Below are 133,689 nucleotides of genomic sequence, written 5' to 3' on the forward strand. Positions count from 1 at the left end.
TGGCACTGCGCTTTTGGGTTAGTTAGCCACACTTCTAGTTGTGGCCTGCACTGGAAGATACAAATTAGTAGACAAGTTAAAGTTAATCATTATCACCGAACAAATTAATAAAAGGAAAATTGGCAACATTATACTAGATTCCTTATATAGTCACGCTTATATATGGTGTGAAAATGCATGTGATCAAGGTCTTTAATTTGAATAAATATATCCCCAAACAAGCTAATCATCCTACATCGATAAATAAGCTACTGTTTTTTTAGGGAGGATTTGTTTTTTTTATCTAATTAATAAACATACAATTTTAAGATATTACAACAGAAATTAACTATAATAATAGAATTATGTAACATCCAATTAGCCATAAGGTACCCTTAACTTATGTAACATCAACAGATTACGACAACAGGAATACAACAACAATTTAAAACTAATGTCAATTAAAAATAGCATTGCGGTATTATGGCAAAATTATAAAGTGATATGAAAAGTGAAAACATCCAAAAAAAGTAACAATATATAGGTGTGTAACAACCAACAAGCATAACTTAAAAATTCCTTGTGTTGATTTTTCATCAATCCGCACTAAATTATTATTTGGTTGGTGGTTCTATCAATCTCTCTATATAACATGTAACTAAATGTTATTAATTATTTTTTAAAAAAAATTTAAAAATAAATAGATGTCATTTAAATATATTGGTAAGAATCATAAACATGTGATGATTTAAAATTATCTAATAATTTTTCTTTATTGCGGTGTGCTTGTTCAATGTGCAGTTGTTTAAGGAAATTTGCCCATCATTATCACAAATGAATTAAGTCCTTGAGTTATATGAAATTTTGTGGAGGAGTTATTCCTTATTTGCTATTTTACTTCTTTTGAAGATTATATGGTGGACCATGTTTTGAAAATCTTGATAGCCTTAAAGCTACTGGATAGTGCTGTAGAAAAAAATACAGTGATATATGTTCTGCGACAAATCCAAACATGTTATTAGTTTCTGAGTTATGGTTGTGAAAATATCTTTAAATGTAATGCCAGAGATAAAAAAAAAAAGTACCATAAATGATAATTTTATAGAGGTGCAAGAAGAATAGTGACAAAAAAAATATAATTGAAAGATAAACCGAAAAAAGTTAAAATGACAAGAAAACTAGATTGATAGGAAAGGTGAACTAACAATTAATTTGAATAGTGAAAATATAAATTGAAAAAAAAAATGATAACGAGAAAGTAAATTGACAGAAATCGCAAGTTAAATAACTAAGAAAAAGTTGAACAATAGTTTTTCTTTTTTCTCATCACGAATCAAATAAGGCAATATTTTTCTTTTATTGAAATAAGGAAACACATTTTTCTCTCCCTTTTCATTATCTTTACTCTCCTAGACACTTTATATATACAACATTAAATATTTAGAGAATGAATTTTATTATTTATAATAATTTAATGATAAGATATTTATAAATTGTGATTTAGAAAGAAGAAAAAAAAAAGACACAAAAGGGGTTTTGTACTAATATGAAGCGCAACGCAATTTACCCTCCTCAGACGTGTCACCAAAGTCTGGCTATCCCACCATTCCCAATCACATTTCTTGCTTACAAGGCTCTCCGCGAAATCCTCACGAAACCTCCCTAACCCAGTGAACTCTTTATTTATTTATATCATTGAAAAAAATAACCCCTTATTATATTCTGTTTGGCCGTATAAATTAGCACCAAACGCCACCTCCACTCTTCAAATTTCAAAGCCTTTCCTATGCCTCTCCCTTCGCTTACTGTTGCACCTTCCTCCTAAATGATTACTCCCGCTCGGCGTGCATCGCCGCCGATTGAGCTCAACAACAACAACAAAAAACACCATAAAACTCACCGTAGCGCACCACAGCCAAACGCGATCTCAACGATGACCAGCTTCTGAAATTCCAACTTCGCCCTTCATCTTCGTATACTTTTTTATTTCCGGTGAGGTGAGTTCCATGCCTAGTCCCAAGAGCAGCCGCAGCGGCCAGATCGAGAGTCACCGGAGGGGAAGGTCGTCGTCTTTCCACGGCCAGGGCGTCATGTCCGTCTCTCAGCTCCGCCGTCCGAAGACCGTTTCCGACCTTCCGTCAATCAGAAGCCTCGCCGGAACGGCGACGGCGACTTTGCCGGAGGGCTTGCCTAGACATCCGTCGAAGATGCTGCTGAAGGTGACGATGCTGAGAAGCCTCGCGCCCGTGCAGATGCTGATGACGCCGGAATCCACCGTCCGCGACCTCATAGCGGCGGCGGTGCGGCAGTACGTGAAGGAAGGTCGCCGTCCTATCTTGCCGGCCATTGAAGCCTCCGATTTCGACCTCCATTATTCACAATTTAGCCTAGAAAGTAAATCTCAAACAATCTCATAAATTAAAGAGAAAATCTAGATACAATTTCATAAATGTTTTTTTAATCCGAATTAAAGTTTATTCTCACGTTTATATTTATTAGAATCCTTAGATGTCATCACGAATTATCAAAGTGAAATTATAATTCTGATCGAAAAAATAGTACTACAAATATTTATAAAACTGCATCCAACTTTTATTCATAAATTAATTAGTCATTTAGTTTCTTCTATTGATTTGGATTTGTGTTTAATTTTGTGATGTTTTTTTTTTTTTTAAATTATTTTCAGGTTTGGATAGGAAGGAGAAGCTGCTAGAGCTTGGATCTAGGAACTTTTTTCTGTGTCCGAGAAAGGCTGCCACGACAGTGGAAGGTAGCGTAACGACGTCGTTTGCGTCTTGTGCGAAAGAGGCAAAGAAAGAGAGACAGGGATGTGGTGGTGGTGGTGGTGGTTTTGCTTGGTTCAAACTAATGCAATTCATGATGTGATTGGTTGGTTACTTGGTTAGTTATTGTTTGTTTGTTTGTTTGTTTCAATTGAAATGTCTTTTTTATTTGTCCAGAACCAGAATGAATGGCCGGTTACTTGTAAAAAATGATAGGTTGCCTGGCTTGGCAAGTAGGTACAGGGTTTGAGATTTGTGTGCAAGCAAAGCAAAATTGTAAAATTGCATGTATGATTTTTCAACACATACATTGTAATGTTAAAAGCTTTACATTGCAAAATTGTAAATATTATATGTATAATCTTATATTGCTTTCCTGTGTCGCGAGAAACACGATGGACGGCTTCGGTTTGTCTGTTCCAGTTTCTTAATGTAAGAAAATTAGTATATTTGAATAAATTGAAAATTATTAATAAATTTGTTACGATGAATTTAATTAGACTATATTGAACATGTAAAGAAATTAAAATATATTTTAATCACGGATCGCTGTGATAAAAATTGTTTACCTAACATTGTAACAAAAATAATCTTTTATTATAATTTTTATTTTCTAAATTATGTATGTAAGTATTGAACCATGACACAAATTTAATTACTATTTTTTAAATTAATTTTTTTATCGTTGTGAAAAATTATTAAAATATCAAAACCCGGTGGCTATGAATGCGTCGAGTACATTAAATCCATGCCTTTTATTGGACGATTATTCAGTTGTGAATATTTGACAAAGCGTAAACATTGATAAAATAATTTTGCAAACATGCTGTGTTAATATGTTTTGCATTAGAATAATTAGTACACAATAACACGTGGATAACTGATGTAAAATTATTTTAATTTAAATATATTTTTTTTAAAATTACTTATATAATGATCTTATCACGCTCGAACATAATTATTTCTAATAAATAATACATATAATTTAGACAATTTTGGCATAATTATTTCTAACAAATAATACAAATCATTTAGACAACCAAAAAAGTTAGTACACAACATTATTACAATTTGAGAAAAATGAACAAATCACATAAAACAAAATTAAGGAAATTAATATATTTGATTTTTCTCATTTATTTTATTATTTAGTGTATGATGATTGTACTGAGATTAGAAATTAGAACTTATGATGTTATACGTATTACCTAAACCTCACCAATAATCATATAGTTGGAGATTCAGTTTCTCGTGATCAACTCATTTAAAAAGTAAAACAAGTCATTTTAGTAAATCAACGATTTATATTACATGAATATACATTTTTTATCAGTTTTTTTTTAAAGTAAGTTACAAATACAAGTGACAAATCTTAAAATTAGAGTAGTTTGAAAAATGTAAATGAGTTATTTTAAACTCTCTATACGTACGTAAATTTGATTTCTATGAATAAACAAAATCTAAGAATTAGAATAGATGCGTGTTGTTTGGACCAAGTAGAAAGTTATCGAACTGTGGAATGAATACCACTTTTGGCATGAAACGGACTGACTATAATTTTTAAGCAACTTAGCCCTTGATTTATAATGAAATAGAACACGTAGATTTATAAAAATAATTTAAATTACAATATAGAGTTATTTTTAATTATTGACATTTTCATTTAAAAAAATATTGAAAATTAATTTTTAGATTGATAAAAAATATAATATTTGAAAAGAATAGACAAAAAATTAAACATACAGATAAAGGTAAAAAAGGTGATTGTTTAAAATGATTTAGAGAGTATTCTTTTTACGGATAAAAAATAAAATAATTTTTTCGGCTTTGCAAAGATAAGGTGTGAAATGAATCCCAAATTTACGATAAGGTTAAAGATGAAGAATTCAACTTTAAGGTATAACATGAATTGAAGGGTTGCTTATCAATGTATTGATCGAGATGGATGATAATTTAGTCAACTGATATATCTCATCTTTCAAACCAAGGATGTAAGACTCAATAAGTTTCAATTATTTCTTACAGGAAAAGGTTTTCTTCTTATCGTTGTCTAAACCCAAGCTTGGAAAAGATTTTTCACTTAACTTTTTTTTTTTCTTTCCTTGGAAAAGAGTATAACCAGGGTCCAGGAGTACAGAACAACTAATCTAAAAGGGACAATTTATTACAGGAAAGTAACAATTGTTTTGTAACAAAACAACTTACTACTACATGGATTGGAAAATACATTTCGCAAACTCATTTAATACGCAAGAAAAGTTTCGATTGATAATTGATATTAACATTCACGATAGAAAAAAGTGCACCAGGCAGGCCCACAGCTAAAACCATGACAACTTGGTTGCTTTTATTCCATTTTGAATCATGTCTTACAATTATCTCATTAAACACTGTTAAAAGGACAGATGTTTTACTCTCTAAAGAAAAGAACAGATATTTCTTAATCTAAAATTTGTACTTTGCACATTTTCTTTTGTGTTTTAATCTTAGCATATTTGAAACAAAATTCCTAATTGTTCTAATTGAAAAACCTACGTTCGTATATTATTACTTCGCTTTCTTATTATTTATAGAAGTTAGTGGAAGAAGACAACCAATAATTTGTGTGTCATGATAGTTTATTGATTTACATCTTAATATAGTCACTCGTGACATTGATCTATTTAGAATTTTTTTAATTTTAAAATTAAAATTACATTAAAAGAAACCTTTTTAAAGAAAAAAAATTATGAAACAACGATATAAAATAATTTTATATTATTATCCAATTATAAAATTTTATGTATAATATAAATTTTGACTTTTACAATGACTATATAAAAAGATAGAATAAAGATAATTTATGATTAAAGGACAATATAAAAATATTATAAAATATCAATATATTATTATTAAACTCAACTTTTTAACTAATTATAATTTTATCGAGTTTAATTTTCATGCATTGTTATTCAATCTTACCATAGATGATAATCTTTAATAGAATGACATTATTAAATTAATTTACAATGCAATTATATTTAAATTAAAATCAAATTGAGTTTATTTTCCATATACTATGAAATGATAAAAATCATGGTAAATATAACTTTTAAAATAATTAATATAAACATTAATAAATTTATTATACACAATAGTTTTTAATTAGATAATAGTATAAAAATATTTATAATATATGTAGATAAATCATATCAATATTCTCCTGTATCAATGTTCACAATCCGTATGAGACTTACGAATTGTCAATCCTTAAGTCTCTTAGGGATCCACAAGAGACTTACAGATTATAGATGTAGGTCTTGAACTTGTAACTTTCTTGTTATTAATACGACGCTTTAACCAACCGAGTTAATAGGACAATTATGTTAAAAAATAATCAACGCCAATATATATAACACAAAAATTTCTAATGTATATTTAATACATATACACATAATAAATTTTGTAACTATTAACTTTGATCTAATAATATATTTTTTTACATATATAAATTTTTATTAAATCTATACGTAAACTTATATTTAATATTTATACATGTAAAAAATATTATTAGATAAATTTTTTTACAAAATTTATTATGTAAACTTATATGTGTATTCAATATACATTAGGAATTTTAGTAGTATATATATTGACGTTAATTATTTTTTAACATAACTGACATATTAGCTTAGTGATATATATATTAACGTTAATAACATAAAAGTCATATATTCAAGACCATGGATCGGCCGAAGTAGAAAAAAAAAGAATAAAGATGGGATTTTTTTATAAATATGTTGAGTGTATGAGAAATTTATTGGGTAGAGGAAGAATAGCTCCACTCTTAAACCATAGCAAGCCCAAATTTGTATAACCCATTAAGTAGACCCAAATATAGAAACGGGCCCACAGACCCAAAAATAAAAAAACAGAGAAAAAAAAGGGAGACAAACGAAAACAGGTTTAGGCCTAAAAAACCCTAGTTGGCGCGGCACAACCCACCCATAATACAAACCTTCATTTTCTCATTCTCAGCTATAAATAATCACAAAACCCTTCCAAACCCTTTTCCTCTTTCACCTCGCCTTCAGCTTCCACAATCCTATCGCACATCTTTCTCAGTTCTACGATGGAGTTTTGGGGTAATAACCTTCTCTTATCTCTCTTTTCTTTTTCTAATTTGTTTATTTTCTCTGGTCACTGTCTGAACAATTGTTAAATGGTTTTTTCTTCAATCATACACATTAACACGAATTCATGTATAGCTGCCGTACTGTTCTTTATTTTGGCATTTTTTTTCTTCCGTTTTTTTTTTTATGTGATCAGCGACGTTTAGTAATGCAACAATAAGAGTACGCGTGGTTATTAGCTTGTACTTTGTGCTTGGGTTTTATGTAGCATCATCTGATACATTGGTTTTTGATTTAGGTGCCGAGGTTAAGGTTGGAGAGTCTGTTAAGGTAGACCCAGCCGAATTTGAGGCATGCATACACCTTTCTCAGGTTAGGGTTTTGCGTGGCGGTTCTGTTTTTTTTTTTTTGTTTATGTTTTTTCTCTATGTGGACAAATTATATTACATGTTACTGTGTAGGCTGCTCTTGGTGAGGCAAAGAAAGATAAGCCTGAACCGGTGGTTCTCTACATGAAAGTTGGTGAACAGAAATTTGTCTTGGGAACCCTTTCCAGGGAGAAAATCCCTCAAATATCTCTGGAATTGGTTTTGGAAAAGGAGTTTGAGCTTTCCCACAGTTCAAAGAGTGCCAGTGTTCATTTCTGTGGATACAAGGCATATTACGATGCCGATAAATATCCTTGACATTACTTATTGTTAGTAAAATTAATATTTTAATGTCCCATGTTTATGTTGAGCTATATGCAAATGTAGGATTGCAAACCTAAATTTGTTAAACTATCATTTTAAAATCCTATTAGCTTAATATATTTCTCATTGCATTTTTCATTTTTTCCTTAACTTCTGTTTTGTTTCTGCTGGCACTAGTGACGAGGATGAATTTACTGGTGAGTCTCAAACATTTACCTTAGACCTGTTATTATATTTGGATTGAATTGCTTGGTCTAACATTTGCAATTTTTTTAATTGGACAGATAGCGATGAGGATGATGAGGATGTTCCATTGATTAACACAGAGAATGGTACCTTCTTCTCAATACTAAATTTATTGTTGGGTGTCTATGTTACTACATAGGTAACTAATTGGCTTATATCTTATGTTAGGAAAACCTGAAACAAAAGCTGAAGACTTGAAGGTACCTGAATCTAAAAAAGCTGTTGCCAAGGCTAGTGGATCAGCAAAACAAGTCAAGGTTGTTGAACCAAAAAAAGATAACGAGGAGGACTCTGATGATGATTCTGATGATGATGATTTTGGATCTTCTGATGAAGAGGTATTGATTTGCTTTGGTTTTGAATTGTTGTTGCTGTGATTTTTCTTTTATTTATTTATTTATTTTTTGTGGTATATGATAATATGAGATATTTTTGCTGGAAAATGTTTATGGTGGTTTTATATTTAGTCAAGAATATTCATGGTATCTTCAATAAAGATAATGCCTTGATCTTTTGCTTCCTAAGTGGTTCATCTTTCTTTCTTACAATGAAAATCACAAGAAAAAAGTTTCAATTGCAAGCTAGTTTTTTTTATAACTCGTTCTTATTTCTATTTTTATTCTGTTATGATGTTGTGGAGAGCGAATGCCTTACAATGAAACTTTCAAATGAAAGTGAAGCAATCCAACTGTAGCTCCATACCCAGCATTAGTTTTTCAATTACATCCATTCTTTGCATTTGAAATGCCACTGGTATTGAGTTAATCTAGAGCTTTCCTCCAAGTATTGCATATTAATATATATACAGCATATTATTTCCTCCAAATACTGCACATGTAGGAGCCAGATTTGTGAATAGTATCAACCTGCTCTTAATTATATTCTTGCAAAATAGGGTCAACAATTTGTAACCCACTCATTAACAACACAAGATAACATAATTATTTCGATGTAACTTTTCACTGTTGATCTTTTTAGATGGAGGATGCTGATAGTGACAGTGATGATGAGAGTGGTGATGAAGATGATGATGAAGAGACCCCTCCCAAGAAGGTATTGGGTTAATGGCATATCCTTTAATTTGTTTTTTTATTGATGGTAATGGTTGCTGGCTGTGATGGGTTAACTTAGCAAATATCTTTGTACTTGACTTTATGTTTTGTAGGTGGATCTGGGAAAGAAGAGACCCAATGAGTCTGCATCAAAAACTCCAGTTTCTTCCAAGAAAGCCAAAAATGCTACTCCTGAAAAGACTGGTGAGACAATTATATATGTGCTGATGTAGTTTTGATTTTGCTGATGTGTGTAATTGGTTTAGCTTGTATTTCGTAGTTACTTGATATAGTGCTAAATATTTGTAAATGTTTGCTTTACATATGTGTGTACTTTGTCAGTGAATGTGTTAACATTTGCATACTGTAGTGATTGAATGTCAGGTGTTGATTTTTAAATTGGAGTTTGTTCACTCTTCACTAATTCTCCTTTTATATATGTCTATTACTTGTGTTTTAGATGGTAAGAAAGGTGGACATACAGCAACTCCTCACCCTGCAAAGAAAGGCGGAAAGACTCCCAACAGCGAAGCCAAAGCCAAGACTCCCAACAGTGAAGCCAAAGCCAAGACTCCTAAGTCTGGTGGACTCTCTTGCAAAACCTGCAGCAAGTATGATTTTATCAAAATCCTAAGCTTACTTTAGTTAAATTGGACTGTGACTGATTTTTTTTTTTTTGGGCTTAACCAGGTCTTTCACCAATGAAAGTGGTCTGCAACAACATAACAAGGCAAAGCATGGTGGTCAGTGATATTTTTGCTGTTGGTTATGACTCATTCATGTATTATTTTTGGCTTATGTAATAGAGTGAGTTTCCTAAGGACGTTAGGCATCTGTCCTTGTTTTTCGGCCCAGTAAACCGTGGTATTGTGGTAGTGTTGAAGGTGAATGCATGTTTGATAAGTTTTTGTTTGAAATTTTAATGGGAACTTCAATTATTGTCTATAATTATTGCGTTTAGATTAGATCTTTTGCTGCTTATCGTTGTTTATTTTATATTTATTCTGGTGAGGGTATATATGGGTTCTATAAAGAAAAACATTGTTTTTTCCCGCATTTAGAAGTTACTATTTAGTATAACTACTATGCACAAACTTCAGTTCAAATTTGAATTTCTAAATGTCATCAAATTAATCAGTGTTTTAAGTTGCCTATTTAAAAAAAAATTTAGACTGGCTTTTTTTTTAAAACATTTTACTAGTTTGGTTCAGTTTGTTATGAAAACCAATTCTTTCGTATTTAAGCATTTATTTTATAACACTTTTTGCTTTGTAATTGAGATACATAATGTATTTTTATAATTCAATAATGTTCAATGCAATATAATATTATTTTTGCTGAATTATTGCTAACTAATAATTTTACATTCATCATATTAATATTTTTTTAAGAAAAACATTTAATTTCGTTTGGTTTCAAATTTATGACAAATGGGACTAAATTGAACACAACATAGCTTTAAATAAAATCAAATTTATAAATAATCACTCCTCTATTACGGAAGACATTGTTTTATCTATCGATTCTTTTTTCAATTAAGTGGCATTTTAACATGTGTAATGGAAAATATAAATGTTTATTTTATATTAAAATTTGTAAAAAAAATAATCATTTATTAATAGACTAAATTATATTTTAGATTTATGATAAATAATTTATATTGTGATGCAAGATTATTTTGTAATTATTGATGTTTTTCTTATAAAAAAAATCAAGTACATAATTATAAAATAAGATATTTCTAATTGCTACACACAACAATGTATTGATTATTTTTCTAGTTTGACCTATAACTATATTTATTTGTCAGGAGACTTTTTAAAGACTAACTTGACCTATAACTATATTTAAAAGATATATTTTGTGATGATTTATTATCAAGATAAGGTGAAAATAGATATGTTAAAAATTTGTTTTGCTTGAACTTAATGTAAGTTAAGTCTTAGGCCTCTCTGAAAACACTATCACCTATTTTCATGATTAGTATGAGATTTTTTCAACTTAATTAATAGTTTCATGTTCAAATTTTGAATATATAATTATATTAAATATTTGAAGGGAAAAATGCTTGTCAATTACGTTGGCCTTGCTTTAAAATCTAATGACAACGTCAAGGTTATAATGCCCAACATAATTTGTAGAGGGTTGTAACAAACAGCATTATGTTTTTGCCTATCAATTATAATTTCATCTAGTTACGCTAATGTGCTCTTCGTTTTTGTTTTTTTTAACCCTCTGTTATATTTTTTCCTTGCCACTGTGCTTTCTTTCATTGCAACCGTTTTCATTAGGTAAGAATTAAAGTGCTTTTACTGGTCATACAATAATAAAGCATTTCTGCTACAGTTTAAGTTGGGCATTTAGACCAGGATTGCTAATTTGCTACACTTTAAAATTTATTGTATCCCTATCTGCGTCATACAATAATAAAGCATAACTGCAAGACCTGGTATAGTCATAGTTAAATTATTCTTTCAATTCCCCTTAATATTGAATACTAAATTCACCATATCACGTAGTGTCATTGAGATGACTGTAAAATTTAAATTATTTCAATAGTTCCTTATACACATAATCATTCATAAACAGAATTAAATTTTGTGAAAAGAGAAAAAGCTATAATCATAAGTTACAAATTTTGAAATGCAAAAAAAAAAAAAAACAACTTTTTCAGATTCTTTTTAACAAATTTCAACTGTTGTCCCATGTACAAGTTATTTTGCAAACAACATTTTTTCAACTGTCGTCCCAAGTACATCCATCAGTGATGTCAGTGAATGTTAATGTTCCATTCCATCAGTCAGATGTAGCAGCTTGAAGGCAGTGTGTTACAGCTCTCAGGTAGCAAAGAAATTTCACCAACAGTTGCATACTTGCATCCCAAGAGACAACCGCTACAGCTTCCTACTCTCCGAGCTCTCTGCACGCCGTCGTGCTGTTCTCTTCTAATTCTATGACGACGAGCGGTACATCGTTTTGCTCAAGCCAAAGGTAGTGTTGGTCGATGGTGTGGAGGAAAACATGGAAGATTTGAATCCAAAGGTTTGTCGTGTTGCTTTGCAGAGCCTAGAAAGTTGAACATGAAGAGATGGAGCAAAAGTCATGGAGTTAGAACTTGGAATGAGAAACCCAAATAAACCCACCCATGTAACCCAAATCCAATTCAAATCCGAACCACTCTAATCTGAGAGTTCTACAAAAGGATATGGGGTTATAGTTTTAACTGATCGGATTCGACTTTTTAGGCCCGAACCAGACCATTGCCCACCCCTATGTGCACACTTTTTCTGGGGGTACAAACATGCAAATGACAGTAATATGCGTCTGAGCGTCTTATGCCAGCATTACAGAATAACAGAAATTGGTACATACCTCTTACACAGTACATATTGATGACACCAGAATACCACATACATTTTCGTGTATCATTCAAATTTAACAGGGCATTTTGATTTGCAAATATGTTAGGAAGACTAAAGAAAGTTCAAAATTAATTTGTTGCATCACCATGAGCACGGATCAACCTGCATCATCTGCATGAAGTCGAACTTAACCGGTACTCTCTGAGTTCAGTCTTAGGTAACAGAATTTTGCTATCCATAATGATCTTATTTAGCTCGACATGTAATCTTTTACCAAAAGTTATTTTTTTGTGTAATTGAAAAAAAGGTAAGATTTTGAAAACAAATAAATTAAAAACTCTAAAAGTTGAAATCCCTCGGAATGCCAAGTATCGACATGGGAGGGGGCATGGCATGAAAATCAATTGGGTTTCTCGACCTTTCTAGTAACAAGGATTTCCAAGTTGCGAGAGGGAGCCCCATTATTGATTTTTGAGAAGTAAAAGCCACGCACCCCTTCAGATTACTAAAATTTTCGTCATTGGGAAATAGTGTGGTCAGTTTCACAATGTGATTTTAAGATGTTAACAGCTATACATCTCAAATGTGATTTTTATACTTCTAAATGGTTTCCGAAGACACCCCCCTACACACACTCCAAATTGTCAAACATTTTAACACGAATGAGAACTTGCAGAGAACTAAACAAACAACATAGCAACGAGATAACTAACCGACATAAAATCTTCTAAAGAGGTTTCTGACATCATTAGCGAAATGTTCCTCCTCTCTGAACTGAAAACGACCGCGTTTAATTTGAGGCGTGAACGAATGAAAATCGTAACAAGGAAAGGGAATGTGGTTAAGGTTAGGGTAACATGTCTATGTAACCGGCAAGGGTTTGGGAAACTGGGGATTTGTAGTACTAGGATGGTAAAGGCTCGCGCTTTTCTAGGTAATCCTGTAAAATCTATGGAAAGATATTAGATATATTTTATTTGGAGCAATGGCGTCAATAGGCTGGTTTGCCCGAGAGGTTAAGGGGGAAGACTTAAGATCTTCTGCACATAAGTGCGCGTGGGTTCGAACCCCACAGCCAGCACTTTTTTTACTTGTTTTTAGTTAATAGGGAAATTAGATTGTTCTTAATTTTTTATATTATTTTCATACATTGATCAGTGTAAAAAAAGGTATACTATTTATCAATTAGAAATTATTATAATTATTTTTTAAAATATTTATTGCAAAAGTTAACAAATTTATTATATATAAATATTTTTTTTAATTGAATAACATTATAAGAAAATTTTCTGTCAAAAACAATATTATAAGAAAATTTATTCTTTCATTTTAATTAAATTCAAGTGTTTTTTTACTTTTTATTTGAAAAGTATACCAATTAAAGTTTTAATAATTTTCTACATTATTAACATAAAACTAAAAGATCTAAATTGTTTGAAAAAAGAAGCTATACTTTTCTTAATTCTTATATCAGTGTGATAAGTTACCTAACTTTTTCGTACTAGTATCAAATACACGAGAATCTATTAGAGCCACAAGAACTCTGCAATGCGATAATAAAGTCAAAATGCTTGTAACTTTAAGCTTAGAAACAAGACAAGTTATTATTATGTGTAAGATTTGGAGGAATTTGATGGCATGGAACAAAGGTTGAGGCCGAACTTTGTTGAGAAATATACTTTGCTTTAAGCATCGATATCGTATAGAAAACAATTGGTTGTTGCTTTGACACACCCTGTTTATATCAAGATAAAGTCACTGGAGAAGAATCTTGCATTCGAAGACAATTGAGGACTTCTCTATCAAAGAACACCATTATAATTAAAGATTGTGATTTCAAATGATAACATTTTGTGGTATTGGAAATCTACTTTTCTTCCAATAGAAAGCTCGGCGAAAAGAATCATTTTATTGTTATTTGTAACAGAAGCTACTTACATACCCCATAAATAAAATCCATTTCTTCTGAAAAATAATGACAAACAACTTGTATTATTAGAGGCTCATCTTTTATTCACCACATTATTTGGCTCAGGCTATGAATTTTTTTTTAGAGGAACTGAGAAATAAATAACCGTAAAATGTTACAAAACAATCTATGCAAACGAAACAACATTATCTACTTGTTGACTCCAATTTAACAGCATTTTGATATAATCTTACTCGTTCATAAGCCTGTGTAATGTATTTTAATGGTACTCTTTGATGGTAATTTGTTTGGGAATCTTTTGACACGAGGCATGAAAATAATCTGCTCTAGATTTGGCACAGCGTTTTGTAGCTTGAGAAATCAGCCCTACCTTTTGCATTTTATTGAGGAGAGAAACTAGTAAGACATGAACACTAGTGACTCTGAAACTTAAGTCACTGAAGATTTTAGCTTAACAAGTACTAAACAATGGTGCCAACATAGCCAAATCCTACGATTGAGAAGGTTATGGTCTGAAGGAAGAGGTACAAAAAGTAGTTGTTCTTGCCGTGCACATAGTCATAGCATCCACAAAGGAAGAGGAAGGCAGCGAATCCAAGCTCCAATAAATGAAGTCTGTTCATGTTCAACAAAAAGTAACAGAAAACTTACAAATCAGCCAAACAAATGCAGTTAAAGGATTTTATTTCTATTGACTCTGAATTCGGAATACTAAATACAGAAAACAGATAGTTATGTTAGCCAGATACAAGAAATTTTATACTCCTGTATGATTTGGCCGAAGGCCTTCCAGTTTTCCATATTTTTAACTGTCACATAATTTAGTGTTTGCTATTACAATTTTAATCACGTGATTTCCGAAAAAAACTATGTGATGTGCAAGTGACAAACATATATAAAATCCAGCAATCATGAACAGTTCCTATTTTATGAACTGTTAAACAATCATGAATACTGCCAAATTTGTCAGGGGCCCAGGAGAATGAAAAAATGATTTGGAACAAAACAAGAATTTCAAAGTACTTTACAACCAATATACTAAATTAATAATTAACCTACTCAAAGAATCTTAATCATTACGATGAAGCTAAAATGAAATTAGTCACATTATATATGGTGAGAGTGGCACATATAATATTCCCTCGCCATGATTAATTTATGTGCATAACCATCTACGTGTGTGTTTGGGGGCAGTTCTATGCAAATCCAACGAAAAAAAGTAAGTTGAAAGTAAAAGCAAGGGTGGTGATGCTTCTGCAAATGTACGTTTGCAACCTTCTACCCAAACACACACTACATCTAGAACCTGTCCCCTTCATAATGCCAGAGTGTATATCAGAGCCTCCAAACTAGAGACAAAAGTGGAAGAGTGGGAGACAGATACACTAAGCAAAGTGATTGAGAAGTTGAAATTATAACGCCAAAATGAAGATAGAATTGTCTTCTTTGAGAACAAAACTGACCTTTCACCAAATTTGAATCGAGATTTTCTGATTGCTTTGGTGACATTGCTTTTGTTCTTATTATTTACAGAGTCACCAAGTTTTTCAGTAACGACCCACTCATTGGCTCTCCCGGCCTCTAGCAGGCCTATGAAGGTCGCCTTCGTACGGTGCAATGACATCGCATTCTCAAAAAGGATCCAGTAGAACAACAGATGAATGGACCTATCAAAGTTTCAAATAGCCAGTTGAACAAATTAAGGGACTAAAACCAATATATGTATATAATATGGCAGATAAAGAAAGATGGAAACAAACCTTGGTGTGCCTACTGAGTTGAGGGTGGTGATGATGGAAGGAATATAAACAGCTCCCCAAATTGGAACACGAACTTCAGGGACCAAAATTGTCAAGGGAAGCACCACACAGTAGAAGAAGAATGTGACCATGTGAGCTATGATTTTACGAACAAAGAAGAAGCTGTATATAACGTACACTTTCTTCCAGAATTTTACTTTCTGGAAAAATGTGCACAAATAAAACATGAAAAAGTCAGCAAAATCCTTTCTTTTCATTTCTTCTTCGCCCTATACTAGATAAATTGTTGCATGATCAACAACCACTATGACTTCAACTAATTTTCACATGACACATAATCAAATTTTATTAGTTCTTTATCGTAAATTAAAAAATTCGGCTACATATCGTGTAAAGATCAACCGAGACTATACAAATGTCATAGTCCAAAAATTTATCATAATTTCTCCCTTAACGGTCACCATTTTTTCCTCCAATAATATGCAATAGTATATCATGCATTGAAAAGGCTAACCTTGTTCCTTACTATCTCCATCACCATTTTGCGGAATAGATTAGCAGGACCACAAGACCATCGATGCTGCTGGAAGCGGAAGGCTCTAAGAGTACTTGGAAGCTCACTTTTCGCCTATACATAGTTTGGTTTTGTAAATGACTAATGAGAAACAGAACATTACTAATACACAAAATGTAAAGATAAATATTGCCGATAGAATTAACAAAACCATGCTTCATATCATCCATTATAAGCATGTAGTATATACAATTGATTGGAATTAATAAGGCCGCGTTGGTATAAAAAAAATGTATACCTGAAGGTCTCCGAGGTACAAAAACTTCCAGCCCCTAAGGCTGGCACGAACAGCAAGATCCATGTCCTCCACCGTTGTTCTGTCTTTCCACCCTCCAGCTTCATTGATAGCAGCAATTCTCCATATACCCGCTGTCCCTGCATTAAGGTTATGCATGGAACAACGATTGTGTGAATGATCAATATTCAATAAGTACGATATGCATGCTACATTATCTTATTATCTCGCGGGTGATACAGTTCAACATATTTGTTGGAAGATTGTGCTAAAAGAGTTACCATTGAAACCAAAGAAAGCATGAGTGGCTGACCCAACTTCTTGCTCTACTGTGAAATGATAATCCAGTGACATCTCTTGCATTCTTGTCAACAAGCACTCATTCGCATTCACTGTCACAAACCAATCACCATGATCAAATTAGTGAAGTACAAAAAATCCTGAAATTGATATTTTCAATGGTTTTATCATGCTCAGATTTTAGAGTTAAAACTTAATGTCTCCAAAGGTATAGTCTTACCAAAGCTTTGACAATGATGTAAGGTAAATAATTAAGAAATAAGAAAATATGAAAATGAGGAAAACATAAATCCTACCTAAAAGTATAGTATTAAAGCACTTTAATTTTTTGTCCTCACTCCTCACGTGACTTAATTAGAAATATGGCACGTAATGGATGCAAGAGGGATTACAGGTTAAGTGTCGGCAACCATGAACAAAGGTCTACAATACGATTCACGATTATTACTAGTTCCTTTTGGGATTGAATGAAAAGTAAGAAAAACGATTAAACATACTAAGAAATCACGTGGGAAGAGGCTTTCTGAATTTGGAACTTTGAAATGGATATACTGAAATGATAAATTTTCCTCTTAGGCCTTTACCTCTATAATTGCACTTTGCAGTACACCCCAAAAGTTTGACACATTCCTTCAAATAATTTAATTGTACCCCCCACCTTACTAGTTACTTATGCTTTAATTAAAACAGAACAATTAAATGAGCTGTTAGATTAAATATAAAATAGTTTGATGAAAAATAAAATTTTCAACAATTGAATATACAAAAAATAAAACGAATGAGAAAATCAACAATTCAAAGTGTAATTGAAAATGATTATTTTTTATCATAACTCCATCATGTATCCTTATGCATTGTGATTGGTGAAGCAAGTATTCAGCATTTGTTTTGACCAATTCTTTCATACTGTACAAAATAGCTGTTATGTCGAATATATATTACTTTAATAGCATTTCCAGTCATTCATCCTACAAATCTTTCACTGAAAATGACAAAACTACCCCCATTAGCCACACAACGGTCACAGTTCCAGTTCCACCGACGACATCAATTAACGACTGTGACCGTTACCCTCCTCCATTATCATATATTTCAGTTCACTTTCAGCGATCATAATGTTTAACATTGTTACACAAAATAAATGTTGATTTTCATAGGACGACAATGGTTACTTGGCAAGTGAGGGGCTATAATATAAGCCTGAAGCAAACAAGCTTAATCTTATTAACGTAAGTAGCGCATAGGGGGCTTACCGTGTCCGACTAATCATTATTGGCTTTATTTCCATTCTTGGGCTAACCCTTCTACCCGCAGCCACGTCACGTCACGTCAACACAAAGCACACTCCAGGTCACAACACATTATACATTTATACTAGCTAATCAAAATAAAAAAGAAAACAAAAAAGCACCCCAATTTGTTTTCTTATCAATAATATCTTAAGGATATCGATTAAAAAATTGACTATTTTATTTCTTTACGTGTATATTCTTCATTCATTAAATCCAACCTTTATGAGATTTGTTAAGTTATGAAAAACTAAGAACTTGTTTGGACAGTTGGACTACTGTTTAGAATCAGTGAACTTACAATGAACTTTCACAGGGAGAAGCGACTCTTTCGCAACAAAAAGTACTTTTAGAGGTGAAGGAGGAAGGGATTTCAAAACCATGATAACGTTTTTGTTAGTACACAATCATAGAACGTTGATTAGAATTTGCCATTTTTCTTAATGAAAACTCAGCGACACCACGTGGATTGTGTATTAATGAAGATAAATTTAATGTTAAAAAAACAAAAGGTAACTGGTGGACTTACCAAACCTCCAACGAGCTTGAACCAGGGCAATCTCAGGGTTCCCCACCAAGAATGGAATCGCTCGCCTGAGAAAGTCTGGCTCTGGCCTGAAATCCGCGTCGAATATTGCCACGTACTCGCAATGCTCCACATAGCTTCGCTTGAGGCCTTCTTTCAACGCACCAGCTTTGTAACCCGTTCTGTTCTCCCTTATTTGGTACGTTATGTTGATGCCTTTACTTGCCCATCTCAAACATTCTTGCTCCACCATTTCCTAATCATACATAAGCACGGTAAAAACAATATTATGCCGTATTAGTCCATAAATGCCAACGATTCCATGTGTCACTACAATGTCAATAAGCAAGACAATTATTTACCTTAATGACAGTGTCAGTTGAATCGTCCAGGACTTGGATAACGAGACGGTCACTGGGCCATGAAAGCCCACAAGCTGCTCCGATGGACACCTTGTAAACCTGGCCCAGAAACAACAACATAGTAATAATAATAATAATAATAATATTCATTAACCCAGAAAGACACAGAGACAGAGAAAATCTGGTTATCGTTTTGTTACCTCTTTTTCGTTGAACATTGGGATTTGTATTAGGACCGTGGGGAAGATGAAGGAGCCCAATTCGACGTCGTCTTGGAGGGGCTTGTAGTTGTAACGCTGTTCGGGTTTTTTCCAGAAGAGTTTCACTAGAATGATGACGATGCCCATGTAGAGCCTCTCCATGAAAAGCATAAGTGACATTGCTAAACAAATGTACACTCCAAGCTTCAGCAGAGGCACTATCAATGGCACTTTCACTAACTCCCAGAGCAGTTCAATCTGCCCCGTCACGTGCTCACTCACTCCCTGGATCGTGTTTGGAATGAAAATTTTAGGACTCGCTTCCTCCATTTTTGCTCAACTAGCAGAGAAAAAAAGAAAACAAAGGGAACCGTAAAACGAATGATTGGTATATGCAAAGTGGAAAAAGGACTCTTGCTATTCCTCTCTCTCTCTCTCTTTCACAATGCTTATCTATGTTCCTTATCGGAGTGAAACTCTGACAGAACAAAACAGAGGCATTCCAGACGGAGTCAGGGTATGTAGTATGAGTGTTAGCGAGGGACCCAAGAGAGAGGCAAGAGACGGAGACACAAATTTGTTATTTTATAGTCGTATATTTTTAGTGAAAATTTATTATTTAATTACTTATAGGTGCAATGATTATTTAATTTTGTCGTTACAAAACAAAAATAAATTTAGTCATCAATAATACTTGCTATAGTAGTAATTTTGTTAGTTGTTATATAATATAAAAAAATTACTACATGTCATTTTTATTTATTTATATGAATGGCAGAAAATAATAAAGAATTTGTAATGGTGCATCCTTCTAATTTTGTGTCATGTAATCTTTCCTGTTTCTATTTTTTTAGTTACGCGTTTTTTTTCTACGTTGCAAAAATAAAAATATTTATGTGACTTCATTTAGTATATATTTGGATTAACTTTAAAATTATGACTAAACAAGCTAAGAGATGAATGAAACTTGATTTTAACCAAAATTTTGCATGTTTGATTGTTTTAGTAAAATTAATTTTAATAAAAAAATTATGGTGAAGTTGATGTGAGTAGAGTATCTCCTACTTTTACTAAAATTAATTCTAATTGAATTTTGAAGGAAATTAGTTTTGAATTACTTGTTTAAAATTATATGTTATATGAGTCTAAATATAATATAACATATAATAGAAAACAAAATTAATTATTTAAAATTAATGCACAGATAACAAAATCTAATGAACACGTCAATACTTGATGAAGGAATTTTAGCAAAAGATATCTAAAACAAATCTTTTAATATATCAAGTATCAAACACAAAAAAATATATTAGAAACCTAAATCAAAATTTGTTAGTCCAGAGGAGACTTAAAAATATAATTTTGTCTTTTTTATATAGCATATATATATATATATATTAACTAAGGTAATTAATTAATATTATTATAATAAATATGTATTTAATCATTTTCGTATAGTAAATAGAAAATTAATAAGAAAGTGTTAAGCAAGAATCAAAAATGTTTTTTGAATTATTAAATTTTTTTAGATAAATTATTAAAATATATTATTAAGCGGTATTAAATATTCTTGAACTAATATCCTTAATCTTCCCATGTTAGACCCATTAACAAAAACCTTGCATTTAACAAGCCTTTAGTTTACGAGTTATGTATATTTTGCTATGAAAATTTTGGGCTCCTTATATTATTATTGTACTTTTTTATTTTGGATCAAAGGGGCTAGAAGCCCAAAACACTAGAAACTAACCTCTACCGAAATGAATAAAAGAAATATCAGCTAACAATTGCAGCTTCTTTGCTAGTATGCCAAGGTGACAGAATTCCAAGAAATCACTATCACTATAATAAAAATGCCAGTTAATTAATAAAAAAAAATATAAAAAGCTACACTTCACTCTCTTTTTTTTATGCGGAAAAAAATTGAATAAAATATGCTTTTCAAGCCTGTTTAGGGTTGAATTGAGCAAACTTTGCCTTTCAATTCTGTTAGTTACCTATCATGTTTTGTCTAGAGGTCTGAACGTTCAACTACTAAGTAGATAGAAACTTGTTTAAGCTCTGCCTTGCATTCTCCCCTTACCTGTGAAAAAGGTTGAAAAGAAAGAAGCATGTTCCATCCCACATTTTGTGTTGTCTGTGATTGAGACAATTTCTTACCCAATATACATTGATGTTATGCACGATTTTTCTTAGGCGATACACAGCATTCTTAACCTACTGTAAGAGAGGAATGATACTTACTAAGGAAAAAAAAAAGATACGTTTTGTACCCTTTTTTTTATAATTAGACTAAGAAAACTCTATTATTTGCTTCAATCTGGTTTGGAATTTTGTTGAGCTTCACAAGAGAGGGTCACAATTGTCATGTGAAAACGGATTAGAAATATTACCTACCAAATTGAGTATGGACTACTGTAGAAACCTACCAAACCATCCTTTTTTTTTCTTCCTCCCCCATCTTGTTTTATTTCATTAAAGAGTGCCATCTTTTTTAAAAATGAAAAGGACCGTCTCGCTACGAATTTAATTTCTAAAATGAAAAAAAAAAACATTAAAGAAAAATAAAGAGTAAAGTGGATCAAGACACGAGATGAATATATATGTGCAAAATAGTACAGATCATGGGTTTCTTGAAGAAAAGGTTCTTAAAGTTACCTTAATAAAAGTATTGAAAGTAAGATATTATTGTATACTAGTTTAAATTTTATGTATATAACTCTATTATCCATACCGATGATCTCTGCGTTTCAGAACCAGCTATTCCTTTGCCGTCATATTCCAGCAGACACGACACATCAATTTGTTTTGGTTCCTTTCCGACACCAACCTTAATCTGTATACTAATTGTTCTTTGAACTTAATGAACTAGTTTATATTAATCAACGGTTACCTCAAGGCCTTGACATGGATATACTTTTTTAATCAATGGTTATATTAGACGAAGAACTAAAAATAAAAATTCAATAAAAAAACATTTTATATACTATTTTTTAAAAACATTTTTATAATACATTTATAATTTTTTTAACGAATACTTTAAAATCATTAGTTAACATATAAAGTATATAATAAAAACTCGATACCACCTTTTTAATTTGTTTTATTGAATCCTACTCACCAAAATGTGATAAAATAAACAAACTAATGTTTTCACGAACCAAATAATGATACAGAAAATTTAAAATCTATCGAACTCATCCTTAAAGTATCTATAATATATGATTATTTAAATGAGTTATTTATTCAAAATTTATGAATCCAATAATATTAAATAGATTTAAAAACTTTATAAAAAAAATTATTTTAATATTAAAATTGTTAGAGTGAATACTTGAATCATATTAAATTTTGTAATTGAAAAATAATTCTTTAATTGATAAAAATAAATTAAACAACTATTTTAGTGTCAAACCATCTAATCCAATGATAAAGAATTATTAAGTTATATTACTTAATTTTAAGCCATTCATGAAATACTCGCATTACAGATGCTCTTACCTGCACCCAAAAACTAGACTGCTAATCTTGATCGGCTTGTGACGGCTAACTAACCAAGCCACCATCTCTTTAATAGATTAGGGCATGTTTAACAATGCTTAATTTTAGACAAGTAGTTGTTTTTCAATTAAAAAATAAAAATAATTATTTCATTATAATAAATTAATTTAAGCAGTACATATATTTAGTATGTAAGTGTTCATTAAAAAATTATTCTCCCTAAGGGACTCTCATATAGTTGTATACCGTACGTTTTTAATATATTTTAACATTAATATATACCCTGAATAATTCTGTAATTATCCATATATAATATAATTAACACAAAGTTTTAATTCAATGATTTGTATATTTAGTAGGGTACATAAAAAATAAATCTCAAGTGCCAAAGAAGTCAGATGAATGATGCTTAGAATAAATTACACTTACATTCCGCAAAATTTATTTGATAGGTGTTCTCATGTAATTGCTCTCCTATTTTTTTAATGAGGATTATTTGTTTTTTTTTGTCCCATTGTGAGATGTATAATTTCAATCTTAATTTTCCTTCTGATTCATGTTCACCTCTTGGAACTGTTTCCTTATTTCTCTCTCTTTTTTTATAAACTAAATATTCCTCTATCTCTCAATTAAAAGGAATGAAGAGCAATATTGATAGAAAAGTAGTGGGTCATAACATAGATTAGTAAGCTACACATAACTAACCGAATCGGGCAACAATCAGCAATTTCAACTTTGGTATTTACCAATTAAGGATCAAGCAACACACAAGCTGACAAAAGACATGCAGTAGACTGAACCTTGATTCCAAAATCATCAAATAAGCGTATCGAACGTTCCTACATGCACAATAAGTCAATAACGCATATTGGGATGCAAACCTAGTATCACAAATCACGTAGTATTTTTTTAAACAGGTAACAAAGAGTAATTGTTTGCAAATACATAAAATCATTTCATGATTTTTAACTAAAAATAGTTAAATTAAATATATTTCTAGTATTTTTATTTTTTGAAAATAGAAAATAAGTACTCAAAGTAAACATATTTTCAGGTTTTAAAAATTTGAAAATGAAACCTATTTTGAAAATATGGAAATAAAAAGGAAAATAGAAAATGTTTTCTTAAAGAACATAAAATAAATGAAATGGTACATTTAAAGAATATTATAGAGAATGAATCTGGTTTGAGTAGATATATGATTTAAGATTAGGATTGATGAATAAAGATTTTTCTGCTTCAAATACAACTCTAATCTATTGCAATGAATGAGATTATTCGGTTTTTTTCACTCACGAACAAAGAATAATAAGGTTTAATTGCTTAAATAGTACCCCAATTTTAGTTTTAGTGATAACCACATACACCCACCAAGCCCATCGGGCCTCGGCCCATTTTCCTCGACCCAATTAGGGCCATCGGGCGAAATAAATCGTATTATATTTTAAAATTTAAGGTCATTAATAATATAGGGCATTTGGTCTAGTGGTATGATTCTCGCTTAGGGTGCGAGAGGTCCCGAGTTCAATTCTCGGAATGCCCCTTGTCTTTCATGTTTTTTATCTCTAAATCCAAACTGGAGTACTGGACAGTCCCATATCACTGACGTCTGATTCCAAGACAAGAAGTGTCATAACTTACAAAGCACAATTTCTGTCTTGAATTCTATGGGAGACCTCAGCGCCATGTCTCTATGCGGCTGGTAAGGTTTAAAATCCATTTTATGACCTTGAATTCTTTGATTGTTTTGGACATAAACAAGGTCCTCCCATTTTCCTAATCCCAACCTAAAATTTGTTTCTTCACATGGATTGCCATTATGTTGCCATATATCTCTTCACACATTGCTACACTAGAAACCTAACTCAACTTTTTTAGGGCTAAGGTTTGCAAGTGGGGGGTATCTCAAAATCAAAATTCTCCCACCATGCCACCATATCCATTTTATCTCTACTATCCACAGCATCTTCCTCTCCTAAGGATCCTTCAAGCCGCCAGTAAGAACTGAGCTGCTCTCTGAGAATTCTTCTAGCAGCACTTTCACACTAACATCAATTTCATCCATCCTGTTTTAACAGGAATCAACATAATTGACCAGAAAGACCTGAAAACGCTGCTTGATTCAGCATTATAGCAGTAAGTGTAACCATGATAGCAATGAATGTAAACTTTGTTTTTCGTTTCAATCATCACACTCTCAATCAAGTCAAGAACAAAACCATTCCCTGTAACAATAATCTCTAATCTTTAGTTCTTTCTTATCCCCTTCATCCCTTGCAGCACCATTTAACGTGTTACTTGGAATTCAAGTAGAAATATTAACATGATAAGAAAAATGTTATTCTAATTAGTGAACTTTGTACTTGGTTTCTGCGATACGATACAGTTATCATTTCATTCAACCACATAAGTCCTAACCCCATTGTTCTGAATATGTTGGGAAACAGAGCAAACTGCATGACAAGTGACAACGTTAATAAGAACATTGGGTGTTGCGAGTCCCACAAATGGTTAACGATTCTGGTAAATGTTTATACAACGGGTAGATATTTTTTTATAAATTAATTTTTAAAAAAATCTTTTGGATGTCTAACCGAACTTTAACATGTATCCGAGCATGTTATGCCCGGTGGTGTAAAAGATGATTTCTGGAATCAAAAGGACATATTTGCCTTTTAGCAGGGAATTTCATGAAGCAAAAAGGAAACGAATATTTGATATAACTCTATTTCTGATAACAATAAAAAACACGTACAGTCGCTCTGCTAACGAGAGTACATGATCAAACATCGTTAAATTATCATTATCTCTATACGTGCTTTTTTTTTTAAAAAAAATGCAACGCGAAGTTTTATTAATATGTGATCAGACATTGGTTACGTGACCAAACAATTGTTCTCCATAATGGCCATTACATTTACCCTCTTGTACGTAAACCCTATGCAATAGACTACTGCTTCATGTTGTGCCTCCAGACATATAATTTCCATGTTTCCCTTCCGCACCATGTCATGAATTAAGCCCCTGGACATGTTCCTCGCTTTCCTCCATTTGCACCCCCTTCCTTCAAACTGAGCCCTTTATTTGAGATTATATATGTTTCCAACAACCTGTTCTGAGCTTCTTAATCCCCTTGCTAATCTTTCCTTACCCTTTTAAAATTCTTCTTAGATATCCACTGCTTCAAGTAGTAAATTGGCAAAGTGCACCAAATTATCTCAAGTAGTAAATTAAACGAAAGTCCGAATATTGAGTTCCCAAGGACTTTGTACTCAGATTTGTGTTTATTCAATTTTTAAGTAATTAATGGTTTGATTTAAAGATTTGAGAGATAGAAAATTAAAAGTGAATTGACATAAAATTAAACTAATAATTTAACACGTGCAAGGAAATAAAAACAAACATTTGGAGTGATGAGGTAAATGTCAGAATATGGATTTGGTGGGGTTTAGCCTACCAAAATTACTTTTAATGTAATTACTTTTAAATGTCAGAATATTGATCCAATTATTACCTACATCTATTCATATACTCTAGTTATGATCTCTCACATGAAATAACCTAATTTACCTAATTTCTCTCATAATCTCTTAAGAGAATAAACTAGTTAAATTGTATTACTAGGAGAGATGCATACAATAGACTAAATAAAATCAGTCTATCCCTAGAGATGAATTATTTAGATGTACTTTTTTAGATTTTAGGAGATAAACACTTCCCAATGTCTAAACCCTAAAACACATACATGAATATGGGTGATCAAACCACAAATATGAAATTAAGTACAAGAAAGAGATAATGAAATTGAAATAACATTAAATAGATAGTAAATTAAAGGTCTTTACATCAAGAATATTTGATTGCTAAACTCCCAACAATGAGTGATTTAGCCTCTTATTGTCATAAGAGGCTTTACAATTGTAAGAGGATGAGAGGGAGAGAAGAAGTATGTAGATAGAAGAATGGAATGACTCCTAATGATTGATCTCCCTTGCTCCTGCATGAACACTAGCCTTGCTCTCTGGGATCTTCAACAATTTTGTGAGTGGCTACCTTCTGAATCAATTCCCCTTCCTTCTTCTTTTAAGCGTAGCTCTGATTTGTTATTTTTCGGGTCATCGTGCTAAGCACGAAGTAAGTGGTCACGCGCTTAGCTCGAGACTCGAGCTAAGTGCGCCTTCACATGATATGAGGCTTCTCCATGTGATCGCGTCACGCGAAGTGTGTGTGACGCACACTAAGCGAGCATATTTAGATCTTTAACTTCTCTTCCAAACTTTATTCTATATATTTGCAAAAAATATAACACTAAAAACTTAAATGATTTCAAAATCTTGCTTATTCACACAAAAAAAGCAATAAAAGAGGAAAAATATGATAATTTTTATTGACTTAATTATAAAATATATCTATGCACAACAGTTATCATCACACTGGAAAGAGTCTATAACAATGAAGAAAAAATTTGTTGCTTTGTCTTTTTTCATCACTTTTAGGGTCATTCCATCTAAAAGTGAGACTTAAACTAAAAATTAAAAGAAATCTTTTGTAGAAGGATGTATGAGACTTTTTAAGCAATATGTGAAACTTTTTTTGTTTTAAAAAACTAATAACAAATATATTTTATAGGTGGACCTAAAGTTTTGAACTTTAGATACTTACCTTTGGGGCTAGAATCTGATTGTATTGCTGACAATTTTTTTTATTAGCATTGACGGGATATATATTTTCCCACCTCAAGATGATATGATAGCATAGACAATGTCAAACTCTAATTTGACAGAATTCACTTGGACACCTTTTAGGTATCTATTTTGTTGTTTCAAATTAATGTATAACTTGATAGATGATACAATCTTTACAAACTGAGGAGCAAGTCATTCGACAAACTCTTTGTTACACATGTTTTGTTTCACTTAGAATATTAGTGTATTGTTGTCATTAGTTTTTTTTTAAAAAAACTTTGGACAATTTGAATCATTTGGTTTGGATTTTGTTAATTAGCAGCTGATGCGGTTCATGATTTTTTGTTGGTGGAATATCTTATTAGCTGATGTGCATGTGCAATCGAAAATGTTTTCTGCAAAGTACTTCAGATTTTCATAAGAACATAAAACTAGGCTTCAAACTAGATTAACCTACACACATTCATAGAGGCAAGTGAATTCAAACAAAGTACATTTAGGTGTGACTTATTAATAGATACTTAAAAGATAATTCTCGAACTCAACTTATTCTCACCACATGCACGTACTTAATATGCATCATGTGATTGTTGTCGAACATCGCATTCTCTTTAAACATAGTGTTGCTGGAATTACCTGTGTGAAAAGGATCGTTGTTGGGATCACGTTCCCAGCTATCAGATTTTTGTACACGTACCTATCTTGCTACAGAATCCGCAACCGCGTTGATCGCGAACCACATGATCATTTTGGAGCTGCCACCTACTACGTTGCATGATGCGCCTGATTAGTAGAACGAAACTGGTGATTGTAAACATGCATGCCAATTTAATCCTCATTAATTACAAGCATTTAAACCCCGTAACAACCTCAAACTCTCAAAGGCAATCAACCTCACAAATAATGACGAGTATTTGGTGAAGCTCAATCGGGATAACGAGATTTCAAGAATTTTGAAATAGAAAAGAGGATGAAGGTTATAAAAGAAATATACAAAACGTTTTAAAATATTATTCTATTAATAAGAGAATTTCAATTCTTTTATCTTGAAAATTAAAATTTTATATTTTTAATTGTTTAAAATTTTGTTTTAAAATTATAAAAATTTAAATTATTTATAAAAAATATCTAAACAATGAATTTTAAATTAAAAAAATTTAAATTCTTTGATAATTTATTTTTCTCATTTAAAATTATTTATCCAAACAAACTCAAAATATTATCTAAATGTTAAATTTAAAATAATAGATATTTAATATCTTATTTAAAATAAATTATTCCATTAAAAATATCCATCCAAAATCAATGTTATGTATCTGTTTGACAGCCACAACGGAAGGCTGACATGCAGAAAAGAAAAGAGAAACCCGCAGAAAGAAGAACTTCCTCGGCTTTGGCACAGTAGAAATGATCAAGAAATTATTAAAATTGTCGTGGGTCCCATCCAAAAACATTTTTCCGCTTATGTGAAAAGAATTTCAAAAGAAACTGCCCGTTTTGTGCGCTACTCTATTTCTATGGCCAACATGTTGACAAAACAAAAAAGAGAGAAAAGTTTGCCTCTCTTGTCACCACAAATTATCTTATTAATAATTTATTTTCTCTTTTTAAAACCAAATAATAATAATAATAATAATTCAAATAACATTTATTTTTACCCATTAAATCATTTTAATTCAAATATTTATCATCCATTTTTACTTTATTTTTTCTACCAAACAACTTATATTTCTCTTTATTTCTTCTTCTTTTTTTTGTTTTCTCACCTACCTACTTTTCTTTCTTCTATTCCTTTCCCTCCTTCCAAACATAACGTAAGTCATCGCTACCTAACAAACAACATCTAGGTTAATAAAATATAAGTTAAATTAATTTTTTAATTCTTTAATTTATTTTTTAAATTTAATTTAATCTTTTAACTCTTTTTAGATTCAATTTAGTTGTCTAATATCTTAAAAAAAATTAAAAGATCAAATTAAATCTAAATAATAAATTATAGTATTTAAAAAATAATTTAACCTAAAATGTAGAATTATATATTGAAATATATGATTTTCTTATTTTAATTTAATTTCTCTCTTCTCACTGTCACTCCTGTTAGATAACCAAGAGACACCGCCCAAGATTCAATATAATTATTACTATGGGCTTTCGGCCCTTAAAAACAATCGGCATCACCTTTTTTCATTTTTATTTAATTTTATTGAAGTGGACCCAATTATTTGATGACCCACTTGGTAAAATATTACTATAACGTTATCTAGCTGCTTATAAATTCACTCCACTCTATCTTTTAACGATAAATATTGGTAATTACTTTCTCTCTAAGTCATAGAGAGATAAAAATAGAAAATAATTGATACGAAAGTATTTGTCAAAACTAATTTATAAGTTAGTTGAAAATTAAACTTATAAATTAGTTGAAACTTATAAGAGCTGAAATAATAAAAATTTATAAACTAGCTAGTTGATTGAATAAAAATATTTAATAATATTAACCAATAAGCTAGTTAATAAATATAAAATGACATAAATATTTAGATTTAATTATTTGATATAAAGAGAGATATCAAATAATTTAACGAGGATAAAAAAAAAAAGTTGCTTATAATAAGAATAAGGGATCGAATAGAGTAAGATAATAATACTGATAAAGTATTTTTGAATAATAAAGTGTTCACAAATCACTTTATAAATTTCACCATTCAAAATAATTATATTATTTGGCCTTGAGTTATTCCAACCTCAACAAGATTACATGAAGAAGAGAACGAAAAGGCTTGGCAACAACACCACCAAAAAAATGCTGACCCAAGTGCTTTTTGTTCTCAAATCAAAAGTAGTATAATTCATAGTTTTATTATCCCTTTCTTATCTCTAATTTCTTGTTCCTCTGTTTAGTTCTTTTGTATTTAAGCCATCTTGCAGGCTTTAATAATGTATTTATTTTTAACTACTTTTTCATAATGTATTAATTTTTAATTGCGACATAAACTTTGAGGTTCACAAATCGACTATGCTCTATTTAGTGTCTACCATTCAACACTTCTGTTGTTTAGCATTCACTTATTCTTCTGTTCATTTGTTTATGCCCTTGAACTCACACGTGCGCCTATAGAGAAATGAGTACGCTGCTTCCAACCTCAACAAGAGTACATGATACAGAGAACCAAAATGCTTCTCAACAACACCGAAGAGATGCAGGCAGTCTCTTTGTCCTCAAATCTAAAGGTAGTAATCATTCATACATATAGTTTTCCATTCTTAATCAACTCTTCTTCGTCTTTCTTAGTTCTTTAGTATTTATATCATTTTGCAGTGTTCAATATATAGTGTATTAATGTTTAATTGGTATTCTAAGAACAACCATGCATTAGGGTATGTGTCACGAAGATAATGGAAAAGGATAAACCATCCTAATTTTATGTTACTAGTAACTACTTCAAAAATCACGACATGTTTACGTAACTTCGTTAATAGTGTGACTTAATTTTGTGATTGTATACCATGAATCATTCCAGGTCATCAAATCCTTTCATTGTTCTCACTTTCTTGTTTTTGTAATTGGAGCACACGAGGAACAAGCAACTATAGGCAGTAGCTTTCCATTTTCCTCGATAAAATCAAAAGGGTATCATGCATATTCGACATTAATTTTAATTAAAAATGGTAATTACATTAATATTTATTTATGATTTTTTTAGGTTCATGGATTCACTGTGGTTACCACTTGACAACTTCAATTGTGTCTCCATCACTGCTAAGTCTTCCTTATGCTTTAACCTTTCTCGGATGGAAAGCTGGAATATTTTGCTTGGTCATTGGAGCTTTCGTAAGCTTCTATTCATTCAACTTGATGTCCCTGGTTCTTGAGCACCATGCTTATTTGGGTAATCGCCACCTGCTGTATAGAGACATGGCTCGTGACATTTTAGGTACTACACTTTTAAAGTAAAATAATAAAAAATAAATGAAAACGTTTTTAGGAGTTTTTTTTTCTTAGTATTAATCTCTTTCAATTTATTGTTTCATCTTTATTTCAAAACTGATTTTTTAAATTATCAATAATTAATAATATTATTATGTTATAATATAAATTGTTATTGTATATAAATCTATAATATAATTTATATGTTCAATTTTATTATAAATTTTAGTTATAATATAATTTATATATTAACAAGAATTTATTAATTACAAAATTTAGTTATATATAAAAAAATTATTTATTTTGTACATTGCACAAACTAAAATACTAGTGTATGTGTGTCTACTCAAACACATGCATACAAGAAATATTACTTGTTTATTGTTATTGTGAAATGCTATAGGAGAAATGCTAGCAACATACAATACTCTTTAGCATATTCATAGGATCTTGCTAGCTAGTGTTTGGTTAAGAAATCAATAAATATTTTTTAACTAAAAATTAAGTTAGAGTTGTATTAGAAATTATGGAAGAAACACTTTTCAATAAGATTATTTTCTATTCGATTCCTTAATTAACTATTACTGTCATTAGCAATTTCTATTATCATATACCTTTTATTATATATATATATATATATATATATATATATATATATATATATATATATATATATATGAATGAGAAATGTTAAAGGGACACAAGTGATATATAATAAGCATTTTCCGTGTTTGGCACCTCGATCGGTCACTGCTAAACCACTTGATAGACAGTTAGAATCCATTGCATTTGAAATCCCAGATGAGGTATATGCAAACATTATTGTCCTCACTCTTCACCTCACTAGCTGATTAAATGATCTGAAAATTTTTGCTACTATAGTTTAGTATGTTGTAGCACCAATTCATGTAGGCCAAATAACGCCAGAACTGATGTGTCGGTGTTACATGGAAGGTCCACGTTGGGGTCGCTATTTTGTGGGGCCAATTCAATTTGCAGTTTGCTATAATAATGAAGTTCTTTGTGCTCTTCTGGGGGGACAATGCATGAAGGTGAGTAAAGATCATTATTATATTTTTATTCCTTTATTTTTTATATATTAAATTAGAGTTTGCTATATTATAAATAATTGAAGGTATTTTGATTTTATTCTTGGTTTTTAAAAATTACCCCATATTTTTGTTAGAATTAATAAAAGAACCAAATAAATGTGTATGATGAACTTTATTGAAAATAAGTTTTGAAAAGATTGAGGACACTGACATTTCTAATTTAGACATATAGTTAAATTCACATAATTCCTCTGGTAGCATGAAGTGAACTGTGAACGTTTTTCTTACAAAAATTAACTGGCACCAGCGCAGCACCTACTTGACACCTCAGGAGAGATAAATATAAAAAACGAAGAATTTTAAGAACAATAAGTAATATGTTATGACGAGAGAAAAGAGAGTTAGAAGAAAATAATAAATGCTAATGCAGTGATTAAAATGGTAAAGTTTCTAACAATCAGGGATGGATTCAAAAAATTTACTTAGTGGGAAAAAAATTATAATGTTTTTATAAAAGAAAAATATTGTAAATTTTTTCAAAATACATAATATTATGATAAAAAAATTAAAATACTTAATATATTTGATAGTTTTAGATAAAAATAAAAAAGTATAATTTGTTTATAAAAATTAAAAGTTATATATAATGTTCATAAACCAGGCAAAAGAAATTGGACATTAAGTCTATGGTATTATATTATTTTATTTTTATTAGAAATGAAAATTTAATCCTTGCTTCTCTTCTACTCCAAAATTTCCAAAAAGAAAAAGAAAAAGAAAACATGTTTTATGCACGTAGTGACGCAGGAGTACACAAACATTGATCATATACTAATTCTTCAGGGCTTTTTCTAATCCTAATGGAATCAACTGTAGGCAATTTACCTGTTATCAAATCCAAATGGAAATATGAAGCTTTATGAGTTTGTAGTGATATTTGGGTGCTTCATGCTGATGTTGGCTCAAATGCCATCTTTCCACTCATTGAGACATATTAATCTGGTGTCTTCGGTCATGTGCTTATCTTATAGTGCCTGTGCTACTGCAGCTTCCATATATATTGGTATTATAATTTCCTTTCCCTTCTTAATAATCCAGTTAATCTTGCAATTGAGTGCACGTTCTTTAAATTTTCCCAATGTCTACTTAATCAGGAAACTCATCAAATGCGCCAGAAAAGGATTATTCTCTGAAAGGCGATACGACAAATCGCTTATTTGGAATCTTTAATGCCATTCCCATCATTGCCACAACTTATGGTAGCGGAATAATTCCAGAAATTCAGGTTTGAAATAGTTATATATATATATGAGTTCTCTGTTACAATGCATGCCAGAGTATTTGTTTCAATTACTAAGAAAATACACATGATTGCACTTTCTTTGGTACAGGCAACATTAGCACCCCCAGTAAAAGGGAAGATGCTCAAAAGTCTCTGTGTTTGTTTTGTTGTAGTTCTCTTCAGTTTTTTTACTGTGGCCATTTCTGGCTATTGGGCATTTGGAAATCAAGCTGAAGGCCTCATTTTTAGCAGCTTTGTAGATAATAACAAGCCTTTGGCTCCTAAGTGGCTTATTTATATGCCCAACATTTGCACAATAGCCCAACTAACAGCTAATGGTGTGGTGAGTAACTACTAATCAGTGCATGTTTATATCATACTTTGCACACACCAATCATTACTTTAGATATTATACACTAAATTTAATACTCAAGAACATGTACAAATCACCTTGATGTGGTGTTTGAACACAATATTATGTCATTAAAACTTTAGAAAGGTTACGTTTCTATTGGGCAAACTCCATGGTTTAGTTCACCACTAAATTGCAGCATTTGGTGCAGGAGTACTTGCAGCCTACAAATGTAATACTAGAGCAAATATTTGGAGACCCAGAAATCCCTGAGTTTTCTCCTCGCAATGTAATTCCAAGATTGATTTCTCGGTCATTAGCTGTTATTACAGCAACTACTATAGCAGCAATGCTTCCTTTTTTTGGGGACATGAACTCGCTTATAGGAGCATTTGGTTATATGCCACTTGACTTCATTTTTCCAATGATTTTCTTCAATATGACATTTAAGCCATCCAAGCGAAGCTCCATTTTCTGGTTGAATGTTATTATTGTCATTGCTTTCTCCGCACTGGCAGCTATGGCAACAATTTCAACAGTTAGGCAAATAGTTCTTGATGCCAAAACTTATCAATTATTCGCAGATTTATAATGTCCTTAATTAGGGTAATGTTCGTACACTTGGGGATCTCCTTATTCTCTCATGTTTGTAACTTGTTCAATCAGTACTTTTGCAGTGAATTGAGTCTAATAATTATTATGAAATGGATGCTGTTTGGAGGTTTGAAGCTAACCAATTTGTTTACTTTTTTTTATTATTCAATTTGTTTATTTTCTCTGTCCCTTAGGTCTTTTATTTTTGTTTACATTAAGAGAGATGGACTGTGAGAAGTTGTCGATAAAGAGGTTTGATGAAATTGCATCTCATCTGTTAGACCCTACTTTTGGTTCGTCTTGTCTTATTATAGACATCAAATTTATTGCAAAACTTACTTACTTTAAGTTTTTGTAAAATATTTGGGAAAATATATATTTAAAAAAAACACAAATCAACCAATTTTTTTATATGTTAAGTAAAAGAAAGATATAAACATTAATACATTATATTTTTATACTTAACATGTCATAATGATATTTATTGAAAAATACGGGTTTTGATAATAAAGAAATTTGTACTATTAATTTTTTTAAACTAATTATCTTAATTTTTATATATATTATCTTTAAAGACAGAGCTCTTCGTAGTCACTAGTCGCTGGATAAATATAACACTGAGAGAAGTTGTTTTGTTCAATATATCAACAAGACAACAACTGTTGTTTAATTTAATGAGGCTACAAGTAAATTAAGAAGGGTGAAAACAGAGACTATTTATGTCATCTTGCAGGGTTCTATATAGTGTATTAATGTTTAATAGGGATTCTAAGAACAGCCACTATAGGATATATGTATCAGAAAGATAATAGAAAAGGATCGTAAACCATCTTTACGTGTTAGTAATTAGTAATTACTATATTTCAAGAATCACCATATGGTCACGTGATTTTGTAAAGTGGCTTTTTGTGATTTTATCTTACACATGGATCATTTTAGGTCAAATCATTTCATTGTTCGGTTCTTGTCAGTAGTTATATTAAATCTGTCCGATTACAGAACACGTGTCAAACAATCATTTAATGCTGGATTATTTTTCTAATTTTCTTTTTCCTTCACTCTCTCTACTGCTGAGTTTTATTATTGCCCGTGAGTGATTGAGCCTGCAATGCACGCAGGTCACTTCCTAATTTTAATATAATTGCTGGAGCACACCCGGAGGAATCAATTAGCTATCTTTTCATTTTCCTCGATAATGAAAACAATTAAAAGGTATCATATACACCATTTTAATTAAGTAAAATGATAGTAATTAATTACATGTGATTCAATTATGATTTTTGGTAGGTTCATGAGTGCAGCGTGGTTATCACCTGAAAACTTATGAATTGTATCTCCACTGCTGTCTGCTAAGTCTTCATTTATCACTTATGCTTTAACAGTTTAACCTTCCTCGGATTGAAGGCCGAAATATTTTGTTTGGTAATTCATTGGAGCTCTAGTCAGTTTCTGTTCATTCAATTTGACATCTCTGGTCCTTGAGCACCATGCTTATTTGGATAATCGCCAACTGCTATATAGAGACATATATGGCTCGTGACAGTTTATATTAGGTCTTTAGGTACTACGTTCTTCACTGTATCAATAACACAGTAGTTAAGGAAGGATTTTAATTTTCTCTTTTAAAGTATTTTATTTTAGAATGTGACTTCTTCAGCGTGAAAAATGAGTGATTCTATACTTCTATTCTACATAGAATAATGTTAGTTGGACGATATTTAGATACATAATGAAAATGTTTTTAGAGCAAATAAAAATCAGATTAACGATATACCAATTGTTTTCGACCTTTAAAAATTAATAAATAGATAAAAAATAATAATTTTATAAAAATAATCTTAATATTAATATTACATTGAAAAATTAAAGACATAATTATTATAGATATTAGTAGCAATTAATTATTATATTATATAGCCAAGTGTAAAACTTATTTTTTCTCAAATGCGATAATTATGTTAGAACGGTTGAAGTAAAAGAAAAAAAATGATAAATATAACCCTAAAGAATCTTGCAAATAACTACATATAAATTAGATAAACGATATAACTTTTTCAAAAAAAAAAACTCCTCTCCATTTACTGAAAATTTTCAATATGATAAATGTTATTTGGGCCCATAAGACCTTCTTTGTATCTATATCCCTCCCACTGAAAATTCCAGTAACTAAATATAACTCCAGTGCTTCTTTTTTTTCGGTCTTTTCATGTCTGTCCCATATCTTAGTTACAGGAAAAGTTGGCACATGATGAAAACAGGAAAAAAAATAAAGGGAAAAGTAATCTTTTAAAAATGTAACCCTAGAGGCTAGAGCTTCTTGTAATTAATATAAATAAGTATGCACCATCACGTATTATTAAAAGAAAAAAGTATATACATAATCACGAAAATTAAAATTCGACAAGCTAAGTTGTACGTCTAGGCCTTTTAAGGGGAAGCTTCTCGCTTCTCCATCTCTGAATATCCTTTTTCAGAAACACAGGTAACTTCCTAATTCAACTCTGCCATTTTGAGTTCATTTAAAGTCTTTGTTTTACATTAACTGTTACAATGAAAGAAAAAAATTTAATTACTCATTTAATCTTTATATTTATATAATTATATTTAATAATTACTATTATTATTAAAAATATATTTTTTATGATATCAAAACAAAGATGATTTCTTAATACATGATACAGTGATATTTGAGTAAATAAATACAATCATTCTATAATGATTTTTCAAAAATCGTCTTAAAAATTATCATTTTAAAACAATTTTGTAAAAAACATCTTAAAAATTGATTATTTTAAGATAATTTTATAAAAATTATCTTAAAATATTTTCTGTTTTATATTTTAATTCTTACATATATACTTTTTAAAATCATTTTAGTTCATATACGTACACTTTTTAACTTATTTTAGTCCTCTTGGACAACAGGAGTTAAAACGAGTAATTTTTAAATATAGAAATTAAAACGTAAAATTTATATAAAAACAGAGTCCTTACGAGTTAAACCAAGGAATAATGTTGTATACAATTTCCACATTAGTCAAGTGATGCTTCCCGTACTGTACTGTGTCTTTATTAACCAACCACTAACCACTGAGAAGAAAAAAAGGATGTTAGCTTTTTTATAAAAGAAATAAAAAAAACAAGTTCTAAAGCTCGATCAGTTTCATGTATATTATCCATCAAATTAATGTCACATTTAGTTCTTAACTGTTCATTTTCATACATGTGGTACTAAAATAACTCGGGCCGGGCACTGATTCTTACGCCAATCAACCATACAGACTTTACAAAGCCAATATCAAACGTAGATGCATCAATATATAAAATAGGAGGTAGAACTTCTTACACGCCATCAAAGTGTTTATTTCAACTAAGAAAAAGACTCATGATTGCACTTGGACTGTTAACATAATAATTTGAATTCAAGTTTATCTTTTAGTTTGTTATCTTTTAAATTCAAACTCAATTTAAGTTACAAATGATTTAATAAATAATTTATGATTCTGTTACTTTCTTCTTATATTTTATATATACACCTCTTATACTCATACAGAATGTTGAAGAAAAAAATTATTTTATCTTTTCTATAGCACTTTCTTTAGCTGCAGGCAACATTATCACTGCTTTTGTTAAGTAAATACCTATGCTGTAATTGAAGTTAGAGTAATAATTAACACCCAGATTCCCATTACAACACTACTTAGTGTTGGAGTCCAGTCAGTATATATTAATACCGGTTGCTAATTTATTTCATTGCTTGGATGTCCATCCAAATTCAATGTATTAGTTTAAAGTTTTTCATCCTATAAACTAGAGGCATAGCTTGCGTAACGCATGCTGAATTTGAAAAACAGAATTGCTATGCTGTTACTTTTTTCTTTATAAATAGAACCTGAGAGGTGAAGAACATCATCCAAAAGTAGAAGTGAAAACAAAGATTTTGTGTAGAAGTGAACGAGAGAGAAAGGTAAAAGCCTTTCAAATTAAAGTGAGAGAAAAAATAGTGTGATTATTAAGTCTTGAAACTGAGGAAAATATATCAGATATTAGGTAGTATCTATTACTCTTTGTATTGTAAAATTGTAATTTTATGAGTATGTTTATTTTTTTCTTCTTCTAAATTTTAAGCTCAATAGATTATTACTTATTATATTTATATAATTATAGAATCCTCTAATTAATCACAGTGGAGCGAGCAACAACGTGGATCTTGAAGGTGACATCCAATTTGCATATAAAAAAAAATACTATTGTTTAAAAAAAAAATCTGATCTAAAAATTATTTTTGAATAAATTTTGTTACTATATAATTTTTTTGGTGTATGTTATTATATAATCTATTTTTTTGAGTATTTTTTTCTAAACTACCAAATTAATAACAATCTTATCTTCTTTTAAAAATTCTTATTTAAAAACTGTTTTTATCAAAGTTTAATTATCATACCGTCAGTTTATATCCAAACTTTTTAAATTATAAAATCATCAAGTTTTTTTGAATTGACTATCAAAATAATCCTCTATCGAAGATTAGTCACGCTAATAACTCATTATCACTCTCTAAAGATATATTATGCGAAAATCAAATTTATGTTTTTTCGTGTTGTGAATTGAATTATACTCATTGGAATATTAATTTTAGTTTTTATTTAATTTTTTTTTGTCTTGACTTTTTTTTCTAAACTATAAAATCAATAGTAATCTTATTTTTTTAAAAGAAATTTTATTTAAATAATATATTTTATCAAAATTTAGTTATTATAAATCAGTTTTTATTTCTTTGACTCTTTAAATTATATATTAGTTATTATAAAAATTTGGTTTTTTATATAATTCTGAATATTATATTTTGTTAATTATAGTTATTATATATTCATTTTTTTACATTTATATATTATATTTGCTAGATAAAATTTATTTTTTATGGTTGGCCTCCTGTCATCCAAGTCTGGGTTCATCCCTCCATGCATGTATTTATGAAAAGTAGTCTTATTTAAGTTAAAACATTCATAACGTGGTGAAGGTTTTTTACTTTTTATTGTAAGAATTTTATCTAGACATCAAATTTACTCAAGAATTTTTTTTTAAAAACAAAATATCATGTGAACATAGAGTATAAAAAAGTAAGACTAATATAAAATAATTATAGAATAGAATTTATTTCATAAAAATAACTAGATGAATTGCTTAAATGATCTGTGATTTTTCATTTTCATAAAAGTACAAGTATCTTTTACAAGAGCTAATCATGCGTAGATTTGATAAATAAGGTTGTGTATATTTATTTAACAATTAATCATGATAAATATAAATAAATAAAAGTTAAATTTTCAGCAATCTAAATATATTTACATGTTATAAAACACAAATGTTATTTAATCTAATTAAACTAAAATCATCTTCAACAGTAAAGAGAAAAACTTTATTTCTTTGATTTTCAATATCACTTGAATAAGCACACTTGTTCAAAAAAAAAAAAAAAACCGTAAGTTTACATTTAAAATAGGTGTGATGACAACCAGCATGTCTCGGTAAAACTACGTTCAAATTTCTTAAAAATGTGATTGAGGGAGGGGAAAATCCTACCTTTTAAAACACACATGTATGAAAAAAATTATATTTAATAAAGAACATGATGACCCAAAAATTATGTATGACAAAAATATGATTTTACTCAATGTCGTTTCATTCTTTTAAGCTTTTTATATGTATCATCCATTAATATTTAAGACAGAGCTCTTCATCCTTTGTGGTCACTGCATTGTACCTTTAAGTATAATAAAACTCGGATTTTTTTTTAGTTCAATATATCGACAATTCACGAGTTATTGCTCCGAATGAAATAGTTTGTAATATTAGTTAAGAGACAAAATAATTCCAAAAAATATGAAGAATAAAAGTGGGTGTATATATATATATATATATATATATATATATATATATATATATATATATATATATATATATATATATATATATATATATTATAACCAGCTTTTCGCCCTTAAGAACAGTCGGTATCACATTTTTTTTATATATTGAACTGAACCCACTTTCTAAAATATCACATAACAACTTCATCTTGCTGCTTATGAATCCACTCGATCTGATCTATCTTGTATCAATAAATACTGGTGGATATACTTTCGCTTTAGGTTATACACTTATACGAAAGAGAACATATTAGGTATAATATGTAATAAGAAGAAGAAAAGATTAGACAAAAAATGACAAGTATTAATACTGTATTTAGAGCAATAGTATCACTCTTCATTTTTTATATATATATTTTACCATTCAACAGCTCTGTTATTTTCTGTTCATTTGGTGTGCCCTCTTTGCACTCGCATACCCATGCGCGTATAGAGAAATGAGTACGCTGCTTCCAACCTCAACAACAGTACACGAAGCAGAGAACCAAAATGCTTCTCAACAACTTCACCATCGAAAAGATGCAGTCACTCTCTTTGTCCTCAAATCAAAAGGTAGTAATCATTTACATAGTTTCATTTCTTAACTCTTCTTCCTCGGTTTAGTTGTTTCGTATTTATGTCATCCTGCAGGGTTGAATATTGTATTAATGTTTAATACTTTAATCGGTATTTAAGGACAACCATGCAATACTAGGATAATGTCACGAATATAATAGAAAAGGATAAACCATCTTTTATGTTAGTAACTATTTCAAGAATCACGACATGGTTATGTAACTTCGTTAAGTGTTCGTTTAGTGATTGCATCATGAGTCATTCTAGGTGAAATCCTTTCATTTGTTCTCACTTCCTTTTTTAAAAAAAAAATTGGAGCACACAAGGACCAAGCAACTAGCCTTTCGTTTTCCTGGATAAAAACAAAAGGGTATCATCCATATTCAGCATTTTAATTGAAAATTGATCAATTAATACATCCGATTCATTTATGTAGGTTAATGGATTCACTGTGGCTACCACTTGATAACTTCAATTGTGTCTCCATCACCGGTAAGTCTTCCTTATGCTTTAACTTTCCTTGGATGGAAGGTTGGAATAATTTATTTGGGGATATCAGTTAAATATGAGTTATTTTTTATAATAAATATATTAAAAATATCTTTAAAAATAGTTATTTTTTACTTAAATATTAAGAATTGATATTTTTCTTATTTATGACTTGTAAATATGAAAAGGAAGGATTAAAAGTAAAAAATCTAAAAAATATAAAAAATATAAATAAGGAAGATTTTTTTGGCATCAGGCCCAATTTCACTCCAACAACTATAGAAAGGACTCAAGTACACTCTAATAGCTATAAAAAGGGAGTCAAGACAAGGAGAAAAAATCACCATCCCACACTACACTACCCCGGAGACATCTCTCTAATGAATAGATCTTAAGCCTGAACATCTCAAATGGGAGAAATCCTTCTTTTTATGTCCTTTTTTCATCCCTTCTCCTCCATCAATTTCTATACCCCTTTTTAAGTGTAAGTTTCCTTGTGACTATGAGAGGTTAAACCCTTAGTTAAGGTCTGACAGGCCTAAAAAGAAAAACAATGTATTGTACATTTCATATTTATCAACGCAAACAGGTATTTTCTTTCCTATTATTCTTTCTTATTTTAATTTCATGTATCATACATCCTTGCATCATCTTTAAGGGTTAGGTGCTCGACAGACGATAATCCTTAATAAAAAAATAAGGAAGGTTTTGCATGCATCTGTTTAATAAATTAGTTGCTCGACAGAGGATAATTTATAATAGAACCAAAAGGAAGGGGTATTTTAATAAAATCATTGTTAGACATAGAATGATTGCATTATGTCAATGCATCAAAGCACACATCTAGAATTAAAATTTCATACATTTTATCATGTATTGAGTTTTTGCAAAAACATTTGAGAGATAGATAGATAAGATAGACTGTCATCGTGAGAGACATGACAAGTATTCTGACAGATGTGGGTAGAAAAAAATTCACCAAATTGATAAGAAAAATCTAAAATAATACATCTTAAGCAAATAAGGCAGACTAGGTCCCAACATTATCACATCCTAAATTTATCTTTCTTTATCTTCATCTTAATCTTTTATTTTTTTCTTGTCTTTTACTTTCCTTATCTTATCTTTTTTATCTTCTATTTTTATCTTTATCGTCCTTTAATTTAAATCTTTTATCTTTTTTTATCTTCTATTTTTATCTTTAAAAATTTATCTTATCTATTATCTTTCTTTATCTGTTATTTTAAATTTTCTTATCTCTTACTTGTAAATTGGGTTTGCATTAATCTAAATACAAACAAAGTCCCTATGAATTTGACACTAACTTTTTTGAGTACTTTACTAGTTGTGTCAAATTTGGTGCACTTTCCAACGAGTTAACATTTGATCATTGATCATTGGAGCTCTGATCAGTTTGTATTCATTCAGTTTGATATCTGTAGTCTCGAGCAACATGCTCATTTGGGTAATCGCCAGCTATATAAAGACATCGCTCATGACATTTTAGGTACTACACTTGCTTGTATTATTAACACGGTAATTAAGAAAAGATTTTTATTTTAACCCTCCAATTCATAAGAGTAAAAGAAATTTTGATTAATCTAAAATTTGATCTAGAAATAAGTGAAATCTAACAAAAAATTATATTCGTGAAAGATTAAATTCGAATAATATTTAAATAATTCAACTTTAACTTAAATACATTAAATATTTATATTCAATCAGTTAATTCTTGAAAAGGATTTAATTATATATAAAAAATATGATATATAAGATTACACTGTTGGATGGTACAGGGTTAGTAATGGGAGGGGTGGTTGGTATTTATTAAATTTTGTTCATTGATTAATGTTGGGTCTTTGGTTAATAGGTATTATTATTCAATCATTGAATTCTAATATTAATTAATGTTAGATGGCCTTTGTTTGTAATGAACTCATGGTACCACTAGTAACTTTTAATATATTCAATTTTTTTGCCGATTAAAAAAAAAAACTAGTATATAAGATTTGTTAAAGTACATTTACTCATTTTTTAGTTGAAGTAGGTCAGTAAATTGTTAACTAAATATTATCTTAAAATATAATAGCAATATTTGTTAATTATTCTAACTAAAAAAACAAATGTGTCAGCAAATATACTCACGTATTTTTAGTTGGAGTATGTTATCAAGTGCTATAATTTATATTTTTTTCATTTACCTAAAAAATTAAATTATTTGATAAAAATACAGATTTTAGTAGTTTTTTTATAACATTTAAATATAAAATATAAAATTCAAGATGGTTAGGTTGAAAACTTGTAACTCTAAAGAAAAATTAGCAACTCTCCCATGATAAGATAAACGAGTATGTAGGAAGCAAACACAAACATAAAGAGTTAATAGAATAGTATAAGATGTTATTGTATTTATATGAGTAAAAATAATTTATTTAACAGGAGAATTTTTGTTTGATTCTTATGTATAAAAAAAATTAATCAACAATAGTTAGGTACTACAAGCAAAATTAGTTTCAAATTCAGTTGATGGGAGAAAGCGTGATCTCTCCAGGAAAAAAAAAAAGAGTACCCTTAACTAGATGTTCAAAGAGAGAGAGAGAATTAATAATAATATGATCGGTGATATAATATGATGAAAAAAGTGAGATAAAGCAAAAGGAGGAACGTTAATTAGATGTTAATCGAGTTGGTCTCCCCTTTAAAATCTTACCTAATAATTTGTACTAATAGTGACATATATGCACCCAACAAAAGCAAAGTCATTTAATTTGTTGCTGAAAAAAGTAATACAGTCCACTTGATAGACTGTTAGAATCCATAGCATTTAAAATCTCAGATGAGGTCTATACAAACATCATAGTCCTCACTCCTCACCTCACTAGCTATTGATCTGGATTTTTTTTGCTACTATATTTAATAAATTCTAGGACCAAATAACCAATTCATGTTGACTAATTAATGGGCCCAGAACTTATGTTTCAATATTATTAACCTTGGAAGGTCCACGTTGGGGTCGGTTTTTTGTGGGGCCAATTCAATTTGCACTGTGCTATAATAATCAAGTGCTCTGTGCACTTCTCGGTGGACAATGCATGAAGGTGAGTAAAGAACACTACACATATTTTATCCCTTTATTTTTTATATATTAAATTAGAGTTTATTATATTGAAAATAATATTTTGATTTTATTCTTGCTTTTAAAAATTGTTCCATATTTTTTAGAATTATTTTAGAAAAAAAGTACCAAACAAATATGTATGATGGATTTTATTCTGAAAAAAAAATAAAAGCTCGAGGAAACTATGAGCATTGCTAATTTAAACATTTGTTAAATAATTCACACTTCTCTGGTAGTATGACTATGAGGTGAATAGTTTTTATTTCTATGATATATAATCTATACATCAGGGGATGTTAAGTTTAAATGCGATTTTAAACATATGTTTGATGTTAAGATTTTACATGGAAAGAAAAAGAAGAGTATAAAAAAATAAGTTATATAATGTTTATAAAATGGACAACAAATTAGCATATTAAGTATATATTAATATATTATTTTATTTTTTACATTTTAAAAATTACCAAGTTAGAGAATATTCAATAGAAATGAAAATTTTATCCTCCTTTTTTCTTTATCTTCAAATTTTCCAAATAGAAAAAGAAAAGAAGAACAAAACATGTTTAATGCACGCACACATGAGTACATAGACATTGACCATATATTGATGTTAAGAGCTTTTCCTAATGGCATCCGCTACAGGCAATTTACCTGCTGTTAAATCCAAATGGAACTATGAAGATTTATGAGTTTGTAGTGATATTTGGATGCTTCACGCTGATTTTGGCTCAAATGCCATCTTTCCACTCATTGAGACATCTTAATCTGGTGTCTTTGGTCATGTGCTTATCCTACAGTGCCTGTGCTACTGCAGCTTCCATATATATCGGTATTTTCTTTCCCCCCTCATTAATAATCCAGTTAACTAATTAGCACCTATGCTTGCAATTGAGTGCATTTTTTTTCTGAATTTTCTCAAAATGTCTACTCAATCAGGAAAATCATCAAATGGGCCAGAAAAGGATTACTCTTTAATAGGTGACACAACAAATCGCTTATTTGGAATCTTTAATGCCATTCCCATCATTGCCAACACTTATGGTAGCGGAATAGTTCCAGAAATTCAGGTTAGAAACAATCAAATGTATTCACTCTAATATATAGAACTTGTTAATGCTACACGCCATCAAAGTATTTTAACTTCTAATTAGAAAAATACACATTTTTATTACAGGCAAAGTTAGCACCCCCGGTAGAAGGGAAAATGCTCAAAGGACTGTGTTTGTTATGTTGTAGTTGCATTGAGTTTCTTTAGCGTAGCTATCTCTGGCTTGTGGGCATTTGGATATCAAGCTGCAGGCCTCATTTTTAGCCACTTCATAGATGATTACAGCAAGCCTTTGGCTCCCAAGTGGCTTATTTATTTGCCCAACATTTGCACAATAGCTCAATTATTAGCTAATGGTGTGGTAAGTAACACCCTGATTTCCACTATAGTCTACAACATTAATTGCATGTTTAGATCATGGTATAGTTTGCGCACACCATACATTAGTTTAGAGAATGTACACTAAATTTAATACTCAATAATGAGTTTAATAGTGATGTATTAATAATATAATTGTTTACACTTTCATCTAATTATAAATTCATCTAATTATAAATTATGATTGACATAATTTTTAAGATAATTTATAAAAATCAACAAATTTATTATAAAAAAGTGATTTATAATTTAATGACAATGTAAAATTATTTTACATTGTTAGTTGGTTATTTTTTTCTCATACGATATTTTACACATTTTTATGTTATGTTTGAACATAATTTTCTATATCAACCATGATTTGAGTAAAAGTTAAACAAAACAAAAAAAAGCTATTTTTCTATTGGGCAAATTCCTATAATCCAAAAGCACTAATTGTTCAATCTTCCTCACCTCAAATAGTATGATCTAGTTCACCATTGAATTTTAACATTTGGTCAGGAGTACTTGCAGCCTACAAATGTAATCCTAGAGCAAATATTTGGAGACTCAGAGAGCACTGAGTTTTCTCCTCGCAATGTAATGCCAAGATTGGTTTCTCTCGTTCATTTGCTGTAATTACAGCAACTACTATAGCAGCAATGCTACCCTTTTTTGGGGACATGAACTCGCTAATAGGAGCATTTTGTTATATGCCACTTGACTTCATTTTGCCAGTGATTTTCTTCAATCTGACATTTAAGCCATCCAAGAGAAGCTCCATTTTCTGGTTGAATTCAACTATTGCTATTGTTTTCTCGACATTGGGAGCTATGGCAGCGGTTTCAACAGTTAGGCAGATAATTCTTGATGCCAAAACTTATCAATTATTCGCTAATGTATAATCACATTGGGCTATATATGTTGTCGTCATCCTTGAGTGTGTTGTAATGTTTTAGCATTTTATATCTAAGTTTGTACACTGCTTAGCAAAATTCCAATGACCATTGTCATCGCCAAACTTAAATATCAGAATTCTGAAATATGAAAAGTTGAGCCAGGGTTAAAACAATGGAGGAAGATATAGCCCAGTGGTTGTTGACACTGACTTTTATTTCAAGTTTTAATCTTGATTATGTTGTATAAAGATTATAAAAGTAAAATAAAGTTTTTACTTTTTTCCATACACATAATCATAAAGCACTCAAGTGAGTTAACTATCTATTAATTTCGTTGGTACAATTGATACTTAACTTTTATATTTAACTTCACCTACAGTAAACCCTGTGTAAATTTCTCCAAAATAATTGGGAAACAGCAACAAGAGCAAATCAAAACACCTTTCAAAGCCTAATTAACTGTTTTTATTTGCAGTGCACTTCGTAAAGTACAAGCAAATAAGGTTGAGACAGAGTTATCGCTTATCATGTCTTATTTGACCACAGTTAATTTTCAACACTTTGGAGTTTAAAAAACATAATAGAGTACACGAAAAAAAAAATAGAGTACACGAATACGTCCCACTAATGCAATTTAACAAGGCAAATATATTGTGAGTGAGTTACGTAGAATAGGGACATTTGGAGCCGAGAAATGTTACGTTACGTATTTTCACAATACTGTTGATAATTTATTTTTTCTTTTATTTCACTTTATTAAATTACTTGTTTTATATTTTTAACCAAAAAAAATTACTTATTTCATTTTAAATGTTTTTTCTCTTTTCCTTTTATCTTTTTTTTACTGTAAAATATATTGTGAATTTTTGTTGTATGAATAGTATGATCCTTTTGACTAGCTTTCTCTATATTTTAATATTTATTTAAACAAAATTGCGGGAGAGAACTGAGGTTGATATATTTTGTTTTATGTACGATAGTCAAAATAACAGACTCAAAATATCAGAACAAGCTCATCTAGCATTCTAGCTAGCTGCTACAAATTGACTCTGCTCTATTTAGTATTCATCAGTTCTGTTATTTGGCCTTCACTTGTTCTTCTGTTCATTTGTTTGATTTGAACCCTTACACTCACACACACACACACATGTTGCTTCCAAGATCAACAGCAACACATGAAACAGAAAACCATAATGCTTCGGAACAACTTCACCACCGAAAAGATATTGGCGCTGGCACTCTCTTTGTCCTCAAATCAAAAGGTTGCAGTAATCACTTATGGTTTTTTTTTTTTTTACTGCAATCATTTATAGTTTTATTCCATCGGAAACTCTTTTTCCTCTGTTTAGTTCTTTAGTATTTATGTCATCTTGCAGGCTTCAATATTGTGTATTACTCCCTCTGCCTCGTAATAAGTGTCGAGTTAAAATAGAAAAAATAAGTCTTATTCTAACTTTTTATACTAATTATTTTTTTTCCATCTATACCTAAATAATATTAATAATAGACCGCAGGAACTATGAAAGAATTAATGATGATAATAGAGATGTTGTAAAATTGTTATAGGTTTCCATCTATTTGCTAACTTCTCTTAATTTGTGTAAAAAGTCTATAACATACAGAACAGAGAGAGTAATGTTTAATTGCTTCACATAACTTTGTTTTAGTAGTGACTAGTGAGCACGAATACCAAGCAACTAGCTAGCTTTTCATTCCTCTGGATTAAAACAAAGGCTAATGTATTCAAGATTTTAATTAAAAAGGGTTATTTCATGCGACTCACTTATGATTTTTTGCAGGTACATGGATGCACTGTGGTTACCACTTGACAACATCAATTGTGGCTCCACCACTCCTAAGTCTTCCATATGCTTTCACCTTCCTCGGATGGACAACCGGAATACTTTGCTTGGTCATTGGAGCTTTGGTCAGTTTCTACTCATACAATTTGTTGTCTTTGGTCCTTGAGCACCATGCTCATTTAGGCAATCGCCAGCTACGATTTGGAGACATGGCTCGTGGCATTTTAGGTACTACGTACACTCCTTCCCTGTAATAATATTGATTTGGTGGTTAAGGAAGGATTTGATTCTTTCAAGTATTTTTGAAGAAAAATGTATTGAATTGAAAGCCCTCTCTTTGCCACATATATTGAAGTAATACACAAAGTTGGTCTCCCCCGGTTTAAGTCCTTCTTACCGTACAAGTTGTACTAATGTCTTGTGATGTTTTAAGACGCAAAAGGAGCATACGAATATTGACAAGTCTGCACCTAACATAAGTGAAGTCGCTTTATTTAGTGCTGAAAAAAGTAATACAGTCACACACTCTTATACATATATTATGTATTAAACTTTTATTTTCTAATCAGAGTTAGCTATACCTTCATTATACTACCTACCTACAAAGATGAGAGAAATGTAAAAGGGGAAAGTGATGTATAATAAGCATTTTCCATGTTTGGCCCCATAAGCACCAGTCAGAATCCATTGCATTTGAAATCCTGATGAAGTCTATGCAAACATCATGGTCCTCACTAACTGATTGATCTGAAAAATTTTGCTACCATAGCTTAGTAAGTTCTAGGACCAATTCATGTTGACCAATTCATAGGCTCAGAACTAATGTATCAATATTATTAACCTTGGAAGGTCCTCGGTGGGATCGGTTTTTTGTGGGGCCAATTCAATTTGCAGTGTGCTATAGTGCTGAAGTGTTGTGTCCTCTTCTTGGAGGACAGTGCATGAAGGTGTGTAAAGATTACTATACATTTTTTATTTCTTTATTTTTTATATATCATATTAGAGTTTACTTTCTTAAAAATAATTAAGGGTATGTTTGATTTTATTCTTGCTTTTAAAAATCATTTCATATTGCTTTACAATTATTTCAAAATAAAAGTATCAAACAAACGAGTGTGATGAATTTCATTCTGAAAATAAGTTTTGAAAAGCTTGAGGACACTATTTACCATTGCTAATTTAGAGAAGCAGTTAAATTGGCATTCATCAGGTAGCATGAATTACGATGTGATTTTAAGAATATTTTTTATGTGAAAACATGAGAACAATCATTGGATTGAGATTAAAGATAAAGAATGGTTAAAACTAAAATATTTAAAATTTTAAATTAAAATCTAATAATCATCAAATCTCTAAAAGATTAATTAAACAACAAACAAATTTATAAAGATCTTAATTATTATTCCATTTCTAAAATATCTCGATTAATTCATCAACATCATGACTGTTATTGTCATCACTATGATCATTATTGTAGCCACCACTCTAATCGCCACCATCTTTGTCGTCGTAATTTTTACGTGTCGCCACTGTTACCATCATCACAGTTGTAGCCACCATCATGATGTTGTCATCAACTGGCACTATTGTCGCTGTCGGCAGTTGTGGCAGCAACAACGATGGTCATAACAGCAAAGGTAATGACAGTCATGATGATAGTGATGGTTAACGATAATTGAAATATTTTAGAACATGATTTCTTTAATGAATCTTTTAGAGATTTAATGATTATATTATATTTTAATTTAATTTTTTAAAATATTTTAATTTTAAGTGTTTATTATTTTTAATCATAATTTAATAGTTGTTATTAATTATTATCATGGTATCGGTATTTATAGGAGGAGTTATGTAATGTTTATAAAATAGACCAGGAAAAAAAAAAGGAGTACTGAGTATACATACATAGACATTGACTCTACTGATTCTTCTTCACGGCTTTTCCTAACGGAACCAACTGCAGGCAATGTACCTGCTATCAAACCCAAATGGAAGCATGAAGCTTTATCAGTTTGTAGTGATATTTGGATGCTTCATGCTGATTTTGGCTCAAATTCCATCTTTCCACTCACTGAGACACATTAATTTGGTGTCTTTGGTACTATGCTTAGCCTATAGTGCCTGTGCTACTACAGCTTCCATATATATTGGTATTTCCTTCCCCTCCTTAATAGTCCAGTTAATTAACTAACACCTGTGCAGCTGAGCTCAATTGAGTACACCTTTCTCTGAACTTTTACAATAACTACTTAATCAGGAAACACATCAAAAGGGCCAGAAAAGGATTATTCTTTAAAAGGTGATACAACAAATCGCTTATTTGGAATCTTTAATGCCATTGCCATCATTGCCACAACTTATGGCAATGGAATAGTTCCAGAAATTCAGGTTTGAAACAGCTAGATCAGTTTCCTTTGATGTGTAGAGTTTCTTAATACTACCCGCGCCGTATTTGTTTTAACTTTTTAAGAAAAACACACATGCTTTCAATTTTTTCTTTGGTTACAGGCAACATTAGCACCTCCGGTAAAAGGGAAGATGTTCAAGGGACTATGTGTTTGTTATGCTGTACTTATCTTCACTTTCTTTAGCGTAGCCATCTCTGGCTATTGGGCGTTTGGAAATCAAGCTGCGGGACTCATTTTAAGCAACTTCGTGGATAATGGGAAGCCTTTGGTTCCCAAGTGGTTTATTTATATGACCAACATTTTCACAATAACCCAACTATCAGCTGTTGGTGTGGTAAGTAACACCTGATTGCCACTACACCACTACTTGGTGGTGCATCCTAAGATTATAGTTTGCACTGAATTTTATACAAAATAACATGGTTGACAAATCAACTTTTTTTGTTGTGTTTGAACATAATTTTGGATATCAAGCATGATTTCAGTTTAATTATAATCCAAAATTACTAACTGTTCTATCTTCCTCAACTCAACTAGGACCTAGTTCACCATTGAATTGCAAAATTTGGTGCAGGTGTACTTGCAGCCTACAAATGTAGTACTAGAGCAAACATTTGGAGACCCAGAAAGCCCTGAGTTTTCTCCTCGCAATGTAATTCCAAGACTGATTTCTCGGTCATTAGCTATAATTACCGCAGCTACTATAGCAGCAATGCTGCCCTTTTTTGGGGACATAAACTCGCTTATAGGAGCATTTGGCTTTATGCCACTTGACTTCATTTTGCCAGTGGTTTTCTTCAACGTGACATTTAAGCCATCCAAGCGAAGTCTCATTTACTGGTTGAATGTAACTATTGCTGTTGCTTTCTCTGCATTGGGAGCTATATCAGCAGTTGCAGCAGTTAGGCAGATAGTTCTTGATGCCAAAACTTATCGATTGTTCGCTAATGTATAATCACATTGGCCTAGTTTGTGAACATAACTAATGTCAATCATATAAAGTTTAGATTTTAGAAGATTATTAAACAAATATACAGGGATAAGGCCATGTTTATTAAATTTAAGTTACAATTGTTTGCTTTCTGGAAAATTCTGTAATTTTTCTCTAAATAAGTGACCATTCCCTTATGAAAAAATAAATTTACCTTTATGTAACTTGCAAGTAACAATAAAATTGTTTTTAAGGTGAATAGTTATATCTTCAAGAATGTATGCAATTTGCTATTTTTTTTAAAAAAAATGTATGTGGTAAGGAGAGACACGGTTTTGTCATTCAAAATGTACACGTTTCATCTGCTCCAAAATATTATACCAAACTTATTATTATCTACTGGACTACAAGACAACAAAATGCATCATAAAGTGAGGTAATTGTTAATTTTCCTTCCTAAAAAACTGAACAGAATAAAAAGTAGAGGCAATAGCAGCTTGTAGAATTTATTTTCTTATGCTAGCTAGAATCTCTTCTCCCCAAGAAAACTAATCAAAAGTATTTCATCTTTATAGCGGCCCACAATAAAATTGGAGACTGGCATCACCATCGAGAGAAATTCTTTGGTTTGAGATGGTTTGCATGGTCTGGCAATTCATGTGAACACTATATATCAGAAGACCACATGCAGATTTTCAGGAACATTGTCTGGGGCATGGTTTAACAGGCAGATAATGTCCGATGGTTGAATAGGTGGTGCATCAGTTGTTGCAGCAGCAACGACATTCACTAGTGATTTATCAGTTGTTGCAGCAATGACATTCACTAGTGATTTATCAGTTGTTTCAGAACTGACTTTCTCTGGTGGTTTATCAGTTGTTGGCAAAAGTCCTGGTGTTGATGAAGGGCAACTCTCCCTCTCTAATCTCTGAACTATTTCCTTGAAATATTCCACTTATTTTCCCTCCAACCCATATTGTTTTTCTTTCAAAACACTTCAAAGTAAGGTATTCAATTATTCAACTTTGTTTTCCTTCTACCATGGAATCTCTTGGGGAACCCTTTCTAAATCAATTTCTAGACAAATCTGCAACAGAAGAAGACCCAGCTTTGTGCCTTCTCAAGGTTTACTTACTGTTGTTTAGCTTGAAACTGGCCAGAACAAAATGATAGAACAAGAAAGATTCAGAGTTAGTTTGATTATTCTCTGAAGAATGCACCATAAAATACGCAGGCATGTTTTACTTAAGTTGAACTAGTATCACATGATTTCTTTCCATCCAAATTTTAAGGACATTTTATGGGTTGTTAGTTTAAGCTTAAAAAAAATAATTTTAAAATTGTAAAACAAATTATTTTGTTTTAGAAAAAAATTCAGAATTTATACATCATAGCTTAAAATAGTTTTAAAAAATTGTTTTAGATTCTGATTTAAAAGGGGGGGAAATTATCTAAACATGTTTACATAATTCAAAAGTTAAGATAAGAGTACATAACCACTATTAACTTAAAAATTCATAATTGAATCATGAGTACATAATATTAGTTAAGATAACATATAATATTAGTCATATACATAATATGTGTACTATATATAGCAAGCATAAGAGCAATATATAATTGGATCACCTTTCCACTTGGCGCCAGTGGCACACCTCTAAATATGCCTTGAAACCATCAATGGAGGCATCCCCTCTTCCTCGCCGGTTGTTCTAGTTCCTTGTGAAATGTATTTTTTTATTTTTTTTTTCTTTCAAGTATTTTAGATCACGTTTTAGATAGTGAAAAAAATAATATTTAAAATACTTTAGAGGATAAAAAATAAAACACATTTTGCAAGAAATAAAATGAAAAAAAATACAACAAAAATGATAAAACACTACATTATAAAAATAAAAATAAAGATATTTAAACTTAACAATATTAATATAATATATATATATATATATATAATTTTAGAATACCAAAATATTTTAATTAATAAATATTAATTTTAAAATGATTTACAAATATTTGATTACACCATTGCTCTTGTTTTTTTGTTAAGGGAGAAAAGAAAGACCACGAAATACGCAGCCAAAGTATTTCTCCCCTCCAAATTGGGGGTAACGCAGACGAAAAAATTCATTTTTATATTATTAGTTGTTGAATTACATACATACATTCACTCAACTTGGACTATAAGATTGCCAAGGGAAAAAAATAAGTCCCTCCATTTCCTTTATCCACTCGTTCCCCTCTCCCAAACAACAGCGTGTTCCCAATTACATCAAAGATGTCCATCTACTTTGCACCTCCCCCTCCAAACAGCCTGATTCAAGCATTGTGTTGATCAAGATATTCAGTAAACTTGATCCCACTATGCAGGCTAAAAGATAACTCCCTGGCACACATGCCGCCTAAGAAGCACCTTCATGTTACTAGTTACAACTACCTCGCACTCGCCAGTCACCGGCACTTAAGAACCAAAAAAAAAAAAAAACATGGGATGCAAAATTTGTGAAAGTGCTGGTGCACCCAAAGCAAGCGAATATGTTTGCACTGCTTCTTGTCTAAGTAAAAAGCATCTTCAATTCCTCAATCCTTGCAGTTCGAACTTCTTGATCAGTCAAGGCACCAGAAATCATTCGTTGTTTACGTGCTTGCACTGCCTCCATTCTCTCCTCAACTGTCCCCTGCAATGTTAGACATAAGAACAAATGCCATATTCAAGTCAATAACAACACTTGGAACCAGGGTTATAATTCAATAATTTGGTGATAGATACCAAACAGACATGCTGACAAGTGGCAAGTGACACGTAATTATCCACATTAACTTGCTTGAACAAAGCAATCTCGTAAAAAGGTAGAAGTCCAGTTCAGCCAGTGGCTTTGCCACTAAAACTTCACTAGTTTACTAGCAGATTTCTTGTACCCAGTGAAGCAATTAACTGGGCCCGATTAAAAATATATAATAGTACGACCCTGTGAGATATGTGCATGATTTTCCAAATTTGGGATATTAAATATACCTTCACAATAAACCGTCTAATGGCAACCTTCTTTGTTTGTCCAATACGATGAATACGCATAACAGCTTGTTCCTCAACAGCAGGATTCCACCATGGGTCCTGTCCAAAGTGAAAAATTATCAATAATCCATAATTACTAAAAAAACAAATACTTTCCAAATGACAATAGTAATAATGTCACTATATATCCATTTTATACACTCCACTAAAGATCGTGTGATTTTAGTCACTTCTTTGGTAATAATAACTTTGTTGAGGATGTGTTTTTTGCACAATCAATTTGGTTAAAAACTCACATCATGTGGATCATACCCAATGTTGATAGAAATCCAATTATCAGAGTTCAAATTTATTACACTTTATCCCCATGTGATTTGGTTAAAAAACAGTTTGCACGTACCATGACAAAAGCATTAGAAGCTGCTGTTAGGTTTATACCTACTCCACCAGCTTTTAGTGACATTAACAGCACCTGATGCAAGAAATAAGTATCAAATACTCAATGCATCGAACCAGTTTCACTACACTGTCTAGGTCACAAACAAATGCAAGAGGAAGTATGTCAAGACCAGGGTGTTGCTGTCTTCGGAGAATTGCTTGATTACTTTTTCCCGCTGCTGCAGATTCAAAGTCCCGTCAAGTCGAACAAACGAAATGTTATTCCTGTACATGAGTGCAGTCACAAAGAAAAACTTCTTTGGTATTGTTGTTCATTGCCAAAATGTGTTGAATCAATAAAAAGGTAATTAAATTCATAATGGCATTAATGGCTTAAGCATGATGCAGAAAAGAACAGATGAAGCATGATGCAGAAAAGAACAGATGAAGCATGCCACAGCATCATAGCAATCCTCAAAGCTGAGATCAATTTAGAAAGAATGGTAATATTACAACACAATGAAACATCCACACTCACTGAGATTCTCTCCCAAAAGAATGGTATATTTCCTAGAAAATGATATGATTCAACTAGCAACAAATCTTACCGAGTAAAGGGAATCTGCAAGAGGTCTAGAAAAGCAGTCCACTGGCTGAAAACAATGCTTTTGGAGCCAGATGAGCGAAGATTTTCAAGTTCATTCAAAAGAACAGTTACCTTGCAAGACTCTACCCAGTTCTTCTCAATATCCACCTGAAACCGATTCTCAGTAGGGGCAGTGATAAGATCCAGCCTGCTGATTGTTTTCCTGTAAAATAAACAATATTGTTAGGAATTTGTACCATAACCAAGATTCATCTGAAAACTACTGCAATAAAGACAATTTTGAACTTCCTTCAATCAAAGTTAAATAGAAGATATCCAAAATTCTAATGGAGAAGCTTGATAATACCTACAAACAGGACATAAGCCAGATGTAGCATTTCGCCAACTTGACAAGAGGCATTCCCGGCATAAGCGGTGAGCACAAGGCGTTAACACTGCATCTTCAAATACTTCAAGACATATTGGACACTCTCCTTGCTCCCCTTTACATAGCTCTTCCACAACTTCTTGAACATAAGCCCGTGAAGGTGTATCTTTTACTTCACCTTCTGAAGCAGTATAGGTTCCTCTAAGGAAGCGCTTGGCTAGTTTGTTTAGATCCGCAAATTCTTGAGTATCACCTCGACTAAATGAATCAATTGTTACCATGACAATAAAGCATAAGCTAAGACTTTTGAAGAGAAAACAACTTAATGGTATAAGGGTCAAAGAAAACATAATCACAAGAGTGCTTTTCAATCACATTGCATCAAACAAACTTCCCAAGAAACATCAAAAGTAAAACAACATCAAGCAAAGTCAAGAAAATCATCCTATGCAGCATATTGTTCTGATGCAATCAAAAACATCAAACTATTATAAACACCTTACACACACACATGGACTTCAAGAACAAAAAAAGGTTGTGATGAACCTACAGCCCAAACAACATTTTCCAAATACTTTAGACAATTGAATGATGCAAAATAAAATGGGCAGGGGCCACCAACCTTGAAAATCTTATAAAACAGACCTGTTAATATCGATTATATTCCTAACCATACTACTGACTTAAGGTTCCATCCTAAAAGTCCATGTCCCTCCAAATATGATTAGAACAGAACATTTTATTTTCCTCCCCTAAATATTCTTCAGTTTCAAAAAGTAAAAAAAATTAGGCGAAGTCAGAAAGAAAACTTGACAATTACACCAATTATGTAAAAGTACTACCTAGTTATCATTTTTGCTTTTCACTTTTCAGCTTCCACAATGCTACCATCATCCAGCATCTCATCATTGTATTATCACCTTGATCAATTTGTTTAGTGTGCTAAGGTTCTACTACTCTCAAATTCAACTTGAAAACTGTAACTAACATACAGTATATTAAAAAGGCCAGTGTTTATATAAATTTTAAGTCTCTTGTATTGAAATTTCTCCGGAACTTGAAAAATAACCAAACCTAACCAAAAAACTCCTCGGATTAGCTTATGAATAGCATGATGTTGGATAGAACAGGTTAGAAATTTTGAACAGATTAAATGTAGTGTAACACCTTAAAAACCAATTAATCAGACAAGATGCTTACAATTACAATAAGTTGTCATGTGCTGGCAGCAGAATTTTGGTACAAAATTCAAGTATATTAACAGGAATTGGGAATGTAAGACATCATACCTCATTACAAGAAATGGATGATCACAACATTGCCGAAGACGTAAAAGTAACTCCAATATTGAAGCATAATTATGAAGAACACGCCCTTGCTCAACAAACTGGTCAAATTTTACCTGCATAAATTTCATCAACGAGTTGGATCAATGTGGTTTGTTTCAGTGCCAAAAAATAAGGTGAAAAACTGAAAATATTAAATTTAGATTAGAAACTCAGAATACCTTAGATCTTTTGAATAGGGCTCCATAGAAGTCCTTTTCAGCTTCTGTGGGTTCACAGTAAATTACCTGCGTATCAGCTGGAGGGAGAACTAGGATTGGCCTGCAACAAATGATAAGTCAATAGAATGAACTATATGTTAAAATAGCAAAGGTCTTTAACCAGATTACTGACTTGCCCTCTCGATCTGTGCTATGTTTGGTTCTCCTCAACATGATTGGCTTCAAAATTGATTGAACTAACTTCAGCCCTCTTTCATCACCACCCTCAAATGGTTTTTGAATAAGTTTGTTCCACCTAGACCATATAAAACAAATCTTCAGTCCAGTACTCCAGCCACATACCCACTTAAAAGAGTAAACAATCAAAGTAATAAACAGAGTAGCAATAACTTATAATAAAATGAGCCCATAACAAATACTTTGCATTAGATGACTATGCTAAGCATTCATGACATCCAACTTGGTTTCATACTTTGTACTTCATTTATGTTACAGAAATTTTGACTAGAAAATATTAACTCATAAACACTCAATCAAATCATAAGGTGTAGAATTCTTCTCTGATTGTTGCCATTGTAATCAACCAACAGAAGTTTGAAAAGCAAAGTAAAAAGGAGTGTCAAACAAACCACTTGTCTTAAGCTTACACAAGATTTATTTTATGCTATAAAATTATGAATGTCATATTGTCATGTACAAGTCTTGTTACCATTGTTATTTAATTCAATCCTTGGAAAATAAATATTTGAAAGCTACAACTTCCATAGAATGTAGAAATTATAAATAAATTCTGTTAGAGATACAAAGTTCAGTTTAAAACCATATTTAACTTCCCCTGCTCCCTCCTAAAAATATATTCACCATCCAAAAATGGCCTTCGGAAGCTAAAAAAATAACCCTGATGAGAAAAAAGAGGAAATAGTAGATAACATTGGGCATAATAACGAGCTAACATATCCAACACAAAGAAAGAGGAAATTTTACCAGGCCCAATGACCCCAAGGCTCTATTCTCAGAAACCGCAGAAGACTGTAAATATCCTCAAGGCTGTTCTGTAGATTAAAAAGGGCTCCATGTCAGGAAGAAAAAAAACTAATTTGGAACACTAGACTACTCCAAAATAATCATAATATAAATACATGAACAGCAGTTCCATGAAAAAATTGAAGTACATACTCATTTGGAAAAAAACCCAAATAGTGATTTTTTAACTTTTCGAAATTTTTCATACCAAAATCACTTTAGGAATTGAAAAAACAATAAAGCTTATCCAGACACACTAAGGGTTTGACAGCATTGCAAGGTACATGCGTATTACATAATACAGACCAAGGGTTATCATGCTAAAACACAATGTCCAACTCACAACACTGATAAAAACATGAATAATAATGATACTACAATGTCACGGATAGATTTTACGTAGTCCAACTCCACAACTCAGCACAAATTAGCAAAACCTCATCAATAAGAACTACAATGTCATGGATATATTCCAATTATACAACTCAGAGATGGAAACTATAAGACACTGTCAGAGATAATTAAATATTTCATAAGTTTAACCATACAATATAATCTTAGTGCCAATCAAAGGTTTCCAGTATATCAAGTTAAAGGCATCACATAGTGGTCTTCTGTAAAATTTAGGATTAGTGTGAAAATTCTTATTCTTGGAAAATTAATTAGTTACTTAATCCACAAATACCAAAAAGAAAGTTTTCAGCCATGAGACTCAGTTATAATTCACCTGAATCGGAGTGCCTGTTAGACACCAACGTCTGTCAGAAATTAGAGCAGCAGCTGCAAAAGAAATTTGGCTTTTAGAAGATTTTATGGTATGTGCTTCATCAAGAACCACTCTAAACCACCGAATTGAGAAGAGTCCACCATTATCCTCTGCATTCTGTACATAAGACAGAGAGAAAGATGCACCAGTTGATAAGTCTTAAGAAATGAAGCAAATAAGCACTATCAGAGATAGTATACAGGTTTCAACTACCTCACTGGAAAATTCAGAGGCCAAAATTCCATATGTAGTAATTACAACATCATTTTCGGCGAGACTTTTTGCATCTTTTGGCCTACTTTGTCCATAGTGAACATATAGAGACAGAGACCCAGGGTGTGCATGAGTTTCAATCTCTGCCTGCAGAAATTGTCAAATGTTCAGAACTGGAAAGTATTTGACTTACTCTATACATCCCACAGCTGAATAAAATGTGATACTACTTTCAAGTAGAGAAATGATGTACCAGAGAGCTACAAATGCAAAAATTGACAACACTAGTACCTTCCATTGCCCAAGAAGAGTCATGGGACATATTATCAAGTTGCCACCACTTGTTAGAGCATTCTTTTGCTTCATCGGTTTATCAAAACCAGCAAATTTGGTTGCCTTCTTGGGTATGTTTGAAAATTTGTGCACTGTATCACTAACTTCACCACTTTCAATAAAGGATTGGGTTATGGGTTGACTGCCTATTGATCCACCCTTTCCTGAATGGGCAACGAGAAGGGATATGGTCATGATGGTCTTTCCAAGCCCCATAGCATCTGCCAAAATCTTCAAATTCACAATAAAATAATACATTACAAATGTTGAACAATACATGAAAGCAAGAAAATTTTCCAGGTTTAACTCCTTAAGAAACATACTCCTCCTCTGGCCATTTGAAGGGTGCTAGGAAATTCTATTGTGGCTTCACCAGAAAACGCATTCAAATAAATAACAAGCTCCCTCCTAACAAGTATAAGCACAAATACTTCATCAAACCACTCATTGGTTATTCTATGTGTGTGTGTGTTAAGCAGGGTTTCAAATTGTGGTCCACAACAACAATTGCAGCCACATCTAATGCATTTGTCTGCAATTTGGTTCTCACGATGCAACCACAATTTAAAACCATGATATTAAATAACCACAGGTATACTTGTCAGCCAGGTGATATGCCTCCCAACATGGATGGAGGGTTGTTGCTGTCTCGTCCATAGATTGTCCCTTCTCCATCTGGATCATCCAATAAAGCGCCTGCTTTTGATAGGGCCGCAGTTCACACATAAGATTACCAGGGGGGTCCATTTCCTGAACAACAACTTCTGGTTAAAGACAATACCATTTATAAGTGCAAGTAAAATAGTGCATGTTACTCTCAGAATATAGTACCTCTAACTCTGAGCTCGATCCAACACCAACAATGTTCTCAACATCAATTTCAGAAATGGAATCCTCATTGTCACTCTCGTGACCATTTTGAGAAGGATGCTCAGACTTGGAACATGGTAATGTGACCTGAAGAGAATATCTCTCCTGTTATAGAAAGGTAGCATGCAAAAACGGTTGCAGAAATAGTCACAAAGCAATTAAATCTGTAGTTTTGTACCCTTTGAGTGAGAGGACGTTTGTTGGAATAGAAATCACTAGGAGTTAACTCCGCCTTAAAAATCAAAAAACGACACAAGTCAACATTCAAGTACAACTTTCTTCAGACTTACTAGAGAGGCTAGCTTATCAAACAACAAAAGCAAACACCACGGACAGAAATAAAACATAACACCTTCCAACAACCACCTTCTTAAAAGGGTTTAAACCCAGCAACCGAAACAAATTTGTAAGTGGATGAAACACCGATTCATCAGTGGAGTTGGCAGCATCCTTGAGAGAAACCTGGTGATGCTTACCAAACATCGAACTATTGATAAATACACTGAAACAAATCCCAAAAACAAGCAGAATTCAGTTTTCACCATTAAAAAACATAACTGCAAACCATAAATTTCCATACATGAATACTTCAACGCAAAGCAAAATCCCTGAACGAGGTGGCAAGCCACGTAGGCTTTCACATCAAGCATACCTCACTGACAAAACAATGGAGTCCATGATTCCCAAAACTTTAGGCGCATATTTACACTGCCCCTCAATCCTAACCTTATGATCCCGCACGAGAGGCAAAAGACACCGAGCCCATTCGTTTGGTATTCTACCAATCTGCCACACCAAAACACCGTTAATCAAAACAGAAATTGAATTGAACAAACGTTGCCGTTGTTCGCATTACCTCCCCAGCTTGTTCCGTGGAGAATCGAACTATCTCCGAACAAGTCGCTGCCCGCCCGAACGCCTTCCCCGGAGAGGGCGAAGCGGAGAGCTTCTTCGCCGGAAACTTGAAAACCACGGTCTCGCCGGAACTTATAGTCCTCCCTTTACACGTGGACAAACATGTCATTTCACTACAACTCACGAGCCACCAATCGTCGCGGTTATCATCGCTGTGTCGTTCACCGACGCTGTAGTTTGAGTTGGCGTTGACAGTGGGAGTGGGAGGGGTCGATTTTGGAGGAGAAACTGGTCGGGGATTGGTGGGGCGCGTGGGCTTGAATTTGGGGGCAGTGTGAGTGTCGAAGATGATGTTGATGGCCGCAGTGACGTCGTTTTTGGCCATGTGGAGGGCTCTGATGATGTCCATGTCGGTGAATTCGGAACCCACGATGGATCGGACGGTGGATAAGTGGTGGTCGCTCACCTTGCTCCCCATCGGAACCCTAACCCTAAGTTCCTGATTTCGCGCCAAGGGTTTGGAAAAAAGATAGGAAGAAGGAAAATCTAAATTCATAAATCACAAAGAGGCGCGAGGAGTGAGTGACGCTGATTGATGAGTCTCCGACCCGTTACTTGGCGGGAGTCCACGCGAGACGCACGTGACGTGGCCACTCACTCACCTTGCCTTGCCTTCCCGCCATGTGTTTTATGGCGCTCGTATTAATCGCACCTACGTGTCCTGTGTCATTTTTCATTTTTTTTTTTTTTGCCAGTATGTCCCTTTGTCATTATTCACTTTCACTTGCTATAATGGAAAAATAAATACATGCCCATACACAAACTATAATTGTGATAAGTGATAGGATGTAGGAAGAATAGATATATAAAAAATATTGATGGAATGTTTAAAATAATAAGGTATTTATATATTATTATTTTTAATAAATTATAAATTTATAAGCTATGTATTATTTTACTTTCTAATTCAATCAAATTTTTATTAATATAAATTTTAAGATAATTAGTAAAAAAAATAAAAAACTTATCATAGATACTGTAAATTGGTTTTTATTGTTAAAATATTTTCAAGTAATTAGGATAATACTTATATAATGAATCCATAAATTTAAAGTAATTAGGATAATACTTATATAAAAAAATTGTATTGCTAAAAATATTACATAAGACTTTTTAGATTATATATATATAACAATTGTTCTCTTCGAGCTTTTTATATTTAAAAAATATTACATTATTTTCTCATTTTCAATATTATAAAAAAATATTAATGCTAAAAATATTACATAAGACTTTTTAGATTATATATATATAACAATTGTTCTCTTCGAGCTTTTTATATTTAAAAAATATTACATTATTTTCTCATTTTCAATATTATAAAAAAATATTAATATATAAATAACTAAGTAATCATTCAATTACTAATCTCTCCTGTGATTTCGCATTTCATTATTGATGGTATTCATAGCAAAAAAAAAAATCAACTAATGATGTTGTCACTAGTATCAAAGCTTGACTCTATAAGTAAATACATCAATTGACACATGTTTTTTTCTCCACAAGTTTGACGAAAAAATTACTAATCCCTTGTAATTTTGAAAATGTATTGTGAAAGTAAACATCTATAAAATAATTTTCAAATTTATTATCTAGTGTCAAAAGTTCAATTGAAGAAAATTCTGAATTATAAAATTGAGCAAAACATATAAATCTTCTTTATCAAATGCAAAAATTATCTCTTTGACTCAAACATTTTACACAAAGAAGCAACCCAGTATTCTCTTTTTCTAAAATGATTATCCAACTCTTGTAGTTGTCCACAATAACTTGACATAATAGTTTAACTAAAAAATGATATAGATTAGAAACTTTTTTCATTTCGCGCCTTGACTATCCTTTAATTTAAAATGTGTCATTCATATTCGGAACAATGATATTGCTTTTCCACAAAATAATGAAACACCATTCAACAACAAAGAATGTCAATCATCATCCTTCTAAGTTCTAACTTGTAACCTTTGTTTACATATTGTAACTAATTTCAATTTATAATATCTTTATCATTTTTTTTGTAATTTTGAGACAACTCGTGAGTAATTCATAAAATAGTTTTCATCAAGTGCAATATGAAAACAGGTTCAAAAGATTACATAAAACTTAAAAAAAAAAAAAAAACACATGCTTCAACATTTTTTTCTAATTATGCCATCTTCCTCAACAATTTCAATGAATAAGTAAAACAATATCCATATTTGAATTATAAACACTGCTAATTGATGTGCATGAGTAAATTATGTAATTAAAATATATAAGAATTAGTAATATCTTCCCATTTTTATTACATCTTTTCGTGTGAATCATTAAAATTTCAACATTCTCTGAGTTTTTGTGCAGTAGGTGCCTTAAACTGCTAATCCATATTGTTTTGATGACTTTATTTTGCAATTATACAGGCAAGGGATAGAGATAGAAGTTGAAGTCTGATGGTTCGCGCTCGGCGCACTAAACTCACTTAGTGAGCTGTGTCGCTTAGCGGGAGAGTGTCTGCTGAGCGCGAGAAAGTAGCAAAGAGAACCTGCAATCAAACGAAAAGGCACTTAGCGCACATGGTTCGCTTAGCATCCAACCACTTACTCTCACGCGCAGACGCGCTCAGCGCGTAGCGCGGGATTTCAAACTCATGAAAGGTTTTTAAGAAAAAAGTTGGGAGGAAGAATAAAGTTTGTTTAGATAGAAGAAAAAGCCCTAAGCTTGATCTGGAGGAGGAAGACAATCATTGAGAGCCCACTCTCTTTCCCCACTTTACCTTCATTTCCTATCTTTTCACCTGTTACACCCTTTTGTATATTTGAGTCATTCATGACCATGAAGGGCTAAACAATCCATTGTTGGGGAACCTCCCACAAAACTCCCTTTATGTAAAAACTCTTACTATCTATTTAATATTATTTATAGTTTCATTGTTTCTTTCAGTGTTTATTTCCATGTACTTGGTTTGATCATCCATTATATGTTATGTCCAGGGTTAAGCACGGGGAAATGTGGTTAATCCTTAAAAGTTGGAAGAACATCTAAAATGTTTCATTGTTAGGGATAATATGAAGTAATTTAGTTGAGGTGTACATCTCTATTAGTCATACAGTACACTTAGTTTAGTTATTGAGAGATTAAGAAAGAAACTAGGAGGATTATGCTTTCTCGTGTGAGGAATCATTAAAGTAATTTCCCAGATGTAGGTGATAACTATAATAATATTAAATAGAGAAAAATTACCCTAATTACATCAAGAGAGGTTTCGATAGGGAGCCCTCGACATAACCAAATCTTGCACTCACTTTTCGTCAGCAAGCTCAGTATTTGTTTTCTTTACTTAGTTTTAGTCTAGAGTCGCACCATCGTTTAATTTACAACCAAAATGATTTACTTGGCATTTTCTCAATTCATTCATTAATTGCACGTAATTTGAATACGCACTAGTTAAGCACAAACAAAATCCATATGAAAACGATACTTGGCCTTACCATTTTAAAATACTATTAGGATGAATTTGTGTACTTGCCAATGAACTAATAACGACAACAAAATTTGCAAAAAATGTGAAACAACACTCAAATCACAAACTAACTTTAAGAGATTACCTTGAAAAACACTAGCAATCCCAACATCAAGTTAAAGTCCAACTAGACAACTCTAAAAAAATTTAAACGAACCATTGGAACTCAATATTATGATATTCTAAACACAATGCAAAAAAATAAATAATAATAATTAGGTTTACACATCAATTCAATCCTTTTCACTTTATTTATTTCATCTCACAAATTGTTGACATTTTAATTAAATTTTGTGTGCAAATCAAAGCATCAACAATAATCAGATTCTAGAAACTATGAAATTAACAAAGGACACAACATCCTATACAAAATGTAGACTCAATTAATACAATAAACATATAAAGAGTTAATATATCTCCATCCATGCAATAATATTTTTTTGTTTTCACTTTCTACTAATTCAAAATGTAAAATCCAAGATTGTCAATGTCCATGTCATCCTCTAAAATTCTTTCCAAGTCATTTCTTTGCACATCACCCTGTTTTTTTTTTTAATCTAAATTGACCATTTTATCATTGCTCCCATTATCATTGTCAACATTAAATTACAACACAATGTTTAAACCCAAAATATTAAAATTAATATTATTAAGAGAAATGAGATGCTCTAGTGCACAATGCTCAAATAATATTGATGAAATTTTTTAATTTTTCAACATTTGATTGATTAAAACAAAATTCAATATATTCAAGTTTATAGTGAGGATTAGGAAAAACAAAGTATGCAATCTTCCTATGTGGATTTTTCAAATATACAATTAAATATCTCCTCAAGTTAAAGGTTTCATAAAAAACACTATTTGTTGCATATGATGTTTGAAAATACTTATAAATAATCCTATTTTTTTCCCTCAATAAAATGTGGCCAATCATAAAAAAAATCTAACACTATTTGTCTTATTCATGTATACTTAGGTTGTTGTCCTTGTTATGATAGATTTTTTTTTTTTTTGCTTTCTATGGTTGTAATAGAGCTTCTTGTGGTTATTATGGTGGAGTTAGAGTTTGACCATGTAGTCACACCTAAATAAAGAGGTATGTTGAGAGTCCCACATGACAGGTAGTCATGAGAAAAAATGAAGCATGTTGAAGTCTTACATCAAATAAAGATAGTGGTGAGATAAACGATATAAGTGGAGAGCAATCTTCGTCTTACAAGCTAATTTTGTAGGGTTGAATTAAGCTCAAACCCACTTTTTCACATGGTATAAAAAATTACTAACTGCAATTAGAGATAAAACATTAACCATCTTATTATCACTTTTGTTTCCCATTTGCCTTGTTTGCAAATTCTAAAGAAAAATATAAGATTAAAGAAAAAGAAAACATGTTTATAATATATTAAAATTTCAATAAAAAAACACATGCATCTAATTTATTTATAGACTAACAACATACATGATGAAAAACACATTATCTTAAAAGCAAAATTTCCATAACTCAAGCAATTCCACAATATTCTAATTAGTCAAAATAATCATCTATACTACTCTACATCTGTTATTAGTTAACTCATTTTCATTGTTACTCCTTTATTTCTCAAACAGACATAAAAGTTGAAAACCACGCAACATCTCAAACTTTTCCATTATCAAATAAAGCCCACAACAATTAATTAAAAAACGACTATCAATATGTTTTTAAATAAAAATCATAAACTATTTTAAAATAGCTTATGATTGTAATCATATTTTAAATTATTTCGAAAACTGATATAAATGTATGGAAACTTTGTAAAAATAATTATATTCACAAAAGAAGTTATTATTTTATGAAAAAAATGTAACAAACAAAATTTTATTCCTCAAACTGTGAATTCTAATTAATAATATATGGCATGTTTTAATATCTACTCATATATTTTAAATCTAATCTCTTAATGAAAGCATTTTTATAAGTTTTTTTTTCACCCTCATTGATCCATGTATCTTATCTTAATATCGCATATTAAACATGATTTTTTTAATATTTTATCCTTTCAAAATACTTCATAATTTTAGTTTAAAATTTAATTTGACTTTGGTAACTAACTCAATTTTTTTTACTATCTCAATTGTTCCCTTTTTATCTTTTTTATTTTTTAATCATTTATCTCTTCTTTTTTGCTAATTCATCTATCTCTTTGTATTATCATTTTCATCTTTATCTATAACTGAATTTCATTTTTTAATAAGTACCATAGATAAATTATTTATCATAAATTTAAATATATATTTTATATGTCAAAAAAAATTATCTATAATAATTTTTAATTGAATAAAATAAAAAGTTTCATGTGCCTAAATTGAAACACTAGTTTTTTGCTTTGTTTGAGAAGTTTCTTTGTTCTATAATTTTATTTACCCGAAATACGACATTCACCAAATCCACTACTACTACTAGTTTTTAGTAGCAAGAATTACCCAGATAATGATTTTTTTTATCCTTAGTATCATTTTTTTTAGAGATATCCATAATATCATTTGAAAATTAAAAATAAAATAAAAAACGTGCAATTTCCTCTCAAAAAGTGCAATAGACTCGCCCGGGTGGAGTCGGCAACTCGGTCGCTCGAGTGAGATAACCACAACAAAACTCTTCGTCATCACTAGCTAAGTTTTCCCTCTCTTCTCCCACCTTTTTATCTCGCACAACCCTAACCTCTCCCCCTCAATCCTCACCCACCCCCCCCCCACACTCTCTATAAACTTCGCACGATCTCAACAAACCCTAAACCTTTCTCCAAACTCCAAAATCTCTCTGAAAAACCACTGAGAGACTCTTCATTCTCCCTCTGATTCGACGATGGAACCTCCTGTCGTGAGATCCAGGGGCCGCCCACGCAAACGGAGGAGAGAAGACGAAGCAACCGTCACTGGTGACGCGAAAACGCTTCCCGAGGCAAAGAAGACGACGCCGGTTGCATTGATTGGACGATACGTGCTAAAAGAGTTTCGAAGAAACACGGTTCTTCTAGGCAAAGTCGCGCGTTATGTTAGTGGACTGTACAGAGTCGTATATGAGAGTGGCGGTTTCGAGGATTTAGATAGCAACGAGATTCGTAGGATACTTCTCCTTGATAGTTATTTCGACGACGATTTGATTCGGAGGAAGGTTGAATTGGAGGAATCGGTGTTGCCGAAGATCACAGCAGAGGAACCGGAGAAAGGTTCGAGCGAATTGCAAGGTGAATTATCGGTTGACAATGAAGAGGAACGAGCTGAGACGGATGATGATGAGGCCAGGGATTCGAGTTCCGGTGCGGAAATGCCGGAAAAGGCGATACCGTCGCCGCTGATGCTGCCGCCGTCTTCCGGAACAATTGGCGTGCCGGAACCGTGTGTTTTGAATCTCTTTTCGGTTTACGGATTTTTAAGATCGTTTAGCATTCGCCTGTTTCTTAGTCCGTTTACTTTGGACGAGTTTGTTGGTGCTTTGAACTGTAAAGTTTCGAATGCGTTGCTTGATGCAATTCACGTTTCGCTGATGCGTGTTTTGAAACGTCACCTTGAAAACATTTCACCAGATGGCTCGCGGCCTGCAACAAAATGCCTTAGGTGCTTACTTCTCTTACTTTTCTTTTTATTTCGATTTTTTGTTTTTGCATTTGATTTAGTTTTAGGACAAAAACTTAGGTGCAATTTAAGTTTTTGGTACTGTTTTCTGATTTGAAATTAGAATTAGAGTTTACTGTTGCTACCTGAGGTTTGTAGTTAGCTTTACTCCTGCTGCAGCTTTATCTCATATATCTTTAATCATGCTTACCGTGTTACAGACCGTTGTGTGGAAATTTTATGTATCAGTATGTGTCATGTTCGATTTGATTTGACTGGTGGAAAAAACAAACTGTTCTATTATGTTTCCATTTTCATTTTTCATTCTCGCGAGCTTAGTGGAGCATATGGCTGGCTTTATTTAGAGTCCAAAAACACTGGAGCCATGTTATGCGTGCTTTTGAGCGAATAGGTCGAGTGTTGTAGAAATTTTTTGAAGCAACTAAACGTGTTGTTTAATCTGTTGACTAATTTTTTTAGAGGACATTACATCTGTTATATTCACCTATTTGTAGCATTTTTTTAATATGCCCTAGTATTTTTCGATTTATGAGACTTTTTTATGTTGAAAAAAGATATTAATTGGAATATGTAATTTCCTTTTCAGGTGCAGTGATTGGAGTTTGGTTGATGCTTTGACTTGGCCTGTTTTTGTGTTTCAGTATTTAGCAATTTTTGGATACACAAAAGGACCTGAGTGGAAAGGATTTTATGACGAAATCTTTTATGGCGAGTATTATTTATTGCCTGCAAGTAGGAAATTGACGATATTGCAAATTCTCTGTGATGAAGTTTTGGCGTCTGAGGAGCTAAAAGCTGAAATGAACATGCGTGAAGAATCAGAGGTTGGGATTGATCATGATAATGAAGATTGCCTTCCTGCTGAAAATGGGCCTAGAAGAGTCCATCCAAGATATTCCAAAACTACTGCCTGCAAGGATGCTGAAACTAAGAAGTATGTTTCAGAATTGAATGCTGAGGAGGATGATGTTGATGGCAATGGAGATGAATGTCGCTTGTGTGGCATGGATGGGACCTTGCTTTGTTGTGATGGTTGTCCTGCTGTTTATCATTCAAGGTGTATTGGTGTGATGAAGATGCATATACCAGAAGGGGCATGGTATTGTCCGGAGTGCAAAATAGATATGATTGGGCCTACTATTGCACGGGGAACATCACTTAAAGGGGCTGAAGTATTCGGAAAGGATTTGTATGGGCAAGTTTTCATGAGTACTTGCAACCACTTACTGGTGTATGTTTAACTTCTTTTGTGTTTCTTCCACTCCTTCATTTGTTATGCTGGATGATTCTGGTGCTACTTTGAATTTGTGCTTTAGCTTTTTATTTCTGTTTTCCTTTTTGCTATCATTATCAGTTCTCACTATAGATGCACTTGAAACTTTGAGTTTTGATTTTGTGATCTTTTATGACTGCAGGCTCAATGTCAACAGTGATGGCTTTTGTCTTAAATACTACAATCAGAATGACATACCTAGAGTTCTCCAAGTCCTTTATGCATCTGAGCAACATAGACCTATATACAATGGTATTTGCATGGCGATGTTAGAATATTGGAATATTTCAGAAAAGTTCTTACCCATTTGTGTCAGTAGACTAACTCCTATGGTCGAAGAAGAGCATAAAGCTGTTAGTTCGGTGAAGGAAGAATACAGTTTAATGTTTGGGAATGGGATTTGTGGTGATAATTTGGTGCCATCTCTTGATGCTTCATTGGTTACAACTCGAAGTCCTGCTCCTGGAAGCAGTGGCAATGCAAGAACTACTGTGAATCTGAAGCTTAATGAGGAAACTGCAATGGATTCGACTGTTTCAACTGTTAACCATCATCACTCTGACCCAAAGTGCCAAAATTCTGTTAATAGGTCAGCTGCAGTAAGCCCTGTCAAGTGCTCCTTGGTAAGCAGACAATTTAATAATTATGGGCACGCAAATGACGTAGGGTTGCCTATGAATTTGTCTTTGCAAACTAAAGGCGACCAATCTGGTTTTGGAAAGTGCAAAGGCAGTTTAACTAATGATTTTGTGTACATGGGTTGCTCCTATAAACCACAGTCATATATTAATTACTATATGCATGGTGATGTTGCTGCGTCTGCTGCTGCTAACCTGGCTGTTCTTTCTTCAGAGGATTCTAGATCAGAGGGTCATGTGTCTGGCAACTTGGGGAAAGCAACATCTGGAAACACTTATTTGCTAGCAAAAGCATTCTCCCAAACAGCTTCACGCTTCTTTTGGCCAAGTTCTGAAAAGAAGCTTGTGGAGGTTCCAAGAGAGAGGTGTGGCTGGTGCATTTCTTGCAAAGCCTCTGTTTCAAGCAAGAAAGGATGCATGTTAAATCATGCTGCTATAAGTGCCACCAAAAGTGCAATGAAAATCCTTTCTGGTCTTGCTCCTGTAAGGAGTGGAGAAGGAATCATCCCTAGCATTGCAACATATGTTATGTATATGGAGGAAAGTTTACGTGGCTTAATAGTTGGACCCTTTCTGAGTGAATGTTATAGAAAGCATTGGCGTAAACAAGTTGAACGAGCCAAATCATTTAGTGATATAAAGCCCCTTTTACTCAAAGTGAGTGGTTGTTATTTTTGAACCAAGGAGATTTATTAGTTTTTAATGTCTGGACTATTGCTTGCATTTGTTGCACTTGTTAAATGTGCAGATTTGTAAATCATTTGCTTTTCATTGGTTAATGAAATTGTCATTTTCAGCTTGAGGAGAACATTCGAACAATTGCTTTTTGTGGAGACTGGGTGAAGTTGATGGATGATTGGTTGGCTGAATTTTCTACAATGCAAAGTGCTACATGTACTCTTGGAACAACACAAAAACGTGCAACTTGTGGGAAGCGTAAGAAACAGTTATCTATCAATAAAGTTACAGTTGGTGGTTGTCAGGAAAATTTTGCATGGTGGCATGGTGGGAAATTTACCAAATCTGTATTTCAGAAAGCTGTTTTGCCAAAATCCATGGTAAAAAAAGGAGCCCGCCAAGGTATTCTTTAAGTAAATAATATACCATTCTCAATTGGAAGCAGATTATTAGCTAAATTGGATTGATGCATGTTTAATCAATTTTTGATTAACCATGAAGAAATGGAAAACTTTTTCCCAAGTCACACCAATTGGTCATTCTCTTTAAAATTTTAGTGTTTAAATATGGACGCTTTAACAATTTATGGACTGGTTGTAGCATTAACACTTTTATTTGCTAATCCTTTTGTTTAATCCTAAAAAATTAGAAATACATATCCTTTTTGAAAATTATTGTTAATTTCTAAATGTAGTAATATATTTAAACAATAAATATTACATATAATTAATATTTATTTACCACGAGATTTCAAGTCAAAAAGCAGGAGTTCAAGAAATATTGTGTCTATCAAACTTGAAATTGACATAATTGAGTTGCATCTACAAATCCTGCTATGTAGTTTTATTTGAATGACATCCAGTCCGTTCCTTCCTGCTGACAACTATTTGCCAATTGTTTTGAAGTAATTTAAATTTGTATGAGAATTAAAGCACAAGCATTGACTGTTGTGGGCTACAGGTGGTTTGAGGAAAATTTCGGGTATATTCTATGCTGATGGCTCTGAGATTCCTAAAAGAAGCAGGCAGCTAGTTTGGAGAGCTGCAGTTCAAATGAGTAGGAATGCATCTCAGCTGGCACTTCAGGTTTCCTCTTATTTATTATAATAGTTTTGTTTTCTGCATTAGCATTTTTTTTTTGCATCAGCATGTTGGATTTGGCAATAACTTGATGATACCTGATTATTTGCATCAGGTCCGATATCTAGATTTTCATATCAGATGGAGTGATCTGATTCGTCCTGAGCATAACCTCCTGGATGTGAAAGGTCAAGATACTGAAGCTTCTGCTTTTAGGAATGCAAATATTCGTGATAAAAAATTTGCAGAGGGAAAATTTTTGTACAGAGTAGCCTTTGGAATCCAGAAACATCTTCCTTCTCGGGTAATGAAAAATGCTGAAATAGAGCAAGGTCCCGAAGGAATGGAAAAATATTGGTTTTCTGAAACACGCATTCCTTTATATTTGTTAAAAGAGTATGAAGTACGTAATGGAAAAGTGCTATCTGAGAAAGAGTACATGCATATTACATCTCATATGCACAAAAGGCGGTTGACAGCTACCTACAAGGACATATTTTTTTACCTTACCTGCAAGAGAGACAAGTTGGACATGTTATCATGCTCTGTATGTCAGCTGGGTGTTTTAATTGGGTAATTACTTTTACTTGGTTACTGTTTTATTCTCGTGTTTATATGCTATTGCTTCTTTTCTCTCTACTCCAGTTCTTTCTAAGGCCACAGTTTTTCTCTTGGTTTAATTTCAGGAATGCTCTCAAGTGCAGTGCTTGTGAAGGTAACCCTTTGCTTGATCCAGCATCCTTTCACTTACTTCAGTATGCTGTCATGAAATTTTTTTGTTTTTTTTTTAAATGAGATATTTTCAGTTTCTCATAAAATAGTCATCCCATTCCATTGAATAAATACACATGAATGCCCGTACATAAAGTTTCTTCCCCTTTGCAAGGGTTTTTAAATAGTACTCCATTTTTTTTTTGGTTAATGTGGTATGGGGTTTATTTGGTTTGTATTTTTTTTGTAGCTCACCCTTTAATTTTGTTTGACTTTGTACATATATTGGTTTAATGTTTTATTTCATATGGGCATAGGTTATTGTCACATGGGGTGTTCCGTGAGTTCGACAGTCTCTACATGTGAAGAAGTTGAGTTCTTGGCCACATGCAAACAATGTCATCATGCCAAATTACTTACTCAAAAACAGTCCTGTTATGAATCTCCAACTAGTCCCTTACTTTTACAAGGACAAGAACGTAGCACTTCGGCAGTTCTGAAGGGGCCAAGGCCTAATGGTGATGGTCAAGGATTGATGTCTGCTAAGACAAAGAATAGTCGACTTGACATGAAACGAGTTGCTTCTGATTTCCCTTTGGAAACAAAAGGCCGTAGCAGAAGTTGCTCTTGGGGTATTATATGGAAAAAGAAGAATAATGAAGATACAGGCTTTGATTTCAGGCTCAAGAACATTCTTCTAAAGGAAGGTTCAGGCCTGCCTCAACTGGATCCTGTTTGTCGTTTGTGCCATAAACCATATAGATCTGATCTAATGTATATTTGCTGTGAAACATGCAAACGTAAGTTTTTTATTCAGTTAATAAATGATAACATTTTCAACTGCTTACCCTTTATTTATCTAATTTCTGAGTTTTACAGATTGGTATCATGCTGAAGCTGTTGAACTTGAAGAGTCCAAACTTTTTGACGTGCTGGGCTTCAAATGTTGCAAGTGCCGCAGGATAAAGTCGCCTGTGTGTCCTTACTCTGATTTGTACATGATGCAAGGGGGCAAGAAGTTGCTCACAAGGGCTTCAAAGAAAGAGCACTTTGGGGCATATTCTGATTCCGGTACACCTATCGACACGAGAACATGTGAGCCTGCAACTCTTATCTATCCTACAGGGGATGTCTCTAGACAAGACAATGATCCTCTGTTTTTCTCCCTTTCAAGTGTTGAGCTGATTACAGAACTCCAGTTAGATGCAGATGATGCAGGTAATACTGTCTCTGGTCCAGGGCTTCCGAAATTACCTAAATGGGAGGGGGAGAATAATGGTTCTTTTATAGGTAATCTTCATGCTGAGTTTTCAACAAGCAATGCAATGGTGTCCAAATCTGTAAAAGATTTATCACCTGTAGAATATGGCTCTGCTGACTGCAATCTTCTGAATAACTCTGAAATTGTAAATTTTGATGAATTGGTGGATTTTGAACCTAATACCTACTTCTCTCTGACTGAACTGCTCCACTCAGATGATAATAGTCAATTTGAGGAAGCCAATGCATCTGGGGACTTCTCAGGGTATTTGAAAAATTCTTGTACATTAGGTGTTCCTGAAGAATGTGGGACTGTTAATTTAGCATCCAACTGTGGATCTACAAATTCGTTACAAGGAAATGTTAATAAATGTCGGCAATGTTCACAAAAGGAACCGGCCCCTGATCTCTCTTGTCAGATTTGTGGGATTTGGATTCACAGCCATTGTTCACCTTGGGTTGAATCACCATCTCGGCTTGGTAGTTGGAGATGTGGTGATTGCCGGGAATGGCGATAGCAGTTTTGTTTGTCATCCTATTGTTCAGTGAGAGTTCTCTTGGGTATGGTGGTGTTGAGGGATGCGGTCATTTCCGGGGATGGTGAGAGCATACAAACTGACTCTCAATTTCAGCATTAATCATACAAGCTGGCTCAGTATGCGTGCATTGATTGGTTCAGGTATATGCGAGTTGAATCCATTGCCACAATGTATACTGTGCGCTTTCAGAGGTTAATTGGCACCTGCAGATTGCGGCTTTCCTGCCACTGATAGATTGTGTTTGAGTAATGATGACTTGGACATGTTTCCAGCCTGCGGACAGAATGGTTGAATGCTCTGGAGCCATATTGGTTTTTACTCCCTGTTGCATTCTCCCTCCCATCTCCACTTCTAATGCTGGATTCATCGAAAAATGCTCCGATCAATGGTGATAGGCAGTTTTTTTATGTTGCTTATCTGACTCAATTATTTGTATATATTAGATCACATTCTTTTGGAGGTCAATCAAAATTGAAACCTTCACCTCGGATCTTAGATCAAGCTGAGATGCCTAGTGAGCCCCCCTTTCCTCCTTGGCCCCACCAAAAGTTATTCTTTATACGCTTACAAGCGCTTTCTTTCGGCTTAATATTCACTCCCTAGGTGCTTCAGGATTACATACACCGTTCTCATGGTTCTGCTTGAATACTAAAGAATATAGGCATTTGTGAATGAAGTGTTTATCATGAGTTTATTGATACCATAATTACATTTTGTCTTTGTAGTACTGTGAATGTGTGATTTTAGTCTTAAATTCATTTGAAAATTTAACATTTCAATTTTCTATTTGTTATGACCAAGTCTTTCTATGACTTGTTTAAATTTTTTTAATTCAATTTTCACCAATTAAAATAATTAAATGATTTTAAACCTTGTTTGAATTCCATTAATTATAATATCTTAATTTCAAGTTTTTAAATCCTTCATATATCGTTATTAAATGAGTTCAAAATTTCTAAAAGCTTATTTCCTTCTCAAATGTAAATTTCGGTGAAAGATTATGACAAGATAATGGCTTAATTTATTAATTGAAAGAATTTAGATTAAGGTTATAAAAAATATAATTAAACATTTGTGAATTTTCAATAAATTTGCTTTAGCATGCTCCACATCACACCCACGTAGTCGACTCAAGTTTAATATAGCCATAAAATAAAAAAAAATTCATAGACATTAACTAAACTTTTTTCATAGACAATAAAGTCAATAACTTGACTTTGAAGTTTGAACCCTAGAAAGCATTTGATAGCAAAAATGCGTATGTCCTTACTCCACAAGCTATTATTGTATATAATGTCAAAATAACAATTTCAAACTTACAATTGTTTCTATCAAAGGCAAATATCTTACATGCTATCAGGTGCACCACAAACAATTCAGTAAAGTGAAACTGGGAAGGGGAAAAATATGAGAAAACTGAAAACCCTCGCCCAACTAATGTATAAAATCTCGTTTAAAGGACAATCACTTTGTGCAGAAAGAATCTCAAAAATGCCCACCAACCCAGAAATCCCTGCTCAAACACTCAGCTGCTCACTCATAATTCCGCCAGCCCTTGCATCATGATTTTGTCTATCCACCTCACCCTCGCTAGCTTGAGAGGAACATGGGTTAGGCTGTATAGATAATCAGGTTTACAAATGTGTAATAATTAATGAACACCTCTACATTGTCATAAAAGAGCAGCCAGCATTGCCCCAGGATCCGTCAATGCTGTGGGAGCACTGCCTGGTTGGGCCACTGGTGGAGATGTTGGAGCTGGTTGTGTTGGTACATGGGTTGCTGCGGTGGGAATGCTGACTAATTGGTCCTTGATGAACTCCTTCAGCCTGCAAACCAATACAAGAATGATCAGCAAAAGCTGTAGAATCTGTTGATGGCATCCTTTAAATAGAAAACTAATCAGTCACATACTCAAATGTTAGTGTTGGGTCCCCTGAAGCAACCGTCATTCGCAGCTGGGTTCGGTCTGCTGGGTCTGTTTCAATTCTTGCCTGCACATCATCATTCACAAAAAAAAAAAAAAAACAAGTTTAAAAATGTTATCAACTACAAAAAGCTTCAACTAATGTTATCATCAATTTAATAAATAATAACAGGCAGAAAACCTAATACAACAAGAGTTTAAAAATGACAAACAAGTAATACAGCGGCAACGCCAAACTGCTAATGCTTCCGTAGGAGGTAAACAAAAAACCCTATACCATCCATGTCCTTTCAAGGAGGTTCTTTATGAAAAACCAATGCAGACAGCAACAATTTGATTAATATGATCTTGAAGCAGGTGAAAAATGCTGCCTCCATTTCGCCTCCCTTTTATCTTATAGATCATTTAACAAGTCTCAACCATACTATTTGTAGGGACTAGGATGCAAGATATGTAGTTCAACACATGTACTTACTAAACAAAGCATTGCCCTTGTACTTTCTGAATAAAATGTTGTACTTGCAACAAGATTGTTTGGATTGGGATCCTAAAGCAGAAAGACAGCAGAAACAATATATAAATTAGTGGTTAAAGAATGTCAGGGAAAATAATCAAAAAAAGAAAAAGGGACTTCAATATCATACAAGCCCTGGGCAAACTGTCAAATGGAAACTGTTGAATAAGTTTGCCATTTCGAGCAGTGGAAGTGGTCTAACACCTCTAACCTGCAAAACCAACAGGAAAGATGAATCTATGATTGCATGATCAGAAATAACAAGCCATCAAAGAAATAACATATTTGCCACAAAATAAACCCAAAGTTCACCATGTACATAATGCAGAATACGTACCACTTCTTGAAGTTTCAAAGGTGGTCCAGGAAGTGATCTCCATTGAGGGAAAAACTCTTCAGCAGATATAGTTATAGGCTGAAGAAATTTATTTAGGACAGCAGGTAGGCGAAGCTTGACATTGACCTGTGAAGCAACATAGATAAATATAAGTTAATTAAAATAGTATTTGGTTGGAGGGAAATGGGGGGGGGAGGGGGTTAAAGTCCCTTCTCACTCAATTTAGAAGGACTAATTGGGTAACAAAATGTTTAGAGGACTAAATTGGTGGCAAAAGAATCTTTGAAGGACTAATTTAATAACTGAAATTTTAGGACTAATGTACTGATGCATTTTGAAAGGACTAATATGGTGATGCATTTTTAAAGGACTAATACGGTGATGCATGTAACTTGGAGCCAAATTTGGTACTAATAGATAAAATGATTTTTTTTTCTAACATTTAAGATTTGAGCTTCTCAACTCGATCAGGATTTTTGAAATTAGACAAATAAAACATAAGTTTAAATTTACGTACCATATTGTTACCAAACTTGTAGGAGAAGTCAAGAACGGCAACATCCCTGCTTGGGTGGAGATTAATGACCTCAAGTGGGCATTGCACCTATGCAATCAAAAGAGGGAAAATGTAAGCTTGTTAACAATTAACAATATTTAAAAGCAACAAACAGTAACAAATGAATTCTCACTTGTGCCCGGGGAGGTATAGTTTCTGGTACTAGAGACAGCTCCATCTTCAAATGCGTGGGATGCAATATTAAAGCTTGAACAGAGACAAGAGGAGAAGTATTCTTGTTTCCCAAGAAAAGAACAAGATGCCCTTGATGAGCTCTCCATTCTGCTTTAATGCCAATCTGTGCAAAATATATATATATATATAAAATCTAGGAACACAAGTTTAAACAGCAAATATACATGACCAAAATTAAAACAAAAAATAGAGAATATTAGAAAAAAATGAAGAAATACCTGAATATAAGGATCCTCATATAGAACACCACTATCCTTCATGCACAAAGCATGAAATCTTTCAGCAATATTTCCAATTGGCTGCACATGCAAAAGGTGCAAATTATATTCCAATGCCCACAAGTTATTTTGTAGAACAATGGAGAACACAGTCTAGTCAAAAAGTGACCTGTTACATGGTCTAAATTTGTATTTGTTCAAGAAAGTTTTGTGTAACAATGTGGTTCATCATCAATAATAATCATGCCTAAATAAAATAAGATTTAGGAAATATAAGAAAAATAATATTCAAATGGAATTTTGCAGTAGCATTCAGTTAGCACTTGGCAGATCAGGTTAAGAAAAAGACTTCATTACTTATTTGGGTACTTTAAGGTTTTACTACATCACATGTTAAGAGCCCAATGGCCTGAGTTGTGGCTGGAAATTTTGAACAGACCAAGTCAATGAAATTGGTCAGCATCAATATCCTTATTTTGATTTGACTCTATTCCCATCCGTTTTGGTTAGCTAATATAAATACTCTCATTCACCCTCATAAATAAATATCAAACCATCTATTCTCCAAAACTATCCTATATATATAAACAAAAACAATGTACCTGCACAGAATTGGCCTGTTCTCCAGCAGGTACTATGGCCGTGGCTTCAACTACAGTTCCTTCCAATCCTGAATTGGAGCTTGGCTGAGGGTGGACACTGATACCGGGAGGGCCTTCAATAGCAAGTGGACCCAAGAGATCACCAAGGAGATCTGCAGAGGGAGGTTGAGAATCTACTTTACTCAAAGTCCCATTTTCCTGGGATAATCTTTGATCTGCCTCATCCTGTTTAGAAAAGTAGGTGTCAAACTAAGAAGCAAAAAGATGAACCAATATATGGTTCAAGATGCTATAATGTTGACCAAAATGATGTAGTGAAAAAGATACACGAAGTGGAGGGATCAACTAACCGCATTGCTACTCATGCTGGGCACCTTTACAAGGCTAAGTTGGCCAACAGGTGGAGTTCCATTAGCATGACTTTGGCCTGTTACAACCAAAGCATTTGATGTTTGGGATTGCTGCTGAGCTCGTAACTTTATAGCACTTAGTTCCGCTGTATCGACTTCAGTGTCTTCAGCCTTTTTGATCAATGCAGACTGAATTTGAAAAAGAGTATAAATCCATGAGTGCTATACCATAGATTATCGAAGTGATTATGCAAATTTCAAATAAGTTGTCTCTGAATCAATATTGCAAGAAAACCTGTCGTTCAGGGAATTTAGGCATTTCGGCCAATATATCCATTAGAGCTGCACCTTTTCTACTCAATGCAAAATATTCAACAGATCTTTGCTGTATTTCGACTTCAATTGAGCTTTCATATCTAAAGATGAGCAAATGGATTAGAAGAACCTATGACATCATAAAAAACCATAGAAAAAATTCATAATAATAGAAATTGAACATTGCAGAGGTAAAATCTCACTTCTTAAATATTGTCCATATTTGATTCTGTAATTCAGGGTCTGGTGGTTGACTGTGCATCAGAATTTTAGCATATGTTGACAAAAGAATAGAAATAGTAGAAGTCCTGAAAATAAAGCACCTCTAGTAAGGTATCTAGGAAAAAATGCATTTCAACTATGAAATATATGAGGTAGGGTGTGATTCCCCTTACGATACAGTAGGAAGCTTCTCATGTATAATGCTAAATAGTTCCTTCGGACTGCATCCAGGTCGTCTTGCTAGAAGGTGTCCAAACTCTCCAAGTATATATGCACTGACCTGTTGAAGTGTATTCACATGAAACAAAATCAAGCAAATGCTATTTCATAGTTACCAAATCAAGTTATAAATTATTTAGTAATTGTTATTCGTGAATGAATCAATATAAAGTAAAATATTAAATAAAATCCATAATAACATAAAGAAATACTTATTGACATTCTTCATACTTCGTAAGAGATTATGAAATTTCAACGTAAATGGACCACTTAGCGAAGATGTCACTGTTTTGCTCTAATATGATTAAATATTTCTCACACATTTTACAGTTTAGAAGCCATCATCAATAAGTGGCATTTAATAGAAATATGGTCCGTACAAATTAGTAGCATGAGTAGAAACACACAAACCTTAACCATTGTCTCATGTATAGCAGGTTTGTCAAGATATTCTCGAGCTTTTGCTGCAGCATAAGGCTGAGAAAGACAGAAAATGCCTTGTGAATGATGTGTAAAATAGGAAGCAGTATCATAGTCACTACAAGTTTCAAACACACCTGTAAGTCTTCATTGTTTGTAACAAACTGAACCACCCGAAACCATATGTCATCGCTAACAAAATCTCCGGCCTTGTCAATTAATTGAAGAATCACGTCAACATACCTGTATAAAAGGGATGGCATGATATCAGTGTACATATTAAATCAACAATAAGTTCTGATCAAATATCAAGGGTATTTTTTGTACTGAAATATGGCGTGACAGGTCTATTGATTCCCTTCTACAGATACTGAACAATTAGATAAACAAAATCTTGCAATCCTTCACAGTTGCAGAAAATGTTGGAAATTATTGATTTTCATCTCACATTCATAAAGTATAGCATATTTTTGCCATAAAAAATTCTGATTTTGACATTAGACAGGCTGGCTGATATTTTGAATTTTATAGTTATATTGTCTTTTTCACAAGTAGAAATTTCATGACAAAAGAGTCAAGTGCAAAAATTGAGCACAGGTCATCCACAAAATAGAAGTAAAAGAAAACAAGCTACAGAAAAAGATGAAAGAACACATCAAAAGTTCAAAACACTAAATAAGAAACAATATTATTCTATTATTTTTCTAGTAGGGTCTATTGCATTACCATGAAAGGTCTGGTGCAAACTTCTCAGCAAGAATAGCTGCTTTAAGTGACAATTCCTCACGCATTGCAAACTCCGCTGTGCTGAGATACTACAAAAAAGTTGGAATTGCAAACTAATCATTTTGTGTATCCAGGTAATAGCTGGTTCATTTTCTTTATTTTGTTTATTGTTCCATGAGGTTGCTGTTGGGAAGGGGGTAGGGTTTACTTTAATGAGATTTTCAAATTGCATGAATTAGTTCGGACCTAGCTCTATACCTGCAGTAGTTCTTCAACTATATCCTTTGCATTTGAAACATCACACATGCCATAAAGCAAATCTAGAGCACGCCTCCGAATACTGCTTGTAAATCAATGCAGGTAAAAATATTAGATTTAATAAAAATTGCCATTGAGAACAAAGGAATTTGCTCTGTATCAACCTTGCATTTTAATGCACTTCTAAAACTTTCAAAGGGAAACTACTTTAGTAAACAGTATCAACTTTCTCTTATAAGTTGCATTTTTGCAAAAAAAAAAAACATAAATTATAACCCACTTATTAACAACACAGTAAAACATAAAAATAAAAACCAAGATCTTCAAAAGAAAATAATCTTTCTGCTCTTAAGTCGACTTAAATTTTTAACAAGGGTCAGGAGGAGTGTTGAGAGTAAATCAATGAATGGGCATCCTATCCTTAATTGCCCCAATTTTATACATACATGTACACTTATATGTTACCAATAAGTAAAGGCTGGGTTCTGCATGAAAATAATTTAGTGATGATATATACAGGATCAATGATGTCAACATATAGGATAGCAAATGTAACCTGATGTCAGGATCCTTCAATGAGGTAATAATCTGAGCTTGATGTCTTTTAATGATATCTTGTACATCAGTAACCATCAACATTCTTGTCATATTCTCCTGCACCATAATAGCATATATGTTATGAACTGGGACATTGCATTATGACAACCACCACCACCACCAAGCCTTCTACTATGATAATGAAATCTACTGCAGAAATTGGGCATGCAATCCTTGTCCCTCCTTCAAACAGAAATAAAAGAACAAGAAAAGAGAAATATGGATTAATCAAGTATGCCCCCCGACTTACCAAGCCAAGATATCGAATGTTTGGTTCACGGACAGCAATAAATTTTCCAAGAAGAGCCACACATTGAGACATCATCTCTTTTTCAGCATCAAGATGCATCACCTGAATATAGCAATCAGAATAGAGAGTATAACTGCTACATCTGATTGTGAGGAAAAAAATCCCTTGTATGTAAATTGGGAGAAGGGGGGAGGGAGAGAATAACACAGCCACCAAATTCACTGCTCACATCTCTATATGAAGAATCATCCATATATCAATAACAATATAGCAGCAATTAAGGACAATTACAGAACCCACCGAATGTATACCATATACAACACCACCACCAAATGCATGCAGATGTATAGATAGAAATGAAGACAGCTCAGCAAATAGGGGGTGTAAGCGGCCTGTGATCGACCCGTGAATGATCAACCCAAAAAGCATGACACTGTCATCATACTAATATTTACACATACATGACACTGTCATCTATAATGAGAAATGCAAAGAATGAAAATGTTGTTTTTCATTTTCAATATAGTATGGTGCAATAAACATACCAGAGCAAGAGCTTCAAAAAGAACGGCATGGGATGCATTATTTTTGTTCACATTTTTTACAACATCAGTCCCCATCAGTATCCTTTGTAAGACCTGAAATGATTAATCAAGGCTCACTAAAATTTGTTAACTATTTTTTTTTTTTTGGATGTGTCAATTTGATATTACAAACCTCAAACAATGACCTTCTTGCATTAGGATCTTCAATGGTAGGAAAATATTGAAGAGCCCTCATTGTTTTGACCTACATTAAGCAAAAATTGTTAAACACTAAAAAAGGTTAACTTGCTGGATAAGAAAAAATTTAGTTCAACACTTTTGGTTCTCAATAAAAGCAAGCTGTAAGAGTAGCATTCAAAAATCTTCCTAAAACCCAAGCCAATACAGAAATATATTTGATGAAAAGAAAAATTCACAAACCTGAAGCCAGGGAGATGGGATACCGTAGTAAGTGTATTCTTGTGGGATATCCTGGTTCCTAGCAAGCCGTTCTAAAATTTTGATACACTTAGGAAGACAACTCCAATATGCCTCATGGTTGTTTGATACTAATGCAACAAGAAGACTCATAGAAGATGTCAAAACACCAAGGTCTCGTTCATCCAGAAGTTGTGCCATCCGATCCGCCCTTAAGGTAAAAAAGGACTAATAAGATGCATTTGAAGGAAAACAATAAAGAAAAAAAGTGTATACAAGCAAAATTACATTCAAATTTACCATCCATCTACATTGACAACATCAGGATTTTTCCTGTACAGTCGCAGCAAACACAATGCGGCTTTTTTTCTAACAAGTGGTCTGCAGCTGCTCGATATCTAGATCACAAAATGCAGTTAACATCAATATTTTTCCAATCAAGCCACCTATTTAATGCTAATGCAATAATTTCTTACCAACAACTTCTGTACATCAGGTGCTAAGGACTCAGCAAATTCTCTCCCACCAATATTTCCAACCTACAAGATAGAAGACATAACATGGTGGCAGCGACTCAAAGGAAAAGATTTGTTTTCCAAGGAAAGAAACAAAGTACCAAGACTTGTCAACTTCCATAATTTACTAAATGCACACATTAGCATCTACAAGAACTTTAGAAAATATATTCAAAGTAAGACCCTTTAATTCACATGCATGGGAACCATAATGGCAAAGAAAAGAACATAAGAGTCATCCAAATTCTAATGTGGACATTTTATCAATTTATGATTGCAAGTCCATATTACCAAGTAAAAGTTTTTCATGACACATAATTAACAGAGGATGGTACAATGTACAAAAGACAAAGTCATCCAAATGGATAAAAATTTCCAAGACTTCTTGTTAGCACTTTTACGATACTAAGAGAAACAGGGTAGTATACATAATTCTTAAATGATTAATATGAAGAGCAAGTCTAGGAAAGGATGGCAGTTTAAGTTTTTTCCATTACCATACCATAGTCAATGCTAGACACTGGAAGGTTTCATTACGACCAATGATATCATTGCGCACTGTATTTATAGCCAACCTGAGAAAGTCATGATTTTCATTAAGCAAACTTGATGTTACAATGTACCCAACCTGCAGTCATTTATGGCAATATTAGAATTACTTCTTCACAGTCTATAGATATTTTCTCTGCTAGGTATGTAAATGAACTGAAACTGAAATACTTCACCAGAATAAAGTAATATATTGAGAGAGAGAGAGAGAGAGAGAGAGAGAAACAAATCATTATAAAAAGGTGTCATGAAGGAGAACAAAATACCTGTTTTTCAGGATACTTTGGGGCAGATATAAGAGAAACAGCTTCCATGTGACCAAAATCCACATCATATCCAAGCATATATATGTAAAGCATTTTCCAAACATATTTCTTTTTCTCATATGGAGTCAAAGCCTAAAGATAGAACCAAAGGTAAAAAAGATATATTAGTTTACTAGTCAATAAAAGAAATTCTTGACATTGCAATCCAGGGAATCATGGATCATCAATTTCTGAAACAAAATGGTATTCAGAGCCACACATTTTTGGAAACATACAGATATGTGTGTGACTGTATGAGTTGAACCAAAGTCTCAAACACACAAATGAATTACATCTTAAATGTATGTTAATAGCTATAGCTATTCTTGAGCTAAGAAAGTGATGTGCTGCAACAATGCACATAATGTTAGTTAGTCTTATGTATATTTTCATGTTTGATTTGATTTTTCATGTATATTCCAGAATATTTGGATAAATATTGGAGATAGTATGAAGAAGGAGAAGTAAAGAGATTTTACTTAATCTCAAAATGTTATTCAAATCTCTAAAGTTCATATTGGAGAGAATCAAATAAACCATCTCCTTATCAGAAAATCAAGGAGCTGAAGGCCTAAGGATTAGAAGACCAAAACAGATCAGGAAAACGTGACTCCTAGATCTAATTTATAAATAAAAATAGAGGAGATTTTGAGAGAGTAGGAGAGTTGTCAGACGGGGATCTTGCATAGAGGGAATTTGTGCTTTAGATTAGAAGAATAGAAAGTTCCAAGGGAAAAAATGCAATCAAGAATGGTGTAACTTTAAAGTTTTATTTTTTTTCTTCCATATTTATGATGAATAATTTTCTGCTGGCATGAAGGCAGCTTGGTTTGAATGATGATTTATTTGGATTCCTACTGAGTGTTAAAGTTATTGATTCTGAATTGACCATTTATAATCTTGATTGAGTGGGGTTGCGTAGGAAACTGGATAATTTGTACATGACTTAGAGTCTTAGACCATGTGAAAAATGCCATAATCATTAATTTTCTAGGAATAGTGGTGAGCGGGATTTATTGTGAGTCACTGAGACTCTATAAATCATCAATGTCTTTTTTCTTCTTAAAATTCAAGTTCCGGAATTAATTGGGTTTTAGGAACTAAAGAGGATTGATGCAGCAAAAAAATGAGTATTAGTTAATCAAGGGAATCTGTCCATAAATTGATATATTAGGTCTTAGTTAAAACTGGAATACTAAATACTAGTTGAAAAAAACAAATGAAATTGGATCCCTAATGTATTCAATATTGCACGCTTACTAATACTCTCTAACTTACGACCATGGAGCATTTTGCATTTTCATTATAGCTTTTCAGTATTTAATTCATGCTTTGTATTTCAATTTCTTCCATATAAAAATAAAGCCAAGTGTAGTAAGTAATTAGTTATAATCCTTGTGGAGACAAATCTAGACTAATCCACATACCATATTATTACTTGATTTCATACACTGCCAAATTTTATCTGTCAGAATGCAAGGCCAAGGCCATATACAGAACATACTGAAATTTACTCAGGAATATAGATGCATCTTTAGAAGGTATAAAACACAATGTTGTCTGAACACAAATATCTCAGGGAACCATTTTCCTAAGGGATTTTTTTTTTCTTTTTGTTTTATGTATCATTATATAGCTTCCAATGCATTCTTTGCACTGGAAGCAGTATGGCCACCGGAAGTAAGGTCAGAAAGAAATTATGCTATTTTTAACATATTTAATCTACCGAATCTGTTCAAACTGAAAAGGAGTTGCCTTCTATTACATAAATATCTACTCGTGAGCTGTTAAATCAATTGATACCAGCTGCCATTCTACGTTATCTTCAATATCGCAGCCAAAGGGACACTAGAACTAGAAGTGAACAGAACAGAATAATTGAAAGCTCAACCAATAACGGATACCAAACTGTACAGAACACTCTATATCCTCTGAAATTTTAGCTCATTGCTGTTTTTTCCACAAACTCATCAACACACAAGTTATCATGAGAACCTTCGCTTTTTACGCAGTAGTAAACCAGTGCAAATCCAAGGTCACGCATCACAAACCCGCTCAAGTCCTACTCATTTCAACATTCAAGGCCCGCTATATACCTAATTTTCCTCTATCAATTTTAAACATCAATCCCAATGCTATGAACAAGTCACCGATTTCAATTTTCCTAGGTTTCCACTGCCTCAGAGTGACAACAAACAACAGAGTTCGGGAAAAATCAAATTCGAGCAACAGAATGCGCGAGAAATGGTGAAAAAAACAACAACAGGAAGTGGCAATTGAAGTTAACAAAGAAGCTGAAAGGAAAAAGAGAAACCCTAAGCGAACCTTCTCGTTTTTAAAGCGCGTGCGAATGTTGCCGAGTTCCTTGTCAACGCGGAGCCTCTCCTGCTCCTTGTTCTGGCAATTGCGAATATCGCTTATGAACACGGAGAGTCCTCGCATCCCCGACATCGCCATCGCCTATGGCGCTCGCAGATCCCTCTCGTCTCTTTCTCTTCAGATCCCGCCGAAACTCGATTGGGATTGCGGATTCGATCGGATCCAAACGCGAATTTGAGCGGTGGTTGATCTTCAGCTCCAAATTGCGGAAACACGAACGGAAAAACGGAAGAGGAGAGGAAGAAGAAGAATTCAGTTGTGTTACGGTTGATCTAGAGAGAGAAACAGTTTGCGAGGTGAGAGATAGAGAAAGAGAGAGGGTGGACTGACAGAAATTGAAAAAACTAAAAAGCCCTCGCTCGCTGCGGAACCACCTTTTATTTTTTCCATTTTCATGCCATTTTACCAATTCCGTCATTCCATCATTTTCTGTTTTTTTTTTTCTTTTTTCTTTTTGCCCCCACCTAGGACTTTTCTTTTTCATATGACTAAAATAAATTCATAACTAAATATCAACATTCATTCATGAAATTAATTGAACTTGGATTTGTTAAAAAGGTATCAAGTTATAGATGAAAAAAAATGCATTTGGGGGAAGAGATTCAATAAATATAGTGAGTCAAATTTTCTGACCAAAATTCACCTAAAAAAATTAATTATATTGATAAAATAGATAAATATTTATACTTATTATATGATTAAAAAATAATTATTTGTTGTTCACTGTTTTATTTTTTATAATTTAAATTTCATTTCCCTTTTTTTTTTCTTCCAATTTTTGTCTTTTGTTTTTCCCCCTCTATGATTGTGATATTTATTCTCTCTCTTTTGCCTTTGGTGTCCAAGTCAAGGATATGTCGGAAAGGTCAAAAACTCAAAATCATGTTTTTCCTCCTTTGCTTTACGATTGAAATTGGAATTAAATGCATTTGGGAGGGCATCAGTATTGCAGCTCTACTCTATAGCATTCGGTAGGTATCTGCAAACTAGGTCTTTCTTTACACGATGTAATCCTTTTTACTAATGTCTTTTAACCCAACATCACCTTATTTAATGTTTTATACTTTATGTTAGGGATAAAAAAAATATTGGAAGATGCAATAGTACATCATTGAAATAAAATTAAGTTCTCTTTATACTTAAATTATCATTTTTCTTTTTCTAAAAGAAAGCACTCTTTGATAAACAAATTAAAAGACAGGCAGTGAAATAAGACACAATTATTTGACAACTCACAAATTTGAGTCTTTACTATTTTCTTTTTGAATGTAAAGTAAGTATAATTTTTTCTATAAATATAATTTAGGACTAGAAGTTTTCCTTACCTAGGTCTTTAGTACTATCCCTTCATCCTATTTTTTTTTATCACAAAAATAAAATGAGACAAAACAAAATATATGAATTCTATTTTATGTTTGATGTGCTAAAAAAATTTATTATACTAAAAAGAAAATAACATAACATTTTCTTTTGTTTTATAATTTTTTGCACCAAATGTTACCATAAGTACAATAATAGAATATTTATACTTACAACAACAATAACAAAGTATTATTTCACAATGTAAGGTCGATTACGTAAATTATATAATGTTATTTTGACACATTTAAATATTAAAGATTCATTATCTATGCTTACAATTGGAAAAAAAAATGATGCATCCTAAACACGTGTTAGATTTAACTTCTTTTTTTGATTTTCTAAAAGAACAAAATATTTGTTTTTAAAACAAACCATTCCTATCACATACATATTTGATTAAAAATAATTTGGAGAAATAATAATTTCCTTTTCTGAAAGCTCTCTAAAAAAATTAAGGAAAACAAGTAATAATTTATTTAAAATAAATTGAATCATGCATGCACTAAATTTCTTAATGATGATAACATGATGTTTGATTTGTCAAATTTTTGAGATAAAATTTAACGCTCAATGAAAATTGAACACCAAAAGAAAGAATATAGATGTTTATTAAAAAATCCTTTTGTTATCAACGTCCATTTGTAACAATAAACCAAACATAAATGCACTAGCTAGGGAAGTCAATTATTTTTTCCATTTCGAGGTAACGTGTGCAAAAGAAGCTAAGAATAAGTTTTTTTTTCAAGTGTTCTAACGAGGAAATCATATGCACAAATATAATGTTTATTGTTATTGGAAAATATTTAAGTCTCACATCGTTTAAAAATAAAATCAAATTAAAATATATAAATAAAAAGTAATTCTAACTAACTTTTGGGATTGAATTAGACTCTAGATAAATTTATTTTGGAAAGATGAAAATTTAAATTTTAATTTAAAAAAAGTGAAAAAAATAAGACAAATTTATCCATCCGTAAATTTCAATTTGTTACCGTTAATGAGACAAATTTACCAGCACCTTATACATCCAAGAACAAAAATAACTATTTACTTAAAATATAATTTAATATTTATCTTTTTTTCCTTTTTAATCTTACAATCACAATGTTACAATAAATACTTAAAAAATAGAAAAACAAGTATAAGTTAGAACAAATATAATACTATAAGTTGGATAAATAGTTATTTTTGTCTGATCGTATAGTGTGCGGACAAATTTGTTTCTAAATATGTCACACAGGCTCTTTCATTGAATTTAACGAATATATGAATTTGTTACACTTTTTCACTTTTGTGAACTAAAATTTGAATTTTTATCTTTCGAGAATAAATTTATCAATGCTCTAAACATTTAAGGATAAAAATAATTATTTACCCTTATTTAAATTATGTTATATATGATGTGTTATAAATAATATAAGACTTGTGCATATGATGCTAGATTTGTTTAAATAATATTACAACACAAAAGGGGTGATTAGTTTCTTTAAATAAGATTTTAAGTCCAAATTTTAGGTGTAGTAAAAACTCCGATGATGAAAATTTAATTTCATCATTTTATGAATGTTCTTGACCCGATTAAAATGATCTATTTGGGATAGATATCTGGATTTTTTTTAAATAAATAAATTACTAGATGTTAGGGAATTGAATCCCAAATTAGTATTTCCTCATAAGTTCCCAGCTGTCAAGCTTAACAAGGTTGTGTTCACAGCTGGACTGGCCCCTCTGCGTTCCTTTATTGTTAATTGAATTTTCTTATGCTAACACATAAAGACGCTTACCCTTTACATCTTCTTGTGTTTGTGTTTATATATTGAGCAATTGAGTGCTTAATTTATATCATCACAGTGGATACAAATGAGCAATATGTAGAAAAGAACGATAACAATATGTAAATCAACTCTCAATTTTTATTTTTAATGCCAAATAAATCTTACACAATAAAAGAGACGAAATACAAATTTGATTTAATAAATTGTATATAAATTTATTTAATAATAAAATATATTATTTATATTTCTTAAAATCGTATAAATGTTCAGTTAACATCACTCATTTTTTAAATTTTATGTTCAAACAATTGTTCTTGATCTTTTGCGCATGTGATTATTTGCTAGCAGACAAAAATTACTTTCATTAATGTGCTACCCAACCGTCTACCCCACTGATTTGTCAGTTGACCATAATAATTGCTCATTTTATTTTCACTAAAATTAGCAGATAAAGGATCCCCAATTGATATTTATTACAAAATCAACAAACTAACATACTAACATCAATGAAAAAAAGTTTTGATATAAAATATAATAAAATCAACTTATTATTATTACTAATTACTTTATTTCACAATAAAACAGAAGCTTCGTCATTTATGAAAACCATAATGATACCTAATCAAGTGTTACTGATATTTTTTTCTTGTACATTAAAAAACTTAAATGTGTTATTACATCAATATTGATTAAGATTTATGATCATAGATAGGGCCAAAACTACCTAACAATTTCTAGTAGGAGAACAGAAAATAGAAAAGTCAGCGGGCTAAACTCTAAAGTAAATGCAAAATTATATTTTCCGATGCTTAGATCGGTACCCAAACAAAAAAATGGTCAGCTTAACTTTAATACTACCATGCCTAGTTATAAAAACCTTAACTTCCCTTGAACATATATGACACAACTAAGTTATAGTATAACATAGGATAACAATGAAAATAAAAATGTGAAAAAGATTGAAGAAAAGAAAAAGCAGGAGGAATCAAGAGTAAAGGGGGGCATGGTCCAATTTTAATCACAAGAAAGATGCCCTACATATGAAAAATTGGTGGGGAGCTTCACTCCTTGATTTGAGAAAGAAAGGGACAAGAATTGCCTAGCCAACTTTGGGTAATAAAACTTTCAAAAAGGCGAAATTGCCTAGCTTCACTCATTGTACGCCACTCCATTTGGCCCAGTCTACGAACTGCATGCCACCATAGATGTTGTTGCCAAATCTCACACCCACAGTGAATGCCATTGCAACAAGTGGGACCCTCTTTGCCACGGGAGATGCTTCAACAAGGCTTTCTAGTCCGTTGATTATTTGATAACGTGTGTTGGATGACACAGCAAGAAAGAATCCTGAAGAAGAGAAGGAAAACCAATTAAGAAAATTTAAGTGCACACTAAAAATCCTATAGCATTAAGAGTTATAAGATTGACTTGATATTTGAAGGGATATCATGAGTTCGAATCCCTCCCCCTAACATATCTAATAAAATTAACAATTAATATTGATCGATAAAAAAAAAAAATCCTATAGCATCATCTCTTCAGCTACTGTAATACTAGTAAACGTGACCCTAGCACAAATAATGTAGCCCCTCTTTCCTTCCTTTTCTCTCTTTCATCTCTCAAGAAGTTAAAAGGTATATGAACAGATGCGAATGTAACCATGTTGAAAATAATGCAACAAGTAAGCTCAAATGTAATATCATTTGGATTAATTAGTGTATGCACATGCACTGAAAGTTATGTAATCACAAACTGTCATTGTATGGTAAGTTTGCTAATTTTTATAATAATTACTTTAAAAGTCATACGAACGATGATTCTTTATTGGTTTCTTTACATTGACCTTATAAAAACAACTTTACCGCTGCACTAGGGCTCGCCCTCTTAAAACTATCGTACCCCATTGCCCAGAGGCTCTTCGCTATGCGAAGGTATGGGGGAGGGATATTGTACGCAACCTTACCCTTGCATATGCAAAGAGGCTGTTTCCGGATTCGAACCCATGACCAACAAGTCACCAAGACACAACTTTACCGCTGCACCAGGGCTCGCCCTCTTTACATTGACCTTATATAAAAATTAAATTCTATGGTTTATATTCCTCTTGTCTACCAACTAAAACAACGGATGGGGTAATCTTATGTCCAGCTTGCCAGCAATCCAAACAATAAATAAATACTTTCTTGAAAATAATAGAAATAATTTTTTTTAATAAAAGATAATGGAAAAAGCATTAATATGAAAATATTTTTTCTGACCCTTAATACAGCAGAGCCAACCGAAGAATCTGAATAAAATAAAGCATAACAGACTGGAGATAGAAATTTTGAATATAAACAGGACAAGACATACCCCAAAGAGCAGCACTTTGCAGAAGAGGAGGCACAGGTATGTCATGTTCAGATTTCTTAAAGCTCCTGTTTTAAACAAACAAAAGCAAAAAATGACAAATTGAGTTTGTGTATTTGCTTTCTGTAGTTATATAAAACAACAAATTCAAGCATTTATGATATAATAATGCAGCCAACATAACAATTAGTCAACAAGACATCTGCAATAAAATTGTACTACAACAGAAGCCATCCTGGTAGTCATACCTTTTGGCATTCATGATCATATTTGCAATTCCTTGACCAATAATACCACATCCAAAGCCAACTGATCCATACAATGCACCCTGAACACACAATGTCAGGTATTCACAAGAACAAACTATTACCAGAAACCAAGTAAAAAATCAAAGATAGCAGAATAGCACCATAACAGTACCAAAGCAAATGGAAGCATACTATTAATCCATGCAGACAAAGTTTGATTCTATTATTTACTGGATTTTGTAAATAATCTATATACTGTCATAAATTAAATAGTTATTGATCACTTCAAGTTTCAGAACACAGGGCACCTTGTAGAAGTATGTAGATACGCGCTGCATCACAGAGAATTTACATCCTGGTCTTTCAGCTTCAAAAACACTGCATTGAAGTAGTAATTTAGTGTCATATCAATAATTTCTCTGAAAAGCATGGAGAAGTTTATAAGCAATTTGAAGTCAACTAAAAATTTCGACTAGGCATAAAGAAAGAAGGAAAAAAAAAATCTTCCTAGGGGTCCCTGAAGTACTGTTCTTCACAATTACTCTATAATAGAAGGAATCTCAATTTAAGAATTGAGTTGCTAAATAGCGTTGGCCTCCATATACAATTTCACAAAAATAATGGTTTGCTACACACCAAATAAAACAACAAATTTTATCGAATGCCTTATTCCACTAGGTGAGATTGAATAAATGGATCACATGATTTCATTCTCAGAGATATTAGGTTTTAGGTTTGCTACACCGAATATGCATAAAAAACAGTGACATTGAACAGAAATAGAATTCAGCCTATATACTGCAAAATTTACAAATCATGAACATCACACATTGGGACAGCACTTTGAGTTCACAAAATTTCCACACCTTTCTGAGCACTAACCTGCTAGGAAGAGCAGCACAAGCATGCTGAATTTGTCCAAGCAAACCTTTTGAAAAAGAAGGCTTGCCAATTCGAGCATATGGTGCTAATAGACCCACTAAAGCAATGTCAACAACCACTCCAACCAGAAGATCAGCAGCGTACAACTCAAATTCAGCCCAGAAATTCTTGCCTCTCTTCTGAACCTCCGCAAGGGTTGCACAACAAGAGTCTATAACAATCTGCACATGCCAAAACAAGGATAATCAGGTTACAAAATCTAATCCAAAAAAAAAAGAAGCAAAAATGAAAGCACTTAATCAAGTTCACATTAAGGCTTTAATAAACTGTCAGAACTGCAATTTAGGCAGTAATGTCAAGGTTAAGGTTTTTAGGGTCTCTGCAGTCGCAACAGAAACACAATTGTGACTGCATGGACCGCATTTGTCTGCAATTTCCCGTAATATCAAGGAACAAGATGAAAACACGACCACGCCCACAATTTAAAACCATGGTATGATACCATTACCAATTCAATTGAGACATAATTTTCTAAGGCACCCGAAACAAACCTCGGTTCCAACTTTGAAAAGAAAAGAAGGGTCAGCTAGCATTCGATTATGATACCATTACCAATTCAATTGAGACATAATTTTCTAAGGCACCCGAAACAAACCTCGGTTCCAACTTTGAAAAGAAAAGAAGGGTCAGCTAGCATTCGATTTCTCAGCATAGCACAATGCTGGATCAGAAAAGACACTGGCCAAGACGAACCCTGCAATAAAAAAAAAGAAGCCAAATTGAGTGCAAGCAGGGAAGAAAAAATTACTTTTTGAAGCCAAAAATTTAAACTTTAGAGAAAAACCACCTGCAACTCCATGTAACGAAGAAGAAACATTTCCCGAATGCCAGTGATCCTCGCAGCCTCCTCCATATCCGGAGGCAACTTGACACCACGAGCTTTCGATTCTCTCATAACGGCTTCAAACTTCAACAAGGGTCCGAACTCTTCATCTCCTCCTCCTTGACCTCCGTCTCCGTCTCCGCCGCCGCCGCCGCCACCATCGCCGTCAGCGTCACCGTGACCTCCGCCGCCACTGGAAGAGGGTTGATCGTGTTTGGTTTGTTGCAATGAGGGGAGGGGTTCTTGGGGGACACAGTGGATCCTGAAAGCGCGGGTGTTGAGGAGAGAATGGTGGAGAACGATGGATGGGGTGTGAGGAAAGTGACAAGTGTTGAATTGGGGAATTTTCCACGTGGCGGCGGCAGCGTTGTTGGAAATGGCGAAGGCTGGCATGTTGGTGTGGCGGCGCCAAGGTAACAAAAGTTGTTATGTACTGCGTTTGTTGTGTTGTGTTGGAAAGAAAAAAAAAAATGGCAGTGGGAATAGAAGAAGGAGTGGCAAGATGGAACAACATAGATCGGCCACTAGGATTCAGGACTCAAACCGTGCAACAAATAGAAATTTGGAACCAAAATGATAACAGAAAAAGATCAAGCGTCGCCTGAGAGATTCGAACTCTCGCGGGGAAACCCCATGTACTTAGCAGGCACACGCCTTAACCACTCGGCCAAAGCGACTCTGTTGTAAAAGGTTCCTCACGGTTATTATTTACCATAAATAGTTAGTTCAATTCACTTATATAAATACACTGCAAGTGAATTAGATGACACTCATGATCCATAGAAAAAAAAAAAAAACTCTCAAATTTACTTATTACACAATGATTTCACAATTTATGAAAATAAGACTAATTTTTAAGATTTTACAATTTTTCAAAATTATTTTATTATTATTATTATTAAATTATTTTCTTCCAAATTCATTTTAAATTATGGCAATTCCTATTATTTTCAAATCTGAATTAAATTGTATTAATTATTATTATGATAAATACAATATTATCTTTAAATTCAACAAGAGTGAGCTCTTAAGTGAGAAACACCTAAAACATGCGATGTATAAACAAGATCAATAGCCACCTGATATGATTCTAAAATTTTGAGATCCTCTTGGATTGAAGCTCTATGTTTAGCGAACTAATCCACACACGTGTTTTTTCTCAATAAATATGCTGTAAGAAAATCTCCCAATCATATCATCTGTGACCTTAAAATCTTTGGAATGAGAAAACCATAAGGATGGAATGAATGACCATCCTTCAGAATAAGATAAATTGGCATTTGAAAATCACTCACAGGTTATCTTTGTGAAACCTTTTTCCTAAGTTAACTTCAAACCATTATAAACTGTAAATAACTCAGCATGAAGACAAATAGTATGTATTGTCGCACGAGCCAGTAAAACCAACTTCCACTTGGCCATGCAATCATGGATGATACCCCTAAATTTAGAAGGACTTGGATTCCCTAGAGAGCTACCATTTGTGTTTAATCTGAGAACACCGTACCCTTGAGGACTCAAGCTCACTCGCAAAGTCTGAGGCTAAGTTTGAAAAACCAAGTCATAAAAGACACAGATTTAATTATATATAATAAAATATTTACAAGATAAATTTATAATGCGTTAAACACTCAAAACTTTGCTGCTCATTTGATTTTATTTGACCCGAACAAATTATCTTTCCTAATAGATACGTATAGTCTAAAAAGAATGCTAGTTTCTTATATTTTCTAGTGTTATGTGAAATAATATAGTTAACGAGCACATCCTTGTCTATTGAGACACTATTATATTACTATCATTCAAGTATTTTCAACTAGTCAAAATTCAATAGATGCAATAACTACCAGACATCATAAACTCCAAATTGCCGACCCTAACGGAGAGGAAAGAACCGCATGAATGACAAAGACCATAAAATATTTTGTCATTTATAAAGAAATTACACTCGTGTCACAACTATACAATATTTTGTCATCTATGAAATAAGCTATGCTAGAAGCACAATATTGTCAGTTACATTCGTTTGTGAGCTCTCCAACCTATGTGCATCAGCTTTGCATCTGCACTAGGTGGAACTTGGATGATTCTTTCTTCGATGGCAATAATGTTCTTCACAAAGGGGTCTAAAACAACATCTTTCACTGTCAATATCTCCAAATTAAGAATAAATCTATACGGATGATAAATACAGGAGCTATTCCCCAACAAACAGGACAATTTGTGAAATTGCCTACATAAGTGTACAACGAACTTTACACGAGGGAAAGAAATGGAAAATGTTCCGATATGCAAACTGGTGAAATAAAAAGGCATAATGGATTGCGAAACATTTTCCTTCCCTTTCCATCGTACAAAAAATTTAAAACCACACAACACTGCTATATGTATACATGAATAAAAGAAAGAGGAACTCTGGTTTCTTGATACTCAAGTAAAACTTTTTGAGTGTCTGGACATATGGGAACGCTGGGGACGTTCAATGGATGCTCTTGGTGTGGATCCGGTGTGGTTGAGGGATTCTGGTTGCGCATCTGAAGGTTGTGGAACAAGCTTACACCCAATTTTCCTGGCAACCAACCGAGGTGAGCTTCGGGAACTGTGAGATTTTGTCGCACTTTTCATTTCTTGCTTTATTTTACCAAACTCTTCTTCAAGTTCTCCAACTCTAGAACTCATCCTATCCATATCCACCTTTAAAACCTGATTTTCACGCACAACAGTCACCCATCCATCTCTTTGTACAATTTCACCTGCCGTGTTGCCCAGGGCAGTTATAGGAACAGGAGCTGCCGGAGCAATTTCACCGTCCAATGCATTGAGACATCTGGTTAATGCTGTTCTCAAATGCAGTTGTTCAAAGAAGAGCACTTGAAGAACAACTCTGAGGGGTAACCTGTCATTTTGGGAAGCATGAGCACAAGCATGGATTGAGAGTTTCTGGTAGTCAATGATGTTGCATAGTTCTTCCTTCTCTCTATCATAGAGCCAAGGATGAGCCTGCACAATAACAAAAACAGTCAGTCATCATCAAACTAACGATCCATGACCAGAAATAAGACTTTATGAAAAAGTGTAGCTCAGAAAAATCAAACCTTGAAATATAAGTCCAATGCCCTGTAAAGGCCATCATGCAATAATCTTGACGACTCGGGGAGGGCCTCAGCAAGTTTGCGTATCTTCCCTGGTTTTAAATTAACATCAGAAGCAATTTCTGCAATGTAATTATCTATCAACTTGGCAACTTTTCTTAACGATTCAGATGATGGTGATGCTGATGCTTGCAGGTCAAGTGATGAAGGAGAAAAGGGAGTTAAATTTGATTCTGTAGATACAAAATAATGGACAATCTGTTCAATACAGTTAGTGTTATATAATGCATCGGAATCCGAATAAGTAGGAATCAGAAGACTATCCAAAGTTGCAAGTTCCAATTGCATCCCTATTCTTCTCTCTAAAGAATCCTTGCAGGTTTGACTGACATTCAATATCAAAGCCACACGAAGAAGTCCGAGCAGGAATCGACAATAAGATTTTCCCTTCTTGTCAGGAAGAAGTTTCTCAATGCTTTCCAACAGAGCCACCCTCTGATCAACTGTGGCTGGCGTCAAGCTGAAACTTGCAACTGTTCTGGTCTTGCCACCTTGTCCACCCTGCCACCGACCTAGACCCGGCAAATGCTTTCTAGAATAGTACATTATGGCACCTGCCAAGTTTTCAGGTCTTATACCTCTCGCTTGCATTGTCTTAATAAGCCTCTCAAACAAACTCACACTGAGATATGAGATGTCTTCAAACCACCAATCAGATTCTGAGCTCCGAATTCTAGCACCAGTATTTATACCATTCCAAAGAATGCTTCCACCAGGGCTCTGAAAACTCCCATACATCATCATGGGCCACCCAAACAGACTTGGATCTGTACAAACCATCATGGATAGAGCATTCAAACACTTGCCCACTAAATGAAGCTTTTCTGCTCTTGGTAGAACAGGCTCAGAACTTTGGAGAGCCAAAATACAATCTTTCCAGTTACGCAGTGTGTTTTTATGGAAAAAACTCTCTGATTTTGACAACAAGTTGCCTTCTCCAAATTCATCTGTCATTTCAAGGTATTCTGCACCACAGTGGACCGATACTACATTTCTGGCTGTCAGTTCCACTCGATACCCATAACAGAATTTTGCTGCAATTAAGAAAGTGTCAGGACCACCAGGAAATTCTTCCAGCACCATTTTCAGAGTCTCATTGGTATTCTTGGACTCTTCATGTGCTCTAGCAATTTTTCCACATTTTGATACAAGAGGAAACTGCAGTTCCAAAGCATATCTTATTCAAACTCCAATGCAACAGTACACAAATAATTTTTCATATCAAAGGCATAACAGTATGACTACCATAAAATGAAGCCTTGTATTACAGAAATGCCCATTAGTTCGTCATGCAACTTATGCAAGGAGTCCAAATTGAAAACAGGAAAAACTGGTTTCCGAAGCAATTTTCTCACTAGTATCTCAAAACTCTAACTTTTTCCTCTTAATTCTGATGGGAGGACTAGAAAACTAATTTATTTAAAACAGGAACAAGTGTTCACAACATGTGATAGACCTCATCTAGTAGCATAACTTTTGACACATCAAATCATGTGAGTCATACATGTTTGAAAACTAGATAAATTTAAGCTTCATCACTAACTGGACAATCAAGCATTAGTAGTTAACTATCTGCACCAATGGAGGTACATCATGAATTACATCCAGCAACTTAACAGCAAAATTTCACAACCATAATCTTAAATAATACCAAAATGAGCTGAAATACAAACCTTTTAAGAATTTAAGACAGGGTTGTCCCTGTCCCTGCCATATCTTAACTTAAGTTGCAGGAATTTGAAAGTTAAACTCCAAAAACAAACGAACAAGAACATCACAACTTTTGAGGACAATACAAGTGGATTTCAGCGTAGGAAAATGTACAGGGTTTGTCCATAAACTGGTGGTATTGCACTAAATTCCAACACATAAATAAAATTTATGGTGAAAGGTGTGTGGCCTTTGCAACAGGTGGCATATACTATATATAGTAAGTCTAATCCAATTCCTTTATTTGAAGAGGGATACTTAGTTTCTACACTTAAACAACAGAGATGGAAGAAACCAGAAGCAAAAACATAAGCCACAAATCACATTAACTGGGTTGGATCAAATTCCAAAGAAAAAACCACGAAGAGCAGTAGGATGAACCAGAACCCCCCTAAAAAAAAACAACTACTATTTCATCTATCTATAGACCAGTGAGAGAAAAGAAGAATTCTGAAAGGAAAGTGTGTACCTTGTGAAGATGGAAAGTGACACCATCGACGGAAACAGTTATATCACTTGGCAGTCCCCCATTGCAGAACCTATCAAAACCACACACCAAAAAAATTTAGCAAAACAAATTACATCAAAAACTTAAAAAAATAAAAATAAAAACAGAGATGCATGGCTGACTTGGACTCCACCCAGTAATCAAGTGAACAAAAAACGTGTCATTTTATGATCAGTCAATTGAAAGAAAAAAAAAAGTGGAAATTTTGAGAGAGGGAAATACCAGTCACTGCCTTCTCGACGAAACCCAGAAAGCTTCCCAGCAGGAGCCATAGCTTAGGGAAGGAAAGACCCTCTTTTTTCCACCTTACGCTACCAACACAACATCATTGTTTTTTTCCTAAATTGTTCCCTCTTCTTAATTCTAAAAAAGAAAAAAAGAAAAGGGCAAAAAGCAAAAGGTAGAAATGAATAGTTAGAAGCCAAGGAAGGGAGCAAGAATAGCGTACCCACTGAGTGTATCTTTTATATGAAAAAAAAAAAAAAAACCCACCCAAAGTATGGTACTACAAAGAGCATAGCCCCTAGAAGTAGAACAATTAAAGAATTGGAAATTGGAATTAAAAGAGAACAGAAAATGACGCAGGATCACGAGGGCAGAAACGGTCGTGGTAAAGTAAAACAAGCTCAAATAAATAATAAAATGGAGCTCCAGTAACGTAAGTTAAAAGCTTGGTACTTAGTATTTTCTTTTCCGTGTGTCAGATATTATGCTCTAATTCATTGGGATATTAATTTCACTTATAATTTATCCGATTCAAGAGAATTTTTTACCGAAAATCAAACACAATAAAATCTTATATCACAACAGTAAATATATATATATATATATATATATATATATATTGTAGTCACAATAGTAACATGATGTTAGTGAATGCAAATGAATGAATAAATGGGACGGATAAGAAACAGCATAGAGAGGAGCGTAGTCGGGGCAAAGAAGAACAATACAGGTCAATAAAATGACAGGCAAGTGTGATGTGAGGTGGAAATTATTTTTGTCCCTCTACTTGTTTTCTTCCTTCAATTTCCTTCTTTATTCTTTTTTTATTATTTATTTTTATATAAAGTTTTGTTTGGTTATTCTTTCGGGGTTGTGCACAGCAACTTTGCCCCCCTACAGGATCATGTTCAATCACAACACGCGTGGCTTTGATTTCCTTGTTGCTTTAATGAGGGCGAGTGGCTGCCACTTGCTGTCGTTAAAAAGAGTAAATTTTTATGTTATTTTTTTTATTTTGGATATATTTTAAAAAATTATCAAAAGAGATAACTCATAATATGTGTTACGATTTCCTATTATTCTTAATTGAAGTCTTAAAATTATTTACGATTTCAGTTAAATTTTTTTTACGACTTCCTTTGAAATTGTAAGGAATTTTCTTTTTATTTTTTTGGTTTCACGACTTTAAATTGTAAAACCTTTTTTTATATGATTTACAACTTTAAAGTTATAAGTCAGTTTTTTTTAATTTAATGTTTAAGTTAATTTTTTTTTCAAATTTATAATTATTTTATGTTTTATTCTTTTTTTAAAATTTTTTAAAAATTATTTTAATGTATAATAAATAATATTAACTTGACTTATTATTAGTATATTTTTTATGATTTTATTTGATATGTTATTAATTTATTTTAATGTTTTATTATTTAAAACAAGTTATAAATTTTTAATATTATTTTATTTAAATTTAGATAATCTATTATTAAAAATACATAATAAAATTAAAAGGGATATTAAAAATTTGAAACACTTTAATTTAAAAATTGATTACATTTAAATGAAAATTACATATTTGTCAAGTTTATGATGTGAAAAATGAAAGAAATGTTCATTATGTAAAAGTAAATGACATAATCATACTAATTATTTATACAAATAAATACACGACTAATATAGTTTATACTTTTTATATTTTTCTTTCATTGTGCGTTTTATATTAATGTATTAATTATGTTGTTTTTAACTTTAGTGAATGCATTTTTATTAATAGATTATCTAAATTTTAAATAAACAAAAACATTTAAATAAAATAATATTAAAAATATATAACATGTTTTAAATAATAAAACATATCAAATAAAATCATAAAAAAATATTAATAATAAGTCAAGTTAATATTATTTATTATACATTTAAATAATTTTAAAAAAAATAAACGTAAAAAAATTGTAAATTTGAAAAAAAAAATGGTTTACGACTTCAAAGTCGTAAACCATAAAAAAAAGGTTTTACGACTTTAAAGTCGTAAAGCCAAAAAACAAAAAAAAATCCTTACGATTTTAAAGTCATAAAAAAAAATTAACTGAAGAAAAATAAGAAGTCATAACACCCATTACGACTTATATCTTTTTAGGCAATTTTTTAAAACATACTTCCAATCGAAATAAAAAGTTGCACACTTAAACATGGGTGACATGGTTTTTTTGGAAGTGTAACATGGTTGGCATGGTTTGTGCTTTGTTTGGTCAATGGAAGTGACGAAGAGAAAAGTGAGAGGAAAAAAGAAGAAAAAAAATGAGACCCCAAATTAGTTATTTAGAGGATAGGAGAGAAGAGAAAAATAAAGTGAAATTTCATATAAAAAATCAAAGATGATGAAATTTCATGTTAAAAGAGAACAATAGAATGACATTTCTGTCGTATCAGAAAAAGATTTATTGAGATATATAATTAAAAACAAATTTCCATTAAGATATTTTTGCCAAAAATGTTTTTTTTTTAAAAGTAGGGTGAACTTGAAGATAAGGAGCGTGGGAATAGCAAAGCCAAGTTTGAGATGAATGCCTCTAGATGCAGTTGACCATGCACATGGCCAGTTCCCACACATGGACTTTATTCTAGCTGTAATGTGTTTCTACATCATACGTGGTTTCGTAGGGTTTGGTCAAATCAAAATTAAAATTTTCCAAACTAGAGCAATGAAAAAACCTTTAAAAATGCTCGATAAACAAGCACGGAAAATTAGTGGTTCATCACTAATTCTTTCTCTTAATCCAACATTTTGTTGTGGGTATGAATTAAATGATAGTAATCTATAAGTTGTTAAGACATAGGTGTAATATCCATGATTTTTAATTATTCGGTGACTCTTACGCTATGACATCTCACACGGTGACATTTCATTTAATATTATTGTTGTTCAAAATCTTCCATCTGTCAAAATCTCATATTTGCATAACCTTTGGATCCTTTTCATTTTGGTATAATTCGATTGAGGTGTTACATGTCTACTAGCTTCCACCTGATTCGTCCCCGAACCACTCCATACTAGGAGAGAGATTTGCTTTGACATCATTTTTATAACATTCCTTATTTTTGTCTTTTCAACGGCTTTCACACTACGACACTTCACACGATGACACTTGTTGGTTAGAAACCCATTCAATATTTCTTGGCCCAATATTGACCAAACCACCTAAGCACCTGGCCTAATGTAAATAAGATCACTTAACCATGCCTCAATTGGAAAAACGAGCACCATGAAAAACACATGCCACTTAGCCAAAGAAAGATGATAAAGAGTTGGTCGAAATGGGCACTAAAAAATTTTTGGAAAATCTCCTCTAAATCATTAGTATGGCTATCAAAATCATGAGCATCAGCATGTAAAAATCGAGGTATTACATGGCCTTCAGCTTCCATTTAGTTCATCCTCAAACCGCATCGTACTAAGAGAAAGGTATGCTCTAATGCCATTTGTAACATTCCTAATTTTTAACTTTTTTACGACTCTCACACTACGATACTTCACGCGGTGATACTTCACTCAACATCCTTGTTGGTAAGAATCCTCCACCGGTCAAAACCCTCCATTGGTAGCCCTTTTGAGACCTTGAAAATTAGTTATGTTAGCTTTCAGGATCAATGACTGACCCCACAAATCAGTACAAGACCTTCTAGCGTGTTTTGTCCTCACTCGCATACTTTTCAGGAAACTTCCCAGAAGGTCACCTATCCCATAACTGCTCCAAGCAAAGCATGTTTGACTATGAAGCTCTTAAGTGATGGGCTACCGAAAAGTAGATGTATCTTGTTGGTATAGGTAACACCAATCAATTCCTTTAAGTCACCCTCAATTGTACGACCTCGAAAATCAGTTATGCCTACTCCCAAGATCAATAACTGACCCTACAAAATAGCACAAGACTTTTCAGTGTATTTTGTCCTCATTCACACGCTTTCTGAAAAACTTCTCAAAAGATCACTCATCCCATAACTACTTTAAGTGAAATACGTTTAACTATGAAGTTCTTAAGTGATGTGTTATCGAAAAGTAGATGCATCTTGTTAGTATAAGTAATACCAATTAATTCCTTTAAGTAATTCTCAATTGTACAGTCTCATACATGCACAACTTTCGAATCCCTCTCTTTTTGGTGCGATTCGACCAGGGTGTTACAATAGAAACCAATACCAATTGCCAAGAATCAATTTCCTCAGCAAATATCTCAAAATGTGTTTCATATTGTAACTATTATGGTTTTCGGCCATTCATATATCATAGACATGGATATGATAAAATTGTCATTCCTTTGTCCACTTTTTTCAACTATTTTTTGTATTATAGAAAAATTATGAATAGAGTCCATATTTTTTTTTTTTGAAATAATGGCACTTTGATGAGTAATATTGATGAATTTGGTATGTTTAACTTAAAAGAACTTATTTCAAAGTTAAAAAAAATTGTTTTTAATGAAATTAATTTGAAAATATTAAATGTAATTCTGATATTTTTATTCAATATCAATCATAATTTTTACATACTAATAGATGCATAATTTTCAAAGTTAATTATTGATTTAGTAAAAGCAAATACAGATCCTAATTCTTCCGTTTGAAACACGTTATATTTATGTATTTATAAAATAAAACTCCTAAATAAATATGGATAAAATCAGTCTCCCTTTTTTGCTAAACAACTACATTGGTTTTCACTTTCAAAGAAATGCACCAAGTCTTTAGTAAAGTTGACATTCTTTGGTGGGGATCTTCGGTCTACACCCATATTTTTGGCTCAAACCTGTAAACATTTTTTTTTGTGTGCGCGTGAGGATGAAGGTCGGTGGGAGATGTAAACACATAGCTGCAAAAGTAATCCATAAAAATAAATCAATGACCATTAATTTAGGAAACATGATAAATGCTACAGCTGAATCTGGAATGACCAAGACATCCACCCCTACAACACAAAAAAGCTTCTTTCCTCGTATAAAAGGTCTCCAAATATGTCTAGTGTGGTCCGAAGCTCTGCGTGAAAATCACATCGCAGTAGCACATATTTAATTATAAATTCCTACTTCTGCATAAATGCAATAAATAAGGCATGGGCTACCATGGGCTACCGTGGGCTACACTGGCTACCAAAACCAAGGGGAAAATTACCATGTATATAAATAAAATCAACCATTAAACTATATGTAAGTGCCCCTATGGGCAGAACACTCTTCTCAATGCAATTCATCAACATACAAGTTTAACTTGCCACTGGCTTTGCAATGACTTTCTTAATGGCTTCAGCATAAGTCCTGTGCTGATAGGTGAGAGTGGATTCAAGCAGGTCCCAAAGTGAGGTTTTAGGATTCCAGCCTGATAAAAGAAGTAATACCCCGTTAACAGTTAGATTATTTTAATAAACTTAAAGGTAAAGTAAAACAAGGAAACATACCAAGCTGCCTATTAATTATGGTCATGTCAGGAACTCTCTTGTCACTATCATCATATCCCTCACCATAAAATTCTTTGGAACTCACATCAATAGTAGGTTTTTCCAGAGGTGCTTCTCCGCTAACCTTTGAATAAACCTGCATAATTGAACAAAAATAAATGTTGAACGGTCCCAAATACCATGTTGAAATTCTAAAAGGGTCAAACAATCAAACTTAATCCTCTAACCTGTGTCATCATTTCAGCAAGCTGCCTAACTGTAACCTCATTGTTTGGGTTTCCAACATTAAAAATATGTCCATTGGCCCTGGCAGGATTTTCCTGTTAAAAATTATCGTTCACATTTAGTTGAACCATGAAACAAGAATAATAGTCAAAAGATGAACTTCTACAATCAGATCAGTACTTAAAATATATAAAGTTGCATATGGGAACCTACAATAGCATCCTTAATATACACAAAAGTCCTCTGGGATTGACCACCATCCACAAGCTTGAGGGGCTCTCCGCGGAGGAGATTCTACAGAAAAGGAATGAAGAAAATATTTAGAATCATTATTTAAAAATATTGACTAACAACAATATATACAAGCTTAAACAAAGTCTAAATCAAAATGTAAACTCACATTGCTAAAGCATGCCAGAACCCGAGGAACACCTCACTTGGACCATCAATGCCGGGAATGAAATCCATTCGTGGTCCAATCCAATTAAAAGGTCTCACAATTGTGAATTCCAAGCCATTTTCTGCACCCTCAGCTGCCAACAATGTCATCTCAGTGAGACAAAGGTCAAGACATGAAAAGATGGAAACAGTATATGCAATAAAAAATTAAACCAAACAAAATCAGCTCACCATAAACAAGCCTCTCAATCAACTGCTTAGCACAGGCATAGGACCATCTCTGCTTTTCAATTGAACCAAAAATACAAGGAGATTCATCCTCCTTAAGTACGTAGTATGCAGGATCCTACCCAAAATTGAAAACAACATAATATAACTCAGCTCATTACCAAAAAAAAAAAAAAAGCAACAACCAAACAACTCCCTTGCTAAGATCCTATTTGGATAAAGTTTCCATATGTATAAGAGAAGGAAATAAGAACATAAAATGAACTGCGCTTCTCTCAAACTAAAATCAATTTATGCAATTAACTTTTATAGAAGCTCTCTGATCTCACTTCTCCAGAAGCTAAAGTGTATAAGTTGATTTTAGCTTATGCAAGAAGTTCCATTAATTTTACTTTCTTATTTTCAAAAAGTTTAACGAAACAAAGCATAAATAACATCAACAAAAGGAAAACACACACGAAGAGAGAAAAAAACTGTTGGTTTGAAAAGATCCATGATTGCTCAATAACAAAACTTTGATGCATTGTAAAATTTGGTTATGCACAGATTAATAGTAGTAGTAACTTGGTCCAAAGAAAGTGAAAGGTAACCTGACGAAGAGGACTATCTTTGGGGAGGAAGCTTCCAATGGTTTTCCCATAGACTTCTGACGTAGAGAAATGAATGAGACGCTTGTTGTTTTCGGAACAGTACTTGACCTGAACCAAAATTCCAACTCCCAATCCTCAATTCCAATTTTCACAATAAAAAAGAGAGAGAGAGAGACGCACCACATGGTGTCCAGAGGGCGCGTGTTGTAATCCGCGGGAGTGCAAATGGCAGCCAGATTAATGGTCTGAAACAAAGACAGAATTGTGAGGGAAAGAAACTCAAAGGAAGTAATAACTAATTGAGTCGGGAGAAGTGTAATGATATTTAGTGTTACCAGATCTGCGATTTTGATGAGGCCTTCGAGTGGCTTAATTGATTTTGTCAATTGTAGACATCCAAGGCCAGGACACTGTGAGGGGTTTCAGAATCAGAAACAATCAAATCAATCCTCTCTTCCTTCCACCGCTGCTACACGCTAAGTATTTGCTTTTGTTTAGGATTTAAATAAATAAAATAAATCATTTGTGTCCCCTCGAATGAAAAGATTTTATGGTACTCATTCAGAATTCATTGCCTGTTAAAATGGTCTTGTCTCCCACGAGGGTGTTGATAGATAAGGTTACTCGTTAATTTGAATTGAGTCAAATCAATTCAAATAAGTTTTTATTTTTGTTTGTTTGAAAAGGGTAAGAGGCAAAAAAGGGTAAGAGGCAAAAAAAATCTTAAAAAGTCCTCATTTTAAAAAACTCTTTAAAATCTCCAATTTAATCAATGTATATTTTAATATGTATTGTATTTTTAATTTTTACTCATTAAAAAATAAAAATGTATATATTAACAAAATCCTTTAAGAAAATATTAATCATGTTTATTAAAATTATATATTACCGGTGGAAAATTTTAAAATAATTTATTATTTATAATGTTTTACTCACCTACAAAAGTCGCAAAATCATGTTTACAAATTTAATCCAAATACAGTACCAATCATTAACATAATTTGCATTGCAAAGCATCTATTCCTATGCAAATGTGATAAAGTGATGATCACACCTGTATATGAATCAAGAATCGTTATCCTAATAGCAACACGGAAATTGGAGCATAGTTTCCATGAGTGGATAGCGTGTAGATCCTGCTACTTCCAGAATAAAAAGCTCTCAGCTTAATATTACAATTTACAAAACAAATTCAAGTCAACCGGAACACGAATCCGATGTTACCAGTGTGACCGTGAGCTGTACATCTCTTTCGTCCTATCATACAATTTGAAAACAATTCAACTATCACTAGTTAGATTACAGATTTGAGTCTGTTTTTAACGTGATTTTCAGTATATCTTTTACACGTATTTTTTTATATATTACTCATTATTTTTCAAATTCAAACTTTACTTGTTCTTAATTTTTATATTAAAACTAGTAAATATATTGTATAATTTTTAGTATTGGTGGTGCTGAGAATGATACAACTACATGGAACTCGCTATTCTCATTCCACTATTTGCTATCCTCACCTCCCACGTGTTTTAATTTTTTTTCTCCCAAAATGTCCTTTCAACGGAAATATGTTTCCAACCTTCCATTTTGTAATATACAACCAAAACATATTTTGGTTGTAGCATATGGGGATGTGAAAAAAATCAAGATAGAAATATGACTTTTGACTTTTTTTTTCTCCTTTTAACAACAATAAGACAATTATATTTTTTAAATGATTGGATACAAAATATTATTTTGTGTCATATAGAAAATAATAGTATCAGTTTTTTAGAATTATGTTTTATAATTTATTTCTTGAAGTAATCTGTATTTTACAATAAACTTTAGTATAAAAACAAATCCTAATGGACCCAACAAGTTGATGCAGTATGAAAGTAAAAGGACAAAAGTGTCTTTACCTTTGAAAATCCAATTTTACCCTCACTTTAGGTGAAAAAGGTTGCTTCTATGGAATATATATATATATATATATTCCATTGGATTTAATAATTTCTATGGTGAGGGTTAATTTTTTTTTAAGGATTTTGATGATTGTACATATTTACCTAACTCATTTTAGAAGGAAAAAAAAGGAAGAAAAAATTATCAATGAAAAAAAAGGAGTGAAAAAGTTTTTTTAATTTTATTAAATCACGGTGATATTAATGTGAAGTATCTAATCATTTTGTTGATGGCTTAAATTTGTCAAAAAAAAAAAAAACTTGACAGGTACAAGATGGAAAAACTATAGAGAAAAAAAATTTGTGTAAGACTCATCTTAATTTTTTTTCTCTCGTTGAGAATATTCTCGATAAAAAAAAGCACGTTTTCAAAATTATACCTATAATATAAATGACAAGTGTATTTTACTAATGAAAAAGATGTCATTTTCTACTACAAGATTTTCTTCACTAAAGAAGGAGATAGTATCTTCTTTCATTGTCTTTCTTTCAAACTAAACAAAAAAATAACAATTCTTTCTTTTTTCACAAGAATAAGTCAAAGCAAATGGAGGATCATTCAGTGTAATGGAAAGGCCATAAAAATATTTCACCCACCGAATATCGTAAATGGTTAAAACCTAAGGTCACAAGAAACAGTTATCTGTTCCCATCAAGAAAAGCAATATTACGAGTTTGTATATAGGCTATAGCTTATTTATAATGATCTTCATCCCCCCCCTAATCTTAAGCTAGAATTAAGAACTTACTTAGGCTTATTTCCTTTTTAAATTCTATCCCTTTTTCAAATTTTGTAAGACATCAAATATGACATCAAAGTTTATCAATTATCATCACAGGGTGCAAGCATGAACATCAATGTATGTCCAAAATCCAAGTGCGCTTGTTGAAGAAGCTGGTACAGCTCAGTATGTCACGTGCAAGACTATACTTGTAACCAACGTCCTTTCTTACACTACTATATTAACTTTTAGTCAGGTTTTTGGTTTTGGGAAATGTTGAAAATAGACTCAGAAAAAGGGCATTTGTTTGCTTCTCAAATTACAGTTCATTGTACATTCAGCCATACCATTTAACTTGCTAGTAATAGTTCTTTTGATTTTGTTTCAACGGGTGTATCTTGTAGCTCAAGACATGATCATAAACTCATTTGGGTTAACTTTTCCGCAAAATTAATAGACAATAAGATGGTTACAGCTATGAATGTTTATGTTGCTACTTGTTACCTACTTTTAATTTAAAAATTGTACCACCTCAACGTGTCAATTTTAGTTACATTAGAAGCATGCAATACGTTGATATGATGCTGAGAGTTTATAAATTTCTATTTTGATTTTTGACTAGTGTACTATAACAGTTAAGTTGGAACATTTATAAGATTCTTGGAACTGCAGCCCTGCCAACCCAGATCCACTGCATGCTATAGAGCGTAGACCATTCCCTCAGATTATCAGTTCCCAATACTATAACGCCCCTTTTCAAATCCATCACTTTCTCTCTCTCTTAAAGAAGCTCATTGCTGAAGAGAAACTCAAAAGCATGGGGTTTTCTAGTTATTTCTTGACTTCCTTGCTTCTGGTTGTAGTGTTCAATGTGGCTAAAGGGCAGCCTCTGGTCCCTGCCCTGTTCATATTTGGGGACTCTGTGGTTGATGTGGGAAATAATAACCACTTATACACCGTTGTTAAAGCAAACTTCCCTCCTTATGGAAGAGACTTCAAGAATCACAATCCAACAGGGAGGTTTTGCAATGGAAAGCTTGCATCAGACTACACAGGTATTCCTCAAAATCCACTTTTAATTAAACACCCCTTGATCACCCACATTATCATGTTTATCAACAAAAGCCTTGTTTGTTTGATCTTTGTTCTGTTCTCTGCAGCTGAAAACCTTGGATTTACCTCTTACCCACCAGCTTACCTCAACTTAAAGGCCAAAGGAAATAACCTCTTGAATGGTGCCAACTTTGCCTCTGCTGCTTCAGGCTACTATGATCCCACAGCCAAGTTATATGTAAATATACACTTGCAAGTTTGAAAAACTCAATTTGTTTCTTCTTTACTTCTCATCATTATTGGTAAAGCCTAATATGCGTGTGTGTATTTTCTTTTCTTTTTTTCCTATTGGTCTAGCATGCAATTCCATTGAGCCAACAGCTGGAACACTACAAAGAGTGCCAGAATATATTGGTGGGAACAGTAGGGCAGCCTAATGCTTCATCAATTATATCTGGTGCTATATATCTCATCAGTGCTGGGAACAGTGACTTTATTCAGAACTATTATATAAATCCACTGCTTTACAAGGTTTACACTGCTGATCAATTCTCAGACATTCTCTTGCAAAGCTATGCCACTTTCATTCAGGCATGTCTTTCTCAACCTTTACATATTGTCTTAATGCCTTAGCAAATCATATTACACTTAGATGGTTATCAATAATCAATAATAGATTACAAAAACAAGATAGGGGTATTTATTTTCCTTTGCTGATTATGTCTAGCATTTCCAAATTCCAAACCTGCATGTGACAGAATTTATATGCACTTGGAGCAAGGAGGATTGGTGTGACATCATTACCTCCAATGGGTTGTCTGCCAGCAGCCATCACTCTCTTTGGCTCTGATAGCAACCGTTGTGTGGTTAAACTAAATAATGATTCTGTTAACTTCAATAAGAAGCTAAATACCACATCTCAGAGCTTGCAAAAATCTCTTTCGGGTCTCAAATTGGTCATCCTTGATATCTACCAACCTCTCTATGACCTTGTCACTAAACCTTCTGAAAATGGTACACTTTCTAAGTTTCTAATCCTGCTAATAATCATAGAAAGCCAATCTTATTATGTATGACTCATGAACAATTTTTCTTTATGTGGCATGCACTACTCTTTCACAGGATTTTTTGAAGCAAGGAAGGCTTGCTGTGGAACAGGCTTGCTAGAAACATCTGTATTGTGCAATCAGAAGTCCATAGGAACATGTGCCAATGCATCTGAATACGTATTTTGGGATGGTTTTCATCCCTCTGATGCTGCAAACAAGGTTTTGTCAGATGACTTGTTGGCTGCTGGCATCTCTCTCATATCCTAATTGAACACTACTCAGCTCATATCTGCTTTGGATTCATGTTTTTAAGAATTGTGTGGTTACTGTTTTATTAGTTTGGCTTATGTAAAAGCAGCTTGAATATGTTCAATTACAATGTTTACTGTGTTTTTTCAAGTTTCGTGTAATAAGACCAATATTCCTATTGAGTTTTCATGTAAATTTTCTTTCTTGAGTATTCAAAGCTGCTCCTGATGGATTCGTATTCAACTATTTTATTTAGAGAATTTAGTATAATGTGACAGATAAACTCAAGCTACTCGCACCATAAATAGATATAAAGTTTAAATATAGTGATGATAGGAAATGACCTTTTCTCACCCTTTAATTCGTAATTTTCTTATATAGATCACACGCCGTGAGGTTCTTGGTAAGAATATGGATCCTTGATGTAAATTTAAAAATAATGTTTGGTTATTTGGTTTCACATCTTGGATAAGATTTTTTATATTTCGAATGTGACTTGAGAAACAAGTAGTTAGAATTTTCACATTTTAAACATGATTCTTTCCTACTCAACGTTTCAAATTTGTTTAAGAAATGTATATATAGAGACGTTTTGGTTGGCAGATGCGGTCTGGACTCTCTGTATAAAATAGTAATATCATTTCTATGTAAATTTATTTAATTATAAATGGGGTTTCAATTCCGTAATAATTATTAGAAAAAAACTTACATCAAAAGGTATTAGAACTTCGGGAGTTAAGCATGTCGGTAGTAGACGATAAAACCACACCGAAAATCAAACTAGGGTATGAACAATTAGGAATCTTATTACTCTTCATTTTCATCACTCACGAAGAACAAATTAAAGATTACTAATTTCTAAGTGTATGTGAAATAAAGTCCAGGAATTTGGAATTACGACAAGGAAAAAAACTTATGTACAGTTTCTTAAGTGTTTTTTGTGTTATTTTTCAATCAAAATTAGAGTTTCATTAGTGACTTCCATAAAAAAAAAAGTTTGCATTAAAAATTAAAATAAATTATGGAGATGAAACTCCAATTTTAATTGAAAAATAACATCTAATAACCTAATGAACTGCATTTAAGTTTTATCCTTAAAAATTATCAATCCAAAAAGCCAGGTGCAAAACTATTCCCACCACCAATAGCTTCCAAAAAGAAGAGTGGATAACGTTAAAATATGTATTCGTATATATCTAAACGTAACTGCCCAGAACAAACAAATACAAAAAGCATCCGCAGGTGCAGAGCCTTCAAAGATAGTATGGACAACTGTAATTCAAAAGATACAGTAATTCTACTTAAGGAATTTATGGCAGCAATCCAACAATCTTTTTGCATCTGTCTCACTAACAGGAACTTCAGCATTCCCATTATTCTTGGCATTCTCCTTTTCAGCAGTCCACTGATTCAGAATACTGATGATCCTTCCAAGCTATTGATTGCAATGGTAAAGGGAAACAACAAATAAATAGCAAAGCAGGCATGTAAATAATGACAAATAACTAGTTAGTTACTATACATTGGCACTCCTTTTCAGGCCAGAGCCAATAACCTGCAAGAGGAATAAAAATGGATTCTTAATCATATAATCATGACAGCATAGATAGGAATGAAATTAAATTCAACATCTTATTTCTAAGAAATTGACATCTCAATCCAAAAATGTGATTCTTCCTACATTTCAAATAATGTCATCCAAAGGGGCCTGAGGAGAATCACAAACAGCAAATTCAATTTCAACTAAGAGAAGGATACAGATGTATCTCTAGCATTTGCTGTTGAGCCAGGATAAGACAAGCTTTCCTGTTCATGACCAGATTCAACTTGTTGGTTGAGAAGCTCATCTTCAATCAGATCAAGTTTTCTGACAAGAACAGAAACATAGTGATGTACACTTGAAGGGCTCATTTCAGTTTCCCGAATTCTAACCAATATCCTGGCAATTACATTCCAGAGTGCATTTCTTGCTTCCACATCATCCGAAGCAAAAGGGAATATATCAAGCAGACCATCTAATAGGCGCAAATCTGGAAGGCCCAATACCATTTACCAATATATTAAGAATCCAGACTCAGAAAATAATAGACAGTGAATTGAAGTTTATAAATGAGAGTGGAAGAGATGTTTTACCCTGTGAAATCTTTGAAGCCTGATCAGCAACATCAGACAACATATTTGCAATGAGAACAGCAGCAGTAACACAGCAGTTCCCAACCTGTATAAGATAGCACCAATTCACCATAGTTTTCAGTTAGCCAGACCATCTTCATTCCTTGTCAAAACTCAAAAGTTTGCTATTAGCCATAAATTGATGTATAAAATATTATGAAATGATTATAACTGCTAAAAAGCTGAAAAGATGTTTGACTCCCACGGCACTTGGTCTCAAAATTCATCATTGACAAAAGTTGGGACAGCTTGATTAAGTTGGCAGCATTATGAAAGTCTCTGCTCAACTGAATTTAGATTTGTCTACTGGGAAAAAATCCTCCATTACAAAGGAGGAATGCCTTTTTTGTTTAAGTACGTGTAAGAGGAAAGGAAACAGGAGTCCTTCACAAGAAACAGTAACTTCAATTCTCAGCCACAATGATTTATTAACAAAATTTTCCATTTATCACCAACACAAATAAGAACTCTTTTTGTTATGTGTTTTTTAAGAGATACTAGCTTTTTTTTATGTGTGTGTGTGGTGGGGGGGGGGGGGGGGGGGCTAGGAAAATGTGAAATGTATACATGAGGAAATATCCGAAGTAATGTACACAGTTCAACTGATGCTACTCAAGGGAACAAAACAAATACATTTTGTCCACTAGTAAAGAGAGAAAGGTTCTTAATTTAAAAATATAAAGGCTCGTAATGCATCTTGGAAGAAAAAGAAAATACATTAATTATGTTGGAGAACTTATTATGATATTTACAAGAGTTTAGTGGACATAATTTTTCTGACTTTGCAGATCATCAAATACCAAATTATTGATATCAACAGTTGATGTTGTGTAAGATAAGATGCATCAGTATTGAAAGTGTTAACCATAACAATGTACCTCAACTTTATCTGGGAACTTAACCAGATCACATAATAGTTGAAAGAGCTCTGAACTTGAACAAATTTCCTGAGAATGATCATCCATAACAGACAGGGCTTCAATTGCACGAAGAATTAAATCGAGAATTGAGTACCTGAAACATTAAGATATGAGGTTTTGTTATACTAATTTCACCAGATAGCTGGATGGATATTATCTGTAAAAATAAATGCGAGAGGGAAACAATTACAACATAATATATTTTACAACCATTTGCCAGTGATGTCAGAATTAGAATCAGAAGAGGATAATAGGAAGGAACTGATACCTTTCAGGTATTCTTTCTGTCATTAATTTGCTGATCTCAAAAGTCAAGAGACTGATCAATATATTTGCCAAACCAAGCTTCATCATAGGTGGAAGGATAGCATCCACAACTTTCTGCTGACTTTCTAATATAGCTAAAATAAGCCCAATGATCTGTTAAAAAGTAGAATGATGTTAGCCATTGAATAGATGAAATTTGCATTCTGATGAAAATGTCAAAAGAAAAATCAAAATAAATATTATTTTTCCTCTGAAATTACTTAAGTTTCTTGTTCATATATTCCATAACGTGCTTTTCACAAAGTCTAGTGATTTCACACAATGTAATCTCTATAAAAATAAAAAAGTGAAACTACCCTGGATTAATACCGAGTATTGATTACCTTCTCTAAAAGCTGAAGGTTCAATGTATTTTCTGCAATCCATAATATTTGACATAGTATATGTTCAGACTGCAATGCCTCAGCCCATGCAATAGATTCACCACTTTGAAGACCCACGGTCAACAAACTGTTCCAAAAACTAATTGTAAGAACAGTTTTATTTTGCAAGACAACGGCACTTATGCCATAAAGTAGTGTGATATCAAACTTACAGCATAACACAAAGGTAAATCAATAAAAATCATGTCTTTTTCCTGTCCATCTATTTGGGTGGGTAAATCTGTGTGTATCTTTTTTCTAATACATATACATAGAAGAAATTTATTAAATAAGATAATAGTCCAAAGAAAGAAGATGAAACATCCTCTAGAAAAACAAAAAAGAGCAAAACTAGAACCAATGAATAATGTAGCAAAGCACACCAATCTTTCTGCATGTCTGAGACAGAAACAGCTCTAGAAACATATGAACAGAACACAAGAGGTTGTCCGAAAAATAACCCTATCCCAAATGAAGTCTAGTGTCAAAGAAAGTGCCGTTTTATAATTCTGGCCATAAACAGCAAAGAATCACCAAGATAGATCATTACTAAAAAAATCTTGGTTTCTTTATGCCAGCCAAAACCTCTGAAATTAGCCATCTTTAGGACAGACCAAATAATGAGAGTTAAAGAAAAAAATAAAAGAAATGGACATAATAGACAAGCAATAATTAGATAAGCATGGGACAAATACATAATATTTCTTTTTTAAAAAGACAAAGAATCATTTGATACTAGCAGAGTGTTTCTTTCTCACTGAAGTTATGCATTGTAGAACAGAAAATGAAAATAGCAGGCATAACGAGAAAAAAGGCCTAAAATCGGGAAAAAGTAACCAATCATGTAGATTTGGTCCTTAACAAAAAGGAAGGTAGTTAGTATTCCAATTCCAAAACTGACAAGAAATACATGTGTAAAAAATGTCATACCGGCATGTTTCACATAGGCATTGAGGATCATCCATAAACAATTTGTCCAGAATTATCTCAATCAGTCCTTCTGTCGAGATTATATGCTTCATTGGAACTTCATGACAGGCAAGGTTCCCAATAATTCCTATGCTAATTTCCTACACCATATAATAATCCAAAAAATGTGACAGAATAAATAAGAGCTTCTTTATCATTTGATAGTTTTATGAAGTCTGAATAACATTGACTTACAGTAACCCGCTCTGATTTGCAAACAAGTAGATTACCTAAAAGAACTTCAAGTATTAGATTCTCCACCTGCAGTATTATACCGAGTAACCATTTCATTTCCATTTATAAGTTATAACACAATCAAATGGTAGAAAAACAACAAAATAATGCATTTAGATCTCCACTGCGTAAGAGAAAGTCTCAGCGATCGTTTTAATGATTAGGAGCTTGGTGGTTGATGGGTAAACTGGGCAGGATTGGAAAACATGTTTTAGAAAACATTCAAATAATCATCTTTTGTCTTCCTACAAAGATGACATGAGGGAGTTTGAGACTTATGACCAATTTGGTGTAAGAAAAGTTTTCCATTTCCTGTTTTCACTACTTGTCGTAAATCTTTAAAACAGAAAACAATGTAAAACAAGGTGAATTTGATGTAAAAAAAGGGAATGTAAAATAAAAACAAATTATGGCTGTACAGTACATCAAAACTTCTTAGAAGATGTTTTGAAATGAAACTACTATATGATAACAAGAAAGAAACTGAAATAAACACAACAAACCAAAAAACAGCATTGATTTACCATGAGTTCCGCGTGTGTTTTACTGGCAGCTAAATCCCACAAAATGCAACCATATTCCTCCCACGCATCTTCTCCAACCGAGACACTGGAATGTTCAATTCCATCACCGGTATCTTGACATTCTCCACGCGAAATTTCACCGGAAACATCAACATCCATATTCTCAGATTTATTCTTGGACGATTTAAGGTTTTCATCACTCGAAACAGACGAAGAGGGCGCAGCCCCTCTTTCTTCTTCTCCTTGGTTAGTGCCATGTGAAGCAACTTCACTCAAGCTTCTCCGAGAAGCAGAATCCAACGGCAGAAGCTTTCTTATCAAGGAGATTATGTAACTCGGATCAACTGTCGTTGATAAATCAAAAAACTGCATCAGGAATCATTCAAAACAATCACTAAATAAGATTTAAAATGAAAAGAAGCAAAAAAAAAAACATTGCAATCATATTGTTCAGTTTGTAACTTAAGCGGAGACGTTGGTGAGAACCTCGTGTGAAGGAGCAGGAGGGTGGTGCGTGGGACCATCCTCCTCTACTTCTTCTACTTCAATGATTGGATCTGCCGGAACCGCCATGCGCCGCTTCGACTTTGCTTGTTCCCTCCAATTTTAAAATTTCACAACAAATATCGATTTCATCCACACCTGCGTGTGTGCATTCATTCATTAATCTACCAAGAGTTAGAGTTTAGCGAGAGGCGTTGATACTGTTTTTTTTTTTGTCAATTGGCAAATGGGCCCGACGTCTGTTCAGGCCCAGCCTGAATGTCGCTGTGGGTGGGTCGAAGCTCAACGAGCAAAATCCGTCACAAAGTAAAGTTTTTTTTATTTTTATAAATTATCATTTTTGTTCCTAAATGTATATAGTGCCAACACATTCATCCCTCAAAGATAAAAATTTAAATTTTAGTCACGATAAGAAGTGTGACAAATCCATCAATCCATTAACTTTCATTTGTCACTGTTAATGAAAGAACCTACGTGATACAGATTGACGAAAATGTCACAAAAATAATTATTAACATGATTATTGAATAAATTGGATCAAAATATCATTAAGTTTTCATTGGGCTAATTTGTCAGACCCCAACTTTCATTTCAAAATATAATTTAAATCTTCATTTATTGATGCAAATAAAATATTACGATAAATACTTAAAAAAATAAGGAAGAAGACATGAGTTAAAAAAAATAATAATAAACATAATTTGTCTGTTACTATAAAATTTCTGATGTGACACATAAATTTCAAAGCAATAGAAAAATCATGTTTATTATTTAATATTATGTTTATTATTATGTTTGTTTTTGCTTCCTTATTTTTCAATTGTTTATTGTAATGTTATGCTTGCAACGATAAAAAAAATATAAAAATTAAATTATATTTTATCCTGAAATGAAATGAAATCTAGGGTCTGATAAATTAGTTCAATGAAAACTTATTGAGATTTTGATCTAATAGAAACTTACTAACATTTTTTATTCAATTTATTCATGTTGACAATTATTTTTTTGATATTTTCATCCTCTCTTACATAGACTCTTTTATTAACGGTAACAGATGCATAAATAAATAATTTTTTCGTACTTTTCTCACTTTCAGGAACTAAAATTTAAATTTATATTTTTCGTCGACTCCGTGCCATGTAGACTAGACGGAAATTAATGACCGAATATATTTATCTCACTTTTTATTCATTCAGAGACTAAATTTTATATTTTCTAAACTCATTTATTAGTCAATTACAAGTGACTATTTTTTTTTTTTAATGCAACTGCATAAGAGAATTTAAATTTATGCAAGATGATTCACTCGTCAAGTGTCAACAACTACACCAATTACGCATAAATAAATAAATAAAATATTTATACCGGAGGGGACTGTAGCATTCCAATTCTCAACAAAAAAAAAATCGAATGTCGTAGGCGCATTTCAGCCACACATAACCAACACCTAAACCATCATCCACAAATAAATGAAATAATGTATTTACCCTTCATTTAAATTTAGGATAAATTTACTCTGTTCACTTTTGGCACTTTTCGGTCGTTCCGTCAACTTCATTAGAATATTATTATTATTATTATTATTACTATGAAGTTAGATTAGATAAATTGTTATAGTAATTAATTAAGAGAACTATGTTATAATAATTAAAAAAAATCAAAGTCGGATAAATTATTCACCTGTTCCGTTTTGATCGTTACGGACGCAGCTTCAACTACCTCATCCTCCCTGCACGGCATGCACGACTACCATAACCATAGCCATAACCGCACCTGAACTGAACCACGCCAACATGGCGTTATTTTGGCCGCACGTGCTGCAGTTCCGTTCTCAACCTTCGCTCGGACATGCTAACTGCGTGTTCTTCTCCGATCTCACTGAATCCCGCTCTGTAGAACTTTCATGCACTGATTCCTTCACTCTGGTTCGCCGGTGCAAGATCTCCGGTCCGGCTCCGGCGGCGCTGAAACCGGTGAAATGCCTCGGCAGATCTACGGGGGAGAAGCAATGGAGTGACGCCGAAACCGCCGTATCCGACACCGACGAAGTTGCTGATGAACCGAATGACCGGAACCAAACTTCTGTTCCGACAAATGGTCGCGTTGAGTCGCAGAGGATTGCCACCACGTCTTCCGGCGACTCTCTCTCTCTCGGAATTCGAGAACCGGTTTATGAAGTTCGTTCTTACAAGCTCTGTTTTTTTTAATATTCTGAAATTTAATTGTGGAATTTCGGCATTTTTCCTGCTCCAGCTAAATGAACTAAAATCTAAAACCTTAGGATTAAATTAGCAGCTTCTTAATTTTATAGCATATTCTCCAGTTTTATTTATTAGTTTCGTTTTTTTTTTCCTTTATCTCACGTGTTTGTTTTGTTTCTCCTTCTATTTTATTTGAATTATGAAGGTTGTTGAAGTGAGGTCCAATGGGAAAGTATCAACTAGAAAAATCAACAGGAGACAATTGTTGAAGTCAAGTGGTAAGTAACATGCATCTATGTCTAAGCTTGAAGTTGAGATACTTAATACTCTGTCGCTAATATCTTATCACGTTCTGTTATTCAAGCTATATTGCTATGCTCATTTCAGTTTTGATGAGCTCAAAATTCAAAGGAGTTGCTTATAAACATAATTATGATATAATTTGCATAACAATTGTTTTTTGATGGGCCAATGCATTTCGTCTTTGTGCAATGATACCTCTTAATGTCGAGTGCGTTTACCTATTTATATCATTTATTAATTTTTCTAAATTCTATGTCCTGTTTAATTACTCAGGTCTTCGTCCACGGGACATTCGAAGTGTGGATCCTTCATTGTTTATGACAAATTCAATGCCTGCTTTGCTGGTAAAGTTTCGTCTCCCCCCCCCCATCATTTCTTAATACCTTGTTGAATGTATAAATGCACACACATTCTAGTTCATGACGATACGTACGGAGTGTCCTGTTGCCAAAATTTTAAACTGTACAGTCCACATATTATTGCTGAAAATTTGTATGCTTCATTATATAATTTAAGAAATATATTTTTATCTTCGTTTTCATCCTCATCCTCCCCAATTGCTGTAAACCACTGTCCAGTTACAATCGAGTATGTAGATAGGTAACAATGTAACATGCAAAACTAGAGCTGTGCTATAAAAGTGGAGTAAAAACTACATGAGACATCACTAAGAAATAAGAATCTAATCAATCTATTATGGAGGTTGATAAATAAGTTGTTCTTGAACAATGTATTACATTGTTAATAGAAATTCAGCTTCAAAATGAATTCATTTATGGTTCGTTGTATATTTATACACACACAAACCTTTTATTTTGTAAAGTTTACCACATATGCTGTAAAGATGAATGTACAACATTGATATGGTTTGTTGCCTTTATCAATTAATTATCTATTCCATTTCTTTGTCTTGTATTAGGTCCGGGAGTATGCTATACTTCTAAATCTGGGTTCACTACGAGCAATAGCAATGCAAGATTGTGTACTTATATTTGACAATAATCGGTATTATTTTAATTAATTTAATTCTGAAATAATTCATAAATTATGGGATGCATCACCATCATTATTCCTTTGATAAAGTAACAGAGTAGACTAAAAACTTCTGTTGATATTTATCAGTATAGGAGGGAAAGCTTTTCTGGAGACATTGCTACCTCGATTGAACCCCAAGAACAACAATGGAGGGCCATCAATGCCATTTGAACTTGAGGTTAGTCTGGAATTTCAAATTTGCTTCTCCATTTAGAATCCTGATTACTGAATAGGAGGAAAACAAAATAGAGTTTCAGTCACTTCCTGACGCACTCTTGCGCACTATGCACTAATGCTATAACCTTTTGTTCTGCTATATTATTGAGACAAAAAGCAGATCAGCAGTCCTACGAGACAAGAAAGAAAAGAGAAACTGATTTGAAATTGAATATGGTTTATTTTCAAAGGTTGAAATATGATAGTCACCTAGTCAGACTCAGGAATGAGGATAGAGTATGAAAATAAAATGAATTTCTTCCCAATTTTATTCTGCCGAATAAGTATAAATAAGATAAATATTAGAATTATAGTACTACAGTATATATTTATGGCTCAGGGTTTGGTAAACTTAAAGATGGTGGTTGCAGTGGAGTTTTAGGAATACTAATATAAAATAATGACGATAGTATACCTAATTAAACTAAAAATGCAGAAGGCCAAGAAAAGTGTGGGCCTTAAACAGAAAGCACATAGGGGGCTCTTAACTGTTTTTGACTTTTGGGAAGTCAATTTCCAATTAATTGGGTCCAACGGTTGTTACTTGTGGCAAATGCCCTCTTCAAACAACTTAAGGAATTTGAATATGACTGTTGATGAACGCATGCATATAATGAGTTGATTACCGTGGGTGTAATTTTGTATATTGTTAAGTTGTCATTTGACTTGTCATCTTACACACTGTTGTCAACTGTCTTTCCCTTAGTCATTTGATGGAACTTTCAGGTTGTTGAAGCAGCATTGCTTTCAAGAATACAGCGATTGGAGCAGAGATTGATGGACTTAGAACCTCGTGTGAGTATGGGAACACAGTGAGTAACTGAGTATATTTATGTTAATTCTTTGTATGTGTATACTTGCAGAATGCAGATGCTTGTTTCTATTTTTTTTTATAAGTAGTTATTTCTAAACCTGTCTCTGAATAAAAACCGGTAGGAAATTTTTGGCTTTATCTACTATTTCTTGTGTAATGTGTTCCAGCCACTCTGCAGACATTCTATAAGATCTTAAATGTATCATAAAGTGCATGTGCATCTCTTGATGCTTTATGAGATACTTTTAGCATAACACGGATACTGAAGCAGAAACTTTCTTATTTTAATATTTTATGGAGTATATTGGGTATTTGCTTTTGGGGTTAATAACAGATTATACATTTGCTTCTTCTCTCTTTCTATGAATTCATTCATTGATTGGAATTTTCTCTCCCTCTCCCCTTTGGTCCTAGGTACAAGCTCTTCTTGAGGCATTGCCAAATCGGTTAACTGGTGACATATTGGAGCAGCTTCGTATTAGCAAACAAACTTTGGTATTTTTGTCTATAGATTTTTTTAACCAATCATAAGTGGTTCTGGATAAATTAGATATTTATTTGCTTTCTGCCAAATTGTTAGGTTGAGTTAGGTTCTAAGGCAGGAGCTCTCAGACAGATGCTGCTTGACCTTCTGGAGGATCCCCATGAAATACGCCGTATATGTATCATGGGAAGAAACTGCACACTTAGTAAAGGAAACAATGATATGGAATGTTCAGTGCCTTTTGAAAAGCAGAATGCTGAGGGTAAGCTATTTCAATTTTAAAGGTGTTTTTTGTTTCTGACATCAATATGGATCTTTCCATTCCACTATAGAGCTATAACATAGCTTCTCATTTTCTTTTTTCTCATGATATGTAGAGGAGGAGGAGGAAATCGAAATGCTTCTGGAAAATTATCTTCAAAGGTTATTTTCATTCCAAATATGAGTGAGCGTTACATTTCATAATTGATTTTTTTGTGTAATTGTGTGTGTACTAACATGTTGAGGATTTATAATTTTATATGATATCTGTAGTACACCATGCAGCATTATTACATTGAAGAAACAAGTGGAAATCAAGAACCTTAACACTTCCCCTACCATTAATATTCGTATACAAGACTTCCATGTTATGCTCCCATGGATATCCTGAAGACTTTCTGTTAAGATGTACCACATAGGCTACGGATATGATCCAAGTGGTTCTTGAGTTAGACCCAGTCCATTTCTTTTACTCTCTAATCCATATTACAATATTTGAATCTGCATTTAGAAACAAGTCTCATAAAGCTTTCAAACTCCATACTTTGACTGAGTTTACTATTCTAGCCATAGCCAAATGCCAGTTGTTTTTTTGTAAGTCTCCCATTTCTAATGATTTCCGCACAAAATTGATTTCTCTTAATGTACTTACAGATGTGAATCTTGTCATGGTCAAGCTGAAAGGCTTCTTGATTCTGCAAGGGAAATGGAAGATTCTATAGCTGTCAGTTTGAGGTTTGAATATCTTTTCTCTCTTGATAAATGATTGTAGATAACTGCATTGAAAGATTACATAATTTGATGCTAGGAAGTTTTGCGCTCTTCTAAAGCCACGAATATACCAACCATGGGATTGTGTTTGGAGTGCCATCTTTGGATGCAATGTGGTAGCACAGTCTCATAATTCACATTAGGCATTGAACCATTTGATTTCCCATATTGTCATGAGGTCAAAATCATGGTATAATATTATGTCATTTAAGGACTTCAAAGTAAGACAGGAAAAGATCAATCAAGAATTTCAACATTCATATCTCACAATTAAAAATGCATGTTGAGTGCTGTTACTGTAAAGTTAAAAGAAGCATGTGGGTTCCTTCGTGCAACAGTCTTCCAATCAGTAACCTGAGAATATTATGCATGTAGTCAGTCCCTATAGATTAGGTTAAATTTAAACTCAATTAAAGAAAAGAAATTTGTTGGCGTCAATAACTCTATATATTATTACAAATGTTCTAATAAAAATGATTTCATTCAACAGTTCACGTAGGCTTGAGGTTAGCAGAGTAGAACTGCTTTTGCAGGTTGGAACATTCTGTGTGGCAATAGGCGCCCTTGTAGCAGGTACAGAGTTTGGGTGATTATTTGATGCAATATATACAATGGGTTGTACAAAACCAGCCACAGTTTTAACCAAAATTTATTTAATTAATCACACCAAATCCACGTTAACCAGTTAACCAAAAGTGATTTCACATTATTTACATCAAAATTAACTAGTAATTAAAGTGAACTCAAACTTGGTTAGTTATATTTTGTTAAGGGTTTAGATGGCATCCAAACAGCCCACTGCACTCATTTCTTTAAATTTAACAAATATGATCGTTTAGTTCTGAAGTTTGGCTAAAATCATGCATTCTACCATTTAATGTCTTGGGTGCATGGTATATTAAGTTGCCGCTATCAATGTCATGGCTCCATTTTTCAGTTTTAATATACTAATCTATAAAGGACTTACAAGATTTAGAATAGGATGTACTAAATTTGATCTTGGAAGGAATGTCACAAAGGAACATGCAGGTTACATAAAAACTTTTGGTTAGACAGCACGATTAATTATGTAAAATGGAGGGGGCTGGTTGATTATCTTGGAGAATATTATGTCTGTTGCCTGATTTTATTGTATTTTGGTGACTTCAGGTATATTTGGCATGAACCTGAAGTCCTATCTTGAGGAACATGTGGTATGTGAATTGGTTTCTTAAGTCTTATTCCGTGCATGGTTTGCTTGATTCTTATTGGAAGCTGTTGCTGATCAGTCTTGTTAAAATAACCAAATTTTTTTATCTGATGCAGTTGGCATTTTGGCTGACAACAGCAGGGATAATTATTGGTGGCATTATTGCTTTCTTTCTAATGTATTCCTACCTCAGGGCTAGGAAAATATTTTAATTGGAAGAAACTTATAAACTAGGTAACTTTAATCTGTTTCCCTGGCAACACAGCTCTAAATATTTTTATTCTTCCGAGATCTTGAGTATGAAACAGTTGTGGATCTATTATCATGAATTGCCAATATAGCATCTTTAACTCATGATATTTTCAAGGCTTTAATGACCTTCGAAGGTTTAGTGATCGACATAACTACAATCTGTATCAATTTCTCCGAATCTGAAGGGAATCTATTTCCTTTTTCAGGTGATGTCAGGTTGTGAACAATAGTAAGCACCAAACAAATGCAGTGATTTACACGAGGATTAATCATCCAAAATGGCTTCGAACGTATGCATGATGGTACTCACATTACTGAGCTGCGACAAGCATTAGTTTTTATTCTTGTTTTGGAGAGAGGGGGGGGGGGGGGGGGATACATTTTTTTCTTATTCTTGAGTTAATAATGTATATGGCTGACAGTCATGATAGTTTGTCAGCCTTCAAGAGATCGTTCGGTTGTGGTCTATGTGGGGGGGGGGGGGGGGGGGGGGTCTTGTGTACACTAAAACATTATTCAACTTGCAATGTTATACGCTATCTTTAGGTTCAAGGGCACTGCATCATAAAGGTAGTTGAATGCAGACGTCGATCAACATTTTTGTTGGGAGTATGACAATGTCAAGCAAATTTTTAGAGAAATGATGCGCGTCTAAAATCAGTAAATCAAGTAATGGTGGTAGCAAATGATGTGCACGGTTACATAAGGCGCATTGATTGAACCACTTCTTAAGAAGAAATTAAATAGTGTAAACTTTGTACCATAATTAAAAACCATGAACAAATATCTGGCTACTTCAATTATCGGGTTGATTAACTAAGTTTTTAGGAAGTTGAAAGATAATCTGCTGCACAACTCATTCTCTAATAAAAGCGGGTGATTCAAATTCTTCGGTTCTAGGTCGCATGGCCTGTGAATATTTGTTTACGTTTGGTTATCTGAGCTGTTGATGCAAACTGAACATCTAACATGCGACTTTCAAAGACGTAATTGCATGAATAATGAATTACATCCAGATTCAGTCAATATTAAAAAAAAAATAATCCAAATATCAATTCCTAATGCTTAGATCTCGTAAAAGAAATTTCTCTCCATGAATGCTGATTTCATTTTTCATTTTAGAAGTATTATTTAAATCGTGTATTTCATATTCGTACTAAATAGTATGAGTCATTAGCTAACTGTTAAACTGATTAAATCACTTGACTATCTATAGTTCATCACTTACTGAGGTTCTTGTGGGAAGTAGTTGATTAAGAGGATCTCCAATGGATAATTTAATCAATTCATTTTAAGCTATTTATCTTATGTTAATTGGTCTCTATAATGTCACATCATAGTTAAATAACTCATGTATTTTATTCCAATGACATAATTTAAAATAACTCTTAAATTACTTCCTTAAATGATCCTTAAAAGACAAGAAAATAATTTTTACTTATAAGTAACTAGAGCTTAATTTTAAGCAAGCAAATATGATACATAAATCACCAAAAAAAATTAAGTAACGTGTCTAAAAATAAGTAACTTGTTAAGTAACGAGTTGGATATGCTCTAAATGCATATAAAAAATAATCGTTTACTTTTTAGAAGTTTTTTACAAAAAGCTGGCAAAATCAAATTATTAGTTCTTCAAAATGTGTTGGGCTTAATATGTAGTCAGCATCAAACATACTTAATCTCACAAAAAAAAATATATTTAATCTATAAATATCTAAAAATTTATGACACAATGGTTGAATTGATTTAATAATTAAGAGGTCTATTTGAGAATAAACAATTTAATCCTTCATAGTCACCTATATCATTGCACAAGTTCTTTAAAATTTTTGGTCGCCAAATTAATCTATCCAAATTTTTGGTGAAACTACCCTGGATTAATACCGAGTATTGATTACCTTCTTTAAAAGATTTTACTATCAAACTAGTCGCATATTTAATTTGTCACTAAATTAGTCCTTTGAAAAATCTTTATATCACTAAATTATATCTCAGAATATTCAGCTTAAGAAACAAAATATATAAACTCTGATTCGGCAAAATATATTACATCTATGTACATACTGAATCCTAAGCTCAGTTTTAGGATAAAACTCCGACGTGAATTACTAAAAAAAAAAAAAAAACACACCAAAACTAGGAAACAAAAGATGCAGTTGATAAAGTCTACAGCAACAAAATCTGATATTGATACATAAAAAAATAATAACTCATTCAAATGTACATTACGAGCCCCTCAAATATAGCAGTTCTGAAAAGATGAAAATCTAACCTAGGGCTAGGGGGAAGCCTCAAACAAATTCTCCAAAAAGAGAAGAAAAAAAAAGTGCTTACATCAGTGTGCTTTCTACTGAATGTGAAGGAAGCTATCTTTTAGACATTAAGTTCTGTAATAGGTGATTTAGCTTCCTTACAAAAGGCTTCCCAAATGACAACCTCATGTATGACCTATGCTGCATGCAATGCTTAATATAACAGTTAAATATAATATCACGCTCCAAGGACCATCCATGATTGCCATATAAACAAAAACAGGTGGTATACCCCAATCCAAATAAGCCAATTTGCGTCTATTCTGATGGCTTCATAGATTGGAACTCTTTGAGTGGCTTTGGATTTCCATCTATGGCCATATTCCCCATGCCAACTTCCACAGCCTCCTGCTCAGCCTTTTCCCTCTGCATTTTTTCAGATATTTCCCCTTCAATAGCATCATCTTGCTTCACAGCAGTCAATGAGGGCTCGAGAGTGAAGGGACCTGCACTGAACCAAGGATGCTGAAGGCATTGAGCAGCAGTTGGCCTCTTTTCAGGGACAAAATCAAGTAATGGAAGAAGGAAGTCGGTCATGTTATTTGCTTCTTGATCACTGAAATCATACTTCTCCGTCAGCACCTTATTAAGAGGCCAGAAACGCAACCGACGAATGTGCCTCAAATCGCCATATCTATTAAAAAAATCTCGGGAATAGCGTCCACCAAGTGCAATCTGAAAGCAACAAATGTTCAATTTTTGTGGAAGGGAACAGTTAAGGATTGACAATGATCAATTAAAAACAGATTGTAGTAAACAACTACCATATTGTTTGTTTTTCAGAAAGCAGAAGAATTCATTAAAACAGCATAAGAGTATAATGCAATACCATCAGCAAATTGTCTATAATATGTTGGAATAAGTTTTTCTTGATCATATCAATAATTCAACATGCAAATTGATAATAATAATCCAGATGTTCTACAGCCAAATGCCAAGCCTACCTTGCGAGGCATCATCCCAAGAAGCTCCATCATCAATGCCAGATGATCCTGTAGAGTAAATTACAAAATGTCAACTCATTTATTCTAGATTGAAATTGACGTCCTAATAAACACAGCAGCATTGCACATTTTTATACATTTCTCACAGGAAAATAGGAAATGATGACATTTTCACATCAGCATTGCACAAAATTGAATTTTCCCATTGCATAACAATAAAACCATATGGTTAAGGACAACATCTCTCAGAAAAAGCATGATAAAAAGCCAGTTTTCATGGTCAAAATAATATTATTATTAATATTAACAGCAAACATTAGATGATTATTAGAGCAATAAATGAAGCCAACAAATTCTTTCAAAGTCTAAACAGGTGCACTTACCTCATCCCTATCATAGTTGTCACCACTATGAGGATCAAAAAGAACATCACCAGATGCAAGCTCAAAGCAAATGCAAGCAAAGGACCACAGATCTGCTGGAGTTGAATATTTAGATCCAAGAAGTACCTCAGGACACCTATACTGCCTTGTCTGAATATCATTTGTGAATTGTTTATAGGTCCAACAAGCATTACCAAAATCAACCAGCTTGCACTTAAGATCAACAGCTGCAAGCAACTTCTTTCTTGTAGAGCGGCTACCTCTCCTATTACCATGACTTCCTTGTGGAATATCTTTATTTTCAGAAGTCTTTGTTGATTCATCTTTCCTCACAGGACTATTAGGTTTAACTTCACCAGATTCTACACTAGGTTTCACATCATTACTACAATCATCTTGCTCATCAGATGCTTTGGAATCCTCCTCAGCTTCCTCAGCATTTTCCCTCCCAGCACAGCTTTGAGCAGCCTTTTTAGCCTTTTTCCGCAATTTCTTTTTCTGATTCTTGGTCAGATCTCCATTCAAACTTTTATTTGCTATTGTTGCCCCATTCTTGGTCACAGTCTTATCCTTCGTGTTTGGAAGGATAAGTGGAATGCCTAATTTTCTAGGATCCTTAGATGGATCGATTGGAGACAAAAGCAAGACATTCTCAGGCTTCAAATCAGTGTGTATTACAGAAAGCTCACGATGCAAGTAATCCAAACCCACCAAAATATGGAAACAAATTTCCTTGACCATGGGAAGGGGAACCCCTCGATAATCACTATACTTGATAAGTGTGAGAAGATTATCCCCAAGGAATTCAAAAACCATACAAACATGTTGGCCATTAGGTCCTGAATGCTTAAAGTGATCCAAAAGCTTTACAACACATTTCTTGTCATCTGGATCCCCGTCAGCAATTTGTTTAAGAATCTTTATTTCATCCATTGCCGCTTCAGTGTAATGCTGAGCACTCTTTTGAATTTTTAAGGCAACAAATCGCTGCAAACAAACAATTTAAAGCATCACTAACAAAGTTCCAAACTAAAGATTGCCGCATGTATGTTAGCAAGGTATTAAAAGAATGAAGAATAACATAGGCCCCATTTGGATAAACTTCTCCGTAAGCCCTTATAGGAGAAGAAAATAAGAAGGAAAATGTATTAGTTTACCTTCTTATTTTTCTTCTTCTACAAGTGCTTATGGAGAAATTTATCCAAACAAAGTCATAGTCCTAAAGTGAATTCCCACCTAATCTCAGGAACTCTAGTGTCACACAACAGACATGCTCACTTAGAAAGAACAAGGGCACAAAAAACCGAATAACTACTTGCAAAATTTGTTAGCTGAAGAAGACAGAGAGATCAATAGTCAGAATAAAATAAAACAAAAGATCAAGCAGCAGAACCTCTGAGATCCTTTTATCAGATGAGTTTTGAGAATGATAATTTTTTTTTAAGAACCAATCATTTACTAATATTGAAAAGCATAAACTCCAATATAAACATTTTCTTTCAATCAACAACAGAAGGGAGGAAGGTCAAAGCCAGTCCATTGTTGATTAGTCCACAGCCCCAAAAAAAAGGATGACAAATAGAGACAAAAGCCCACGCTTTGTCGAAATCTCTCAAGCACAAACACCATAACAACCCAGATAAAGAACAAAACTCAAACTCTCTAAACTAAATGTGAATCGTCAAAAGCATTCATTTTTAGCACCCCCAAGTTGTGCTATGAGGAAACAAACAAAAGTGCACGCACCGATTTGTGAGTGTCCCAAGCGAGCCAAACAGTGGAAAAATGACCCCAACCAAGCTTGCTCTGCACCACATAGCTCCCATTCTTGAAAGTGTCACCAATCCGAACCGCATGGTACCCTCCACGCCTGTAATCTTCGGTTCCTTCGTCCTCCGAACTGTAATCACTCGCCTCACTCCGGTCCTCCGCCATTGAAGGACCTTCAAACACAAAAACACTCTGAGACAACGGAAGAATGAAATTGAGGAAGACGGATTGGAAATTTCAACGAGGACAAATCGATTTGACCAATGGTGGTTGCTGATGGGAAATGTTGGAGTGAGTTGGAGGCGAGAGATGGCCTTGAATTCAGTGAACAGTGGAGATGGAAAATTAGGGTTTTTGAGTTGGTCTTGTTGCCGGGAAAACAACTAAAGAACTAAGAACGGAACTTGTCTCAAGTACGTCAATGTTTTACCGTTTTAAATAGTTTACTTATTAAAATAATTGTGTGATAATAAATTTATCATTTCATTTAATAAAAAAATTGTATCTCCCATTAATTAATTTGCATACTTTAATTTTTTTAATTTTATTATTTTTAATAAATTACTATATGAGAAGAAATACTCCACTAAATTATAAATATCCCACTAATTTATTTTTTTTTGTAATTTTATAGTTTTCATTTTTCATTAAATTATATGCTAAGTAATTAATTTACTATCACTTGTGTAGGGTAAGAAATACCCACACAGAAATAATTATAAATTAATTTACATAATTTAATTTATAATCATGAAGTGTTGGCTAAGTGTGGTTTTAACACTTTTATGGTAAAAAAAATACCCCGTTAAAGGTGCTTCGTTAAATTATTTGATGAAAATTAGTCACTGAAAAAATTATTGAATGTTTCACACTCATAACATAATTACAAAATTAATTAAAAAAATCATTTATCAATATATTAATTTTGTAATATAAATTGTTTTAAAGAAAATCTCACGAAAAAAGGAAAAGGAATTATACTTTTTAACAGAGGAAAAGGAATTATAGAAGATAAAATGTAATGTATTTTTAGATAATTTAAATTTTCATTTTTGATATGTTTTAAAACATTATCAATGAAATTATTTTTACGGGTTAAAAATATTATGATTTATATAAATAAAAAATATTTAAATTTAGTCCTAAAAGTTGGCATATTTATAGTTTATTATTGTTTATTAAACTGTGTTATTATCCTTAAAAAAAAGAAAGAACTGTCTCTTGTAAAAGATATATGCGATTTCATAGAAAAATTACAAATTTTTTGTCCTATAAAATAGACAGCATAGAAATTAATTTTTATGCATTATTATTGTGAAAAAAAAAATTATATGGTTAATTAGTCAAAAATTACTTTGAACAGTAAAAAATGTTGTTTAAAATATTTTGAGGATGGAAAATAAAAAAAAATATTCTTAAGAACTAAAATGATAAAAAAAACTAGATAAACGAAAAAATAATAATAATAAATGACATGGACACAAAAAATATTTTATTTTTTTTATATTCAGAAAAATTGAGTATCTTCACTGCCTTTGACAGTTTGTTGTTTGGACTGATCCTTCATTTTGCAAATTATTTAGGTACGGAAACATATTATTTAGGTAAAGTTGGTACTTCCATATATTTGACACCAGAACCGGTTTGGTAGTTTGCTGTTGGATGAATCGTGTTTAGAATATCAATTTAATAATTTAAAATACTGAAATATCAA

The 133,689-nt window shown here is 32.7% G+C and overlaps 14 protein-coding genes, 1 long non-coding RNA gene, 3 other non-coding genes and 2 pseudogenes across 23 annotated transcripts; 10 read left to right on the plus strand and 10 right to left on the minus strand.

Annotated features, from left to right (window-relative positions):
* Positions 1-1,561: 1,561 nt before the first annotated feature.
* Positions 1,562-3,233, plus strand: LOC114377093 (uncharacterized protein At4g22758-like). Of its 2 annotated transcripts, XM_028335489.1 has the most exons (3): positions 1,562-1,872; positions 1,913-2,373; positions 2,666-3,233. In XM_028335489.1, the coding sequence occupies exons 2-3, from the start codon at positions 1,986-1,988 to the stop codon at positions 2,863-2,865; spliced, it is 588 nt and encodes a 195-aa protein (XP_028191290.1). In that variant the 5' UTR covers positions 1,562-1,872; positions 1,913-1,985; the 3' UTR covers positions 2,866-3,233. The 2 variants fall into 2 exon arrangements, with proteins under 2 accessions (XP_028191290.1, XP_028191289.1); XM_028335488.1 differs by having other exon boundaries at positions 1,562-2,373.
* A 3,493-nt stretch (positions 3,234-6,726) lies between these two features.
* On the plus strand, positions 6,727-9,829 carry LOC114377532 (histone deacetylase HDT1-like). The gene is made up of 10 exons (XM_028336081.1): positions 6,727-6,886; positions 7,173-7,246; positions 7,336-7,550; positions 7,741-7,763; positions 7,851-7,898; positions 7,981-8,150; positions 8,791-8,865; positions 8,978-9,068; positions 9,325-9,475; positions 9,555-9,829. The coding sequence occupies exons 1-10, from the start codon at positions 6,874-6,876 to the stop codon at positions 9,613-9,615; spliced, it is 921 nt and encodes a 306-aa protein (XP_028191882.1). The 5' UTR covers positions 6,727-6,873; the 3' UTR covers positions 9,616-9,829.
* Positions 9,830-11,380: 1,551 nt separating this feature from the next.
* LOC114375387 lies at positions 11,381-13,204 on the minus strand. The gene is made up of 2 exons (XR_003658760.1): positions 12,940-13,204; positions 11,381-11,930 (listed from the first exon to the last, which is right to left on the minus strand). It is a non-coding gene; the product is annotated as an uncharacterized LOC114375387 (long non-coding RNA).
* Positions 13,205-13,224: 20 nt separating this feature from the next.
* Positions 13,225-13,307, plus strand: TRNAL-UAA. Its single transcript has one exon. It is a non-coding gene; the product is annotated as a tRNA-Leu (tRNA).
* Positions 13,308-14,189: 882 nt separating this feature from the next.
* On the minus strand, positions 14,190-19,963 carry LOC114374240 (glucomannan 4-beta-mannosyltransferase 2-like). The gene is made up of 9 exons (XM_028331862.1): positions 19,403-19,963; positions 19,203-19,301; positions 18,844-19,096; positions 17,007-17,117; positions 16,729-16,865; positions 16,431-16,544; positions 15,917-16,116; positions 15,620-15,823; positions 14,190-14,771 (listed from the first exon to the last, which is right to left on the minus strand). Exons 1-9 carry the CDS (start codon positions 19,730-19,732, stop codon positions 14,618-14,620), a joined length of 1,602 nt encoding a protein of 533 aa, XP_028187663.1. The 5' UTR covers positions 19,733-19,963; the 3' UTR covers positions 14,190-14,617.
* Positions 19,964-24,374: 4,411 nt separating this feature from the next.
* TRNAP-AGG lies at positions 24,375-24,446 on the plus strand. The gene has a single exon. It is a non-coding gene; the product is annotated as a tRNA-Pro (tRNA).
* A 6,109-nt stretch (positions 24,447-30,555) lies between these two features.
* On the plus strand, positions 30,556-34,935 carry LOC114375466 (GABA transporter 1-like). The gene is made up of 7 exons (XM_028333245.1): positions 30,556-30,819; positions 31,293-31,523; positions 32,471-32,568; positions 33,445-33,631; positions 33,723-33,853; positions 33,960-34,193; positions 34,414-34,935. The coding sequence occupies exons 1-7, from the start codon at positions 30,711-30,713 to the stop codon at positions 34,792-34,794; spliced, it is 1,371 nt and encodes a 456-aa protein (XP_028189046.1). The 5' UTR covers positions 30,556-30,710; the 3' UTR covers positions 34,795-34,935.
* Positions 34,936-41,163: 6,228 nt separating this feature from the next.
* LOC114375128 lies at positions 41,164-47,198 on the plus strand (annotated as a pseudogene).
* Positions 47,199-48,251: 1,053 nt separating this feature from the next.
* LOC114375127 (GABA transporter 1-like) lies at positions 48,252-52,557 on the plus strand. Its single transcript, XM_028332875.1, has 7 exons — positions 48,252-48,454; positions 48,992-49,222; positions 49,844-49,941; positions 50,958-51,144; positions 51,252-51,382; positions 51,503-51,736; positions 51,977-52,557. The coding sequence occupies exons 1-7, from the start codon at positions 48,340-48,342 to the stop codon at positions 52,355-52,357; spliced, it is 1,377 nt and encodes a 458-aa protein (XP_028188676.1). The 5' UTR covers positions 48,252-48,339; the 3' UTR covers positions 52,358-52,557.
* Positions 52,558-54,417: 1,860 nt separating this feature from the next.
* On the minus strand, positions 54,418-62,937 carry LOC114377432 (DNA repair protein RAD5A-like). 2 transcript variants are annotated; one of them, XM_028335930.1, is made up of 20 exons: positions 62,267-62,935; positions 62,063-62,196; positions 61,777-61,912; positions 61,589-61,642; positions 61,372-61,497; positions 61,139-61,290; positions 60,864-60,948; positions 60,499-60,771; positions 60,208-60,354; positions 59,956-60,111; positions 59,190-59,257; positions 58,378-58,500; positions 58,206-58,305; positions 57,988-58,100; positions 56,678-56,956; positions 56,333-56,533; positions 55,916-56,009; positions 55,747-55,818; positions 55,347-55,445; positions 54,418-55,008 (listed from the first exon to the last, which is right to left on the minus strand). In XM_028335930.1, the coding sequence occupies exons 1-20, from the start codon at positions 62,819-62,821 to the stop codon at positions 54,886-54,888; spliced, it is 3,090 nt and encodes a 1,029-aa protein (XP_028191731.1). In that variant the 5' UTR covers positions 62,822-62,935; the 3' UTR covers positions 54,418-54,885. The 2 variants fall into 2 exon arrangements, 1 of the variants encoding a protein (XP_028191731.1); XR_003659080.1 differs by having other exon boundaries at positions 54,913-55,008; positions 55,747-55,796; positions 62,267-62,937.
* A 5,491-nt stretch (positions 62,938-68,428) lies between these two features.
* LOC114373579 (DDT domain-containing protein PTM-like) lies at positions 68,429-76,343 on the plus strand. The gene is made up of 9 exons (XM_028331071.1): positions 68,429-69,418; positions 70,023-70,667; positions 70,852-72,004; positions 72,145-72,427; positions 72,986-73,110; positions 73,220-73,677; positions 73,791-73,819; positions 74,133-74,615; positions 74,695-76,343. Exons 1-9 carry the CDS (start codon positions 68,667-68,669, stop codon positions 75,591-75,593), a joined length of 4,827 nt encoding a protein of 1,608 aa, XP_028186872.1. The 5' UTR covers positions 68,429-68,666; the 3' UTR covers positions 75,594-76,343.
* Positions 76,344-76,781: 438 nt separating this feature from the next.
* Positions 76,782-88,371, minus strand: LOC114375283 (AP-2 complex subunit alpha-1-like). The gene is made up of 27 exons (XM_028333062.1): positions 87,977-88,371; positions 85,613-85,744; positions 85,300-85,425; positions 84,759-84,821; positions 84,583-84,680; positions 84,286-84,493; positions 84,038-84,109; positions 83,866-83,958; positions 83,321-83,422; positions 83,030-83,127; positions 82,474-82,555; positions 82,216-82,304; positions 81,627-81,732; positions 81,481-81,546; positions 81,024-81,130; positions 80,832-80,936; positions 80,609-80,729; positions 80,314-80,502; positions 79,964-80,188; positions 79,362-79,442; positions 79,082-79,246; positions 78,910-78,996; positions 78,393-78,518; positions 78,186-78,266; positions 78,017-78,088; positions 77,529-77,608; positions 76,782-77,443 (listed from the first exon to the last, which is right to left on the minus strand). Exons 1-27 carry the CDS (start codon positions 88,106-88,108, stop codon positions 77,287-77,289), a joined length of 3,063 nt encoding a protein of 1,020 aa, XP_028188863.1. The 5' UTR covers positions 88,109-88,371; the 3' UTR covers positions 76,782-77,286.
* A 3,573-nt stretch (positions 88,372-91,944) lies between these two features.
* LOC114373735 (protein RETICULATA-RELATED 1, chloroplastic-like) lies at positions 91,945-96,204 on the minus strand. The gene is made up of 7 exons (XM_028331257.1): positions 95,494-96,204; positions 95,302-95,400; positions 94,647-94,867; positions 94,073-94,142; positions 93,765-93,844; positions 93,520-93,584; positions 91,945-92,514 (listed from the first exon to the last, which is right to left on the minus strand). Exons 1-7 carry the CDS (start codon positions 95,920-95,922, stop codon positions 92,321-92,323), a joined length of 1,158 nt encoding a protein of 385 aa, XP_028187058.1. The 5' UTR covers positions 95,923-96,204; the 3' UTR covers positions 91,945-92,320.
* Positions 96,125-96,206, minus strand: TRNAS-GCU. The gene has a single exon. It is a non-coding gene; the product is annotated as a tRNA-Ser (tRNA).
* A 1,224-nt stretch (positions 96,207-97,430) lies between these two features.
* LOC114377541 (BTB/POZ domain-containing protein At3g44820-like) lies at positions 97,431-101,650 on the minus strand. The gene is made up of 4 exons (XM_028336094.1): positions 101,122-101,650; positions 100,861-100,930; positions 98,625-99,839; positions 97,431-98,529 (listed from the first exon to the last, which is right to left on the minus strand). Exons 1-4 carry the CDS (start codon positions 101,169-101,171, stop codon positions 97,960-97,962), a joined length of 1,905 nt encoding a protein of 634 aa, XP_028191895.1. The 5' UTR covers positions 101,172-101,650; the 3' UTR covers positions 97,431-97,959.
* A 4,347-nt stretch (positions 101,651-105,997) lies between these two features.
* Positions 105,998-108,434, minus strand: LOC114374817 (annotated as a pseudogene). The gene is made up of 10 exons (XR_003658636.1): positions 108,348-108,434; positions 108,250-108,257; positions 108,193-108,208; positions 108,013-108,120; positions 107,426-107,540; positions 107,196-107,328; positions 107,009-107,089; positions 106,798-106,890; positions 106,571-106,706; positions 105,998-106,491 (listed from the first exon to the last, which is right to left on the minus strand). The product of XR_003658636.1 is annotated as a UDP-D-apiose/UDP-D-xylose synthase 2-like (transcript).
* Positions 108,435-111,143: 2,709 nt separating this feature from the next.
* LOC114374918 (GDSL esterase/lipase At5g22810-like) lies at positions 111,144-113,271 on the plus strand. The gene is made up of 5 exons (XM_028332643.1): positions 111,144-111,732; positions 111,838-111,968; positions 112,088-112,321; positions 112,489-112,744; positions 112,853-113,271. The coding sequence occupies exons 1-5, from the start codon at positions 111,495-111,497 to the stop codon at positions 113,044-113,046; spliced, it is 1,053 nt and encodes a 350-aa protein (XP_028188444.1). The 5' UTR covers positions 111,144-111,494; the 3' UTR covers positions 113,047-113,271.
* A 902-nt stretch (positions 113,272-114,173) lies between these two features.
* Positions 114,174-119,202, minus strand: LOC114374432 (protein saal1-like). Of its 2 annotated transcripts, none has more exons than XM_028332067.1 (10): positions 119,023-119,202; positions 118,537-118,902; positions 117,974-118,039; positions 117,740-117,879; positions 116,771-116,897; positions 116,389-116,540; positions 116,079-116,214; positions 115,162-115,246; positions 114,787-115,058; positions 114,174-114,463 (listed from the first exon to the last, which is right to left on the minus strand). In XM_028332067.1, the coding sequence occupies exons 1-10, from the start codon at positions 119,107-119,109 to the stop codon at positions 114,326-114,328; spliced, it is 1,569 nt and encodes a 522-aa protein (XP_028187868.1). In that variant the 5' UTR covers positions 119,110-119,202; the 3' UTR covers positions 114,174-114,325. The 2 variants fall into 2 exon arrangements, with proteins under 2 accessions (XP_028187868.1, XP_028187869.1); XM_028332068.1 differs by having other exon boundaries at positions 118,537-118,880; positions 119,023-119,175.
* Positions 119,203-120,702: 1,500 nt separating this feature from the next.
* LOC114377470 (magnesium transporter MRS2-11, chloroplastic-like) lies at positions 120,703-126,957 on the plus strand. 2 transcript variants are annotated; one of them, XM_028335993.1, is made up of 14 exons: positions 120,704-121,217; positions 121,447-121,519; positions 121,818-121,888; positions 122,464-122,549; positions 122,667-122,757; positions 123,522-123,590; positions 124,024-124,104; positions 124,190-124,355; positions 124,471-124,516; positions 125,009-125,089; positions 125,616-125,698; positions 126,275-126,318; positions 126,431-126,548; positions 126,773-126,957. In XM_028335993.1, the coding sequence occupies exons 1-13, from the start codon at positions 120,834-120,836 to the stop codon at positions 126,524-126,526; spliced, it is 1,371 nt and encodes a 456-aa protein (XP_028191794.1). In that variant the 5' UTR covers positions 120,704-120,833; the 3' UTR covers positions 126,527-126,548; positions 126,773-126,957. The 2 variants fall into 2 exon arrangements, with proteins under 2 accessions (XP_028191795.1, XP_028191794.1); XM_028335994.1 differs by lacking the exons at positions 125,616-125,698; positions 126,773-126,957 and having other exon boundaries at positions 120,703-121,217.
* A 1,760-nt stretch (positions 126,958-128,717) lies between these two features.
* On the minus strand, positions 128,718-132,380 carry LOC114377057 (SRSF protein kinase 3-like). The gene is made up of 4 exons (XM_028335436.1): positions 131,952-132,380; positions 130,206-131,192; positions 129,823-129,870; positions 128,718-129,553 (listed from the first exon to the last, which is right to left on the minus strand). Exons 1-4 carry the CDS (start codon positions 132,138-132,140, stop codon positions 129,137-129,139), a joined length of 1,641 nt encoding a protein of 546 aa, XP_028191237.1. The 5' UTR covers positions 132,141-132,380; the 3' UTR covers positions 128,718-129,136.
* Between the last annotated feature and the right edge of the window lie 1,309 nt (positions 132,381-133,689).

Source organism: Glycine soja, chromosome 11 (assembly GCF_004193775.1).
Source record: "Glycine soja cultivar W05 chromosome 11, ASM419377v2, whole genome shotgun sequence".
Classification (NCBI taxonomy): domain Eukaryota; kingdom Viridiplantae; phylum Streptophyta; class Magnoliopsida; order Fabales; family Fabaceae; genus Glycine; species Glycine soja.

What these genes read in the sequence shown, in the direction of transcription:
- LOC114377093 (XM_028335488.1), top strand. Translation starts at nt 1,986, where the DNA reads ATGCCTAGTCCCAAGAGCAGCCGCAGCGGCCAGATCGAGAGTCACCGG. An exon ending in TTCACAATTTAGCCTAGAAA is followed by an intron (nt 2,374 to 2,665) that starts GTAAATCTCAAA and finishes AATTATTTTCAG; the next exon opens with GTTTGGATAGGAAGGAGAAG.
- LOC114377532 (XM_028336081.1), top strand. An exon ending in TGACGAGGATGAATTTACTG is followed by an intron (nt 7,764 to 7,850) that starts GTGAGTCTCAAA and finishes TTAATTGGACAG; the next exon opens with ATAGCGATGAGGATGATGAG. An exon ending in AAGAGACCCCTCCCAAGAAG is followed by an intron (nt 8,866 to 8,977) that starts GTATTGGGTTAA and finishes TATGTTTTGTAG; the next exon opens with GTGGATCTGGGAAAGAAGAG.
- LOC114374240 (XM_028331862.1), bottom strand. Translation starts at nt 19,732, where the DNA reads ATGGAGGAAGCGAGTCCTAAAATTTTCATTCCAAACACGATCCAGGGA. An exon ending in TCAAGCTCGTTGGAGGTTTG is followed by an intron (nt 17,118 to 18,843) that starts GTAAGTCCACCA and finishes GGTTTGTGACAG; the next exon opens with TGAATGCGAATGAGTGCTTG. An exon ending in TGTACCTCGGAGACCTTCAG is followed by an intron (nt 16,545 to 16,728) that starts GTATACATTTTT and finishes AACTATGTATAG; the next exon opens with GCGAAAAGTGAGCTTCCAAG.
- LOC114375466 (XM_028333245.1), top strand. Translation starts at nt 30,711, where the DNA reads ATGAGTACGCTGCTTCCAACCTCAACAAGAGTACATGATACAGAGAAC. An exon ending in CTTTGTCCTCAAATCTAAAG is followed by an intron (nt 30,820 to 31,292) that starts GTAGTAATCATT and finishes TGATTTTTTTAG; the next exon opens with GTTCATGGATTCACTGTGGT. An exon ending in AACTAACAGCTAATGGTGTG is followed by an intron (nt 34,194 to 34,413) that starts GTGAGTAACTAC and finishes CATTTGGTGCAG; the next exon opens with GAGTACTTGCAGCCTACAAA.
- LOC114375127 (XM_028332875.1), top strand. Translation starts at nt 48,340, where the DNA reads ATGTTGCTTCCAAGATCAACAGCAACACATGAAACAGAAAACCATAAT. An exon ending in TTGGAGGACAGTGCATGAAG is followed by an intron (nt 49,942 to 50,957) that starts GTGTGTAAAGAT and finishes AACCAACTGCAG; the next exon opens with GCAATGTACCTGCTATCAAA. An exon ending in GAATAGTTCCAGAAATTCAG is followed by an intron (nt 51,383 to 51,502) that starts GTTTGAAACAGC and finishes CTTTGGTTACAG; the next exon opens with GCAACATTAGCACCTCCGGT.
- LOC114377432 (XM_028335930.1), bottom strand. Translation starts at nt 62,821, where the DNA reads ATGAATTTAGATTTTCCTTCTTCCTATCTTTTTTCCAAACCCTTGGCG. An exon ending in AACGTCCTCTCACTCAAAGG is followed by an intron (nt 61,498 to 61,588) that starts GTACAAAACTAC and finishes TATTCTCTTCAG; the next exon opens with GTCACATTACCATGTTCCAA. An exon ending in TTGCAGATTCCCTTTACTCG is followed by an intron (nt 56,010 to 56,332) that starts GTAAGATTTGTT and finishes ACTCATGTACAG; the next exon opens with GAATAACATTTCGTTTGTTC.
- LOC114373579 (XM_028331071.1), top strand. Translation starts at nt 68,667, where the DNA reads ATGGAACCTCCTGTCGTGAGATCCAGGGGCCGCCCACGCAAACGGAGG. An exon ending in CCTGCAACAAAATGCCTTAG is followed by an intron (nt 69,419 to 70,022) that starts GTGCTTACTTCT and finishes TTTCCTTTTCAG; the next exon opens with GTGCAGTGATTGGAGTTTGG. An exon ending in CAGCTGGGTGTTTTAATTGG is followed by an intron (nt 73,678 to 73,790) that starts GTAATTACTTTT and finishes GTTTAATTTCAG; the next exon opens with GAATGCTCTCAAGTGCAGTG.
- LOC114375283 (XM_028333062.1), bottom strand. Translation starts at nt 88,108, where the DNA reads ATGGCGATGTCGGGGATGCGAGGACTCTCCGTGTTCATAAGCGATATT. An exon ending in CGCGCTTTAAAAACGAGAAG is followed by an intron (nt 85,745 to 87,976) that starts GTTCGCTTAGGG and finishes TTCTATCTTTAG; the next exon opens with GCTTTGACTCCATATGAGAA. An exon ending in TTTGCACCAGACCTTTCATG is followed by an intron (nt 81,733 to 82,215) that starts GTAATGCAATAG and finishes CCTTTTATACAG; the next exon opens with GTATGTTGACGTGATTCTTC.
- LOC114373735 (XM_028331257.1), bottom strand. Translation starts at nt 95,922, where the DNA reads ATGCCAGCCTTCGCCATTTCCAACAACGCTGCCGCCGCCACGTGGAAA. An exon ending in TTCGTTACATGGAGTTGCAG is followed by an intron (nt 95,401 to 95,493) that starts GTGGTTTTTCTC and finishes TTTTTATTGCAG; the next exon opens with GGTTCGTCTTGGCCAGTGTC. An exon ending in TATCTACATACTTCTACAAG is followed by an intron (nt 93,845 to 94,072) that starts GTGCCCTGTGTT and finishes TTGTGTGTTCAG; the next exon opens with GGTGCATTGTATGGATCAGT.
- LOC114377541 (XM_028336094.1), bottom strand. Translation starts at nt 101,171, where the DNA reads ATGGCTCCTGCTGGGAAGCTTTCTGGGTTTCGTCGAGAAGGCAGTGAC. An exon ending in CGTCGAGAAGGCAGTGACTG is followed by an intron (nt 100,931 to 101,121) that starts GTATTTCCCTCT and finishes TGGTTTTGATAG; the next exon opens with GTTCTGCAATGGGGGACTGC. An exon ending in TCACTTTCCATCTTCACAAG is followed by an intron (nt 99,840 to 100,860) that starts GTACACACTTTC and finishes TTGGAACTGCAG; the next exon opens with TTTCCTCTTGTATCAAAATG.
- LOC114374918 (XM_028332643.1), top strand. Translation starts at nt 111,495, where the DNA reads ATGGGGTTTTCTAGTTATTTCTTGACTTCCTTGCTTCTGGTTGTAGTG. An exon ending in ATCCCACAGCCAAGTTATAT is followed by an intron (nt 111,969 to 112,087) that starts GTAAATATACAC and finishes CTATTGGTCTAG; the next exon opens with CATGCAATTCCATTGAGCCA. An exon ending in GCTATGCCACTTTCATTCAG is followed by an intron (nt 112,322 to 112,488) that starts GCATGTCTTTCT and finishes TGCATGTGACAG; the next exon opens with AATTTATATGCACTTGGAGC.
- LOC114374432 (XM_028332067.1), bottom strand. Translation starts at nt 119,109, where the DNA reads ATGGCGGTTCCGGCAGATCCAATCATTGAAGTAGAAGAAGTAGAGGAG. An exon ending in AAACACACGCGGAACTCATG is followed by an intron (nt 118,040 to 118,536) that starts GTAAATCAATGC and finishes ATAATACTGCAG; the next exon opens with GTGGAGAATCTAATACTTGA. An exon ending in ACCTTCAGCTTTTAGAGAAG is followed by an intron (nt 116,541 to 116,770) that starts GTAATCAATACT and finishes ACTTTTTAACAG; the next exon opens with ATCATTGGGCTTATTTTAGC.
- LOC114377470 (XM_028335993.1), top strand. Translation starts at nt 120,834, where the DNA reads ATGGCGTTATTTTGGCCGCACGTGCTGCAGTTCCGTTCTCAACCTTCG. An exon ending in AATAGGCGCCCTTGTAGCAG is followed by an intron (nt 125,699 to 126,274) that starts GTACAGAGTTTG and finishes TGGTGACTTCAG; the next exon opens with GTATATTTGGCATGAACCTG. An exon ending in CCTATCTTGAGGAACATGTG is followed by an intron (nt 126,319 to 126,430) that starts GTATGTGAATTG and finishes TATCTGATGCAG; the next exon opens with TTGGCATTTTGGCTGACAAC.
- LOC114377057 (XM_028335436.1), bottom strand. Translation starts at nt 132,140, where the DNA reads ATGGCGGAGGACCGGAGTGAGGCGAGTGATTACAGTTCGGAGGACGAA. An exon ending in ACAACTATGATAGGGATGAG is followed by an intron (nt 129,871 to 130,205) that starts GTAAGTGCACCT and finishes TTTACTCTACAG; the next exon opens with GATCATCTGGCATTGATGAT. An exon ending in TTGGGATGATGCCTCGCAAG is followed by an intron (nt 129,554 to 129,822) that starts GTAGGCTTGGCA and finishes TGTTGCTTTCAG; the next exon opens with ATTGCACTTGGTGGACGCTA.